Source organism: Podarcis raffonei, chromosome 1 (assembly GCF_027172205.1).
Source record: "Podarcis raffonei isolate rPodRaf1 chromosome 1, rPodRaf1.pri, whole genome shotgun sequence".
In the NCBI taxonomy this organism is placed as follows: Eukaryota; Metazoa; Chordata; class Lepidosauria; order Squamata; family Lacertidae; genus Podarcis; species Podarcis raffonei.
The window spans coordinates 55949300-56071195 of NC_070602.1; the positions used below are offsets into that span (position 1 = coordinate 55949300).

Genomic DNA, 121896 nt, shown 5'->3' on the forward strand with positions numbered 1-121896 from the left:
ACAGTCTGCTTTGTTCGTTGTTCTGCTATGCTTCCTCCAGTGTTGTTGCATTATTGCCATCTGGAGGGACAATCTTACCACTACAGGGCAAAAAGTAAACCAGAACATTTGTCATATAAAAAGTTATGGATTTCCTCAGGAAGCTACAGGACATACAGTCTTTAGAAATGATGCAGAAAGTCCACCCCAGAAAATTTGGAGGTGCAAACAGTATTGAAAGCGGGAGCACGTATAACCAGCCTGATACCATCATGAGCTGAAATCATCATGAATGGACAATAAAAAGGATGTCTGGAGAGACCCTCAGTGAGAGGAGCAAAGGTTTTAGTGAAGATAAGAGCCCAAGAAATGTTTAGAGAAGAACTGACTAACGTCCTTGTTGGACTCTTTTTTTACACCCTTTCCCTTCAGGGAAAGGAATAAAGGCTGTAGGGATCAATGCATAGCACATTCTTCCTGCTATAACTTCAGCCATTTCTCCAGCGCATCCAATTATTGCTGCCGTTGTCTCGCCAGCTACTAATGTGACAAAAATGTGCGGTCATGCCTGAAACTTTTTGTACTGTAGTAACAAAGACAAATATTAGGATGTTCTATTAGCTAAGGGATAATGGAAGCCTTGTGGTGGTTTATGAGGCAGAAATCTAAATCCTGTGTTGCTAAAATAAGTCCAAAAGGCAGTTTATTCCAGTGAGTGGGCCATATTTTTAATGAGAAAACCAGCACAAACCTTCTGTTGTCACCAGTAGCATTCAAGGTATTGTAAAGAGTAATTTCCTTTTAAAAAGTGCATTCGGCCCCAGAGGCATATTTGGGTGAGGAAGCTAATAGCTGGATCTCCTCTGGATTAAGCCCCGTTAAACAGATTTCAAATCACATAAGTCTATTTTCTTTAGCTCAGCTTTGTGAGGCTTGATGGAAATAGGTCATAACAGGGTGGGGATGTTAAACAGTGCCGTATATTTGTGCTATCTGCATACTATTTTCATATATCTGAAGCATGCATCACCTGCTGTGGAACAGTGTTGGGGTATCCTATGACAAGTTGACATGTTGCTATTGGGACTGCAAATTGCATTGCCTGCTACAAAATTTCAAGCAGAGATGCCTAGCACCCAAGGTTGATCAAGTTATTTTGGCTGAAAATCCCACAAGTGCCTCTCTCCCTTCCTGGTAGTAAAAACACAATTAAACAACTACTTTAATAATTTGCTGCTGTTTCATGACACTCCAGATAAGCTGCATGATGCTTAGTGTAGGCCTGCCCATTTTTCCACCAAGAAATGAAAAGCCATATTGGTGATTTAGGAGAGTGAAGTTTTGAAACAGGACCACCCTTAACTCTACTCTTTCTTTTGTCTTGCATCTAACTTTTGCAGTACACACCATTTATACATAGACCACATTCCAAGTGCTATCTGACCACTTTAAACAGGCATGGCTTTCCCCAAAGAATTGTGGGAGCTGCGGTTTTCGGGGCAGTTGAGGGTTTTTAGGAAACCCCTATCCCACCCCCACCAAACTACAATTAGTTAATTCAGAATTGAAGCGGAGAAGAGAGCTTCACCAATTTGGTTTTGTTTTCTTCCTGACTCTCCTCACAAAACCATAAGAAGTCTTGAGGAGTTTGTTGCAGAGTGTGGGGAGGAAAGCTTGAGAGAGAACCAAGGAGAGTCCATTGCTAGTTTCAAGCCTTGTTCTTTTTCAGCAAAGTGGCAAAGTAGGCCACAGGGTGGCCCTGGTCTGTTTATAAAAGAGCCCATCTCATGCTGTTCAGTTGTCACTCTTTCCAGGGACAGTTCTTATGTCCTTGTTGTCCTGCCCCACAATCCATGTCACCCACTGACCACATGTTCAGTGTGTTAATGTGATGGGGCCCTCCATAGGCACAGATGCACTTGCACAGGGCTTTTCCACATGAGTGGGAAAACTGACCCGTCTGTTGAATGGACACTCCCCCCCCTTCAACACTCCTGCCAAATGCACAGCTGATAGTAATGTGTCTAGCAGGCCCATCAGGGTGAGGCTGTCATCCTGATGCCTCTCCCTCTTTCAGATGCTTGCTTGTGTGTGGAGGGGGACAGTCATTCACCAGGTTTACTGATGCAGCTCCCATTATGAACCCAGGCTTGAAACCAGAAAGATGTGGAAATATTGATTCCCTTCAACCACGTGCTTAGTCATCTTGCCCAAAACATGGAGATCTGCCCTCTGAGCCATACTCCGTGATCCACACCACCTCTAAAAGTCATTGCCCTTTAGAGCAGCCTTCCTCAACATGGTGCCCCCCAGAAATTCTGGACCACAACCAGATGGGAGTTATAGTCCAAAACACCGTGAGGGTGCCAAGCAGAGAAAGGTTGTTTTAGAGTAGAAAACAGGCAGAGTAAACTCATTGTACAGATTGTGCTGCAGCACATAAAAGGCAGGGTGTACCATCTAGCATTGTTACATCACACAGAGCTGTGGATAACTTTGTTCATTTGTTTATTGTATTTGTATTTCAAGGAGCTGAAGGTGGTGTGCAGGATTCTCCACTTCCTCTTTTAAGTCCCTCAACAAAACTGTGAGGTAGGTTAGGCTGAGAGGCTGTAACTGACCCAAGGTCACCCAGTGGTCGCCATAGCCAAATGGGGATTTGAACCCTGGTTCACAGGTTGTCTCATTCCGTGCTGGATGTGAGATTGGTACAACTGTTACTCGCCTAACATATTGAAAATGAAGGGCAGCTCTGAGGGACAGGCAAAGCTCATTTTCTCAGTGTTGGATGAAACTCAGACAATGTCAGCACATGCCATTCTGTCCATCACAGCAACGGTACAGAGGAGAGCCTTCTATCCGAAGGGCTGTCAAAACACATTCCTCTGTGTGAAGGGGCCCTCTGTTTGAAGAGCTCCCCAAGCCTGATTTGAAGACAAAGAAGCACAAGATAGAAGACCTTTGAAGCTGCACATCCACAGTTAGCATCAGGGCAGCAGACTGAGTTGGCCAGCTGGTCATAATATTATTCCTCACTATGTTCCTCCCAAGGGGACAGTGCAACATTCTCCCTCGGGAGGTTGTGGGCCCTGCTTCCTTGGAGGCTTTTAAGCTGGAGGCTGGGTGGCCATCCATTTTGGATGCTTTAGCTGAGATTCCTGCATTGCAGGGGTTAGACTAGATGACCCTTGGGGTCCCTTCCAACTCTACAATTCTATGATTGTATGCTGAGATGCATTGCATTTCTATTTCAATTCTTTTTAGACTATAGTAATTATTTCTAAATATGGATGTATACATATGCATTAGCACATACAAATCTGTGTCCTTTTTTTGGAAATGCATAACTGGCCACCCTAGCAGCTATGCATTTTGTCTGAGGGAAAGGCCTTTGGCCTTTACACATGTCCAAACACAATTCATTTCTCCTCTTCAGTCTTCCTCCACATTCCATGGTGACATCGTCCAGGAGAACCTTAAGCCTGGGTGGGGCATGAGGCCCTCAAGACTTCTCTATCTGGCCCTCAAGACTCTTGCCAGGCCACACCCCTCAACAACCCTGCTTTCTGCCTTCCTTGAATGCTTTTGGCTGCCCAGAATGCATCTGCAAATGCCGATAATGCTTTGTGCCTTCTTGGATGCAGTGTGTAAATGCATATAGAAACTAGCTAAGGGTACAAAGGTAAACATTTGAATATGTTTCTCTGTCCACTTCTGCCTATGGGATGCTGATTCCCACCACCCTCTGACATTCCCCTGAAGGGAACATCACCCTCAAGCCATAGTCTTAAATCCCTCCTTTTCTGTACCATACATAGCACAGCGTCATGGTTCTCCCCCTATAATCTAATGTTTGTCTTGCTTCCTGTTTTTCATCCAGAGGCTGTGGTGGGAAACACACTGCTAGTTCTTGGTATCTCATAGGAGAAACATTCTGTTTATTTCTGTTTGATAACTCAAGCATAGAAAATGCTCTCCCCCTCCCTTCCAAAGGAATCCATTTTGGGGTACTTGACTTTTCATTATCTCGTCTACAACACACAAAAAGAAATCACATCATATTAGAGAGAGAGAAATCTCTTCCAAGCAAAATAAGGTGTGTAGCACAATGTATCTCATTTAAACCCTTATTATTAAAGTAATATTTCCTTTGTCTGCTTAATGGTTTCTCAGGGAGGGGAACCATGTTTGTCAATTCTCATTCAGCACTGTAGCTTTAAGCTTGCCAGAATATGAAGGTTTTTACTGAAAAATAAAATGAAATAAGCCTTTAAAATATTAAAGAGCTGCCTTTCACTCTTTAGATAACTATTCCTATTATACTTAGCATGTATAAAAAGCTAGACAAAACTGATAGGGCGAAATGGAAGAAATATCAAAATCAAGAGGATGTCAACAATTTTCCTTCAGGCATTGAATTTTCAGAGTTTAACCACAATTCTTATGGTTTATATGACCTCCACTGTCAGAGGCCTCTGAATACTAGTTTCTGGAAATCACAGATTGGGAGAGCACAGTTGCATTCAGATTGTGCTTGTGGGTTTCTCATGGGTATTTAGGTGGCCATTGTGAGAACAGAATGATGAACTAGATGGGCCCTTTTGTTGATTCAGCAGGACTCTGTTTATCTGCAAGCCACCCTAAGTCCCTGTCAAGAAGAAAGATGGTCTATAAATAAATATATAGTGTCCCAGGATTAAGGCGTTCTGGGAAATGATATATAATGAATTGAAAAAGGTATTTAAATATACCTTCTTGAAGAAACCAGAGGCCTTTCTCTTGGGCATGGTCGGCCAAGTGGTGCCAAAGAAGGACAGAACTTTTTTTATGTATGCTACAACAGCAGCAAGAATACTCATCGCAAAGTATTGGAAGACGCAAGATCTACCCACTCTGGAAGAATGGCAGGTGAAATTGATTGACTGTATGGGACTGGCAGAATTGACGAGCAGAATCCGTGACCAGGGAGAAGAGTCGGCCGAAGAAGATTGGAAAAAAATCAAGGACTATCTACAGAAATATTGTAAAATTTAAGAAAGTTAGATGGTGTTGGATTGAAATTGAGAGGTTTCTAGCTGCAATGATATATAAGAACATAGATGGGGGGGGGAAAGGGTTTGAAAAATAAGGTAATGTTATAAGCTGTAATGCTTTAAATGAAGGATTTGCTGAACAAATAATCTTAATTGGGATACAAGAAGGAGAAGTATGAGGAGGTCTGAGAAATTTGTTATTTAAAAGTATGGTTTATGAATTTTATGCCTTTGTTTAATGTTTCTGTTTGTTTTGTTTGTTTGTTTGTTTGTTTAAAAATTGGAAAATTTAATAAATATTCTTTTATATATATATATATATATATATATATATATATATATATATATATATAATAAATAATAATAGCATAGAATTTCTTTGGACCAGTGTACAATTCCTGGGCCGCTGTCCTAATCACCGCCACCTGCTCAAAATGGCTTCCACACTGGAGATAATGGTAAAATGGCCTCCTAGGTTGACTTCAACAAAATATATGCAAAATATATCCTAAATAATTTTATAACGCACCCTCAATAATTGAACAAAGTATTTCTTAAAATACTTCTGGAGCACTTTTTTTCTTTTTCTTTTTTGGCTAAAGTATTCTATCTGTATTTTGAATGCCAATTTGTGTATTTTTGTCCTTCAGACTGAAGGAGATGGCGAGGGGGAGAAAATCACCTCAGTGCAGCCAGCAAAGGGAATTGTCCTACCTTCCCCCTGGCTAGGTGATAATTGACTCATTATTCGCAGCTGTAGCACTCAACTTGCCAAGCGCCAAATGCACAGTACTAGCCTTTAGAACATGGGACAAAGCAGGCCCCAAACAGAGGACACAAGATCAAGAAAAGGAAAGAAAAGTAGCCAAGGAGAAAGGTTTCAGTGATGTGAGATCATTCAGCTGGAAAACACCCCCCCCCCCACAATGCATTCAGTTTTACAGCTCTGAATTTCTGCTGCCAGTATCTCAAGGCAGCTAACAAAGTGATAACAGGATGGAAGGGATTGTACAAAGTAGATTTGTGTCTCGGAGGAATGTATGTACCATGCCTCATAATCAAGTGTCACTCAGAACTGTGTTTCAGCCAGCAAGATGCCTTTCTTCCAAAAACACATCCAATCTGACATACCCAGTCTGCCCCTTTACCCGTCCATCTTTTTTGCTGAAATTCCTTTCCGGTCTTCCATCTTCACCTGTTCCATCCCTGATTTCAAAAGTGAATGTGGGTCATTCACCAACAACCCAGCACAAGGCAGTATCAGAATTCCTGCTTGTGTGAGGTTTCTCTAAGCCTTCATCTTCAAATCTGTGTATGGCAGAGTAGTGAGCGCTGTGAAAAGATTGATTAAAATATCCATTTTAAAAGATAGTATCAACAAATCTCCTTTTGCGTGTTGAGGTCCCCAAGCCACCCCAAATTAACTCTTCACACAGAAATTTTTGTTTAAGGTTTTTGGCAGAATTTTGGCCTCAAATTTATTTAAATACACAAATGTGAGTGGTTGCTTGGGCACTGGTTACGACTATGAGTCCATGCCCCAGGGACAGAACTGACTTCCGGATTCCAGAAGAAGCCAGTCAAGGAAAACAATATTGGGGATCAATGAAGCTGGGCAACAGCTCCTCACCTCTCCCCGCATGCTCCCAAGGGCTTACGTGGCCCAAACCCGATGCCAGGGATTTGGATGAAGGCATGGCAAGCCCCTGGATTCCTTTAATGGATTTCTCTTGCAGCACCAGCATTGGAGGGGTAGGCACTTACCCCTCCACCAACCAATTTTTTAACCAATGCCTAACCGCAAACCTTACAAGTTGTGACAATTTGCTACGCAGTAGGCAAAAACCAAATGGTACCAGCCAATCAGCCAAATGAACAAAATTCCTACCAGGTCCCTGCCCCAAAAGCAGGCAACCCCATGACAGGCATAGCAAGGTCAAGCGAAATAGCCCTCATTTCAGGGAGGGTGGGCGGGTGATCCGGTGCACGTGGCAAAAGAGAAAGTCCAAAGCTGCGTGACCTGTATTTAAAACCTTTGTGTCCCACCCCCAAATTGGCAACATGAAAATCTCCCCAGAAACTTAACTGCCGAATAACTGCCTGTGGCCATCCAAACAGATTCACCCAGCAAGAGTGGGGTGGCCTGCTAGACCCCACCGCAACACGTGGTCTCTATTAGGGAGAACACGCTTTATCCAAGGAGGCATATAACATAATGAACTATCCCATAAAGTCCCCCAGCTCCAGAATATTTTGGGTGCCTCCAGTCTGCCAGTGTTTTGCAGGGAGGATAGACCTGCGTAATAGAACTTTAGGTTTGCACATTTGAAGTGGATTAGAGCAACATCAAGGATTCATTTTGGAGCCTCAGATATTGCAAATGGTGCCACAGACTGAGCTCCTTACTCCCTTATTACATTTGCCCATTAAATAATGCAAACCACATAAAAGAAGACAGCCTGTATTCTGATTCTTGTATACTCACTCGGAGTTTTGTAAAATTAAAAATCTAGGATGTGACTGAGAAGAAGCATTTGACAATATTCCCTTCTCTACATTAAAATGTAAGGCTCTAATCCTGCACACAGACTGTTGAAACCCACTGCTGTCCATGAAATGTAAGGAGCCTAACTATGTACAGGGTTGCATCTCACATCTGAACTAACCATAGATTACTATCTGAGCCCAGTATTTGGAAGGCATTTTACCCCAATTACTAGGGGGTTGGGGTGTACTATTTCCTTCTGTCAATAAGTGTGTGTTTACAATGCCACAAGACAGAGTATTACACTATCATGGTTGTTCTCAGTTCAAAGCACTCTTTCCTTAGGGTGTAAGAAAGGGTATTAAATATCTCCGAATTTGCCCTTGTATTTTATCTTAGAATAAATCCAATACATTAAAAGCCTTTTTTTATTGTTCACCTATATTCCCCAGCTAGAAAACAGCAAGGTAATGAGCTGGTCATGCTTAGAGTAGACCCATTGAAATAAATCTGACCTAAGTAGGAGTGGTTAACATAAGAGCCAATGATTTCAATGCAGCTACCCTAAGCATGACTAAGTCTGGATCCAACGCAATGTTTCCTGTTTGTGCCACTCCTTGCTCATCTGGCCGTATAAGAGAAAAATATGAATCTTCCATGGTTCAGCAATAGTATTTGTTGCTTACCTTCTATATTTGGATACATGCACCCCCTCAGTTGCATCACGAGCTTCTGCTCATCTGACAATTGCTATTTCTGCATGGGAGGGGCAAAGTCTTACATTTTCCAGATAAATAACATACATAAACGATTAGGTGACAAAAATGGCAGCAAAACACTTATTTGATAAAGATATAATGCTCCACTGCATCTGGTTCTACTAATCATAGAATCACAGAACTGGAGGGGACCATGGACGTCATCTAGGCCAACCGCCTGCTATGCAGGAATCTTGACTAAAGCATCCATGACAGATGGTCATCCAGCCTCTGATTAAAAACATCCAACGAAGAAGAGTCCATTCCATTGCGTCATAAAATTCTTTCTGATGTTTAGTCGGAATTGTGACTTGAATCCATTGGTTTGGGTCCTACCCTTTGGAGCAGGAGAAAACAAGCTTGCTAGTCCTTTAGATATTTGAAGATAGTTATAGCTCTTCTCAGTCTCCTCTTTTCCAGGCTAAACATACCCAACTCCCTCAACCGTTCCTCATATATCCAGACTTGGTCATCTTGGTTGCCCTCCTCTGCTTATGTTCCAGCTTGTCAACATCCTTCTTAAATTGTGATTTCCAGAACTGGACACAGCATTCCAGGTGTGATTTGACAAAGGCAGAATAGAATAGGACTATTATTTCTCTTGATCTGGACACTATACTTCTGGTGATGCAGCCTAGAATAGCATTAGCTTTTTTTGCTGCTGCATCACACTGTTGACTCATGTCAGAACTCATCCTTCTTCTCCCCAAGACCTGATCACTACTTTTATTGTAGACACCAGTAAGCCACACAATAAATTACACCAGCACTTCTAACGTAGAATATCTTGTTTGTGCCTTAATCCTGTTCACAAGGCCATAGTCATTCTCTTTCTGGGATTTTGTTACTCAAGCAAGGATCATGAATTTTGCAAGTCTCCTGTTCACCCATACAGAACCTATGTGCATACATTTGTACATGCAGAATCTCTGTTCTGATGAACACACAGAGATCAGGATAGAGGCAGTCACCATGTGCACATTGTTCGTCTCCATGCATTCAGATTCACAGATGAGCAGGGTTCCTCTGTCTCTCTGTAGCACATTATCATTTCTGCAATGTGGGTTAATCATTGGAAGCATTTCTGTGTATGGTAGGTGTGAGAACTGTGTATAGGAAAAGACTAGATGAGCATCAGTTACTTTTGTTGTTGTTTAGTCGTTTAGTCTGACTCTTCATGACCCCCTGGACCAGAGCACGCCAGGCACTCCTGTCTTCCACTGCCTCCCGCAGTTTGGTCAAACTCATGCTGGTAGCTTCGATAACACTATCCAACCATCTCGTCCTCTGTCGTCCCCTTGTCCTTGTGCCCTCCATCTTTCCCAACATCAGGGTCTTTTCCAGGGAGTCTTCTCTTCTCTCAGTTACTTTTACTAAGGCTGCAATCCAATATGCACTCTCTTGGAACAAGACCCATTGAATCCAGTGGGACTTTATTCCATATACAATATTGTTCTTCCATGTATGTTCCTGCTTCCATATAAGATCTGGGTGAACATTTTGAGTTCATAAAAATTATATTGCAACTGCAGTGATCACAATTATTTTCTGCTATGGTATGAGCCCAGCTTCCTCCTAACTTCAATATGCAAAAGGCAGAAAATCTACCCAGTGGTTCCAGTATTAACACAGTCACCTGTCCTGTTCCTCTTCCATAGAACCTAAACAAAACTTTCATAAATAGGCATCATAAGCAAACTAAATTTCCTTTCACATTAGTCTTAACTAGCACTAAAGACCCGCAGCAGAATGGAGAATGTTGATGCTGGCTTGAAATAAAAAAAAAGTTTGGTATGTGGTTTGGTTTTCTTACATAAGTCAAAAGCAGAGGACTCGGGTGCAACTGCAGTTTGCTGGCCCTTCTTGTTCTGCTGGTTATGAATGCCCATTTATGGTCTTTTGCCCAGAGGCCTTCCAAATCCTGAAGCTGGTTTGGTACTGTAACACTGATTTTCATTTCACATCTCAAACTTTTACTTGATTTTTATATAATGAGGAAAGGAGATTGCATCAAGATGGTTACTAAATTTATGATCAATAGAAAATGCAAACCTTCGTTTTCTCCTGACAGATTGTTTCCAATGATCCAATGAAATGTGTGTGTGTGTGTGTGTGTGTGTGTGTGTGTGTGTGAACTGAAGCTGTTTCCTTATTTCATGCCCTGCTTAAATTCCCTGGGGATGACAGATTAATTTAATTAGTTTTATTGAACTGCCTAGTTGCTTTTATTGGCAAATCCACTCATACGAGGCCTTCTACAAATTTCTCTGGAGGATAGCGCCATCCCATTGGCCCATTTTTTAAATTAAAGTAAATTTATTGCCATGCCTTGCGTTATTTTCAGCTGTACTCTGTGCCATTAAACTCACATTTGTACAGTGCCTTCATGGCCACTTATACTGAGAAGTTTAAGGTTTGATTCGCTGCTCTCTGCCACCTCCCAGTCCCCAGCATGATTAACGAATAATAGGAAGCAAATAGATATTGCCAAATGGACTGTGAACTAAAAACACCGCTCAGCGTTCACTGGGGAATTAAATGACGCTGACCTAAACAGCACAGCAGATGCCAGCTGAATGCCACCTGGAAGCACAAGACTAGTCAGTCAGTTTCCAGCTTCCTGTTTTGTTTTTAACTAAAACAGCCTGTGCAAAACAACAGCATCAGAGGGCTGAACTGGCATACAAAAACTTTGGTTTCTTAGATATGGGGCACAGAGTTACACTCCTATCACTTCAAATCAAAGAATACAGGCTTCCCCCACTGAAACAAAAGACAATCTGCCTGACAGCAACCACTCAAGTTATGGTAGTCCCGGTGATACCCCCCAAACCACCCTAAAGCATAGTATCTGCCTACATACATGTTATGGGTGCAAGGTGGAAATTGTGACAAATAAGCAGTGGCTAGTCCATCCCCACGCACGCATGCACATGGACGCACATATCTTTATTTAAATTTTCAGATTTACAAGCAATCATCAAGCAAACAAATAAAACAATTTCTATAAGTCCCCTTGGACTTCTCTCCTCCCCTTTTGTGGGTCCTTATGTTAACTTTTTCTCTTGCATCTTCTCTGTTAATCCAGTTCTATTAAATCTCTGATCAAACCACAGTCCAACTTTTAACTACAAGTGTCATTCCAATCCTACTAATAATTGTTCACAATTATTTTTTAGGTAAATTATACATTTCCCCCCATTCCTTATTGAAATTTTTGCCTTCCTGATTCCTAATTATTCGTGTTAGTTGTGCCATTTTTGCATAGTCCATCCCAATGCGTTTTGGTGCAGCTGCTCAAGATGGGGTTGGAGTGATTTTCTCTGTACCACCCAATTTCTTTCTCCTGGCATAGAGGAGATAACCCCAACCAAGGGCCATAGGGTCAGTGAGCAGTTCCACATAAACACACTAAAGCAGTGTCATTGGGGTTGTTTCCAACTTTTACTCAGACTAAAACCATAGGGTTGTAGGCAATGACTTGCATTCACTCCATGACATACGCTTGGAGCAGCGGAAATGCACCCCACTCTCCTCCCCCTCCAAACCTATTCTGGGCTTCCCTCCAGCCCCCTGGAGCAGATTTGGTGTGGGGAACAGGAGGAGGAGAGGGAGGGGGAGGTCTGTTGTGCAAGCAGGAGTTATTGCACACACAGGTTGACTTTGCTGGAATTGGTATTGAGGAATAGCCTAGTTGACCGCAAGCAACCCATGTCAGAACTGGGAGGCAGACTTCTGGTCACCAAACCAGTCTATAAGGGAAGGGAGTGGAAACTCATGGGCTGTTTTGGACATGCTAAGGGGCTTGTGCGTCTTCAATGGTCTCTGGGATATAAGCCTTGTGTACTGCATCCAGTATCAGAGGCAGTATGCTTCTGAATGGCAGTTGCTGGGAATTATACTCATGTTCTCCTTGGGGGCTCTCTAAGTATCTGGTTGGCCACTGTGAGAACAAGATGCTGGACTAGAGGGGCCTTTGATGGAGGGTAGATGGATATAGGTCACAGAAAGGATGGAGAAAGGACATCCAATAAGGAATAATTCAGGATTCAGAATAATTCAGAATAACACTCAGGAATCAGAGTCCTGGTGCTAGATAGAGAGGGAGATGAGGGCATGAGCCAGCCATGAGTTAACATATAGGTTTGCCAGCACAGCACCACTTTATTTGAGGTAGACAACAACAAAAAGTGGTACCCTTCAGATGTTGTTGGATTCCAACTCCCATTAGCCCAGCCAGCATGATTTAGTGTGCATCAATATGTATCAAATGATATCTAAAATGTACACACACTTTGTTCAAATGAGTGGTTCAACACAGTAAGCATACATAGCACACCTGGGGGAGACATGTGTGAGATAATGTGCGAGAAGATAATCATGTTAAATTTGTCGTGCTTGTGGAAATGAAAAGCTCTTCTTCCCCTGCTTACCAATAAACCCACAATCTCACCCATTTCCCTTTTTAAACCTATATTTCATTAAACTCCGAACGGCTAGTTTGTGTAGGCAAAATGAAGGCAACTGTAATGTGATACGCTAAAAAGCCAATTTTTTTTGCTCTGAAAATCTCTGCACCCAAAGTGGAATTTTTGCAGGCCATTAGCTCATAATGTGAACCGAAGCCTTTGGGTATTTCAGATGCAGAAATCATATGCACAAAGTGAGTAATTTGTTTAGGAACAACGTTTCCTAGGGACATAGGAAGCTGCCTAATACCGAGTCAAACTACTGGTCCATCTGGCGTATTATTGTCTCCACTGACTAGCCATGGCCCTCCAGGGATTCCAGGCAGGAATCTTTCCTGGCCTTGCCTTGAGATGTTGGAATTGAACCTGAGACCTTCTACAAGAAAATATGTGTTCACCAGTGAGCTATAGTCCTCCCCCCAAGCTGTTGCAGCCGTTTCTTTTCACTTGGCAGCAAATATACCATATTGACCCAAATATGCCACACTTTTTTTTCAAATTCCGACTGTGAAAAATTAAAGTGCAGCTTATATTCGGAGCCAAGTGCCAGCACTGGCTTGAGGAGTCGGGCGCTGAGCATCTGGCCACCCCTGGTCCCCCATTCAGTGTGGTAGTGCCAGGAGGCTGACTGCACCCGCAAATAAGCCTTGAATTTTAAAGGTGCGGCTTATTTGCAGGTGCGGCTTATAGTCAGGCCAATACGGTATTTGTACATATATGCATACACTTGTATTTGGACATCACTGTAGAAAAGCAAATCATCTGGGCTACATCCTGCATTAGCTGATGTATTTGGAAAGGGATTTGGTCAGGCGTTATACAGGGTCCAGTTATTTACTTGTCATTCTAGTCTAAATTGTTACCTTTTCCTGTTTCTGACACTGGAAATGGGTGCAGTGTTGATGTGCTCTCTTTCTCTCTCCACCGATTCCCTTCCCTCCCTCCCTTCCCACTACCTTTCTTAGCTCCGGTGCCTGTGGCTGACGGACACTTCATTCTGCCTGAAGGACAAGGACAAGAGAGATGCTAAGCACCACTCAGTGGAGCATGCCACGTGGTGTAATTGGAAAACACATTGCTTCTGCAATAAGATGAGGTCATTACTCTTAATAGAATGCAGTTGGGCAATATGAACCTGACATGGTCATTTCCAAAGAATGATGTAAAGTACCTATCTATTTAGCACTTGCCAGTGAGATAGGCTGGACTACAACGCTTGAATCCAGACCAGAACTTGGCTCACAAGTGAAGGTATTCTGATTTATGATATTGCTTTAGATCAGAGGTGGGTGATCTGTTTGACACTGAGAGCCTCTTCACACATTCACACAATCTAGGAGGGTTCAGGAGGCTTAAGAAGGATGCTTGTTCTTCAGATATACACCTAATATGTTTTAAGTGCGAACCTACAATGCAGAGTGTGTGTCTGTCAAGGAGGGATGGGGGAAATTCAATTCGCTTTGCATTTAAAGGCGAATCTACCTAATTCACACTTCCCTCACTAAACTTAGTGGAGATTACTTTTGAGTAGAGTTGCACAAGAAGACAAGTCCCTGCAATCTAAAATTCAACACAAAGTCAACAGTATAGTCAGTTTAGGGCCAGTGATGGGGCAGCATTATTCACCACTCCTGTGACCAGTAGTCTAGCTTTGGGGTCAAAGGCCACCACAGCTGTGTCTTCCAACCACTTAATGGCATTGTATGTACAAATCTTCAAGATATGAATTTCTAGGGTAATAGAGTACAGTGGTACCTCGGGTTACATACGCTTCAGGTTGCATACACTTCAGGTTACAGACTCCGCTAACCCAGAAATAGTACCTTGGGTTAAGAACTTTGCTTCAGGATGAGAACAGAAATCGTGCTCCTGCGGCATGGCGGCAGCAGGAGACCCCATTAGTTAAAGTGGTGCTTCAGGTTAAGAACAGTTTCAGGTTAAGAACAGACCACCAGAACGAATTAAGTTCTTAACCCGAGGTACCACTGTATTTCCAAAAATCTTGGTTTCCAAGCATGCTTGAACTCTTTTATGATGAAAAGTTCACCACTGCTGATCAATAAAAAAAGACATATCAAATGTGCCTTGGGGTGTGAGTGCTCCTTAATGCGCCCAGTATATTCAAAAATCAGATTGTTATGTTTCAGAACAGCCCACAAGACAGTTATTTGCAATGCCGCATACTTCCGTGGGTGACTACTCCAGCACAATCACTTTGGTTATTGTACCTTAATCAGCTGGATGATTACAAACCTGCTGATATATTTCTGCATCTTTGTGTGTTGTTTGCATCCTTCTATTCACTCATTGGCTAATATCCTCAGTTTAGTGAAACAATCTTCAAACTGCCTCCCCACAGACAACATGCAGCTTTTTGTCAGTGCAATGTTGGTCTGAGATCACACTTTGCCATATAAGAAACAATCCTTCCACAATGAGTTGTATAATATGGAATTCTACTCCTATAGCTTGATAATTTGGTAACACAAGAAGAGGCATTAGTACCTGGATGGGCAAAGCATGAAACTTTGTTTGACCCACAATTGCCACACTTTACATGGACATTATTGTAAGCTATTAAAAATAGAGTCTATCATAATGGATATGAATAATTATCTAGCCAGTCAAGTTTCTTGTCTTTGGAGGAAGGACCATAGCACAGTGGCCAAACATCTGCTTTGTACATGGATAGTCTCCAGGTAGGGCTAGGAATGCCCCATGTTTGGTATGCTAGAGAGCAGCTGAAAATCACTGTAGACTGAATGAGATGGACCAGTGGTCTGACTTGAAATAAGGCAACTTCCCACGTTCCAGTGTAAGATCTCACCCAGTAAAAACTTGGGTCCATCTCCCTGCTCCTGATCTCAGTGCAGATAGATAATGCTGAACTCCCTAAACTGTGGAAACAATAAAGGATCAATGATTTCATTGAATCATAGAATTGTAGTGTTGGAAGGGACTCCTATGGTCACAAAGTCCAAACCCCTGCTTAAGAACCTCAAAGGAAGGAAAGTCTACCAGCTTCTAAGGGGGTCTTTTCCACCATCAAACAGCTCTTACCATCAGAAAGTTATTCCTGGTGGATAGTCAGAATCTCTTTTCTTGTAACTTGATTCCATTGGAATCCATTAAACACATAGGAAATGGCTATCCTCCTGAAATATTCATTTACAGTGGTACCTCGGGTTAAGTACTTAATTCGTTCCGGAAGTCCATTCTTAACCTGAAACTGTTCTTAACCTGAAGCACCGCTTTAGCTAATGCGGCCTCCTGCTGCCACCGCGCCGCCAGAGCACGATTTCTGTTCTCATCCTGAAGCAAAGTTCTTAACCCGAGGTACTATTTCTGGGTTAGCGGAGTCTGTAACCTGAAGCGTATGTAACCTGAAGCGTATGTAACCCGAGGTACCACTCTATATGTTTATTAGACTCAAACCCTACCTTTTTTCTAAAGCTTCTCCCATTTGGATTAGTTTGAGTATATTGGGCTAGGATATTGGTCCTCAGACATCCTGTGTGCCTGATCGCTGAGTGGGACATGGAACACAGGTGCCTCTGGTCTATCGTTCCTCAACCTAGTGCTCTCCAGATGTTTTGGACTGCAGCTCCCATTAGACCCCTTCCACATGCAGCATGCCCACACTGTCTGCGGCTGATGAAAGAACATCTGGAGGACATACAGTTGAGGAAAGCTGCCCTAATCTTAATTTAGTCACCTATCTACTGAAGCACAGTGGCTGAATTTGCTTTGAAAATAGAAGGAAGAAGAGCTTTGCTTGCAGCCCCAAAATAGAAAATGGTCTATTTTCTTCAATGCCATTGTTACTCTGTGGTGATGTTGATAGCAAAAGCAGAGCATTGTTTTGTTTTGAACTTTTCTTTTTAAAAGACACTAAAATCTTTCCTTTTTTAGCTTTCTCAAAAACATAGCTAATATAAATCTCTCTAGGGACTGACTGTGCAGATAATCATTTACCAGACCATCGGAGTGGTTTATGCAAATTCTAGTGGTTTTTCAAGAGGAAGAAACGTTGTTTTATTTTTCATTACTGTTCCGTTATTGCAGTCATTACTCTAAGCACCATTCGTTGCATGGTAGGCTGGAGTACACTATAAGACCTTTATGAAAGAGTCTTATTTTTAAAAAGAAACAACATATGTGCATCCAGGCAATAATAAATAATCAAAGCAATAATTGCCACGTCTTGCCCTTCTACATCACCTCCCATTAGAGAATGTGAAAGAGCACTGTGCTGTTGAAAAACGATATCTTGAACTGTTTCTGGGATGCCAACATTTATGATTCTCATTAGCAAAAAATGCCCATTTTTATGATGGGTGACCTGTGTTTAGAGGGAAAGCTTGTATCTTGGGGCATCACAACCACTGCATGGTCTCTGCCAATTTAAGCCAGGCCACCAACTGACTGAGGAGAAATGCAGGACACCTCATTGCCTATCCCTGGCCTGTTGTGTTGCCGACCCTGAAAATAAAAAATAAAATAAAATGGTACCCTGACAGAGCCTTCTGGACCAAAAGTAGGAACCAGCAATTCAGGATGGGTCTGGGTACAGAGCCCATTCAATGGAGCTCCCAATAGAGTTGGGAGAGGGAGAATAGACTTGTACCCTGCTTTTCTGGCAACTGTGGGCCTAAACAGCAAAACTTTGGGCCAAAACCAAAACCCCAAACAAATCCTCTTTTTCTACTTAACTTCATGGACTGCAGAGATAAAGATCAGGAGCATTTCTGTGGCTTGTCTACATCCACCAGGCCTGTGCACATGTACATGTACATGTACATGTACATGTACATGTAAGCACCATTGTTCCCAAGGGAACTTACTCTATGGTAAGTGCATTTAAGATCACAGCTACGAAGTTCTGGATCTTGCCCTAGGGACTGGAGTTTTGTTTTTTGTTTTTATTTTTTGTATATTTAAATTTCATCTATTTCAATGAAACGTCAAATGAACTTGACTTTCTCTGGATTGCACCACTGGTTTCTGCATAGTCACATTAATCAAATTTAAAAAATAATAATTCCAGCAACCATTAATAACAAAACCTATCCAGAAGATTCTCTTAGGTGTAGAGAATGCCAAAGATTGGACTGCTTCTCATACTGGATGATCTAAAGAAAGTTTCCGAAAATGATTCATTGAAGCAGAAACCACTTTCTTTTCCTTTGAAAAATATGCATTTTTCTTGCTCATCCATCCAAGTTCCTTGTAATGAGGTTACTTGAGGCTATCATTCATTAAGCTTTGCTGATCATCAGCAGATTGTGCAGAATCAATTTATGCTTCCCCAAATGGGAATCTTCCTCCCCACTGTTTAAGTCAAATGAGGAATGCCACCGCTGAATCATGGAGGCAGGTCAGCTGAGGATTAGCATGCTTTCAATTACACAGTTATTAATTCCATTAAACAATGAAAAATGTAGTGTGGCCCTGCCAACAGGCTTCCCATTAGGCACGGTGAACTTGAACATTACACTGTGATTCTTATATCCCATGTTGTTTTCCCCCTCAACCTGCAAAGAGCAAAATAAGCACTTGGATTTACAGGCTAAAGCAGCAGCACCACACAGCTATGCAGCGAAAGCACACATGCCATTGTTATCTATGTGTTTTTTGAGCAAAGGACCAGTTTACACACCCATGGGGCAGAGGATTGTTGTTCCATGCATACATTCCTCCCATACGTAAGCCACTGTTTGCACAAAGTACCGTAGTTCCACATAGGCTTGTAAGCATGGTGGTCCAACCAGCACAGTCCCTTTCCATAATAAAGAGTAATCAGGGTTTCCAACCAGTTGTGCAATCCAGAGAAAGTCAGGTTCATTTGACGTTTCAATCAAATAGATGAAATTCATCAACATCACATCAAGAAGCAGGGACATTTCACTCATTACCCAAAAAGTTGGGGGGGGGCATTCAGCTGCAATCCTATGCATTGCGTTGTTTTCCTCCCATAGGAGCCAACTCCAGGGGGCTGTTGGTGCTTGGGCACCCACAATAATATAATTGTGGAGGGTGGGCACCCACAAAGTCAATGGAAAAGGCCCATACGGAGAGAAGCAGTTCAGTTCTGTCCTCCACAGCCAGCCAACGAGGAATCCTTTTCCAAAGCAGGGCTCAGGCATGGAGGCAGATTCTATCTGCCTCCGATTCCCTCACCCCAGAAAAGGGTTCCTCGCTGACTGCTGCCTGTGTGACATCACATGCACTATGTGCAAGCATGTGCGTGTGTGACATCACACGTCTGTGTGCGGCAGCGGACACCCACAATCCTGAGGGCGAGAGGGTGCCCCTGTTTCCTCCTAAGTTCTACTCAGAGTCAGTTATTCATTGGGACTTCTGAGAAGACATGTCTGAGAATACAGCCCTAGACTTTTTCACTCTCACTGCCCCACCAGCTTCCCCATTATGTTCTTTGGACTATAATCAAGGAGTTTCCTTTCCCCACTTGATTAGTGATATTGTATCTTTATGTCTAATGTTATTTCAAAATAAAAGCCCATTAAAGGTGGGGGAAAGCGGGCACAGGTGGCCAGGTGCAGCAGAGCAGGTGTTTTGTGGGCATTGTGGTAGTAGTACATGTTTGTGGTACTAAGATCCACCTTGCAATCAGCCGCACAGATCGCTCTTGATTGCGCAGCTACGCTATCCAATTTAATTCCGCCGTTTTGAATTCCAAATGGCTTCTTAAGTTGCTTTTCAGCTTGACAAATTACCAAGAGAAAGAAGATGATTAGGCTTACACCTAGGTGAACTCTCCCCCTGTCAGTGTGGCATCTTTGACAAACAACAAAATAGGATGCTGCATTGCAATCTTCTTGCATTTGATGTAGGGATATTTGTTGCTGTGCTGCTCTCTTAGCACTGAAGAGCACCATTTGCTTCAAAACAGGAGGATCCTGTCTTTTGAGTACAGGCAGTTCCTCCTTATCAGCAATGGACAGCTAGTTCAGGGACAATTCACACATTACTTTTTTATTTTTATTTTTTAGGTGTGAAAGTTAAGATGTTTTAAGTGTACATCAAGGGTGGAAAAGTGTGGATGCAGCAGACACATGTTTTCTAATGTGTCTGTTGTATGTATAAACATCACTACTCTATTGTGGTCGGCTTCAACTTTCTAATGAAGGTACCAAATTTCCTGTGTGCAATATGTGAAACAGCCCTTGGATAAGATGATTCATGGTGTTGAGCTGCAATCTTCTTTATAAAAGATGGTAGTCCTTGTCAATGGCCTGTAGTCAAATGGGACACAACCATATTTTGCATAGCTGCATCAGTTCTGTTTTAGCAGTATAATGTAGCTAGTCCCTCGTGTCCGGAGGATATATAAAACAGTACTGTGGAAAGACAGTAGGCAAAATATTATATTTCGCCTTTCGTGATATGGGTAGAATTTGGTGGCTGGTCAAACATTTCTTAACTACCTTAGAAAATAATTAACGGAGATGTCAGAATTTCTATCCCTTCTTATTTCCCTCACCTGCCACCTGTTATATGAGATTGAGGCAAGGCAGCATGCAAATTACATATATACTTATATAGCATAAAATAGGAATTATAGGAATCCTTCTCTAAGACACTACAATTTTTCAAATCATTGGGCCTCCACATTGACATTAAAGGAAAGCTACATTTCTATATACGCACACACACTGTAGCCTAAAGCAAAAAAAGTTCCTGTTATTATTCAGGGCTGGTAGAGCCTGAAAGGGTTAAAACTGCAAGCTAGTGTTGGGTTTCCTTTTGTATCATCTGAAGTGGGGGAAATGGTCACAGTCAGTTAGTCACATCAATGAACACAGAAGCACATCTGTAAGTTAAGCCAACAGTTTCCCCTGCCTGCCTCTTTTCTGTGACACAAAGCAGTCAAAGAAGCATCCGAAAGTGTTGACATTTGAATCCCTATATTGATACAAACGTATCAGTAGGAAGCAAAAGTCTCCATCGCCCAGGTAGGTCCCAATGCTATCATATATACCCCAATGCGAAGGGGTTTGCTTATTTGTCTTTAATTTTTCTTTCTTGAGAAATCATATCTTCACATTTCTGCACTAGGATAGGCAAGGCAGACTAGAGTAGAACAGAAACCAGGTTGTAAAGTGTTTGGATACTGAATTGCCTACAGTGGATCTTTCAAGTTTTACAAAACAAATACTGAATAAATCAGGGGGGGGGGCTTTCTAAAGGTAACTCTGATTATAGTAAGACTATGTTGTTTATTCATGGTTGCACATAGCAGAAGATGACACACATAAGCATGCCAGCCATGTAGTGGTTCAGTGCAGGAAAGTTCTGTGGCATGTGGCACCTACATACATCCAGCTCTGTAAAACCACTGCAGGACACAAATAATCTGCTAAAACAGAGTTAAGAGACCCTTCTGTTATGTTAGTCATATTCTAACAGACTATTGTCTTAAACAGACTATTGTCTTAAACAGATGTACCTGGGAGTAACTCCCAATGAACTCAGCTGGACTTACTTCTGAGCAGATATTCACAGAACTAGGGTCCTAAAGCTGAAGGAAAAAACACACAACTTTTAGTACATGCTTCAAATTAAGTACTTTGAAAGGTCATTGTTTGCAGGTGATTGTTTGTTTGCAGGAGAGTGGGAGGGCTGCTCATTGTAAATCACTTCTCTGTCCTACTTCCCTGTTCTTGATAAGCAAGGAGTAATTTTGTACAGCACCCACCTCACTCCGTAAAGGTTTCACATTTTTCATTACTCGTGCGGTTTTCCGTTTTTTCACATGCACATTGCAGGCTCTCGCTCAACTTATTAGGTGCTGCAAGTACCTGGTTCATAGCAAAGAATCTTGAGTGTCAAATGACGACACTGGCAGACCAATAGAGACTCAGAAGTGATGTGTTTCTCCTCTTTATCTATTGACTCTTATCAAATACCCAGTATACATGGGACACAAGTATATACACACATTTGTGGAGGAGGCTTATCATAAGAACTAAAACTGGGAATTGATGTTGAGGGGTGATTAACAGGTTTCCTGTGGCCTTCCATATATTGTTGGACTTCAAGGGAGTTACCCCAGCCAGCATGGCCAATGGTCAGAGGTGATGGGAACTGGACACATTAATGTTAATGTGAGCCACAGGTTCCCCACCCTGTATCTGTCTCCAATTTGCCATGTTTACAGAGAAAAACATTATAAATAGGATGTTTTGATTCAGCAGTAGTCAATGGGGATGCTATCATCTATAACCATTGGCCATGCTAGCTAAGTCAAAAAGAGTTAGTCCAATGACATCTGGAGGGCATTACATTTGCTGTTTTTAACTAAAACAATACATTCCCTGTTCTGTTGGTCTCTTTAAACATCCTTTTATTTGTATCTGATACGCTGTATTGCTGGTCATTGCATCAATCTTTGTGTTGTGTTGTGTTGTGTTTTGTTGTTGTGCTGTGTTGTGTTATGTTATGTGCCCCACCCTGGTGTCTGTCTGGATAAAGAGTGGATAGTCACTATTTTAAATAAATAAATAATAAGATGTGTTCCAAAAGATAAAGAGTGCATTCTTATATGACTGCTGAGGAGCTTACTCCCAAGTAACTCGGTATAGCATTGAAGCCTTAATCTATTGTCATTTATGAGATTCTTTTTTAATATAAAAATTATCAAGCATTATATGTGTAATGCAGCCTCCCTCAACCTGGTGCTCCTTAGATGTTTGCTGCTACAGCTCCCTTTTCCTCTGACCATTGGCCATGCTGCCTGCAGCTGATGAGAGTTGTAGTGCAAAACATCTGGAAGCCACCATGTTTGGCTTATTGCATCCCTCCAGATGTTTTCTTGTTCTTGTCAATACTTAGCATGAACATACACACACATATGTACACACACAGGTGCAAAGAAATATGGACCTCTCCCTTGATAGACGGTGCTGAATACATGATAAATAAATAAAATTAACTGCATTGTTGTGAACACATAGCACTACACCAATGTAATTATTTGTTTCTGGATGTTTATAGTGAACAGCTGCACATCAGCAGCTTACCGCTCAGGTCACATCCTCACCTTACATTTAAACCACTGTTATACTACTTTAATAGTCATATCTATACCCAAAGAATCCTGGGCACTATAGTTCATTAAGGGTGCTGAGAGTTATTAAGAGACACACACCCCTTCCCCTCACAGAGCTACAATTCCCAGAGTTGATTGTGAAACAACTCCAGGAATTGTTGATTGCTTCCATGTAGTGCAATTTAAAGTGACTTCCTCATGGGACTTTTAACATGTGAACGGACTCTAAAAATGTACTACAGTAACAAAAACAACAACAATTTTATTGCTTGCTTGCTTGCTTGTTTGCTTGCTTGCTTGTTTATTTATTATACCCCAGTTATTCTGGGTGGCTCCCAACAGAATACTAAAAACATGATAAAACATCAAACATTAAAAACTTCCCTAAACAGGGTTGCCTTCAGATGTCTTATAAAAGTCAGATTGTTGTTTATTTCCTTGACATCTGATGGGAGGGCATTTACAGGGCGGGTTCCCTGTAACCTCACTTCTCACAGTGAGGGAACTAGAAGACCCTCAGAGGAGGACCTCAGGCTGAACGATGGGGGTGGAGACGTTCCTTCACGTATACTGGGCCAAGGCCGTTTAGGGCTTTAAAGGTCAGCACCAACAATTTGAATTGTGCTTGGAAACGTACTGGGAGCCAAAGAAGGCACTTTTAAAGCACACAGCTTCCCCCAAAGAATCCTGGGAACTATAATTCTTAGCACCTTTAACAAATTACAGTTTGCAGGATTCTTTGTGGAAAGTCATGTGCTTTAAATGAGCAGTGTGGATGTGTCCTCTGTACTTCTAGTATGATGGCTTGTTATGCACATATCATGTTCCACGTTAAATTATTTTCTTTCCCTATGAGGAGATCTCAAGAAAAAAGACCGTGAAGGACTTCTGTCTGAGATCCCACAGTGTTTATATTGACTATCCACCAAGAGTGACACTTGTGGTGTATGCTAGAGGGCAATGCTGTTTTATTCTGCAAAGTCAACCAATTCCAATCCCCCAGTGTAAAAGCATTAACCTTCCAGTCGTGAATCATTACGTAAAAACAAATTTCACTGGCCCACTAATGCCGCTTACTCCCAGGTAATTGTGTATACAATTGTAACCTACATTTCTGCTTTTCTCAGGGTCTGCGAGACAAGAAGAAATGCACCCCCTCCGTGCACATTTTCCCAGCATATTTGCAACCTTTCACATAAATTTCAAGATTTGATAACACACAAAGCAAATGCAGAAACAAAATTTCTTTCAGATAGATGGAAGATAGATGCCCTAGGCTCAAGTTTTTGAAATAAAAACTGAAGTTTTTGGCCAGTGCAAACCTGGGAAGCCTTTAAGCAAACAATAAAGAGACTGGCAAATCTATGCCATTTGCCACATCACAACTTCTTCTTGTCAGCATCCCAAGAGATAAATGATAACAGACAAATGATAGCATCCTGTCAAGGATCATGATGCCTCTCCTAATACAGTGGTACCTCGGGTTACATACGCTTCAGGTTACAGACACTTCAGGTTACAGACTCCGCTAACCCAGAAATAGTACCTCGGGTTAAGAACTTTGCTTCAGGATGAGAGCAGAAATCGTGCTCCGGCGGCGCAGCAGCAGCAGGAGGCCCCATTAGCTAAAGTGGTGCTTCAGGTTAAGAACAGTTTCAGGTTAAGAACGGACCTCCGGAATGAATTTAGTACTTAACCCGAGGTACCACTGTAAACTATGGCACCTCTATTATGGTCATACATCTCTAAACTGAAAAATGCTGTTGAAGTATGCTAGCAATGTGCTGTTTTTGTTTCTGTGTAATGCAGCTGGTCTGAACATTTAGCAAAGCCAATGGGAGGCCTTTGTCAAGCCTAACTGCTGATGCACATGAGGAGAAGCAACTAGTCCCCACTCAGCTATACTTTCCTCCCAAATATGTCCCCTGCAAGACTGTTAGGCTTGAAAACAGCATCTCATTGGAGCCAGTTGGAAGCCCAAATAGGGACCTCTCATGAGGTGCATCTGGCCTGCAGGTCAGAGGTCCCCCAGACTGCATTTAAAGTCTAATTTCCTCCCCTAGCTCTAGTTAAGATAGTAGTGTTGGACAGCTAGATAACAGAGAGGGAAGGCTTGGGGTTTCTAGCCTGTGATATGCATGTGCTGCTCTTGCTGCTGCCTAGATCACATGCCATCTTCCTTTGGAGCCAAAACCTCAGGGGAACATTGTGCTGAAATGAAAAAGAGGTGTGGCTAGCATGAAAATTCCTTCTTAGCATCTTTCAACAGAGCTGGTGCAAGAATATTTCCAAGTGGACTGTGCCCTAAGTTAGCCAAGGCCTTTGACTTGATATTGATTCTTTGTAGCCCACCTAAACTCTTCATTTCTCAAAAGGCTTTCCAGAAGGACTGATACCACTTGATGAATTAATCCTGAAAGTGGTCCCTGTTTCCAACCTCTTTTTCCTTGTTGCTCTGTTGTTAACACTGAGCAAGGGCTGGCTTGAAATGACATCCTTACGGGCTTACGTGCACTTGCAGCCAGACCTCTGAAAGTTTACCACTCTAGATGAGTGCTGAGCTATATGGCCTTGCTCCCTCCAGGAGAAGATATAAAACAAATGTCACATCTTATTTAGCCTTTTGATTGCCTTTTCTACCGTTCTTTTTCATGTTGTGGTTCTCACAGCATTTATCTCAGAGAATTACTTCCATTGACAGGCAGTGACACAGGGTGAAGAGCAGTGACCTGATATGTTCAAGGTCACACAGCCAAGCAGTAACTTATTTAATCACCCTGCAGCTCACCTTCTCATTCTCTTTTTTCCAGATATTGACAATACCATGACTTGTTTGTGTGAGAAGATGCCTCTTCAGATGATATCGACCATTAACAATTCTTCACTGATCCAGCCAGGATTTTCACTGCTGAACTTTGATGGCCGTGTTTTCTTGTTTGGACAGAAAGGCTGGCCAAAGAGGTCCTGTCCAACTGGAGTTTTCCTTCTTGATTTCAAAAAGGAAGAGCTCAAACTGAAGCCGGCATACTTCTCTAAGGATTCTTGCTACCTTCCCCCTCTGCGGTACCCTGCCATCTGCACTCCCAAAGGCAGTATGGCCCAGTCTGAGAAGTGTCCATACTTCATCCATGGAGGGAAAACACCCAACAATGAACTTTCTGATAAGCTGTACATCATGAGCCTAATCAGCAAGAATAGCAAGAAATTCACATTTAGGTGTACTGAGAAAGAATTAGCTGGGGAGGTCCCAGAAGCCAGATATGGCCATACCATTAATGTGGTTCATAGTCAAGGTAAAAGTATAATTGTTATAGTTGGGGGGAGATCATACAAGGCCCTCGGAGAGAGGACAACTGAAAACTGGAACAGTGTGGTTGACTGTATGCCATACATATTTCTGGTTGATCCTGAATTTGGATGTTGCACCTCACATGCCTTCCAAGAGCTTATGGGGGGATTCTCCTTTCATCTCTCCCTTGCTAGAAATGACACCATCTATATCATAGGAGGCCATTCCATTGAAAGTAATACGAGACCCCCAAATCTCTATAGAATAAAAGTTGACCTTCCCTTAGGAAGCCCAGCTGTGAACTGTAGTGTGTTGTCTGGTGGGATCTCAGTATCAAGTGCCATCATGACCCAGACTGGAGACCAGGAATTTGTCATTGTTGGGGGCTACCACTCTGATAACCAGAAGAGAATGGTTTGTAATACAATCAACCTAGAAGATAACAAGATAGAGATAGTGGAAAGAGAGGCACCAGAATGGACCCCAGATATCAAACACTGCAAGATATGGTTTGGGAGTGATATGGGAAATGGAGCCATACTGTTTGGTATACCTGGAGACAACAGGCAGCTAATTTCAGATGCTAACTACTTTTACTTGTTGAGATGCAAAGAAGAAAGTGATCAGGACCCAGAACAGATGGCACAAGTGTGCAGTCAGAGTTCTACAGAAGATGCAGGAGAGTCTACACCTTTTGAAGATTCAGAGGAGTTTACTTTCAGCTTTGACATTGACACCTATAATGAAGATGATGAAGAAGATGAGTCAGAAACAGGCTATTGGATCACCTGCTCTTCAGGCTGTGATATTGATATCAACACCTGGGTGCCCTTGTACTCAACAGAGCTCAACAAGCCAGCAATGATCTTCTGTTCAAATGGAGATGGTCACTGGGTCCACGCTCAGTGCATGGACTTATCTGAAGACATGCTTATTCACCTTTCACAGGTAAACACCAAGTACTTCTGCCCTGAGCATACCAGTTTGGCCAGGGGACTGCAGACTCCCAAGGAGACTCCTCCAGTGGAAAAGCCACCCATGAAAGCATTGCACAGGAAAAAACCCATGACAATATTCACTCCTGCAAAAAAGTCCTTTATCCGGAAGCTATTTCAATAGTCTAACAGTAATGAATGGCATTTTGGTATGAAAAACTCTGAGATCCCAATTCAGTGACCAGTAACAAATCAAAATAGTTTTAAGATTTCATAGTGATGCTTTGGTTTCAATTTTTTTTGTTTTGTTTGTAATTATTTGGATTTATTTCAGTTTAATATGATGATCACAGTACTTGAGACTTATAAAAGAATCCACAATTCCCTGTATAGTTCCATATTTGAGACGGATATTCTTCTTGGCTTGGCTTCTTGGCTTCTTATTCTGTGGACAAAATGTTTTAGAGATGGTGGGCTAAGTGTTTTTCTTGGCTTTTACCAAGGGTGAAGGTTGTGATTGTTTTTTAGCTGTCAGGGTGCTCCCAGCTGGTTGCCCAGGAAAGTATCAATACAAGGAAAAGTTTCTTACAATCCTTTTTTTATTTCAAACTTTACAAAGAGAGGCGATAGAACCCAGCCTCTTGGATAGTGGCATTGTCCCAAGTAAATCTCCATCCCCCTTCTCTCCCACTTCCTCATTCATCACCACCATCATCTCCTCTACGGATGCCGCTAAATGCCCTTTGTCTTTGAGCTCTTTGCTCTCCTACTTTTAAGGCTCTCCGGGTTCCGGGAGATGGTGGGTCTGGAATGCTTTTTAGTGACAACGTGTCAGCCAGCTGCTACTCTGGCTCTTCCTGCTCAGCCCTCCCATTATTTTCCACCTTTTCCCCTCATCTGCCTCTGAGCTGTGACCTCCTCTGCTCAGCCCCTGACATCAGCTCTATACCATTGTTGTAATTATAGCTTCTGTATTTTTTATGTTCTAAGATTTTTAAATAAAATAAAAAGTAAAGACAAATGCTGCTCCATTTTATAGCATCATTAGAAATGCGGTTTACTGGATCGAAATGTTTTGCTTAAATTCAGCAAAGCAATGATTGTATTAATATAATGTGTGGTATGACCAATAATGCTATCTCTTCTGAGATTCTGGCCACATTCACACTATACAGTTAAAGCACTATGATACCACTTTAAACAGTAATGGCTACACTCTCCCGGGGGTGAAAACTACACACACTCAAAACCAAACCACGTGGAGAAAATGAGAGGACAGACAAACTCACAAGAAGAACTCAAGTTTATTTAGGGGACAAAAGCCTGTGGTGACATTTAGAATCACAATATCTTAACTTTTTCTCACAAGTAGCTGAGCAAAGGTACAGATGACCTGGGTCCATGTACAGCATAAAATGAGAATATCTCCACTGAGTCAGACCATTGGTCCATCTGCCATCTAGCATAGGATTATCTCATTGACTGGTGGTGGCTCTTCTGGTTTTCAGCTGGATTCTTGGCAGCCATTTTGTGCTGGCACCCATGGCATTTTTATCAATATATGAATACCAGCACCTTGCTTTCTTACCCAAAAAAGCACTGCCCAGAGCTAGAGGTGATTTGCATAAGGTCTTGTTCTGTATGCATATATATTACTATGCAGAAGAGTTTTAAAGCTTAACCAGAAAATCCAAAAAAGTTATCTAGTCAGCTTTCATATAAAACAATCAGTAAACCTGATTCAATCAGCAGTGAATTTACATGGCATTAAACAAGACATAATGGTGCAGAAATCTTCCTTTTATTTTTTTTCAGCACAGAATAATATGTTTGAGTGAAATATGCCACACATTAGATTTATTTGTAATTAAGTGGAACCATACATACAAATTTGTGCATAGAATGCTTTATTTCCAAGAATGCAAAATTGCTTTAATTTTGTATGAGGAAATGCTGTGATTACTTACAATCTTTGTAAATTAGAAATGTGGAGATTATTCAATGTCTTGTGGTGACATGTATTTTGGAAGTTGGCACTTCATTTTTATTGAATTTGTATAATTTTTTTTTTTGCAAGACTATCCTATGCTTTTTGCAAGAACAATAAATGCATTAAATTAAAAAAAGAATAATGTGCTTGAGAACCAGTACCATCATGCTTAGGATTTAACAGGTTTGATAACCGACACGAACATGGATAGGACTGAACATGCTATTAAGGCATCCAAAAAGGAATGCTTTAGATCCTATACATGTTTACTCTGAAATCCCATCGCATTCAGTGGGGGCTTAGGTAAAGGTAAAGGGACCCCTGACCATTAGGTCCAGTCGTGACCGACTCTGGGGTTGCGGTGCTCATCTCGCTTTATTGGCTGAGGGAGCTGGCGTACAGCTTCTGGGTCATGTGGCCAGCATGACCAAGCCACTTCTGACGAACCAGAGCAGCACACGGAAACGCCATTTACCTTCCCGCCTGAGTGGTACCTATTTATCTACTTGCACTTTGACGTGCTTTCAAACTGCTAGGTTGGCAGGAGCAGGGACCGAGCAACAGGCGCTCACCCCATCGCAGGGATTTGAACCGCCGACCTTCTGATCGACAAGTCCTAGGTTCTGTGGTTTAACCAACAGTGCCACCTGCGCCCCTTCAGTGGGGGCTTAAAAGGTAAAGGTAAAGGTACCCCTGCCAGTACGGGCCAGTCGTGTCCGACTCTAGGGTTGTGCGCTCATATCACTTAAGAGGCCGGGGGCCAGCGCTGTCTGGAGACACTTCCGGGTCACGTGGCCAGCGTGACATCGCTGCTCTGGCGAGCCTGCACCAGCGCAGCACACGGAAACGCCATTTACCTTCCCGCTATAAAGCGGTACCTATTTATCTACTTGCACTTAAGGGTGCTTTCGAACTGCTAGGTGGGCAGGAGCTGGGACCGAAAGACGGGAGCTCACCCCGCCGCGGGGATTCGAACCACCGACCATGCGATCGGCAAGTCCTAGGCACTGAGGTTTTACCCACAGCGCCACCCGCGTCCCCCCTCAATGGGGGCTTACTTGCTGCTTAATGTGTTTAGGATTGTAGTCACTGATACATGTGCATGGCTTGATATCAAAAGCACTGCTGATTACTCAAGGCTGCCTGAGCTGATCCAAAACTCCCTCAGGGAACTCACTTCCATGTAGGAGTTTACATGGAACTTGCAAGTAGTTTCTTTTTTATGTGTTTTTAATGTTTTCAGGTATTTCAAATACATTTTTAATTTTTAAAAAATTGAATGGTTTTAGCACTTGGCCCTGGGCTCTTTTTGGAGGAAGGGCTGGATAAATAGTTAGTTAATGAATGAATGACTAAATAATAGAGTGCATGCAGCTTTCTACAGGAATGGCAAAAGAGTTAGTTTGCTAGAGCTGATAGAGTGTTACAATTTAGGAGGGATGCCTTTGCTTATCTCCCCACTCAGGTATGAAGCTCACTTGTTATTTCTCCATTTCATGTACCTCACAGGATTGTTGAGAGAACAAAATGGCACTATTATTTTTGATGCACAACAAGTACAATTTTAAAGGCACACAGCATAGAAGAAAGGAAAAGGAGTCACAACCTTTTTAAAAAAAATAATAATCTTAGAATATTGAAGACAAAGCTTCAGTTTTCCTAAGAAAGGTTCTAATTCGAACCTGTCACAAAGCTGGTGGCCTCCAAAACACTCCAAGCCAAACCAGGCCAATTTCGGATCAACAAATTAAAATTCAATTTTCCTCCCCACTACTGAAAACACTGAGTGATATCCAACTAAGTCATTATCAGAATAGACCCAACAGTTGTAATCAGCAGGCCTAACTTTGTCCACTGAGTTCAATGGACCTACTCGGAGAATTATGTAATTGGGCAGCACCTCTTCCTTCGCTTCCTTTCCATTCTGTTACTGTTGTCAGACGTAATCCGTTCCGGAAACCTGTTCAGTTTAAACGTTCGACAACCAAGGCATGGCTTCCGATTGGTTGCAAGAGCTTCCTGCACTCAAGTGGAAGCCGCATCGGGTGTTCAGGTTCTGAAAAACGTTCAAAAACCGGAGCATTTACTTCCGGGTTTTCAGTGTTCGGGAGCCGTAGCATGCAAAAATGGAGCCGTTTGGGAACCAAGGTTTGACTGTATTCCTTATCTCTCGCACCCTGCTGACTACAGTGTCAGGAGGACTATAGGAAAACTGGGGGGTGATGGATTTCCTGTTCTGCTCACACAGCCAACTTATGCTTGTGCAACAGAACGTCCCCCATATCTCCTCTCAGTCCCCTATGTACCCCAACAAGTGTTCCAAGCGGTTCAGAGACAGACAGACACACTGAGCAGATTTTGGGAAGGAGGAGAGGAAGTGGAAGTCCAGCTGTGTGGACTGTGTGAGTGGAACTCCACTTGTGCAGCATTGGCTGAAACCCCAACTCTCCTTTTTGCCCCCTCTCCCAATAAGAACATAAGAGTCTGCTGGATCAGGCCAATGGCACATTTAGTTCAGCATCCTGTTATTATATTGCTCCCCCTCCCCCGAGGCCTGTGGAAAGCCTTCAAGCAGGACCTGGGCCCAAGAGCACTCTCCCCTTGTGTGGTCCCCAGCAGCTGGTATTCAACAGCATTCTGCCTTCGAGAACCAGGACAGAGCATCTCAAATACAATTTCGCAGTAAACCATAAGAAAGGGAAACGTTAAATATTTCTCAAAGAGTTTATTTTTAAGAACAATTTTAACAATAACATAAAATGAACAGAACAAGAAATAATATTGCTTGATATAACCTTTGAAAGCATTTTACTGAGGTAACAGAAAGTGGTTCCGTGTTTCTAGCTTTTTGGATTTTACAGCCATTGTTTGACTACAGAATTGCAGTATGCTCTCTAAATCCTTAGAAAATGACAATCAAATAAATTGGGCATCCACATTTGCTTTAATTTTGGAATGATCATTAATGTCACAGTTTAGGACACATGGCCGAGTCCTGAGTTTAGAGCATTTGTAACTGGCTACCTCAAAATCAAGCACAAATCCTCTTCGTCTGAAGCAATAAGGTAAGCATAGAATATGGTGAAACAAGAGAAAGCAATGTCTGTTGGTAAACTGCCCAGCATGTCAGGTCCCAGCCACTGGCCTCCTGAACCAAACCCCAGTTAAATCAAAGTGGCATTGGTAGGATCCAGACAGCTAAATTAACACAATGAATTAATTGTTAGCTGAACTCCAAGTTTCTTGGCTGGGGTTCAGACTGCCTGTTAAAACACCTTGCACAAGTCTTTCGACAACAAAACTACAGAAAATAATTGCCAAGAGCTGAGTTTCAATACAATTTAGCAAGAACGATTTAAAAGGGGGGGACAGCTTCCCAACCAACAGAATGAGCATCTGAGGTATTTATATCAATTTAGAGTAGAAAGGAAATGTAATTTTGAAGAAGAGAAAGAATGTAAGTGCTTCCACTTATTTAAAGCTGCTTCAAAGCCCCCAAAAGCTTCACAATAAACCATTTGCCTAGCCGTGGGCCAACACTGCGCATCTCTTGGCAAATAACAAAAATCACTCTCATTCAGATGCAAGGCTGTGCAGTTTGTCCTATTGTTTTTCTCTCTACATTTCACTAAAGGAATCAGTTGCTGGAGACTTCCTTTTGTCTAAATGAGTTCAAAGCCTCTCAACCAAACAGACACCTTTATTTAAATAATGCAGCAACAGAGACAAAGAGAACACAAGACTAATTTCAAGTTTGTATAGGAGAAAGACAACAAAACAAAACCAGCCTCAACTTTCCCCGATAGCTTGCATGCACCGAGGAAATCAGATGTCAACCCCCTCCCCTAAGTGTCTGGGGGATTTAATAGCGTAACTTCCAGACTAATATCTCAAATGAGACTCTTTGCAACAACCCACACAACTAAGGAATCATACAAAAAAGCAGGGTAAAACAAGGATAGATTTTTTGTGTGTGTGTGCGTGTTTTTAAGAGTAAAGGACCCCTAGATGGTTAAGCCCAGCCAAAGGCGACTATGGTGTGTGCAGCTCATCTCACTTCAGGCCAAGGGAGCCGGTGTTTGTCTACAGACAGTTTTCCAGGTCATGTGGCTAGCATGACTAAATTGCTACTGGTTCACAGAGGACCATGATGAGTGCTAGAGCGCACTGAAATGCCATTTACATTCCCACCGCAGCGGTACATATTTATCTACTTGCACTGCTATGCTTTTGAACTGCTAGATTGGCAGAAGCTGGGAAAGAGCAACAGGAGCTAAATTCAGAATACTTGAATATCTCTAAGGCATATATAGATTGAGTTGAGTCATGTACAGCTTTGTTCAAAAGAAGAAATCCTAACTCAGACTTTTTAGAATCAGTAGAGAACATATTAAGTATGAGGTGGGCAGAGCCCAGCACCCTAATTTGCCCCCTACAAGTCCCTGGTCATCTGATGAGCCCAAAGAAGGTAATAGTCACTCTGCTATTTGGAGCTGCATGGATCAGCTGTGTGCCTGCCCCTATGTGTGTATGTGTAGGAGAGAGAATGTGTGAGAGAATATGGGGTAGCTTTTTGCCACGTGCAACACTGGCATGTAGGCAAAAAGAAAACAAAAAAGCCCCCAAGCCCCCTCCTGCTGAAGTTTACATGTACCAGGTACTGCCAACGCATTGCAAAAGAAGACAGAAATATATTGAAGCAGATTTGGCATGCAGATTACAAACTCTGCAATGTCAGGTTCCAGATAAAGTAGGAAGCAAACAAGCAGCAGCATGAATAGTTCAGAACTTCAGAGTTGTGCCAAAGGAAAGGTGCGGATTTTACTGAGCCTTCTGGACTTGTCTGTAAATAAAATTTTCACAGTGGGCAGTAAGATCCCTTTAAGCATCAATTGAGTTTATTTATAATCAATCAAATTTATTAAGAGCCATCTACAGATGGTCCTGAAAGCAGACTCTTGGTGCATTGCAAGAGTCTCAGCAATGGGATGCTTGGGGAATTGTGTTCTTTGCAAAACTCTTGAACCTCACCTTCCAGGCTACTGTTGGACCCAAATGCAGTTGTTTTTTTGAAGTTTGCACCTCTTCAATTTTGCAATATAGCTCTCAGCTCCAAAACTGTAGCCAAAGCATAGAAAGATGCATATTTTCAAACAAATACATACTGCAAGAGAAATTACATATATAAGAATAACATTTGCTTATTACCAAAAACAATTTGCAATCTGTTAAAAAGCTGAAATATGTTAAGTAAAAATACAAAGGAAAACATTTCAGGGGTTTTTTTTTTTAAAAAATCGTAACCCTTAAGCAAACATTTTTAAAAGAAACATAAGATTAGTTCAGAAAACAGTAAAAGATAAAATCACTGCTATTGTATCAATAAAATTACTTGTCACAAAACTTGCTGGCAAAATATAAAAGAGACTGTCATAAAAAGCATATGCTGTAGTTATCTGAACAGCCTGGATAGGCATTATCCCAGTGCGCAAACAATTTTATAAATACTGTACTGATACTAATAGATGAGTAGCATTGCAGATGTGTAAATTAAACTGATCACAATCCAATAAGGTATTTAAAACAAAAGCTTACATTGAAGCATGCTGAAATCATTAACAATAAATTCACTGGGACTTCTTGCAAACCTATAGAAGATGGTCGTTTATTTAGTGAGTGGTGTTAAGAACAGAAAGATGGGTGTGCCTACCAACAACCTGCAACCCATTGTCTCCTTCTTGCCCTCTTCCCACTATCTCATGTGAGTCTGTGTGCATGCTGTGACATCATCACAATTCAAGTTTTTCCATCCTGCTCCAGTTAATTGGTCTTTGCTTGTAGAGTCAAGGAAACTTGAAATGTGATGATTTCAAGTTTTCAATTACTGGTGTTGTTCTTACAAGGACATAAACATGATTGATTTTCTCTGGATTGAAGCCTATGAGTTTTTACTTTATCCTATGTTGGCACAGCCTCAGATCTAAATATTAGCAACATTTAATGGACAATAAGGGCCAAATCCCTTCATGCTGCTATTAGAAACTAGAGGCCACTGACCACTAATAAAGAAAACTAAAACTTTTAAATGAAATATTTATATTTTATCTATTAAATGAATGTGTATTCTACCCTTAAGATGGATTCCCATGGTGGATAAAATATAGCTATAAAATGGGTTCCCAGGGAGGATAAATTATAGCTATGAAAACAAGCATTCTATTCTCTCTCTGCATTATAATCTTCATTTGATGTCTCCACAAACTTTTCTAAACTTCCAAAACTTTGGCAAAAGTTACTACATGATAGAAAGAAATCACAATAAGATTCCTAAAAGCTTTCAACTTTCCTCTTACAAACTGGTCAGTAATACACACCAGTCTACTAACACGCCTTATCATATTCTGGAATATGTTACCCAGGATAGCCCACCATAAAATGCCATCAAAGGCAGGACTCTCTACCACTCATTGTAAACAGCAATGCTATTTCCAAGTCTGCCTGCACTAAAGGCAGTTCAGCTCCAGGACCAATGCAATTTTACCCTCCGCTTAGAATTCCATGGAATCAGTAATTTCTAATGAGTCTTCCAGTGTCATGAAATCTCCCATACTCTGCTCTGGATTTAATGTGAACCCCTGGCTTTTCAACATATTATGAGCATTCATGAACTTCTGCAAATGTTTTGAGGTGTACAGCCAATGGTGCTTCAAGACATCCTCCATTTCATAGCATTTTGATTGCCTGGCGTTCATTTTTCGAAAGCGCCTGAATAGCTTGTTCCCAGATTCATTGCCCTCGCTTGCCCAAGCACCAATGGAGCCATCTCTTTCGATAATTTCAGGAACATGAGCAAGCGTTTTATGAAAGTAATTTGTGATCCTTCCCTCATATCTGTAACTGAATTTTGTGGACAGCAACTCTGCAAAACGTTGAGAATGGAAGCTGTACTGGCAAACAAGTTCTGGGCATTCCTTGGTGGGACATGAGGACCGCCATACTGGCTTCATCTTAAGGTAAAGGTCCATGAGTTCTCTAAGGGCTTCCTGTCTCTCGTCACACTTTATTAATTCACAAACTGCTTCCACAGTCTCTTTGGTCATGAGCTTTCTTGCAAAATTTCCATTCATCCTTGTCATGGGCTTTAAGTTCATTTTCTTTCTAAGGAGCTTATCAAGAGTTGATTGCCACCTCTTTCTCTCTTCTTTGGATGCGTCAGGGTTTTTGTATACTTCGCCAATCTCAAACTGGAATATTTTGTAAAACTCGGCTGCGTTGCCAATGTCACAGTGCAATGCATCTATCGAAGGAACAGTCTCAATAAAAGGCTTGGCAGAAACACCCTTCACTCTGTCACGTAGTTCTTCAACAGTCTCGTGGAAAGGGTTTGACCTCCACACCTCATAGCGCTCTAGGTTTTCAGTATGACTTCTAGTTATGGAATGGAGGATCAAGTTCTGAGATGCTTCCTGGCGTGTTGTATCACAAAGTGTGCAAATGTAAGTCGAGCCAGAGGCTTCAAGGCCCTCTACTTCACGGACAAGCTTTTCATCATACCCAGTGCCCCGAAAGACAAATTTGAACATTCTGGGGATCCCAGCCATATCAAGTATCAATACACTATTTTTCATGGCCTCTCTTTCTGCCACAAGAGGGCTCAGTATGGCTGTGAGTGTCTCATGATCTGATTCATCAGCCAGCATGAGGCACAAAGGTTTGCAACACAGTTCTGAATTGGGCTTGCTTTCTTCAAAGATATTGGAGCTTCCCTTGTCATGAGCTACCGTGATGCTCATGAGTGTGAAAGAGAACCGAACTGCTTTCTCGGGGACCGGTGGGCCACAGCCATGCTTTTCACTGACATCTCCCATTCCATCACAGGACTCTTTAATCACCACGGTGAAAGGGCCTTTCAAATAGTCATCCAAGTCCTTAGTTTTCAGCCCTTCCATGATGTCTTCTTCCATATCCATCAGGGCAGAAACCAAAGCTGCATCATATCGAAATCTCTTGGCAATTGTGTCCACTGGGTAGTCATCAACCAAACGCTGTATGCCTGACAGCCCATCAATAATGCCTACTTCTGTGTTACTGGAGACATTTTTCAAGGGTGGCTTCCACTCAAATGGATGGTAACCTGGGAGAAGAGACTTTTCAGCAGTTCGGAGGGCATGCAATGGCTGAAATATCTGCCTTCCTGTTATTGCTTTTACAGTTCTGTACATTTTATGGTATTGGCTACAGCTGAGAAAAGTGTTGACCCGAATTGCCAAGCAAACAGCTGGGTGAAGGCCTGATCCCTTTCCTTGCATCATAGCTTCCAACTCATCAGCTTGTCTATGTTCATTTCTCGCTCTCAGAGCCAGTAGGAACAAAGTTAGACACACAGACTTTACATCGCCCCCTTCTTCTTTCTCAGCAAAAGCTTTCACTTGAAGCTTGAGTTCTCTTAGGCGGTGCTTTTGTGCCCTCCGGGTCAATGAAAGTAAGTGTTGTCTTGGCCGGCCACCTTTGTTTACATACACATAGCCCTCTTTGTCTTCTACCTCTTTGTGGATGGAAAGATGATGGCAGTATTTTCCCAGGAGGACCTCCTCATGACACCCTTTCACTGGACATCTCACAGCCAAACTGTTGAGGATACTCAAGAAGGATTTAACAGGATTCACCAGATCTGTCGGAAAGCAAGGATAGCGACAGGCTGGGCAATAACTTCCCATCACTTTGAGGCATTTAAGGATGCAGACTCTGCAGAATAAGTGCCGACATGTCGTTTCTACTGGATCAGCCAAGATATGCTCACAGATCTGGCAAGAGATCGATTTTACAAAGTCCACAGGATAATCTACGGCAAGGATCTTGGTACTGAGGTGTATCTTGTTGCAGTTGGCAATCTTTTTCATTAAAGCCTTGTGGTTCACTCGTTTCGTATTCCTTACGCACCTTATTTTTCTAGCACGCCCAGCTGCGATCCTGAGCTTTTTGCTCATCTGTGGATTCAGGGCTTGCTTCTTTCTTTTGACCCCACGGAAGGCAGTGCCACACACCTCGCAGCTTGGGGAATGGGGATGCCATTCCATGGTGCCATTCCTTGGGAAATACTCTTCACATGGAGAATTGCTGAATTTCCTTTGAACAACATTCCAGCAGTTGTGGCAAAAATTAGTAGGATGGATTGTGTCAATGTCACCTCTCACGTCTATCTTGAAAACCTTAGCAAGGAGATCTGGCCAGGATGTGGCCCTTTTCTCCTTCTTTCTTAGAAGGGCTTGCATCTCATCATCCACTGGCCCATGAACTGGGTGGCTTCGCTTGTAAGGGTCAGTCTTAAATGAGCCTCCACAGATGCGACAGAGGTGCTGCAGTTTGGTTTGGTGAGTTTCAATCTCCCTTTGGTTCACAGGAAAGGCATTTTTATCTCTTGGCTGCACAGTGCTGTTGACTTCCGTGACTGTTTCAGAAGGTTCTTGTGACACTGAAGTAATCACATCAGCCTGCTCCTCGGTGACATTGTCCAGAGAGGCTGCCTCTTTTCCTTTATCACTGTGAGCCAGGTGACCGTCTTCCGGAAGCGGTTTGCTAAGTGATCTCACTTTGAACAGCTTGAATTTCCATTCAGAAAACTTCTTGGAGGGCGGCTGGAGCTGCTCTGACACAAAGCACAAGTTCATGCTTGGTGGTGGCAGCATCTCCATGCTGGCGGATGTTGACTTCCTATGATGAGGGAAAGAGAAAGAGAAAAAGAAGAGGGTTAGGAATTGCACCAAAGTGAATGCTATGATGAAAAACAAATGGGGGGGGAATGCTAATATATCCCATATTCCTAAAAAGGCCAATGCACATTATTTGATTGCTAACAAAATGACAATGAAATATTTAATTAACTTATAAAGAAGCCCAGGGAAGCAAACAGAAAAATGTTTGTACACAACAATTCAATCTAAAAAACAAATAAAAACAACTTAAAACTTAAAAACATTTGGAGCATCCAACAACATTTAAAAGCAATTGCATACCCTCACAGTTATTAATGCCATGCCAATTCAGTTGTGACCATGTACATAGACTGGTAACCAAGTCTTGAATATGTATATTCAGAAATATAGTCCAATGTGCTAAATGGGGCTTGTTATTATGAGCCTGTGCATAGGATTGAAGCCACTCAGCACACTCCTATGCACATTTTCTCAGGAGTTAAGTCCTGCTGTGTTTAACGTGTGCATCCTCATGCAACTCAGCCCAGGGCTGCAGCCCGAATGCTTCAGAATTTGGTCCTACTTCAGAGATTCTCACATACATCAGTAGCCTGCACCCAGGGTGCATCCAGTAAACAGATCACAAATATTAAAAGTTCCCATCATTATTTGAAAGAAAGGAAAGGATTTCACTGGATTCGGTCCCCTGCCCACATGCTCAACTTAAAAATGCATGGAATTTATACTTACAACTCTACACTAGTAATGCTCTTATGAGCAACATGCTTTACTTTAAACCTATTGGATTTGGGAAAAGGCTCCTTCAGACAGTACATCTGTTTTCCATGTAGAGAAGTTACAACCTTTGATTAGTGTTGTGCATTCTGTCTATATTCAATGAAAAGAAAGCCACCAGCAGCTCTGAGGACTATGTGCTGCCGATCCTGTGTCTACAGAGAGTTGCCAGATTGAAGGGAAAATGTTGTGGCACCTTAGAGACTAACTTGAACTTTTATAGCTGCCAGACTACTTCATCAAGGTATGTAGTCTGCATATGGATACACCAGAGAATATCCCAATTTAGCAGGATGTACGTTAGAAGACCAGCTTCTTTGTTAAAAACAAAAAGAAAACCAGAGTGACAGAATGCAAAGGAGACAGCTGTGCAGAAGGAGAAAATTTTGGCAAGTACAAGTTTGTCGTGTACATACAAGGGAAGCTGAATCTGCTGCAATTCACACTTCTGAACAACTATTAAAGGAACGGGGGCAGTTTCTTTGCCCTGTGGGGCCCAATAGTCTAATATATAGACCCATATAACCCAGATTATGTTGTGTCCCACAGAGTGCTGTCCTAGAGGTGTGTAGAGTTGCCAGCTTTGGAACTGGCCCCTTTAAAATTACTTTTTGATTCATAGCTATTAGCAGGTGACATCAACTCTGTCGGCCTGAAATCAGCATGTGGTGTGGCAAACAGAATTACATTTATTAGCCAAACACATGCATGGACTACTCTGTGTGCTCAATGTGGGCATATTTTGTCTCTCTCCACAGATTTGTTCCTGCAGGCCTGTGTGCACAAGGAGATATCAACAATATCAACATATAATAATAGTTGGAGGGCAGGACCAGTGGGCGTTATCCTAACCCCTGTCCCTGAGATATTGTACTTAGTCTCAGCAGCTTAGCAGAGGCCTAACATTTACCTGCTGGTTTCTGCATAAAACATTGCTATTAAATGCACTCGTGCAAATCGGCTGGTGATCTTAAGCACAATGTCTTAGGGAAAAAAAGTAATAAAACCCTGAAGTCTATGCCTTTTGTTACAGAAGACAAACAAGCACAATATATTAGGCACTGGAGTGTCCACGTCTTTCCAAGACAAAACATTCTAAGCATAATGAATTTGTTAGTCACAATGTAGAAACTTAAGCCTCTTTTTTCTCTGAATAATCTCACTGCTATTAAGACTGTACAGTCCAATCCTGTACATACTGCTTACTCATATCAAGCCTCACTGAGTTCAGTGGGATAAGCATGCATAGAGGTACAGCAACAGAGTTCAGAGTAGCTTCCCCCAGTGCTTGTGTATATGCTGACTGCACCCTTGGGTCACAATCCTCATACCACTTAATCCAAAATCAGTGTGACATAATGGCTAGAGTGCTGGACTGGGACCTCGGAGATCAGGGTTTGAATTTCCGCTCAGTCATGAAGCTCACTGGGTGACCTTGGGCCAGTCATCATCTCTCAGCCTAACATACCTCACAGGGTTGTTGTGAGGATGAAATGGAGAGAAGGAGAACCAGGTACATCACCTTGTGATCCTTGGAAGATGAAGGTGGCATATAAATGTATAATAATACAGTGGTACCTCGGGTTAAGAACTTAATTAGTTCTGGAGGTCTGTTCTTAACCTGAAACTGTTCTTAACCTGAAGCACCACTTTAGCTTAATGGGGCCTCCCGCTGCCGCTGCACTGCCAGAACACGAGTTCTGTTCTAATCCTGAAGCAAAGTTCTTAACCTGAGGTAATATTTCTGGGTTAGCGGAGTCTGTAACCTGAAGCGTATGTAACCTGAAGCGTATGTAACACGAGGTATCACTGTAATAATAATCCAACTCTAGCTGCATTCTGCAAATTATTCAAGCTAGTTTACATGACACTTAGGACTTCGTAGTCTCATTGCTTTCAAGGAATGGGGGGTCCTAACCATTGGCCTACTAGTTGAGGTTAATGGGAGCTGAAGTTCAACAACATTGTGGGGAAGGGCTACAGGTTCCCTGATCCACTTTACCAGATGTGCTGTGTGATCCACACAGGGGGGCAGATGCAAAAAAAAGAGGACAGGGCTCTTACACATTCAACAGCTGTGCAGAAGCAGGAACCACAACAGGTGTAGCTTGTCATGCAACCCACACCTGCTGAAACCCCTGCTTCTATAGAACTATCAAAGGTGCAGGAGACCTGCCATTTCTGCTGCCCACCCCCAGCACCATGGATTCACAATGAAGCTATTTTATAGTCTGCTTCTAACCGTGTTGCTTGAACATAACAAGAAATGGTGGGTGGAATTCAGCGTAACGCTAAGGAGATCGCTCCATCAGCACAACTGTTTCTGGTTGCCTGATGGAATGATCTTTCCGTCCTTCCCCTCCACACTGCTATGGGGGTTCTCCTGACCCCCGCCCCAGAGCCAAGGTTTTGGGGGGGCATGCAGGAAAGCCCCATTGTGCCAGCAGGAATCATTACACTGGCTTCCACTAGGGCTACTATTCATTTATTTATGAAAATATTTATATACCACTACATCGTAAAAATATATCACAATGGTCCACACTATACAAACATAAAACCAGACAGTAAAATCATTAATAGGCATTCTTAGCCACAGAGGACCCTGGGGCCTCTAGTGACAATGATGTATCCAGGAGTACCCCCAAACTGGGCACTTGTTCCTTCAGAGGGCATGCATCCCCATCAAGAACAGGTAACTTGTCAATCTCCTGAACATGGGAGGAAGCCACCCAAAGATCCTCCATCTTCCCAGGATTCAAACACAGTTTATTGGCCCTCGTCCACCACCAACCAGCATCCAGACACCTATCCAAAGTTTTCACTGTCTCCCCTGATTCAGATGTTACCAGCATCTGGCCCATCATCTGTATCCTTTCAGCTTCAAATCAGTGACACATCTATATTGCAAAATAAAGTGCCATATAACCTCTTCCCTTTCACAATATCATTGGAACAAATATTCATCCATCCTCTTTCAGTACTGGAAGATCCCTAGGATTTAGATCTCACAAGTAACAGATAAGGCAGGAATGTACCTCAAAGGACAGTGCTGTTAAGTGTATCCAAGGGTGGGCTTAGAGCTCAGTCCTAAACATGTTTACTCAAAGGTCAGTCCCACTGAATTACATGGGATTTAATGAATTAATAAGATTGTTTAGAATTGCCTTGCAGCTGTTAATAGTCCTGCTAATACAAAGTTATTCCTTACTCTTAAGAAACGGGCATAGGAGGGGGGGCTCATAGTAAAGAATCAGATTGCAGTGGATGACATTAAATCAAAGCAGTTCATCACGTCATCTCACCTTGTCTCAACCTTCCACAATGACTCATCCCATAACACACACCTAGGCCTAATGCTTGCTACGGTTATGCAGCTCAGGTGTTACATGAGATTGATTTCATCTCCTGCCTAAGAAAAGTTCAAAACTAAAATGCCAGGAGAAGATTTCCTAATCCCTCTGGCCTCGTCGTCAAATACTTTCTCTAGTCTCAAGGCCTCAGGTAATGTAACTTCCATCTACTTGCTCAGGAGATTATTCAAAAGGTCTCACCGTGAGGGATTTCCTCTCACTACATCTGCATTTATCTGTGCTCTGTTGGCTCTAATTAAGCTCTGTGAGGTAATCCTACCCAAGGGCACAAGCCACAGGGAAGATCTCCTGTGCAAACTCCTTCTGCAGGAATAGGAGCTGCAGCAAGAGGACTTCCCAGTGCCCTTGGTGTTTACCTTGACATGCAGTTGCATATTGCCACAATTACCTCTCTGTATTTGGATAGATTGGATAGGGTTTTTTTAAACTTGGGGTGCAGGGGAATGAAAATAAGTATCAAGCTATTTCCCTCTTAATATGCAAAATGGCTAGGGTGGTTTATTATTTATTTATTTATTTATTTATTTATTTATTTATTTATTTATTTTCATCCCTGGCATTTGCTTAGAAAGGCACAATCAGATTTGTATTCTGACACAAAGTTCATTTCATTTGCAATAGCTCAAACTGGTCCTAGAAAGCTGTTGTTTTTCTGTTACTTCTGCTGTGGAATGACACACTCATCTGACACACTCATCATGAACCCTTCCTTCTTCCATCTCTCCTGATGTGATGCCCCTCAGATGCTGTTGGACTACAAATCCCATCATCCCTGATTATTGGCCAAATTGCCTGAGCCTGATGGTACCTGTAGTCCAAAACATTTGGAGGGCACCAGGTTGGGAAAGGCTGCCATGTTCTGTCAGTTTTCTCCATAAAATGAGCTCTGTACTGTAGAGGAGATGCTACTGTGTGGATCTGGTGAGGAGAAACAAAATCAACAGAAGCTCTGGGAAAATAAAATAATTTAATCCCGCCTTAGAGTGCCCATAACACACTGGAATAATGTAGTAAAGCCTACCTTGTTTCCGCTCCCAATTTCTAACGTTGGTTGTTCGTATGTATGTCTGCTCTGTTGACACCAGGGTCTCTCATACAAACACAGACATGCTTCCCACTGCACTTTTAAAGCTCCTTGTCATGTTATTCAGCCCTCACCTTGTCCCTCCCAACTCCCTGTACCGTTTGGTTACTAACCACAAGTTGCTTACTGTCATCCACAGTTGAAGAGGCCCAGCTCCAGCTGACACCTGCTTTGTTTTGTTTTGGTTTTTTAATGTGCCGATGCTGTACAGCTTAGCAAAACAACACCTTCCCATGGGACAACCACAGTTCATAGACACAATTGAATTTTGCCATTATTTTTCAATTCTCTTCTGTGTTCTGACATTGGGACCTTTGTAGGAGGTCAAAAACTGGACTCCTGAATTAGGGAAATAGTTAAGAGCATGTGCGCCTGCTTCATATCTCTCTCTTTTTATTATTTATTTATTTTGTCCAGCTGAAGCCATTACAAGAGATAAAATACATCAAACAGAATAAAAACAGAATAAAATACATTACACAGCTAAAATGATGATTAAAAAAAGACATTCTGTCAGGCAAGAATTTGCTGCCCCTGAAAAATCTCACTCAGTAGGTGATATTAGAGCATGGATAGGTAACCTGCTGTCCTTCAGATGTTGATGAACTCCAGCTAGGATGGCCAGTGGTCAAGGATGATGGGAGCTGTAGTCCACCTGACCCTGCCTAACTAGTATTTTTTCAGAATTCTCCCCTCCTGAAATGAGGATAATTTTATGGGCCAACCTTACAAAGCTATCTCAAGTTTAAGGCTTATGTGAAGCACTTCAAGAAAACCTTTGTAAACACTTTCATTCTTATACTATTAATGGCAATGCACAATGGTACATCTATGTTTTAAATAGGTTTCAAGGACAAGTCTGAAAGTATGAAGCCATGCCATTACACCATGTTGGTTAGCGATGGGGGGAAATTTGGAGCTGGGAGAATTCAGATTATCAACTCCTCCATTCAAAACCAGGTCCAGAAACCTGCAAATTCAGGTTGAGCTGAAAATGGAGTTGCCTCCTGCACCACCTAGCCAACCCTCACAAGTTGCTTCCCAGATATTTAAGTCTGATAAGGGCTTGCTAGAGAAAAGAAAGGCCTGCTGAAATAATGGGGTTGCAGTTATCTTTGCCTCTCAATTTGAATCTGGAGTCAGAGGACAGTACAAAAGATGGACAGATGGGACAGTGGAGGTAGCACAGGGAAGAGGGACCTGTTGTCCTCCCTATGTATTTGGACAACAACTTCCATCATCAGTGGCTACTAGTCATGTTCTGCCTCTATTGTCAGAGGCAACATATCTCTGAGCAGCAGTTTCTGGGAATCATAGGTGCTGTTGCACCCAGGTCCTCCTTTCAGCTTTCCCATATGCATTGGGTAGACCACTGTGAGAATAGGATGCTTTACTAGGCTGATCCAGAAGGGCGCTACTTACATTCTTATTGCATTTTGTTTTTGCTTTTTTGCTGAGTGTCACTGAAGCCACTTTGAGATCCCAAGGTCTGGTTCAGACGATGCAGTAAGCCAAACTATGGCTTACCAGGACCACATGAATGTATACATTCCCAAGAGAAGGTTGTGGCTGCTTAGCTCCTCTCTGGTCCTTTTTGTGTCACACTTAGCCACTGTCATCTGAACGTGGGCTCATGGCTAGGATTTCTCCTTACGAGCTTGCTTTTTCAGCTGCTGACTGCTGTGGTTACTGACTCCTCTCTCGACTCTACAGCATCCATCAAAAGGCTCAGTACAGGTGGGCTGGTGATCGGGTAGGGTTGGCGATGAGGTGGCTACTGCTCTCTCTCTCGACATGTTTCCTTACCCATGTGCGCATGTAAACCCTACAGCTGCTTTTTAGTGCTGTGGCAGGTGGTGCTGTGGTCTAAACCAATGAGCCTCTTGAGCTTGCCGATCGGAAGGTCGGCAGTTCAAATCTGCATGATGGAGTGAGCTCCCGCTGCTCTGTCCCACCTCCTGCCAACCTAGCAGTTTGAAAGCACTCCAGTGTAAGTAGATAAACAGGTATCACTGTGGCAGGAAGGTAAATGGCGTTTCCGTGTGCTCTGGCTTCCATCATGGTGTTCTGTTGCACCAGAAGCGGTTTAGTCATGCTGGCCAGATGAGCCGGAAAGCTGCCTGTGGACAAACGCAAGCTCCCTCGGCCTGAAAGCAGAGACGAGCGCCGCACCCCATAGTCAAGTTTGACTGGACTTAACCATCTGGGGTCCTTTAGCTTACAGCTATTTTCATAAACAATTATCAAATGGAGACTATTTAGAGATGGGGTGATGGGCTTCTTAACTGTATCCCTCCCCACTGTTTCTCTACTCCAGACCACCCCAGCTATCACAGGTTTGGTGTTAACTTCCAAGGGGGAACAAATTGGAGAATGTGGAACTGCATTTGCTTACTGGAAAGGGGAGTTTAGTATATTGTGCCAGCAGGCCTGCATGACTTGTTGGACTGCAATAGCGGAAGAGAAAGGATAAGGCAGATGTGAAAAGGGCATTCCACTGGCCAGGGTGAGTTAACTACTTCAGGTGGCAGGATCCACAGTAACAGCAGCTCAGTCCTCTACAAAATGCATTGTCTGCTGCTGCTGCTGCTGCCGCCACAGTGGCAGTAATGGGTGTGGCATGATCCTTTGAGGCCAGATCCGCTGCCACCACAGCAGCCCTCCCCATTGCTGCCACTACAGTGGCCTCTTGGCAAATAGGAGGCACTGCTGGTCTCCTGTCACCCCTAGGGAGGAAGTGGTGGAAGCTGCTCTCTGAGATCTCCTGGAGTCTGTACAGTGGTACCTTGGGTTACATACACTTCAGGTTACATACGCTTCAGGTTACATACTCCGCTAACCCAGAAATAGTGCTTCAGGTTAAGAACTTTGCTTCAGGATGAGAACAGAAATCGTGCTCCCGCAGCGCGGCGGCAGCAGGAGGCCCCATTAGCTAAAGTGGTGCTTCAGGTTATGAACAGTTTCAGGTTAAGTACGGACCTCCAGAATGAATTAAGTACTTAACCCGAGGTATCACTGTACCTGACTGGCATGATTCAGAGTGGACCCCTTTCCCCCAGTGGTGTAGGAAGGGAGTCGCTGTGGGTGCGGAACGCCCTGGGTGTCATCACTGAGGGGGCAAAAACATGTGTTTTTAAAATAAGAAATTCCCATCACGGAAGAAAGGTTTTAAGTGTTTATGCTCACAATGTGAAGTAAATAAATCAGAAAATAACACTTGCAACTGTAAGTATCTTATTTTTCCTTCCTTTAATAATTTCAGTGTCGGGGGGGGTGGCAAGAAATTTTCCACACCAGGTACCATCTGACCTTGCTACGCCACTGCTCCCCCCCCCCCCACCCTGTGACAGCCTTTGAATTCCATTGAGTATGGTCGATTTGATTTCCACCCCTCCTTGTTCTCAATGTAGATCTTCACTCACCCATTCTCCCCTGGTGTGAAATGCCATTTTGTGGTTCGCCTCAGGTGCCAAAATGTATTGTGCCAGCCCTGCCAGTGGCAGAGAACTTCAAAGGGAGAGAGGCTTGCAGACAGGGAATAGAGTGGTCATCTCTACCAATAAGGTAAAGGGTACAGAGAAGAGGATATACAGAAGAATAGGCAGGAACAAAGCTAAAAGCAGGTTCCATAAGCTGAAAACAGAGAAGAAAGAGGAAGCCTGTGGAAAAGGAAAAAAAATACATGAGTGACTGATAAATACCCAATGGCGGTAGCATTTATAAACCAGATTTATGCAAGGGGGGGTAAATTACAATGTTCAGTCTACAGGAAGCAATAAGGGAACTAATTCTTAATTCCAGATGTTTGGGGTCTGATTGTGGCCACTTCCATGTTGAGGGAAATGCGCATGGTCTGATACACCATTTGTTTTATTATATCATCTGTCACCAGGATTTCTCAGCTCTGCTGTTGGGAAACCAGCCATGGTTTTAATTTATCCAGGATTTTAACCAGGTTTGGTGGAAGGAAATCAGGCTCCATGCATAGGGTGGTCAGATCCACAATCTTCAATCCTCCCCGCTTTTTTTTTTTTTTTAAGGAAAAGAGAGAGACTTTGCAGAAATGCTTTGTTATGCCACATTGCTTCAGATGTAAGGAAACAACCTAACTGCCAAATATTTCCTTTAAGTGCCCTTACAGTGTATGTGTATATACAGGAATATTCTGCAATAAATCCCAGTTTGTGTGTCTGCTTTACATGATTATGAAAGTCTATCTTTTATCACTTTGATCACAATTGGGTTAAACCACAAAAACCATGAATGCTTCAACGGTTACCACAGACTTGATGATACACAGCGTCTCTTTGCTTTCTGTGTTCTGTTAGCACCATCATGTGGTGGATAGCATCTCTGCATCATGAAATGTCACATCATATATTTATGGTGTTTAGCAGGTAATTACAGCACAATATACATTAATTTGATATAGCAATTTCAACTAGGTTTTTTAAATTGGTAATTTCAGCTAGTTTTTTTTATAATTCTTATTATTATCATGCTATTGACATTTGTTAAATGAATCGATTTTGTTACCACGGCATATCAAGTACATCACATTCCAAAGGAATAGGTAGTTCTGATAGTTATGGTCTTTCCATGGTTGCCCCTTCCTACCATCTTTTGTGGTTCGTTATCCATAGATCTTCCATAACAAATAATTACTAGAAGACATTTTGCAGCTAGGTTTTCTAGCTGTATCACTAATACCAATTTTCCTGTGCTTCCAGTCATCTTGTGTGTGTGCTTATACAGTCAGAACTGCACTACAACCAACACAAAGAAAGAGATGTGGGCAAATTCAGTCTCCCCCCCCCCAAAAAAAAAAAACTGTTGGAGAACTTCGATTCCTCCAGGAATATATGGCAAAATGGTGCCTGCAATTTCCCTGCCAGCAAATAATGTACAGCCCTAAATAATGTATGCCTTAAGGACTGTCTGATTTATTTCGCACCACCTCAATCACTGAGATCCTCTGGTGGTTCCTCATGCTCCTGATATTCAAGCATCCTTTACTTGGGACTGAGCCTTTAGTGTGGCAGGCCCTGTGGAACTCCCTGCCACTAGAAGCTTGTCAGAAATCATCCCTGCCTACTTTTAGAGCTCATCAACACTTCTGTTTGTCCCATGGTTTCTAGTTATGGGTCCAAGAGGTTTTAGTTTCATCTCACCGCTTTCCCTGGGAAAACCTGATGTTTACTGCTTAACTGGAACAATCCACCAAAAAACCCATTGGTGTTCATTCTGATGCAGCAGTAAACAGCAGGTTTAGTGGCAGGACAAAAGAAGAATCTTTAGACTTCTCCTCGGTTATTCTGACAGGCCTTTGAAACACCTTTCTTTTTCCCAACTAGCTTTTTTTATTAATCTTACTGTAATTTTGTACGGTGTATACTGCCTTGCTGTAATTAGAAAAGCGTGGCAACCACTTCTGAATTCAAAGTGTGAGGTTGAGAGTCTCAGATGCTGAGCAAGTTTGAGTCTCCATTTCACTAGCCAGGCTTCGAACCCAGAGGAATGCTCCATAAGCCATTGTTTTGTAAAGAGAAATGGTGTCTCTAAGTGGCACTTGCTTGTTTTCTTCCCTGTATCATCAGAGTGCCTCTCTGGAATGGGCACTTATCTTTGAAACCAGAAGTAGTGGTTCATGCTTTCCGGATAAGCTGCTTTTGTCTATGTACTTCAGATCTACCATTAAAGGGACACCACTGGGGACCTTTTGAGTTGAATCCATGCAATTCAGAAAGGGCCAGTTGCAACTGTGTGATACAAAGCTGCTGGATGAAACTGCCAATTCATAAAAATCCCTTGAACAGCTCTCAGGTCATAACAAACCTGTTGCCAAACTGAGCTGACTCCAAACCAACATTCTAGGCCCGGAAGCACAGCTGGTCCACTTGATATATCTCATAACGGACCATATCTTTGTAGAAAGGCTACAGACATATTGTTCTCCTGGAGACAGCATGAAAGGAGGTTGCCATGCCTATACCTTCAATAGCTGCTCTTATCAGGAGTGCCTTTTCCAGGAGCTCATAGCCAAGTTTCAGGACTGAAATGGCATCGAGGACCCTGTTTCATGACTTTCACTGATCAGACAGACAAGGAGCGTGATCAGTGGAGTTTGGTGCCTGCTGGGAGTTGTAGGGCAGAAAACAGAGAGGTCAACAGCAGGTGGAGCCAAAACCAATGATAGAGGACGTCAGCCAATTCTAGATTTGTCTCCATCCATCTCCTTCTCTAAGGGCAAAAACGAGATGTAGGAGGAAGCTGATAGGCAACACTATCCCTTGGAGCAGGCATCCCCAAACTTGGCCCTCCAGCTGTTTGGGGACTACAGTTCCCATCATCCCTGACCACTGGTCCTGTTAGCTAGGGATGATGGGAGTTATAGTCCCAAAACAGCTAGAGGGCTGAGTTTGGGGATGCCTGCCTTGGAGTGAGAAGGTAGCCAAGAGGAGGGTGGCTGTCAGGGAATGGTCTGAAGATGAGGACTGGGGAAGGCATTCTATGGCAGACCAGCTTCTCTCCAATGGAGAGCTGGAGGATGAAGAGTCGCTCCCCCTTGTCCACAGCGTGTCCAGAAGCAGAGAGAGAGAAGCTGAACAGCTTAAGGAGGAGTTACCCAGTTACAAGATAATGACAAGGGAACCAGAAGGGAGGGGGCAGCTAGTCAAGACGTCTCTTGAGAGTGTGGGAGACTCCACCACCATGGACTCAGAGGTCTGAACATATCAGAGAGCAAAGGGGGCAGAAGGGGGCAGGAACTTCCCATTGGCACCTTAACTGCTGCGGAAGTCAGAAGCAGAATTTAGAGTAGCCAACTGCCCTCCTTGCGGAGAACTGTATATTTGTGCTTGCAACATTAATCTGTAATAAAAGGACTATAAATCTATCAGCTGCTCATTAATTCTTATCTGTGAAGTTACCAATGGGAGAGGGGGACTCTCCACACCTGACAGCAGCTGAGGGCAGACTGAGGTTGGTGGGGCAGTGCCCCCTTTGCCCCAATAGGCAGCCTTCAGTGACTGTGACTTTGTTGATTAACCAGACCCTTTTGGTAGCTTTCAGTGTTATTAGCCATGGTATCATTTGGGACTGTACGGCTGGGCTGGGAGGTGAGGGGTATCATATTACAGTGATCCATTTCAACCTAGCAGGCAGCTTGCAGTGCTGATGGTGGGAGATTGTTACTCTATTTACTAAGAATTGTCCTACAGGGTAACATAACATTCTGTTTATTTGTTGGTAGTTATTTTTAACCCAGTTTTCTAAAACCTTTCAGCATTGGGCCATTAAAGTAAAATATAAAATGAAATCTTGGTGTCATCACCAGTGGCTCCCATCTATACTGGGGGGTGACACTGGGCCTGATCAATATGTTGATGATGAAATATTGTTGCTGTTGTTAATTTTTAATTTAAATTGTTTTTAATGAAAAGTTGTATCCTTTTATCATGTTTCTTTACATGCTTTAAAGGTAAAGGGACCCCTGACCGTTAGGTCTAGTCGTGAACGACTCTGGGGTTGTGGCGCTCATCTTGCTTTACTGGCCAAGGGAGCTGATGTTTGTCCACTGATAGTTTTTCTGGGTCACGTGGCCAGCATGACTAAGCAGCTTCTGGCGAAACCAGAGCAGCACATGGAAACACCATTTACCTTCCCGCCGGAGTGGTACCTATTTATCTATTTGCACTTTGACATGCTTTCAAACTGCTAGGTTGGCAGGAGCTGGGACCGAAAAACGGAAGCTCATCCCGTCGCAGGGATTTGAACCGCCAACCTTCTGATCAGCAAGCCCTAGGGTTCTGTGGTTTAGACAAGCTTTAAGCACACCTAAAAGTTATCTCTGCGCTTATCTCTGTGCTTTACACCAAGTAAAAATATCTTGAATATGCTCAAAGGCATTCTTGGTGGCTTGACCCCATAACTGTGGAACAAGGGCATTGAAAAGTCCAAGAAAACCCAGAAGAACTACAGTGGTATCTCAGGTTAAGTACTTAATTTGTTCCAGAGGTCCGTTCTTAACCTGAAACTGTTCTTAACCTGAAGCAGCACTTTAGCTAATGGGGCCTCCTGCTGCCACTGCGCCGCCGCTGCACGATTTCTGTTCTCATCCTGAAGCAAAGTTCTTAACCCGAGGTACTATTTCTGGGTTAGTGGAGTCTGTAACCTGAGGCGTATGTAACCTGAAGCGTATGTAACCCGAGGTACCACTGTACAAGATCTGTTGCTTTCCAGCAAGATATTTTTTTAAAAAATCCACTTTCCTGTCCCTGTGGATTAGACTTAATAAGAGGTGACACAAACCTGAAAAGGATCGTCATTCAGGAAACACAGATCCCACTTCCTGATCAGATCTTCTGCAAGGCATGTTATACAGGGAAAGAGTTCCAGCTCTAGGCCTGTACACGTAGCTTATTTTGCTAGATTGGGTTGAGTTCAGCACCAAACAGATGGTTTGTCCTGCCAGCTCTGACAACTCACCAATCACTTCTTGTAGGAATGATTCCAAGCAACCCCACACCAGCTTCACACCAGTTGGTAATCAGTGTTTCTAAAGGTGATCATGCCAACCATCTGCTTAGTGTGGAGCTCTCAGTATGTAGTAGTGCACTTGTAAATTGCTGCTCAGTGTGAAAATCTCAGAATTGTAGTCTGGATATATAGATAGCTGAATGAAATTGCATTCCATTTTGCAAGTCAGAGAATAAAGTTTGCTTGTTCTGGTATGTCTGGTCTGCTAGTTGCAGCCTTTCTAAGAGGAGTTGGACCTGACACCGGTCACTCATACGTGTAAGCTGGTCTACTGCAGTGCATTCTATGTGGGCCTGCCTTTCAAAGTATTGATCCAAAATGAAGCTGCCAGAGACCTATCTAGGACTCATCAACTGGGGTATACAACTCTTCTCTTAATATATGGGCTACCTATTTCTTTGGGATGTGTGAGGCGTTAGGGGAGGAGGAGTACCTTTGGTAGGGGACATGTTGTGCTCCCTCTGGGGTAGTTTGTCCACCTTTGGTTCCAACCCTGCACTCAGCTCTCATCTGTGGATCCTAGAACCTGTCAGCATACGACAGCAGCCACACCCCAGCAACAGCTTTGACTTACCAGCTAAACCAGGTGAGGGTAGCCAATGGGTCTCAAACCCTTAGTGAAATAGGAACTTTCCCTGCATGCATAAGCAGGCTCCAGTGAATTGAGCAGACAAAACCAAAAAAGGCTAAGGAATAAACCCTATATAAATCCTGAGTGGAGCCCTTAAGATGGTTGGAAGGCACCTTGTATGCTTCCTTCCACAACTCCTGCAGCCAAGCTGCTGCCAAGCATATTGGAACAGGTGGTTGCAGACCAGATCCAGGCGCTCTTGGAGGAAAGTGGGTATTATTATTATTATTATTATTATTATTATTATTATTAATAATAATTTGTACCCCGCCCATCTGGCTGGGTTTCCCCAGCCACTCTGGCGAGACAGTCCATGGGCAGGTGGGGTCTCAGCCTGCGTATCAGATGGAGCTGGTAGACAGAATTGACCTGTGCCTCCATGGACAGCTGTGAGTCCAAAATGACTCCCAGGCTGCACACCTGGTCCTTCAGGGGCACAGTTACCCCATTCAGGACCAGAGAGTCCTCCACACCTGCCCTCCCCCTGTCCCCCAAGAACAGTACTTCTGTCTTGTCATGATTCAACCTCAATCCATTAGCCGCCATCCATCCTCCAACCACCTCCAGGCACTCGCATAGGACCTTCACCACCTTCACTGGTTCTGATTTGAAAGAGAGGTAGAGCTGGGTATCATCTGCATATTGATGGACACCCAGCCCAAACTCCCTGATGATCTCTCCCGGAGACTTCATGGAGATGTTAAAAAGTTTAAGCCAGTTTTGGCACAGAAACTGCTTTGGTTACCCTGTATAATGACCTTTGCTGGGAGAGAGGGAAAATGTGTCCCTGCTAATTCTCCTCAACCTCTCAGTGGCTTTTGATGGACCATGGTATCCCTCAGGAGTGACTGTCCAAGTTAGGGATGGGTGGCTCCGTTTTGCGGTGGTTCCAGTCCTACTTGTATGGTTGTTTCCAGAAGGTGTTGCTTGGGGGATGTTTTTCAGCCCCAGTGTGGGGTTCCACAGGGCCCAATCCTATCCTCTATGCTGTTCAACATCTACATGGAACCACTGAGAGAGGTTATCTGGAGGTTTGGAGTACGTTGTCAGCAATATGCTGATGACACTCAGCTCAACTTCTCATTTACATCTGCAGGTAAGTCAGTGGAAGTGCTGAGCCGGTGTTTTACCTCGATAATAGACTGGGTGAGAGCAAATAAACTGAATCTCAATCCAGATAAGACTGAGTGGCTGGTTCCCTAGACCAGATGGCTGCTCTTGATGGGGTTACACTTTCTCTGAAGGAGTAGGTCCATAGCTTGGGGATACTCCTGGATCCTTTGCTGTCACTTGAGGCTCAGATGGTCTCAGTAGCACATAGTGCCTTCCATTAGCTTTGGCTGGTGGCCCAGCTGAACCTTTATCTGAAGAGGGATAGATTAATAATTACTGTTGTCTATGTTCTACTAACCTCAGGGTTAGATTACAGTAATGAGTTACCTACCTCTGAGGACTCAGAAGTTTCAGCTAGTGCAGAATTCAGTGGCCAGGTTGTTCACCAGGGCAAAATGGTTTGAGCATATTACATCAATAGTGGTTTGACTGCACTGGCTACCAATTAGTTTCTGGGCCCAATTCAGAGTGATGGTTTTGAAATATAAAACCTTAAACGGCTCAGTACCTCAATACCTCAAGGACTACCTCTCTCCATATGAAGCTACCCGGACCCTGAGGTCATCAAATGAGGCCCTTCTTTGTATGCCTCCTCCACGAGAGGTCTAGAGGGTAGCAACATGCGGACGGGACTTTTCTGTGTTGTTGTTGTTTAGTCGTTTAGTCGTGTCCGACTCTTCGTGACCCCATGGACCAGAGCACGCCAGGCACCTCTGTCCTCCACTACCTCCCGCAGTTTGGTCAGACTCATGTTTGTGGCTTCGAGAACATTATCCAACCATCTCATCCTCTGTCGCCCCCTTCTCCTTGTGCCCTCCATCTTTCCCAGCATCAGTGTCTTCTCCAGGGAGTCTTCTCTTCTCATGAGGTGGCCAAAGTACTGGAGCCTCAGCTTCACGATCTGTCCTTCCAGTGAGCACTCAGGGCTGATTTCATTAAGAATGGATGCGTTTGATCTTCTTGCAGTCCATGGGACTCTCAAGATTCTTCTCCAGCACCATAATTCAAAAGCATCAATTCTTCGGCGATCAGCCTTCTTTATGGTCCAGCTCTCACTTCCATACATCACTACTGGGAAAACCATGGCTTTAACTATACGGACCTTTGTTGGCAACGTGACGTCTCTACTTCTCAAGATGCTGTCTAGGCCTGTCATTGCCCTTCTCCCAAGAAGCAGGCGTCTTTTAATTTCGTGGCTGCTGTCACCATCTGCAGTGATCATGGAGCCCAAGAAAGTAAAATCTCTCACTGCCTCCATTGACAAACTGGAACGTGTCCAGAGGAGGGCAACCAAAATGGTCAAAGGCCTGGAAACGATGCCTTATGAGGAACGGCTAAGGGAGCTGGGCATGTTTAGCCTGGAGAAGAGGAGGTTAAGGGGTGATATGATAGCCATGTTCAAATATATAAAAGGATGTCACATAGAGGAGGGAGAAAGGTTGTTTTCTGCTGCTCCAGAGAAGCGGACACGGAGCAATGGATCCAAACTACAAGAAAGAAGATTCCACCTAAACATTAGGAAGAACTTCCTGACAGTAAGAGCTGTTCGACAGTGGAATTTGCTGCCAAGGAGTGTGGTGGAGTCTCCTTCTTTGGAGGTCTTTAAGCAGAGGCTTGACAACCATATGTCAGGAGTGCTCTGATGGTGTTTCCTGCTTGGCAGGGGGTTGGACTCGATGGCCCTTGTGGTCTCTTCCAACTCTATGATTCTATGATTCTATGATTCTATGATTTCTTCCCCTTCTATTTGCCAGGAGGTGATGGGACCAGTGGCCATGATCTTCGTTTTTTGATGTTGAGCCTCAGACCATATTTTGCGCTCTCCTCTTTCAACCTCATTAAAAGGTTCTTTAATTCCTCCTCACTTTCTGCCATCAAGGTTGTGTCATCTGCATATCTGAGGTTGTTGATATTTCTTCCGGCAATCTTAATTCCAGTTTGGGATTCATCCAGCCCAGCCTTTCGCATGATGTATTCTGCGTATAAATTAAATAAGCAGGGAGACAAAATACAGCCTTGTCGTACGCCTTTCCCAATTTTGAACCAATCAGTTGTTCCATATCCAGTTCTAACTGTAGCTTCTTGTCCCACATAGAGATTTCTCAGGAGACAGATGAGGTGATCAGGCACTCCCATTTCTTTAAGAACTTGCCATAGTTTGCTGTGGTCGACACAGTCAAAGGCTTTTGCATAGTCGATGAAGCAGAAGTAGATGTCTTTCTGGAACTCTCTAGCTTTCTCCATAATCCAGCGCATGTTTGCAATTTGGTCTCTGGTTCCTCTGCCTCTTCTAAATCCAGCTTGCACTTCTGGGAGTTCTCGATCCACATACTGTTTGAGCCTTCCTTGTAGAATTTTAAGCATAACCTTGCTAGCGTGTGAAATGAGTGCAATTGTGCGGTAGTTGGAGCATTCTTTGGCACTGCCCTTCTTTGGGATTGGGATGTAGACTGATCTTCTCCAATCTTCTGGCCACTGCTGAGTTTTCCAAATTTGCTGGCATATTGAGTGTAGCACCTTAACAGCATCATCTTTTAAAATTTTAAATAGTTCAGCTGGAATACCATCACTTCCACTGGCCTTGTTATTTGCAGTGCTTTCTAAGGCCCATTTGACTTCACTTTCCAGGATGTCTGGCTCAAGGTCAGCAACCACACTACCTGGGGTTATCTTTCTGGTATATCTGGTATATCTTTCTGGTATAATTCCTCTGTGTATTCTTGCCACCTCTTCTTGATGTCTTCTGCTTCTGTTAGGTCCTTACCACTTTTGTCCTTTATTATGGTAATCTTTGTACGAAATGTTCCTTTCATATCTCCAATTTTCTTGAACAGATCTCTGGTTCTTCCTATTCTGTTGTTTTCCTCTATTTGTTTGCATTGCTCGTTTAAGAAGGCCTTCTTGTCTCTCCTTGCTATTCTTTGGAAATCTGCGTTCAATTTCCTGTATCTTTCACTATCTCCCTCGCATTTTGCTTGCCTTCTCTCCTCCGCTATTTGTAAGGCCTCGTTGGACAGCCACTTTGCTTTCTTGCATTTCCTTTTCATTGGGATGGTTTTCGTTGCTGCCTCCTGTACAATGTTACGAGCCTCCATCCATAGTTCTTCAGGCACTCTGTCCACCAAATCTAAATCCTTAAACCTGTTCGTCACTTCCACTGTGTATTCATAAGGGATTTGACTTAGATTGTATCTTACCGGCCCAGTGGTTTTTCCTACTTTCTTCAGTTTAAGCTTGAATTTTGCTATAAGAAGCTGATGATCTGAGCCACAGTCAGCTCCAGGTCTTGTTTTTGCTGACTGTATAGAGCTTCTCCATCTTTGGCTGCAGAGAATATAATCAATCTGATTTCGATACTGCCCATCTGGTGATGTCCATGTGTAGAGTCGTCTCTTGTGTTGTTGGAAAAGCGTGTTTGTGATGACCAGCTTGTTCTCTTGACAGAACTCTATTAGCCTTTGCCCTGCTTCGTTTTGATCTCCAAGGCCAAACTTGCCAGTTGTTCCTTTTATCTCTTGATTCCCTACTTTAGCATTCCAATCCCCTATAATGAGAAGAACATCCTTCTTTGGTGTCACTTCTATAAGGTCTTGTAAGTCTTCATAGAATTGGTCTATTTCAGTTTCTTCAGCACCAGTGGTTGGTGCATAAACTTGGATTACTGTGATGTTAAAAGGTCTGCCTTGGATTCGTATCGAGATCATTCTATCATTTTTGAGATTGCATCCCAGTACAGCTTTCGCCACTCTTTTGTTGACTATGAGGGCCACTCCATTTCTTTTACGGGTTTCTTGCCCACAGTAGTAGATGTGATGGTCATCCGAACTGAATTCGCCCATTCCCGTCCATTTTAGTTCACTGATGCCCAGGATGTCAATATTTATTCTTGCCATCTCATTTTTGACCACCTCCAACTTACCCAGGTTCATGGTTCTTACATTCCAGGTTCCTATGCAATATTTTTCTTTACAGCATTGGACTTTCCTTTCGCTTCCAGGCATATCCGCAACTGAGCGTCCTTTCGGCTTTGGCCCAGCCGCTTCATCAGCTCTGGATCTACTTGTACTTGCCCTCCGCTCTTCCCCAGTAGCATGTTGGACGCCTTCCGACCTGAGGGGCTCATCTTCCAGCGTCATAACTTTTATATGCCTGTTGTCTTTGTCCATGGAGTTTTCTTGGCAGGGATACTGGAGTGGCTTGCCGGTTCCTCCTCCAGGTGGATCACGTTTGGTCAAAACTCTCCACTATGACCTGTTCATCTTGTGTGCCCTGCTCGGCGTAGTTCATAGCTTCTCTGAGTTCTTCAAGCCCCTTCGCCACGGCAAGGCAGTGATCCATGAAGGGGGACTTTTCTGTAGTGGCTCCCTATTTGTGGAATGCTCTCCCCAGGGAGGTTCACCTGCCATCTTCATTATACACTTTTAGGCCCCAGACAAAGACATTCCTCTTGATCCAAGCCTATGGCTGATTGACATCTGATGCCCTTTTAAAATGTGTTGGGGAGAATGGAGGGATTATTGGGTTGTTCTTGTTTTTATTTTTTATGCTGTGATTTTATGTCGTGAAGTGCCTGAAACCTGCAGGCATAGGGTGGTATACAAATTTAATTGATGATGATGATAAAATCAGAATAGGAGGGGAAAGTGGCTTCATAATTGGATGGAAGGTGGCAAAGGTGCTTAGTAGTTGCAATGCATGGGAGGAGGAAGGTGCAGAAGTTTACCATGGGGGTAGTTTGTGCGCAATGGTAGCTTTACAAAAGGAGGAGGCATGGGCGTGAAAGTGAAAATGAGTGCAAAGCAGTGGTGCAAAATACAACAGGGAAGGGGCTTCAGAAGTGGGGCTGGGAAGGTAAAAAGTCAACTTAGCTGTTGCTTGAGATAGGAAGGAGAAGCTCGAGGGGGTTAATGTGTAGGGAGTTGGCATGAGAAGCAAGCAGGAGTGCAGCCCTATTAATAATATTACAAATGTGCAATGTCCCTTATCTTCCTCTCTTATTTATCTTCCATATCCAAGTTCTACCAGAGAGAAATTTCTATTGATTAGTAATGCTTTCCCCCTTACCTTTACAATTTATTCTTACGTTAAACTTTGCCAAATATTTACAGTGTTTTTCAAGGGAAGCGCCAGAAGATGGCATTATCGGCTTATAGAACTGCTGTTTCTCTGTCTACTCCATTCTTGAGGCACCTTAAATAACAATGAGAGAGAAAGAAAGAGAGAGAGACAGAGACAGAGAGAGAGAGAGAGAGAGAGAGAGAGAGAGGTGTCTTCAATAAATATCCCCTGGATGGCTTACAAGCAAAATATTATTTTAAATAATATATAATAATTAAAATCAACAGTATTAGGACTAAACTGTTGTTCCTGAAAGATGTCAAGGATCTGTTTCTGAGAGACCAAGGAGGTACAGAGCAGACTGCAACTGCTTTTCAAAAATGACTTAATGGAGAACATACCTGCTAAGTCTTTCAGATCTGAAAAAGGCATAGATGGTGCCTTTGATTTGTGTCTAGAATTTAGTTTGTCATCAGCTTTCTCAGATTGCCCCTAGGGCTTTCAAGAAAGCAGTTTGGATGCTGGAGCCCAGTATAACAGTATAACTTGTTCCTGAAATGTCAGAAAGTAATAGTATACTACATTACTCACAAAAGTACAGGCTACAGCTTCTAAGCAAACTCCAAGGTCAATATCAGAGTGGTTATCAGAAGCACTATAATGTATTTCAGTGGCTAAGCCTCAAGGTTATAAAGGCATAGGTGACAATTGTTTGTGGAAAGGATAAATGCACTCTTACTTGTATTCAACTAATTGTTACTCAGGGTGGACCCATTGAAATGAATGCATATGACCAAGTTAGGTCCATTAATTTCAATGCACCTACTCTTGAGTAAAACATAGTAGACTACCACATATAGTAAACATAGAGGGCCTCATATAATTTTTCTGAACTGAAGACAGTATCTTAAAAATAACCCTTTTAAATCTGTTTGTGGGAGGGGGTGGTTATTGGTTTGTTTTGTTCTTGCTTTTATTATATATATAGTGTTTTTTATCTTGTATTTTTATGTTGTGAACCGTCCTGAGATCTGTGGATGAAGGGCGGCATACAAATTTAATAAATGAAAACAAATACAAAAGCAGTAGATAGTCCTTGCAGTTCTTGTGCTAAGTTTCAGATCACAGAACTTGATTTATCTGATAAAATGAAAGGTGTGGCTCTGAGATAATCAGGGCATTATCAGCGGGAAAACTGTGTCTGTGCAGCCGTGGGACTTTCCAACTTCTTCAAAATACTGAATAGAATTAATCATGGAGACAAAATTGCCACCATTTAAAATAAAACAGGAACTGCTTGTTCAGGAAACTCCTATGTAGCACCGTAACTGAAGCTACAATTATGGTTTTACAAAGTGATTATTGCTGTCTGAACATTTTTCTGTTTGAACATTAACCTTCTCTTCCCCCTTCGGAATCTCATGCTAGCAAGTAATTGCTGCTATTGACTGGTGTTACTTGGGTTCAGAAATATCAATACTGTTGTCTCAAGGAAGTGCTTGGAAAGAATAACTCTTCCTCTTTGCTTTTTTCTTAACAAGAGACACCTGAGTTTTCCATCTTTTCTGTACTTTATGTCCTCCAGTTCACTCCTAATGTTTGTCCCTGATTTATTGCCTTCGGTTGAGAACATCGCACTCTCTCATTCTCGCAGGTTTTATTGCAGACAATCTCCAGTAAAAGCAGCACAGGAACAGTGCTGTGGACATGAAGCTATATAGGGGGCTGATTCTACAATATTACTACACAGAGCATGCAGGAAAAAATTCTGTGGTTTCCTAGACTGTCCAAAAACACAGTGATGGCTGGTAGACATTGCACTTGATGGGGTGATTAATTAGTGGTGTTATGAAGGGGGAGTTCTTGGAACAGGGCAAGGTGGGGAGGGTCACATTGCTATCCACTGAGGTGACACTAACAAGGAAAGAGCAACAGCAACTAATAAAAGGAATAATGACTAACATGGATATAGCGACATACTTTTAGAAGGGCTTGAACAGGTTTATGACTCCTCCAACTTCAGCTTTTAAAATGCTCATTCGTTGATCCTCCTCAAGAGCAACATTAGCTGTCATGGTGGAATAATGCATTACATCAGCAAGGAGAAGTTATTATTATTAATAATTGAATTTATATACTACCCTATACCCGGTGGTCTGAAGGTGGTTTACAGAATAAAATCAAGATATAAAATCACAAAATGCCTAATAAAAATAACACCAACACCCCAATAGTCCCCCCCCCAAAAAAAACATTTTAAAAGGGCATAGTATGTAAATCAGATCAACTAAAGGCCTGGTTGAAAAGCAGTGTTTTTGCCTGGCGCCTAAAGGTGTATAATGAAGGTGCCAGGCAAACTTTCCTGGGGAGAGCATTCCACAGACGGGGAGCCACTGCAGAGAAGGCCGGTTCTCATGTTGCCACCTTTCGAGGAGGAGGCACATAAGGAAGGGAACTCAGGGTCCAGGTAGGTTCATATGGAAAGAGGCAGTCCTTGGGGTATTGAGGTCCTAAGGCTTTATAGGTCAAAACCAGCACTTTGAATTGGGCCTGGAAACTACCATATTTTTCCGTGTATAAGACTAGGTTTTCTTACAAAAAAAAGGTTTAAAATTGTGGCTTGTCTTATACACAGGTAGTGCTGAGGGGTGTTTTCTTAATTTGGTGTCCCCAAAAATAGGGGGCGTCTTATACATGGAAAAATATGGTAATTGGTAGCCAGTGCAGTTGAACCAGGATCGGTGTAATATGCTCAAAGCGTCTTGCTCCGGTGAGCAACCTGGCCGCTGAATTCTGCACCAGCTGAAGTTTCTGAACCATCTTCAGAGGCAGCCCTATGTATAACACATTGTAGTAATCTAACCTAAAGTTTCCAAGCACCAGGTTTTATTAATAAATTGCAGGACAGCAAGAGTGGGAGATGAAAGTACATTTTACTTTGGTGAGCTACTGGTTGTAATCCAAAAGGGATCAGAATCAGACCAAGAATATAATACATTTAAATCAAAACACAGAAATGATGAAAATATACAAACTCTGCAATAACTGAAATATAAGAGTCAAAAGAATATATGAATAAAATATGAGAGAGTGGATTACTAAGTCCTAAATCACATCCTTCTAAAATTGGAATGAAGTTTGAGCCTCTCAAACAAATAAGCAGAAGATAATATCAAAATTAAATTATTTTTGGGGGGAAATAAAACCCTATAAAACCTGCATCTATTCAAAACTATTCATGAACAAAGCATCCAGATCCAAAAAAGAAGCTCAGAGTAAATGGCAAACAGAAGCTACAACCGCAGACCAGCATGCTGGCACTGAGCAAAGTAACTGTGTTTGAATCCCATCTCCAAAGTGTAAGCTGATCTCTCTTTTTTTTCTCATAGCCACTACAGATACGACTTTGCACATTGACTTCAGTTGAAGCTTCCAGTACCCCTAGGATTTGAGAAGGAAAACTTTTACCATGTAATGTAAGGTCTGGGCACATACAGATCAAGGTTGTGCAGCTGTTAGGATGGGGACATTCATTTCACTGGTGTCTCTGCCACATATTTCCTGTGTAAACATATAAAAGTTAAAGCTGAAGTTCCTGTCTTTTAAATAAAGCTACAAGTATCGGGGGAATGGTAACTGTAAATCTTAGGCAGGAGAGCTCCAAGCTGCCTGTTTGGAAAGCCTTGTTTCCCTAGCTACTTTGCAAGAATTTATAGTCAACGGATCATAAGAGAAGTCAAAGTTGGCTTCTTCCAGTTAATTTCCTTGGGTGTCTAAAATTACACCGTTCTCTCCATGTGGGCTGCTGTTGTTTTCTCTTTTAAAATTGATTATTGCGTGGACAGGCGGAGTCCCCAGATCACGAGCGGTCCCCCCGTCATGTGGAATAACGACTCAAGACAACATTCCCAGGTAAGATCCTCCCTCTATTGTGTGGGCAGGTAATCCCTCCCCTACCTGGCCTGGTCTCCTTGGCAACGCTTCCCCCAGGTGGGATTGGACAACTGACTGAGGTAGGCAGAGACCTCCAGGTATCCCACCTGAGGCAAAGCCAAGCCAAGCCTATGCTGATGGGGCCACTCCAGACCTAGGGCTGTGCGCGTCCACGCAAAGGGCGCCCCCCGTTTTAAGCGGGGAGAGGTCATTACATGCTGACAGTATGCTAGCTCCTGGTTTCCATTAGAAACTACCCGTGCAAAATATTAATTGATCAGTTTTTAAATAATGGATGTGAGATCCTCGAAGCATGTTCTCTTCCTTCAAATTGCAATATGTTTGCTTTCCCCAAAATGGTACCTGTACTGCTGCCACTGAAAGGACCCTCTCTTTGGTCCATCTAAGCATATATTAAGGGATGTTGGAGCACACAGAAGGACAATAATCATAATAGGAGGACAGTTACCCTAGTCCTAAACCCTGGAAGTCAGGGCTTTTACAGAGAATCAGGTGCTTCCTATACCCAACCTTCATTGTAGTACAGTGATACTTCAGGTTAAGTACTTAATTCGTTCCAGAGGTCCGTTCGTAACCTGAAACTGTTCTTAACCCGAAGCACCACTTTAGCTAATGGGGCCTCCTGCTGCTGTTGTGCCGCCGGAGCACGATTTCTGTTCTCATCCTGAAGCAAAGTTCTTAACCTGAGGTACTATTTCTGGGTTAGCAGAATCTGTAACCTGAAGCATATGTAACCCGAGGTACCACTGTATAGGCTGTAGCATTATAAACCAGTTTTGTTTACTGGTACTCTTAAAATAATAATAAATAAAATAAAGCTTGCCTATACCAGTTAAAGCAGCCTTTCTCAATCTTGGGTCCCTAGATCTCATTGGACTACAATTCCCATCATCTCTGCTAGCTAGGAATGATGGGAGTTGTAGTCCAACAACAACTGAGACTGGAGGTTGAGAAAGGCTGAGTTAAAGAATAATAAAACAATCTCTGCTAATTATACTTGGCACTTGAGTGTCTCCATATACATTATGAATGAAGCATAAGTTACAGTGTGGCTTTTGCAACTAGAACTTGGGTTTCTGTTAGAGCAAATGTGGTCCAACAGCTACTTGAGCTGCATTATAAACCAGATATTTGTAACTGAATTTGTAAGGTCAGAAATAGTGGTTTGTTTTTCCACTTCTTCAATAGCAAGCTCCTGAGTCATAGTCCCTATTCCATTGAAAAAAAAGTAAACACATTCAGCAAGTTCCTCTTGAGGTTCAAAATGAAGTCTGCTTCCTTCTAGATGCAGTGCTGTGGACTTGTGCTGACTAATTTAATCTCGAATGTAAGCTTCCTATTTTCCCTTAACTGAAAAGCAATGCTCCAGTATTTCATCCTGCCTGACTGCTGCAGACTAAAGCCTAAAAGTAGAGGATCTTTTTGGTTATTTGGTAATAACTGGTTACTTTCCAATTCAAAGTCATTGTTTGGCAATATATACTGTCTGTATTGTGTACCAAGTTTACCTTTACCTTACCAAGTATGGAGTGGTGCATGAGGTTTTGTCCACTCCAATCCATCCATCCAACTGCACTAAAAGATAGCATGTGTAGAAGAATTATTCGAATAGCTCAAATCTGTGGGTATAAGATCAGATCAAGGAACATAGCCTGCTATACAGCCCCAAATTACTGTTTCTCTTGCCAAAGCTGTCCTTAAATGTTGTTGACTCCTTTCACTTCAGTTGTAGAAGAGGAGGAAGAAAAGTTATTTGATGTTAAAGAGCAACTTCGTTCATAAAATATTTGGTACTTCCCCTGACTCATATGCCAAACACACAGTTTCCCACATACAAAGGCAAACAGTTTGCAAATGACATGCCCTCAGTGGGTTGGATCCACCGCCTGCAGAATAAGGTCTTTCCCAGAGTGGTTTAACTGTCTCTCTCTCTCTCTCTCTCTCTCTCTGTCTCTCTCTCTCTCTCTCTCTCTCTCTCTCTCTCTCTCTCTCTCTCTCTCTTCACAAGTAGAGAATTTTACCTCTCAGAGAGAAACAGGGATTGCCTAACAAATTGGATCCTCCTAATTAAGGGTCCATATTGCACATGGGCCCAAGGTGCACCCCCCCACACCACTATCCTGGGGGAGTGGGATTGAGTCCGGCCTACACGATGGCCCCATGATCACACCATGGCCTATTGGCCAATCAGAGATTGGTGGTATATAAAAGGCGGCAACAGTTTCTGGGGATTCACCTGGCTTTGCGACACCGAAGACCCACCCAGTGGCGTAGCGTGGGTTGTCAGCACCCGGGGCAAGGCAAGTAATTTGCGCCCCCTAACCCGTGGATTTGCCCTAACCCCCAGATGTTGCGCCCGGTTCGGCTGCCCCCCCCTGCACCCCCCACGCTATGCCACTGGACCCACCCGCCCTGTATTTTAGGTGTCTGCTTTGGCCTTGCTCTGGACTTCGGTTGGTTGCCTGTTTTAGAACAGGGGCTGGGTAGGAATTTTTTCCATTTGGCAAAGTGGCACTGGCCATTTGGTTTTCGCCTACCCCCTTAGCAATCGTCACAACTTTTGTAAGGTTTGGCAGTTAGGCATTGGCTTATTGTGATATGGGGGAGGGGAGTTGCGGCCATCACCTGCCTCTCCAGATAAAAGGGTCTTCCGTTAGAGGAATCCGTGGGTCTGGATCTTGTCCGAAGTCGGCTTGAGGGGCTAGGGCCATGCCAGGACCCAGCGGGAACCCCGGGGTAAGCTTCAGTTGGTTGCCATCGATGGAGCTCCCTCGTTTGTTTGTTTACCATTCCAGACTTCCTGCAAGGTGGGCAGGAGTCAGATATAGTTATTGCCAATGCCTAAGCCAATACCACTCACACTGCTGTAATCAATAAAGTTGTGGCCTAAATTTTTGCCCATTAACCTTAAACTAAAATTCTGTGTCAGTGTGTATTTATTTATCCTTGAGGGTGCACCAGGGTCTTGACGCGCAACTCTCAGTGCCCTTAACTACATCTCCCAGAATTCTTCGTAGGGAATAATGGCGGTTTAAAATGGTATCCTAGTGCTTTCAACATATGGTGTGAATGTGGCTTAAGATTGCAATCACTGCCCACGCCCCAGTCTCCAAAAATTGAACCTATATGCATACTACATAGAAGTGGGGGGGGGTGTGAGAGAGAGAGTGCTTTCACCCCTCAGCTTCCATTTGTTCAATTCTACATGGATGAACATATAAACAGGGCTGAAAGTTAAAACGTTAGGGAAACAACGGAGACGGCGTATTATTAGACCTTCTGTTAAATCAGCTGTGGGGATCTGTTGGTCCTCCAGATGTCTCTGAGCCACCACTCACATTACCCTTGGCCATTGCTCATCCTTGTCGGGTCCGATGGGAGTTGTAGTTCAATAACATCTGGAGGACCAAATGTTCAGCACACCTATGTTAAATATTCCAAGGAAATAGCTTGAAGAACACATCTGATCCCTTGTTGTTGTGAGAGTAGAGCAAGTCTTCATCAGTGCCTCAGCTCAGACTTCACTCTTATTTGCTCTGATTTTAAGAGCAGGCAACTAGTGCTATTTTTCTAGAAAAAGAGGTGCCAGAACTCACCATGTAAAGCCTTAGTCATTCTCTTAGAATGGCAATGGCACCTGCCTGAGAGATGCCAGAACTGAGTTCCGGTGAGTTCCAGCTGGGGGAAAAAGCCCTGGGGATGACAATATTTTAGTAGTAGTCAGCATATTACTAGACACTTTGTTTAAACTGAGTTTATCCATATACATGAAGTTGGGTCCTTACTGTAACGCTAGGGGGCAGTGTTACTCTATTAAATCTGGAGCAGCTGTGCCTGCAAATTTGCAGCAGACTTTTGGGTGATGCTGATCTGGCAGCTTGAAAGAAAGGTTTTTTTAAATATATATATATGTATGTTCAGTAAGTTAACTGCAACCCTGTTCAACTAAACATGTGCTCTCGCTGAAAACCATGAAATTCCCCCCTGCAGCACTTGGCAAAGAGGTGGTAAGTAGTTAGAATTTTAATGTTTTCCTTTCGCATTAAGACTGTATGTTTTAACTTAATGGTAGATAGTAAATAGAAAGCTAACTAGTGAGGAGATATGTAAGCATTACAGCCCGAGATCTTTAAACACACTCTGTGAACACTGCAGGAAACCCTTCAGTAACACCACCTCTTCACCTTGTTAACGGGCACTTAAACTAGAGCAGATGGCGGTTTGTTTGTACATCTACATATATATATGAAAAGAAGTGGTTAAAACCTAGCAGCACGGGAACAGAAATGGCACAGAAGTTGTGAATGCAGCAGCTGCCTGATGCAACCCAGATTCTGCTCCTGGCACATCTGAGGCAAGGACTTGGCAGCAAGCCTCAGTCCCCTTCAGTGTAAGCAAGCCCCTCTCATCTTCCAATGTATGTATCCCAATTTGAGATGGAAAAATAATGCAAAGCGGGTTCTGAACTTTGCTACTGGAGAAAAACTAGTGTGGCAAAGTTCTCTGGTTCTCAAGTATTTCATTCCCTTTTACCACCACCACTCCCCCAGCTGGCTTTAAAGCAAGGGTCGGAAACTTACAGACTGGGCGCTAGGTCCAGCCCAGGGCCTTGACCCCTTTGCTGAATTCTATCCTTTCCCCTTAAGAAGAGTTCTGAAGATGCAGATCAAGCCATACTGGGGACTGCCAGGCAGATGAAGAGTGTGCGTGGGGAACAAGGTAGCTGGAGTCTGACTCTGGAGAGGGTAGCAGTGGTTTGTGGGAAGCTGTACCAGCCAGGAGGCAAGAATGAGAGGCAGGGGAAACTTCAGAATTGGAAGGTGGAGCACAGGATGGGTAAGAGGAGGAGGAGAAAGAAGCAGGTCAGGCAAGAGAAGGACTATATCCCTCTCCTCCACCACTGTCTCCCAGAACCAGGAGGGAATTGAAAAGGGATGCACAGAGAAAGTTTCCACACAGGCACAGGAGCTTCAGCAGGAGTTTGAACGATCACAGCTCATTTGACGTATAACTTTTGGTTCCTTGCAATGGGCTTGGTCTTCTGAGTCTCTGTTCAGAGGATCAAACAGTGTGATTATCTACACTGTTGGCCCAGTTGGTCCAGTTTTAGAGATGCCTTGAAGCAAATCTTGGGATGTTCTGGCCCAGCACACAGTGAAGATATCCCACGGGTAGTGTCTCTCTATTGTTAGCCAGTTATGCAAGTGGTTTGCTGTTCCGGAAATTTCAGCACCACCATCCCAAAGTGCAAAAAAAGCAGGGTGGGGGTGATTGGCATGGCATACCATCCAACATTTCTCCAATGAAAATAGGGACACCCTAAGGATAAGTGAGACATTCTAGGATCAAATCAGAAACTGGGACAGTTTCTATAAATCCAGGACTGTACATGGAAAATGGTGACACTGATAGGGTCTGGCATGAACAGGCGTAAGATATTTTAATGCTGAACTGAGATGAGCAAGCTAATGAAATCTTCTATAACAATGTACCAGATGTCTCTGTGTAACAAAAACACAGACTAACAGTATCTTATATAAATTTAGAATTTGGATGCAAGCAACGAGTATAAAACAATGTGATTCTTTTCTTTTTCTGTTTTTGTCCCCAAAGAAAACTCCATAAAATTTTCACAAGCCCTCTGTCTGTAAGATCAAGGTGATTCGTTTATTAGGGATGTCCAAATCTGATTTCTCTTTCTTTATTCAGACCAGGGTGAATAAAAACCCAAAGGAGGGAGGCAGCAGCTCCTTTTCAAATGATGACTCCACATGCTTGCCCCTGCTGCGAGGCACCTGCTGCTAGCAATGACAGAGCATTATTAGGGAGGGATTTATGAGCTGTGCCCAGATTAAAAATTAATATAGAAACTGGCCTCATTCAATTTTGGGAGGCGGCATTTGTTTTCAGTAAAATAATTCATACTGCTCAGGAGGGAGAGAGGGGAATTTTCACTAAAAAGAACAGCATGCAGTGGGAGGCCCCTTTTAAAGAAATCTCTTGGAGCACCATGGCAGTGTCTTGAGAAAGCACTGGCCACGGATTAAGCTGAAGCCAGAGGGGCTGCCACAAGTGGACAGGAAAGTGGGTGTCCGGGTTATTGCTACATGGGTCTAAAAGGACAGTTGCAAATATGTTTGACAGTATTCCAGGTGTGATTCCAATGCACCTTCTGCTTGCTGTGTTGTTGCTGGGCATCCGTCTCAAGAGACAATGCGGCATGTCTCTAGGGGTGAAGTCAAACTGCTGTGTTAGCAGCACCAAAGTGACCTCCCCAGGGTTCAAGCCTGGGCAGTGTATATGGAGGTCCTAGGCTGCCCAGATGACAAGACGCCCCTCTTGGCCTCGCTGATGTGATGCTTTATAGCAGGCCAGTCTGTTTGTCTGGTCAGCCCAATATTGTCTACTGGTTGCAGCTCTCCAGAGGGAGTCTTTCCCATCGTCAACTACCTACCTGATCTTTTAACTAGAGATGCTTGGGATTGAAGCTCAGTGCTTTCAGCATGCAAAACATGTGCCCTACTACTGATCTGTGCCACATTTTCCTGGAAGGCAGCAAAGATTTTTGTTCTGGAAGAAGGTAGATGCAAGGTTTTAGCAGAGGAGAAACTGTGGCTATGTGTGGTCCCACAACAGATCCACTAATATGTTTGTAATTATACATTAGGCCTGCTCTTGGTAACACAAAACTTGCTGAGAAGATGGTGTGTGAAGTTTGGCTCTGCTAGACTATTGCTTAGTCAGCCTTTCAGCTGACTTCCTTCACTGCCATGTTTACTGTACTTTGAGGTTTAATGCACCCACAAGCACACACCCTTGATTGGGAGAATTGGTGGCTGAATGGAAGAAGAAAGAAATGAATGTCTGTGGGAACTATACCTATGAGCAACAGAGAAAGAATGTACACTTGTGCGCACACATGGGGAGGAGAAGGCCAAGTGGATGTGATATAACAGGGATTTCAGCAAATTAAGGCAAGCAGAAGACAATGCAGTGGATAGGCATGAGAAAACACAGACATCTCTGCAGTAGGCTTCATCAAAGCTGTTTCTTGTGAATATGTAAAATGAAGGCAGGCAACAAAGGTTCCATTTAAATAAAAGGATTTCTAATTGAGGACTCAACACCAGTTCCTACCACATTTCCAAACATTAACTTTTTCCCTCTTTGTGAGCTTCCATTAGATATTCAGAGTAAAGCTCTCTTACCAAGTTAATCCTTGCCATGGACTTGAGTGGTAACCATCACCGTGGCTTGGCACAATTCCACAGGGGCAAGCATACTTGGGAAATTATACATGCCTTTTAATATATACATTCAAATCAAAACCAGAAATGGACACGTAGTGGAAGAATAAAGGGGAAATGTTATCCTTCATTCCAAATTAGTTACTTGGAACATTTTATAGAGTGAAGGCTGTAAGCCTATACACTTGCGGTTGAGAATTAGGCTTTAAGACTAGGATTTACCTAGCCTTTGTTTATATCTCATTGGGAGCCCTTATTAGGGCCTGGCCACCCACAACCCCATTCATTTTATTAAGCTGGCCCTTTTACAGCTTAAAAGTTTGTTCATCATTGTGGGCCTCTGAAGCCAAATCATCAAAGAGGCGTTGTCTCTTGTCTGTGCACCTATTGGTGTAATGTGACCACCCCGCTCCTTAATTTTATCAAGACAATTTAATTCCTTGGGTTGCAGTCTAATTCCATAAAGAGGTAACTGTTGCAGAACAACTTTCACACACTATTATGATGCTTGATTTAAAATAAAAAAGTAAAAATCTAGCTATTTCAATTGCTAACAGGTTCTTGGAATCAACCTCATTGGGAGAAGGAGAACCTGAGGAACATCACCCCTACCCACCCCCATGATAACTTGGATTACCAAAGGTATTTGGTAACAGAACTGTGTTGTGACTGAAGCATCAGGTTTCTAGAAACTGGAACCCTGGACTCCAGAAAGACACCACTACACAGCTTCCAGAAAGCAAGTCTGTCCTGGTACTGAGCTTTGTGTCAGAGGTAAGAACATAAGTATAGAAGGCATTACACATTCTCCATACCAGTCAACAAATGGCCCTCTTTTACAAGAGGAGGAGTGTTGCCCCCAAACAAGGTTAGATCCCCATCAGCCTAAAGTTTCCCATATGTAATGGAATCCCATTGTTTAGTAAGAAAGCTGGGTTTCTTTCATTCTTGGTGTTCATGGAAACAATGGGTAGGGTGGACAGTTCTCAGTTCTACATGTTAATACATGCATAGCACCATTGCCACTCCATAGTGGTCCCACTTAAAGTAACCAACATGACTAAATTAGGTTCATTAATTTCAGCGGGTCTCCTCTGAGTAAAACTTAGTTAAATACCACCCACAAGTTCCTTAGCATGAGATCCTTAAAAACAGCCTCTTCTCCAATTGTGTCTCCTGGAATCTAAAAATTTAGAGGGTCTTTCCCAGCCTAGTTCCTTCCAGATGTCACTGGACTCCAACTCCCATCACCAGACCATTGACTATTCTGGTTGGGGCTGATGGGAATTGGAGTCCAACAACTGGAAGTAACTAGACTGTGGAAGTTGAGCTTAGATTTTTCTTTGGAATATACTTAAGGGATCCCTGAGAAGAGCAATGCTGAAAAGAAAACCTCAAAATCCCCAACATTCAGAAATGGCTTGTGCAACCTGGTCACCAGCTTTTGCTGCAGAATGAGGCAATGTTCGTTCAGTATATTATAGAGTTCTAACTCTGGAAATTGGGTGCAGTTTCACCCATCAGACTTGAACCAGCATGCTTCATAGCTGGCCTCCTGCATGTGCCATAAAGTGTCGCTAGGGAAAAGTGTGTGCCTAATAGTATCGATCATTCTCCCGATTTCATAGGACACCACACATAAGATGCGACAAAAGAGTGAAAGACCAACTCAGGAGGAGAAAAGGTCTGAAAAATCCAGAGAAAAGGAAAGGGAAGGGATGTTGGAATGCTTGAAAGTAGCAGCTTTGTACCTTGAAAACAATATATATAAGCCACATAAAATTAGAACCTGGCCTGAAAACTATTATTTCCAAAAAGTCTTCCAATATTAAGTTAGGACATGGCATGTTGATCTCATTTCTGGAGTTTGACTCCTCTGTTCTCAGCAAATGACAAAACAATGGTTTGCCTAACACACTTGGTCCTTCGTCCCTCCACACGGCATTTCAGCAGACAGATGTGCAGTTCAGTTCTGTGGGTTCCTGCATGGATGCTGTCCCCAGCCCTTCCGGTCCATCTACTATCGTGGGCTCACTGGAACATTGCCTGTGGTTTAAGCTGGGCTGCAGGAGGAGGCATGTGTCGCCACTGTCTGGTTCCTCCACCACCATCCCAGAGTGCATAATGGAAGCCATGGCCAACAGCTGGATATCAGAGTGAGCGTTGGCAACAGTGTGGCGGCGGATGTTCCCACACTTCTCCAGATATGCCTCGCCCTCCTGCTCAGTCAGAGGCGTCAAGGCAGTCTCGCTGACTTGTCGGTCTGCCACAGCGTGAGAAGAGAAGCTCAGCCCATTGGGTTTGGCACGAGGTCTATGATACCTTCTCTCTGGAAAATAAGAAGGAAGGCATGCAGATTAATTGTGGACTGCATACAAATCCAAGAGCAACCGACAGTGCAATTTTTCAGAAAACTTCCCTAGACTGGGTACCATCCCTACCCAGCTGTTTTCTTCCAATGTGGGCTGTGACTTATCTTTGACAAAGGAATGTAAGAAAGTGCATCATTCTGCCTAGGCAGGAATAGTCATGTATGCACATGTGAATGTATATATACATATACATACATATATACCAAGAGAGAGAGAGAAAAAAACCTATTTAATCCTTCCTTCAATATTGTTATCCAGCGGAGGAATGGGGAAGGGGTTATGATTGTTGTTGTTTTATGTACATATATAATTATTTCTCCAGCATTGGTAATTTGTTTACAAACATTTGCTTTAAGTGACTCCAGAGGTTGTACTTATTTGCATAACATTAGTTTCTAATCTTTCAAAATTAATTGGGTTGAATTTCGCAACAGGGAAGCAGGGTTTTTTTTAATTATTCCTGTATTTTCTAACCATGCAATCCTATCTTTGAGTTTACAAGAATCTGAAAAATGACAGCCTTAATCTGCACTGCTGTTTGTGCCTTGGGTTCAGGATCACATCCGCCCACCCATCCATATGCAGCATCCCTGTTTTCAGACATTCATACCAAATGTGCAAATGTCAGGAATGGAGATAGAAAGCATGGTCCCAGTTCCCCCTACATGTGGAGAATAAGGACCATGATCTGTGAATAAGGAGCATGGCAGTAAAAGTAGCTTATTTCGTTGGGACTCCAATTCTCTTCTAGTTGTAGGCCTGCCTTCCCTGTCAACAACAAAACTGCTGTTCCAAGAGCCCCGGTGTTGTATTCAACTTTTAGTCAAAGTAGACATACTGAAATTAATAGATCTAAGTTAGCTGTGACCACTAATTTCAATGGATTAACATTAGTTGACTGAAACCCTGTAGGTACTGCTTCTTTACCCACCTGCCATGAAATGCTGCCATGAAATGGAGGGGAAGGGAGATTAATAACAAGGTACAGATAATGGTGATCTGCCAAATGATTCATGAAAGCATGGTAAGATGCTTCTGAGATGGGCTAGAAGGATGAAAGTGTCCTCTTGGAAGGAATCCAGTCTGAGACCTTATGTGCAGGATGTATTTTTTGTTTATCCACTGGCCTACTAGGGGATGACCGATAGTTGGCTGGTCATACTACACAGTTGAGCACTGCCAACAATCGCAACCGAAAGGTGTCAGCTAGGGAGAAACTGAGGGCTGCAGCCAACACTCCTCTCTTTACTCCCCAAAACTATTCCACAGAGTTAGGGAAACCCTCATAACAGATTAGGGGTACACAAGGAGAGGAAGTCCATTACAACACACACACACACACACACACACACACACACACACTTAGAGGAGAAGAGGTCTCTGGCTAAGGCTTTGTTTGTATATCTCTTGAAATGTTACGCCAACCCTTGGGTGTATTAGGGTGATATATTGCACAATGTTTTTAAAGCCACATAATCCACCTTCGCTTTGAATGTTAACACCGCAAAATAAGCAAACAGCCTCTAAGCTTAAAACGACCAGCATTAGTAGCCCTAGGGATTTACATAAAGCTAGTATAAATTTACTCAATTCAGTAATCTTCATTGCATCAACTTCATGGGTATGGCTAAGTTATCTAATGAAGCCTCAGGGGACTAAGTCCTCTCGGGACCAGGTCAAGCATTTGCTCTCTCCTCCGCTCCCTTGCCAGATTCAATCTGCAGAAGATGGTAAAAGTTGCCATAAAGCTAAGATGGAAAACACTGGTTTTTTGTCTGCCAGTATTTTTAAAGCTGGACTTTGCAATGCTTAGAAAAGAACAGCATTATTATTATTATTATTATTATTGCTGATTATAATGGCAAGAGGTTGAATCCGGAGTGCCATACAACAAAGAGAGGAGCCTTTTCTTTTTGCTGATTTCCCCTTCATCTCCCCACAACTGTTCCAGAGCAGATCTTCAGGGGGTACAGGGAGAAGAGGGGAATCAGCAAAGAAAAAAAGGGAAAAAAGTCACCTCTTCCCTTCTTCCTTCAGTGTTCTGTAAGCAGAGTAACACTGACAGGAACTCTGGCTCCAAGCCAAAATAATTATTGCAAAATTTTATTACTGCAATAAGTTGCAATAAATAGTTGAGGAATATAAAGCTCTTTATATTAAAGTCTTCTGGCACATTCCCAGCAAGCATGAATGGGAGGCAATCAGCACACAGAGAGAAAATCACAGCCAACTATTCTTCATGCTGTGCCACAGACACTTCAGAAATTGTTCCCTGGAGAAAAACAAAAGTGAACTTGATTTGTACAAGACACCAGATTTTAAGGACAGGCAGACCTGGAGTTTGGGGACTTCAGATAGTATCCTTAAATGATAAAATTATCCTGGATCTTTAATATTTTTGTTCAATGTTATTTGTACCAAAATTAAGCTTTCTGAAGCTCAGTTCAATTCCAAGCTAATATGCCATTATTCTCTCAACTACCACCCTAATTTCAAATATAAAAGGTTGTCAAAGAGTATTGAATAAACTAGCCTGCATTCCCCTTCCACCACCACCCCCAAAAAATCTTCCAAATTACCATCTCTAAATTTTGATAGCGAGTATTTGACTGACAACAATAAACATGGTTTATGAAGCTCAAAACAAGGATTGCGACCAAGTACTCCTCCCTCATCTGTCCCCTTGCATGCTGCCTTCAGTTTTCTGTTGCATCCAAACTGGGAAACTCTACCTTAATGTCAGTTAAACCAATAAGCCAGGATCAGAGCCTGACTTACTCTCTTTTATCAGCAGCAACTGAACCACAATATATGCCTTGGTGTTACTTCCTAGCTTCATAAACCATAGCTGAAAAAAATGGGGAAGTTTGTCCCAGCCAGACCAGTATCTGCATGGCAAAGTGCACCTAAGCATTTAGTAATATCCGTACTAACTTAATGCACCTGGGAAACATTTCCTTCAATCCATTTCCTGGTGGTTATTTGAAAAATTGAAATCAAAGTTTAGTTTCTGAAATTTGAACATGAAAACGTGTCAAATTAGGACTCCAAAGTCTGAATTGTATGATTTAAAGAGAGGTCAGATTTCCTAAAAATACCATTTCAACTTGTAGCGCTAAGAACACAAATAAGAAGAGTCTTGCTGCAACCAACCAAAACGCCTTTCTAGTCCAGCACCCTTTCTGCCAACCTAGTTGCTCAGATGCCTATGGGAAGACCACAAGCAGGGCAAGAGCATAATAGCACTCTCCCACTAGTATCCCCAAGAACTGGTCTTCAGAGGCATACTACTCACCTGGCAGCAGTTATTACACCAGGCTGCAGGACGGGGGGGGCGGGAGAAAGGTGTGCAGGGCCACTCAGTCAACACAGCTGAGAGAGCAGCAAGTTTTGACACCTGCTCTGTTGGAGCCCTTCCACTGCGGCTGGTCATTAGAGAAATTTGTAACTAAGATCTTCACCTACCTACCTCCCAATCCGTTTTCCTTTTGTGCTGTGTCTTTTTCATAGATTGTAAGCCTGAGAATAGGGGCTGGCCTTTTGAGCGATCTGAGACTTTGTTGGCTGAAGATGGGAGAGACTTTGACAGGCAAGGCTTCCTTCCACCTGCTATGCTCCACCCTCTAGTCGCTGCTTCTCAATTTGTATTGTATTATTTTATGTACTGTGGCCTGCTGTTGTTTTATTAATTATAGTTTAGAAAGTATTTAGTGTAACTGTTGAGTGGATTTCTGTTTAACTTTTATATGTTGATATTATTATTTTATAGTTTTGTTTTATTATCACATTTTTGTATTGCATTAGATTGTTATAAGATGTACATTATTTGTTTCTTCAGCTTGTAAACCACCTTGAGTATTGTAAGATAGAAAGACGGTATACAAATTAAAAATGATGATGATGATGAATTAAAAATATTTAAATAAAATATTCTCTCCCGTACTGGAGGTAATATAGCCATGAAGGGTGTATTCTTCATGCAGTCATTACCTTTTATTCCCCATGAATTTGTCTAAATTATCTAAAGTAAGTGCTCTCATGGTTGTGCAATGTTTTCTTTCCCTGTAACCAATGACTACCTGTGCAAAACATTACATCAGTTGGGTTTTGCACTAAAATAGACTCCCAGCCACAGTTCTTTCCAGCAAAATCCTTATTGATTCTTTTCATTGTTAACGTAATGTGTTTCACATACACAGTTTGATGAAGTAATAAGCTGCACGAAGATCAACACAGATTACATGGCACGGTATCTAACAGTAATGTGGCAGAAGAATACATAGCTTTTGAATATGACTACTCACATGTTTAGGTAGGGCAAAACCCAGCATGCCTTGCTCAGACTTTCACCCATGTCGTAGGCCTCATTCTCCTTCCTCTCAACTGCAGCACCCCTAAATCTGCTGAGGATGGTCCCCAAACCACCAAAAGTAGATACTGGAGTTACATGGGAGGAGAGGAAGGGGAGGTCCTGCTGTGCAACCAGAAGTCCTTTCCACTCATGCATGGACACCATTGGATTGAAGCCTAAGTCATTCAGGGAAATCATGAACAAGTTGTTCCCCTTTCATCTCTTACTTTTATTACATACAACAGAGAACTATTAATATACATCCATACAGGCAGCCAAGCTTGTTACTTTTAACCCTCCCTGGCTCCTTCCCTGTGGAATGCCCTCTCTTCAGATGTCAAGGAGCTCAAGAACTACCTATCTTTTAGAATACATCTGAAGGCAGCCCTGTATTGGGAAGTTTTTAATGTTTGATGTTTTCCTATGTTTTATATATGCTGTTAGCCGCCCAGAGTGGCTAGGGAAACGCAGCCAGATGGGCGGGGTATAAATAATAAAGTTGTTGTTGTTAACCCTTAAAAGCTCTAACACAGCTCCTGAGTGTCTCATGGGAGGGTCATTTGAAAGGCAGTACCTCATCTTTGAAATTCTCTACCTACACACTGATGAAGTCTCTTCATTAAATGGACTCTCCTTCCTTGGCGGTTTTTAAGCAGAGGTTGGGTGGCCATCTCCCACCGATGTTTTAGTTGAGATTCCTGCATTGCAGGGGGTGCAACTTGATGACCCTCTGGACCCCTTCCAACTCTACAATTCTATGATTTTATGAAATGATATTTAGCAGCTGGAATAAAGCTTTCCTATTTTAACAAGGCTATGAAGTTACTGTTCAGTCCTTTTTACCGTTTTACAGCGCAATCCTAACTAAAACTATTCAGAAGTAAGTCCTACTGAATTCAATGGGGCTTACTCCCTGATACGTGCAAACCTTAGTGCGGAATTCAACATCCCACTGTGGTGAATGTCCCATCCGTGCAACTTGAAATGCAGCAAGGGGGAGTGAACTTGCTGAGTTTTAAGCTGCTACTGTGTACACAGCCTTCATTTTCTCAGTGCTTCCAACTGTATTTCCCACTGGGCAGAGGACAGAAAGGAGAGAGATTCCAGCCTCCCTCCCTATTCTGGGCTGGCAGGAGAAAAGGCAGGTGTGCAGTACTGGCCAGAGCTGTGACTACTGGATAAGGGGATTCGGGAGCTCAAGGCAGAGCATGGGGGTGGTAACAACTACTGTATTTTTCTGTCTATAAGACGCCCCCATGTATAAGACGCTCCCTATTTTGGGGGACTCAGATTTAAGAAAATGGGGGGAGATGCATCCATGTATAAGACACCCCCTAATTTTTGACATTATTTTTAAGGGGAAAGACCTAGTCTTATACACTGAAAAATACAGTACTTTGAGTTTTTTCCCGGCTGTCATTTGTAATTGCTGGTCCCAATTTAAACTGAACCTGGGAGAACTTGCCCTTTTCTCCATGAAGGGTTATGAAGTGAGACACTAGCAATACTTTGCTTTCCAGCATCAATAACTGATGCTGTGGAATCATAAGACGTCTACTGCACTTTGGCTTCGCACACACACACACAAAGGTTAGAGCATTCACTCCCATGCAGAGGCTCTCCCGCTGGTACAGTAAAAGCTGCGCACAGTGAGGCTGATAGCAGCATTGTCTGGAATGCAGTCTATCTTTCTGAGCAGCAAAGGGAAGATATTCCTCCAGTTGTCACTGTGTCGTGCATCTCTTTCCCCTCCTGGCCTTTCAGCTGGAAATGAATATCTGCTTCATTGTCCGCACTAAGAAATCGTTCTAGGGTGCCGCTGGAGCAGCAGATTTCTGCATTCCATCATGGCAAAGGCCACATTTCAGCAATTACTTATCACCGGCTGAAATAATGGGACAGAGGGTAGGGGTGGAAACATGACGGCAAAAAGCAACTGCCTGGAGATATGAGCAAAGTATGCCTCTGCCATGCTAAACTAGCAACCTGCCCCGCTGATGCCAAAGCATGAATGTATTCCTAGCAAGTGGACTGGAGCCAAGAGAGCTGCCAGAATTCAACACACACACATACACACGATGGGACATAACTAGTCCAGGGAATGCCCTACTGATGGTCAAAAAATTCAAAAGTCAGTGAGGCACAGATGGGGAACCTGTAGCCTTCCATGTTGCTGTACAGGAACAAAGGAAGCTGCCTGGTACTGAATCAGACCATTGGGACCATCCAACGCAATACTGTCTACACAGACTGGTAGTGCCCCTCCAAGATTTCAGATCTGTATCTCTCCCAGCTTTAGCTGGAGATACCATTGATTGAACCTGGAACAGCAGGTGCTCCACCACTGAGCTTCAACTCCCATCGTGCCTGACCATTGGCCATGCTGGCTGGGGCTGCTGGATACTGGAGGGCAACAACATCTGGAGGGCACCAGAGGTTCCCACCACTGCTCTGGAATGTTGAACAACTGGGAAAGACAGGTCCCCACCCCCCTCTGTAATACAGGAGAAGCATAATAAAAAATTCCTTCCAGTAGAACCTTAGAGACCAACTAAGTTTGTGATTGGAATGAGCTTTCATGTGCATGCACCCTTCTTAAGATACACTGAAACAAAAGTCACCAGGCCCTTATATATAGTGAGAGGGTGGGGAGGGGTATTACTCAGAAGGGTGGTGGGAATGGGTGATTGGCTGATAGGCGTGGTAAACCTGTTGACAACTGTCAATGACAGTAGAAGCATGTTATGTATCATGAAAGCAGGTGAAAGCAAAGGATATTTTTTTATTCCAAAGCAGCCATGTGGGGCCTCAGTTCGGTATGTACTCCTGATCCAGACTGGGAGCCCATGCTGGTTTTTCTTAAAAATCCTCTCCCCACTGCACTTTCTCTTCAAAGGTACAGTTTGCTATAATCACCTTCAGTGACAAATAGCAACTATGAAGGGAAGGGGGAGTGATTTTCAACAGACGCAGACCTGGGCCCAGATCGCATCCCTGCACAGCAGTTTCTCCTTCAAAATAAAAGCAGTCAGCCTGAGCACACTTTTCTAAAATGGTGAATAATCTAATGCACAGTTTGACTCTTAGCACTACAGAGCATTTGGACACTCTGCAGACCAGCTCATGGAATCAAGCAATTTGTTGCTGTGGAACTTGTTGCAGTTGCTATTTATTAACTGCCTTCCACATAGATACCTCAAGCTAATGTAAAAAGAAAAAAGAAAACAAAATGAAATGAAATGAACACAGTTAAAAACACAAAATACCAACAGAATTTGTCGTGGATGATTTAGCTGAGATTCCTGCACTGCAGGAATTCTATGAATGTGAATGATTTTAAGAAACAAAAAACAGTATGTACACCCATGGCAGAAACCTATTTATCCAGCTGGATAAGCTTATCTGAACAAAAATGTATTCAGATGCTTCTAGAAATTGCAGATAGTTTCTTGACAGGAATGGCTTCACAGAACACGGGTGGCCACACTGATAGCCCAGCTCAGTTACTATGGGGCAGACTTCCAATATCTTTGGAAACTTGCAGGAGAAGCTTTCTTGCAGACCACAGTGACCTAGGACTCAGCTACATTAAGAAACAGTGATTTGAACATGCTATAAACACACGTTTCCTGCACCAGAGAGCAGGAAATTTTAAAACACGATTTTCCATACAGATTTTTTTCTTTTGCTATAACGATCTAATTTCTGACTTATTTACAGTGTTCTTCCCTTCCTCTGTCTAGATCCACACTTAATCTCTCTAGTACCCTGGTCCTGAACTATATAAGGCCTTATATGTTAATACTAAAACATTGAACTTGGCCTAGCAAGGTACTATATGCTGGTGGCAGTTTGGCCTCACAAACATCCTAGCCTTCACATTATGCACAAGTTGCAGCCTCCAGACAAGCCTCAAGGTTAGCGTCACATGGAATGTGTTGCAGTAATACATCCTTAAAGTTATCCATGCATGGACCACTGTGATAAAGCCAAAATACAGGAAGCTTATGACAAACATGGTTGGAGAAACTCTATGGACTTTGATAGAGAAGCTTCCAGCTTACAAAACTCAGGTCTCTCCATGCTGTTCAAGTTTTCTAGGCCAAGGCTCATTTAAATTTCTGGATTCGTTTTCTTCAAATCAGATGAGATGACGAGGCATCCGAATAAATGCTTTCTGCTAGCCAGCATATGATTCCACTTTTCAAAATTAGATTTTGCAATGGTTTCCTCTCGTATCTCATTTTTTGGCGGTCTCAACTCATTGCCTCCAACAGTCCCTTCCAACTTAGAGCAACAGCGATAAAAAGCAGCTGAAAGTGTATCTTGAAGGTGATGCATTCCAAAATCCAATAATGGCGAAATGGAAGCAACTGAGCGAGCAAAAAGCAAAACACTGCAGGCTTTGTTCCACAGCCCTGTACTAGTACGACAAGCCACCCATAATCTTCTTCTGCTACGGCCAGACAACTCAGCAAATTGCTGCAGGCTGACTAAAGCAACAAGGAGAGAGAGATCAACAGGTTCAGCTAAGCAGATAAGGGATGCGACTAAAAATAGAAAGCAGGGTGGAACTTGGAACCACAGTTTTGGCAGATGGGAGAATTAGCATGGAATCATGCTAAGACCAGTAACTTCCTGTTTGGCCAGTGCCAGAATTATTACACTAACTTTATCTGAGTTAGTTGCTTCTGCTATTGCATAGGACTAATGTCACCTGAGGAACATCCAGTTCCCAGGGCCAGCTCAGGATATTTTGCAGCCTGAGGCAAATGGTAAGATGGTGTCTTCACACAGCTTTCACAACCAGAAACCAACTGGAATGCCAGTTGCACCTTCCTTCCAGCACCAATGGTAGAATAGCATTCTTTCCTGTACCTCAGGCAGTAGGTCAGATTTGAGAGGGGGGACAGGACAGGCCCCTCTTAGATGAGAAACTCAGAAGGAACAGGCAGGAACTGTTGCTGCACCCTAGCCATCTGCCTCTTGAGGTGATTGTCTCACTTTGCCTAATGCCAGGCTGAGAGACCCCTGGTCCCTCAGATGATGTTGGGACTCCAACTCCAATGGCCATCAACATTTGGAGGGCCACAGGTTTCTTCTTAGGCCACTTAGATACAAGTATGAAGGAAACTACACGTCCACATCAGGCACCATGAGAAACAGACAACAGACAACCAGTATGTAGTACAATGCAGTGGTGCATCTGCACAGTAGGCTAAGATGCAAATGAGTTTCTGAGAGAATTACCGTATTTTTCGCACCATAACACTCACTTTTTTCCTCCTAGAAAGTAAGGGGAAATGTCTGTGCGTGTTATGGAGGGAATGCCTACGGGTGGCATGCCTACAGATTTTCCTCCTCTAAAAACTACGTGCGTGTTATGGTCGGGTGCGTGTTATAGAGCGAAAAATATGGTAAGTTAAAGCCGAGGTTAGTAAGATGGTGCTGCAAGCAAAAGGCCTACAAACTAGAAGAATGAAGCAGAGGTGGAAAACAATATGAGGGGAGGAAGCTGATTCAGCTTTTTTGTTTCCACTTTCAGCTGCCACCTCATTTCCACAAATCACTTCTCACTGAAGTAATCATCTCACACACAAGCCTACGAATCCAGGCAAGATCACAGGAAGAGCGGAGAAACCTCCAACATTATATAACCAAGATAAAAAAGCAAAAAGAGGCTGTAATAGTGAGAAAATGAAAATGCTTTGTGCAAAGAAGAGATCATGAATAACTCAGTCATAAAACAGTTGAAAAACCATAAAAGGGAATGGGAGACAGAAAAGCTTTTGAGTGGAAGGAAGGGGAAATTAAGAAAATATCCACTCATCTTAAAAGTTGGAAGCCAGCAATCATGCGGGGAAAGGAAAGGGGGTGGGGAGCAAAATGAACTTGGTGTTGGAGCTGGGGAACAGACTAAGAAATGCTACCCCAACTCAGAGTCAACCCACTGAAGTTAATGGGCCTGGCTAACATGGGTTCATAAATTTCCCTGAGTCTCCTCTGGATAGGACTTAGTTAAATACCATCCTCTCTTGCCAAAAGCTTAACAAAAAGTCAGCTCTGAATATGCTCAACCAAAGAGGAACAAGAAGAGATTTCCAGAGTCCAGACATAGAACACTACCCAAGATTTCCACAACGTGACCCTTTAAGAGGGGTTGGCGAAAATTTAGTGAAAAACCTTGGTCTTCAGCACCAGTTTCCTTTGTTCCTCCAAGCATTTAGGCTCGTGCAAATGCAGTTTATTTGACAGCCGCTGTCTCAGTCAGAACAGCCTGAGCGTTGGGGATTGAGGTGTTCAAAAATTTATACAACACCACCAGTTTTCTGAGCCTTTCATTCAAAATGCAATGAGTTATTCTGCGCTCACGAAAAAGTGGAGTGGAATTTCCCCCCCTTCATAACTGCCAATAGGTGGAGATATTGCTTAACTCTGCTGTCTGGGATGCTGAAGTGAATGGCTTTGAGGGCCTAATGATGTCTCTCACGAGTCCCTCCAGCATCCCCTGGGAAAAGAAACACGAGGAGGTGTCATCCTCATACTCAATTGTTGGCTGCTTGCAGGGAGTTAAGGAAATACTGGAAACAATGAAGTCACATCACACATTGCTTTGAGGAAACTGTTACCAGGGAGATGGGGGAGGAAGGAAGATGCTGGTCAGCGGAAATCATTTAAGTGTCTAATTAGTCTCTTAAAATGCCAGTGTAATTGGGAGTTGGGGCCTTTGTCTAGCTCTGTTGTCACTTTGTCTCTAGATTAAGCTCTTGCGGTCCCTTTTATTGCAGCATGGCAACATAAGGAAAGCAGTCCTCACTCAGCCCATCAGATCTTTTCCACCCACATACTTTAGTTGCAATAGAAAAGTACAAAACTCATGCTGGCTCATTTAGCCTTATCATTATTATTAATTTTTAGTCACTTTTTTCGCAAAAAGTGTCTCAAAGCAACGTACAGATTGATCGTTTGGGGGGGGGAGGAAGTCTAATGCATTCACTGTGATCTAATGTTTGATTAGTTTCTTAGTGAACGAAGGCTTTTACCATCATGGATTTGAAAGGCTGTTCCTGTTGAAATCTGACAGGTGCTTAAGATTCTGAAATGCCATTGCCTGCTGAAATTGTTCATTTCACCAAGTGTTGTTGAATTAATTTGATTCCATGTTAGTCAGTTGCTCTGCATTTTATACGTTAAAATTTTAAGATGTTTTAAAAGTTTTATTGTACACCACCATGATGTTTATATGAATTGGTGGTTTATAAATATTCTTACAAATAAATACAGTAGCCAATAGTGTTTGTTTTACAGCCCATTAAAATAAAAGTCTTGTATCCATTTATTATAGTATTCCTCAATCCTGGTTGAAACATGATCCCAATCCTACAAACCTGACATGGGAAACAGGTGCTTTGCATATTTACCTACATGCACAGTGAATGGCACACACGTAACTTCTAAACAGAAAGCAAATGTGATGGGTTTGAATCTACAGTCCTTTCAAGGCCACTGAGTTCATAAAACTGCTTTATGACACCAATCCCTTGTTTTATTGGCAGACAAAAAGATAGCAAAGAAGTTTCCCAAGAGTCACATGGCTAACTTTCAGGCAAAACAATTTCAGCACCGTGCAAGTCTGCATGCACTTTGTATCATTTTCCTTCTGGAGAAGGGTCATGATTTTATTACTTGTGAATAGCAAACTGTGCTGTGATTATGTTTGCACTGGGAGAAGTACATCTAGTTTCCTCAAGGCATGTATTTGTTGTGTAAAACCTAAGCAGCTGTAATCAGATATGGTCTTACCACCCTCTTTCTTTTTTATAGAGTCAGGCAGCAAACTCCAGAAGGTGTGCATGTCCTACAAACAGACACTCTAGAGCACAGCTTTCTGAACTTTTCATGTTGGTTACACACTTTTTAGACACAATCATTTTGTGACACAGTAATTCAGTTTTGCTAGTAAACCAGAGGTTAAACTAGCCCCTTATAAGAGCATTTGCGCGACACACCAAGACATTGCAGCCGACACACCAACGTGTCATGACACAGTTTGGAAAGCTCTGCTCTAGAGAGATCAGCCCATGTCTCTCAGGCATGTTGTTCTTAACAAATATTTATTAAGGAAGAACCAAATGGTAACAATGATGAATCAAAGAGTGTTCATTCAGAAGTAAGTCAATTTAAACCAAAGACAGTCAACGTGATGCCTCTTCCACCCTAACCGATTTCGGCAAAACCCAGAAGTGGAGAGGGTGGCTCAAGGAAGGAATATCAGCTGGTATGGGCAAAGGACGATGCAACATAGCTCTAATTTGAACTAATAGGAATCAACATAGGAATCACACTCATGAGTCCTATACAAAAGTTGGATGCATTAGACCAATGACTGAATACTCAGGGGGAATGCTATGTTCAAAAAAGTTGCTATGCTGCTTATCAATCACTTTCCCAATCCAACTTATTTCCTTCTCCTCTTCTCCATAAGTGCTGCTGTATAGAATCTCTCAGTCTGAAGGAACTGACAGACCATACATGCATTTCATCTTCTTGGCCCTGTAGGGCCCCATATAAAATTGGGAATAGCCCTAAACAGTGCTTTTTTTCTAAAATAATAATAATAATGATGATGATGATGATGATGATGATGATGATGATGTTTAGGGGTACTCTCATTTTCCTATTCATATTGAAATACTGCCCCTCAATGAGGCCAAACTTAGATTCACAAAATGTTTAGGGGTATGCGTAAAAAAGCACTGGCCCTAAACAAACTTACTAGCAAGTAGTAAGCTTTATTGAGGAAAGTTGGACTCACTTTTGAGAGTGCAAAAGTGAAACTGTGCTCAAAACAACTCCCCTGTGAGAAAAAGTTGCAATCTTTGGGGCTATTGGGATTATTGGAGAAATGTTAGTAATGAAGAGACAGAATAAACAAAAAAGGACATGGTGTGGAGAAGAGGTTGCTGATCTCCCTAATCTAAGGAAGATGATGACACAGGAGGGGAGACAACTCAAGTCCTGTTTGCAGATTCCCACAGGCCTCTGGTTAGCCACTGTGAAAACAGGTGCCTGATCCAGCAGTCTTTTTAAGATGCTGTCTAGCTTTGTCATTGCTTTTCTCCCAAGAAGCAGGCGTCTTTTAATTTTGTGACTGCTGTCACCATCTGCAGTGATCATGGAACCCAAGAAAGTTTAGTCAAAACTCTCCACTATGACCTGTCCGTCTTGGGTGGCCCTGCATGGCAGAGCTCATAGCTTCTCTGAGTTATTCAAGCCCCTTCGCCACGACAAGGTGAAGGAGAACCCCAAGAGTGGACAACTTTAAACGGTGATTAGATGAATTCATAGAAGATAAGGCTACCAATGCCTACTGGTCATATGCCAGGTTGCTGGGAAACAACAGCAGGAGAGTGCTGTTCTGTTTATGTTGCCCTTGTGGTCTTCCTGGTGTCATCAGGTTGGCCAAGATGCTCGACAAGATAGGCATTTGTTCCAATCTACAAGCTCTTGTTCTCAGCATGTATAGGATGTCAAAGAAACTTTGCCATGTGGGTTACATACAACCACCCATTCCAAGCTGCTCACACTTTGAGACCAACAGAGGCCCTGACTACATGCCCACCACTACCAATAGAAGTCGGTGACTATTTTTGGATAGGCAACTGCATTGCATTATGCATATATAGAAGCCACCTTTAGAGGGTTTTGACTTTTAAAAGGGCAGCATATATTTAAACAAACAAATAAAATGCCAGCTATTTATATACAGTGTGCCTAAGTTGCCTAAGAACCCTCCGAATCTATGATTCTTTTACATAGCAATCCTGATTTGCAACAGAGATGGGAAACCTGTGGCTTTCCAAGATGTTGCTGGACTACAACTCCCATCAGTCCCAGTCAGCATGGTCAATGGCCAGGGATGACAGGATTTGTAGGCCAGAAAAATCTGAAGGACTACCCAGATATGGAGAGTTGCAAGTTCCCAATCCCTGATTTAAATGTAAGGCTCGAAAGACAGGCGAGGAAACAAAGATGATTGTCAGAAGGAAGGGGAAATATGGATTAGAACTGGAGGAGTTGAGAGGCAAAGGGTCGTGTCCACTGAACTACACAACACACACTAGATTACATCCAAAGACGAGGATGTGACCCCACAGCTGCAGGAATCACAACACAAAGGGAACACATGTTTCCTGACAAGATGCCAATTTCAAACATTCCTTGTCCAGTGGTGGCTAGAACTGGGAAAGCCAGAAATTATAGAGGTCTGGGGCAGCCCTCCAGATGTTATGGACTGCAACTCAGCCCCAGCCAGCATGGCCAATGGTCAGGGATGATGGCAGCTATTGGGGGGATGACACACTGGCTAGCGGTGGTATTAGACATTATTGTACTAGGGGGGTCTGATTTTATTGCCATTTCCTTGCCTACAACATAGCCCTGGGTGCTGGGAAGAGCAGCACAAAGTAGTTGTGATTGAATAACCCAATTCCAAGAGAGCTGACGTTGTGAAACTAACAACCTGGTGATCAGGCAGAACATTGGCAACAGGTGTCTGATGATGCTGTGGAAACAAGGGGCATGTGGATCGGCAAAGAACTACTACAATGGGTGTTTGGCAAGTTCCCTTGCAGGATAGAGGAAGGGAAAGAAACTAAACTAGAAACCTGTAATATGTGGCAAGAAGCTTTTCAGCTACCATTTTTAAAAAATCAGATTTTAAGCACCTGCAGAACCAGGTTGTGAATACTGAACTCTCATTATCACTTGGTAAGACTCAAGAAGGAAAAAAATGAAGGCTGTTTCCATACAAACTAATTATGTTTAAGGCTTCATTGATTGGTATCTACTCAGGGATGATTTAAGCTTTTATTCTCCCATCTCTGTCTTGCACAAAGCTGCATATTAATTAGACCATGCTGGCTGCTGACAGACAATAGTTGTTGTTTTCTTAAAGAGAGTTGCAAGTGGTATGTGAGAGGCAGCACTCTTGATGTACAGTTCTTTTGTCACGTTGTGTTGTCTCTGGTCAAACGTGTTCTGCAACAATACAGAGGCAGTACTAACACGAGAACACACATTTTGGGTACCAATTTTCTTTTTGCACAGCCCTCAAGCAAACTATTGACCAACACAGATGAAAGTTACATTGGTTTAAGAAGGGATCTTGGGGGGAAAGAAACTCGAATGGCGTTGCAATACAATGCATCTTACCCAGAGCACACGTACTACCAGGGAAGCAGTGTTCTTCGCACAAACCGAGGTATGGGGAGACCACGAGTTTAACAAGCTCCTCCAACTGCATGAAGGCCTTACTGGGACCTGTAGGTTCATGTACTCCCTGTGTCAAAAAAGCATCCAACAGATATGCATATGAACATATATATTTCTTTCACAATACTTTCAGAAGAAATATAATTGTGCACACAGGAAAAAGTTGTGGAATTGAAGAAAAAAGAGCCTGTTACATAATTATTTATCCTGCATGGAGCTTGCAACAAAATGCAGGTTGCTTTCAGCATTCCAGCCAACTCTCTTCGGGATACTATAAAGTTTCCATAAGTGGCTCAAAGAAGCCATTCGATTCCCCTCATAGCCTGGTTTTCTGTTTCTGTATTCCAATGGACAGTCAGCTTTCTGCAGCTCCTGAATATGTTCAGTCATCATTGGGCTTGGGCATCTTTTTGAAGGAGGGCTGGGGTTAGAAATATTTGTACTTCTGCAAACCTCAGGGTTCCTCCAACATTGCAGTCACACCCCACTTGTTTCTCAGCGACCCCATTTTGGCTCCCATACTGTTAGCGCTCAGTTCATTGTTGGTGATGTCTGGCCACCTGATATATGTTACAATGCAGTACTGTTAAGAATTTGAAAAACTTAAGACAACCATTCGGAGCAGTTCAAAAATACTTAATGCTTTGCAGATGTACACCTCTTTCTATAACTCTGCAGATTCAGGCTATGGTAAGCTATCAGAGGTAAAAAGGACCCACTGCTGAGAATGGCCAGGTCAACCGAACCTGGTATGCAAATGTAACTTAACAGAACACCCTAGAAGATGGATAGGATCCAGTGGGTTAATGGGGTTGAATAGGACTTGCCCCAAGGGAAGACCTGTTCTGCTAAAATAAATAAATAAAAGCCCTCTAAGGCTGAACAAGCAGAATGGTGCAAGCTTTTCAAGCAGTTGCACCAAAATGAATTTAAGTGCTTGCTACAGAGGCAACAAAATGGATGGTGTAAGCCTGGGAAATAAGAGAGTGAATAAATGTTGAACAATCCTACTATGAACTTAGAACAGGGAACATGATTAAGCTATCCAGAGTAAAGAGGGAAAATGCAAAAAACAAACAAACAAAAATCCTATGGTACTTAATGAAAACAACTGTAAGGTTTGAGAGTAAAATCCTTCATCATCAGATGCATAAAAAGTACCAGAGATTGATTCCCCCCCCCCATGAGACAGGGAAATGAGGAGGAAGATAGTTGATAAAACAGAAGGTATAGTCTTAGTTGGTTCAGATGAAAGACAAAATCTGCTTATTGGTATCCCTTTACTAAACTGTTTTGTAGCTAGTAACTTATAGCACAATCTTAGTTGTGTCTACTTAAAGGTACCGTATTTTTCGCCCTATAGGACGCACTTTTTCCCCTCCAAAAATTAAGGGGAAATGTGTGTGCGTCCTATGGGGTGAATGCAGGCTTTTGCTGAAGCCTGGAGAGCGAGAGGGGTCGGTGTGCACCGACCCCTCTAGCTCTCCAGGCTTCAGGAGAGCCGCAGCACCAGCCCCACAAGGTCGGGGACAGTGGGGAGGTGGAACGCCGCCATCCCGCTGTCTCCCGATGTGGTTTGGAGGCTGACGGCGGGGAGACGCGTGCTTCTCCCCGCCGCCAGTCCCACAAGCTCTGGGGACAGTGGGGAGGCACAGCGCGTCTTCCCGCTGTCCGCGGACCTGGTCTGCAGGCGGGCGGCGGGGAGAAGAGCGCTTCTCCCTGCCGCCAGCCCCGCAAGCTCCGGGGACAGCTGGGAGGCGCAGCGCGTCTTCCCGCTGTCCCCGGACCTGGTCTGCAGGCGGGCGGTGGGGAGAAGAGCGCTTCTCCCTGCTGCCTGCCCCGCAAGCTCTGGGGACAGCTGGGAGGCGCAGCGCGTCTTCCCGCTGTCCCCGGACCTGGTCTGCAGGCGGGCGGCGGGGAGAAGAGCGCTTCTCCCCGCTGCCTGCCACGCAAGCTCCGGGGACAGCTGGGAGGCGCAGCGCGTCTTCCCGCTGTCCCCGGACCTGGTCTGCAGGCGGGCGGTGGGGAGAAGAGCGCTTCTCCCCGCTGCCTGCCATGCAAACTCCAGGGACAGCTGGGAGGCGCAGCGCGTCTTCCCGCTGTCCCCGGACCTGTTCTGCAGGCGGGCGGCGGGGAGAAGAGCGCTTCTCCCCGCTGCCTGCCCCGCAAGCTCCGGGGACAGCTGGGAGGCACAGTGTGTCTCCCAGCTGCTGGCCCCACAAGCGCCTGGGGGGGAAATAAATTTTTTTTCTTTATTTCCCCCCCAAAAAACTTGGTGCGTCCTATGGGCCGGTGCGTCCTATGGGACGAAAAATATGGTAGGTCCTGTTTAATTGAATGGGGCTTACTCTCAGGTAAGTGGGGTTAGGACAGCAGCCTTAGTCTATGTCATTCATAGCAATTGCTCAATTGCACTTTTCTGCTCTGCACTGGTTCTCCTCTTACTTCATAGTATACAGAAACCTCTCCAGGCCACCTACTCACTAGTCAAGGCACATATAATAAGAAGAAACACATTGCTCCCCACCTGTAAAATCAGCAGCATCTGGACAATGGAAGGTGGAAGTTTGGTTTGGACCCGAGGAAGAATCTCATCCAAATTCACTCTTAGTAAGACCAAATCTCGGAAGCCGAGCAACGCAATCTGGCGAATAGTCAATTCTTGGCCCTGTATACACATTCAGCAAACAGTGCGGGAATTAGTGGCTGTTGGTGCTGGGGTACATTTAACTCCATCCGACACCAATTTCAGAGCAGCTGTAAATAATGCCAGGGGTTAATTTTATGCTTTCACGTAAGAACTGGGGAATGAAGGGAGACAGAGAACATAATGCAACATATTACTGGTCACATGAAGTTATAAACCTAGCCACTACAGGCATGTGGATGGAGAGTTATTTACAGTGGCTGGTTAAAGAATCTGGGGAAAGGAAGACTTCCTACACAAGCAGGTAAATTATTCTATAAGTGGTAGCTTTCCTAGTGTTTGTTTGTTTGTTTAATGGCATTTATGAACTGCTGAATATTTTTAAAATACCTAAATTTTGTGCAGTATAAAAACAAACAATAACATTAAAACAATGCTTAGTAGTGCAATAAAACAGTATAAAAACAATAAAATAGAAAATAAGGAGATTCAAAGCAACTCCCAATGCTTCATTGCAGCGATGAATCTATCTCCCCCCCTCAGCCACAACCCAGTTAAACTGTGCCCTATATTCTCCATGGGAATAGTTATATAGGTAACTGCTCCGCAACCACTGAAGCAAATCTCTGGCTGGAGGGAATCCACGTTTGTTAATCATCAATTCATAACGTGGTTAATGATGCAGCTAACATCTTCATCAAAATGCAAAATAGGAACAAAAGCCAATGACTCCAAAGAAATGCTTTGCCCCCTTTGGGTATCAGAGCAGGTATTTATGGGCATACAAGATAAAGCTATAGAAAGTATGAGATTTCTGCAGGGTCACAGCATTAGCTTTGTAAGTGTAAACAAGCTAAATCAAGCACATAGTTTATCTTGCAAATTTAACCTGCTGTGAAAATGTACTTATTCACATATTAAATCAATGACAGAGCTTACCAAGGATGGAAGTTTAAGTGTTATCTCTGCAAATGGGTATCTTCAATCCATTGCTGAGATAACAGGAATGCAGGGATATGTGACCATTTGCAGAACAGGATGGGGAAGTCATAAGTGGTTTGCGCAAACATGCACACACATCAATTATTACCTGCAATGCACCAATTGTCCAAGACCCTTTCTACTGCTTCTGTGTTGGAAGTCTAGCTGGAAGTGGGGCATGGGGGATAATGTATCTGAAGAAAGGGGAACTTTCTAGGAAGGATCAGTGTTTGGAAAAGGATTAAACATCTCCCTAGAGCCTCTTTCCCTCATAGAGTCTATTTCCTCATATCATTCAGTGTTACAAACACTTGGCATTCTCTCTAGTCCATTTTCAGGAAGCAACTTGGCGAAACAATTATTTCCAAGTAAACATTGTGAAGTTAGACTTGTGAAGAGTTTTGTAAGGCTTTCAAGTTGTGCCATGAACTATGTTTGCTTTAAAAGCACATATAACTCAGAATGGCCTTTAACACACATACACAATAATGGAGGGAAAGTCCAGAGACTTCAGTTGTATTCCTTCCACCCCACAAAAAAGTTCAGAGTTCAAAAAGCTTAACTCTGGACTTTACATGAATTTACAGAAACCAAGTTTAAAATTAATAATGAATTCTATTTTATAGATTACATAACCTTGAACCAAATTTAATATTTGGCTGGCCATGTTGTTTTAAGGAAATCAAAACTTTTATTGAATGATTTGTGGGAAAGGAGATCCTGATGAAATATCTCATTTATAGCAAAGTGTTGGTGCAAAGGTTTTGCAGGATTCTACATTATCATTTCTTCACAAAGGAAAGATGGGAGAGAGGGGAAGTGGTATGACATAACTTGAGAAAAATCACTATGAAGCTTTCACATATTTAAACTTTATATAAGTCAAGTACTTGACAAGTTGCCCCATAACTAAATAGGTAAATGGTATTACTAAGTGGTAATAAAAAGGTAAAAAAGGTAAGGGACCCCTGGACAGTTATGTCCAGTCAAAGGCGACTCTGGGGTTGCAGCACTCATCTTGCTTTCAGGCCGAGGGGGGCCGGCATTTGTCCACAGACAGCTTTCTGGGTCATGTGGCCAGCATGACTAAACTGCTTCTGACACAACAGAACACCGTGATGGAAGCCAGAGAGCACGGAAACGCCATTTACCTTCCCGCCACAGCCGTCCCTATTTATCTACTTGTACTGGCGTGCTTTCGAACTGCTAGGTTGGCAGGAGCTGGGACAGAGCAATGGGAGCTCACACCGTCAAGGGATTCAAACCGCTGACCTTCTGATTGGCAAGCCCAAGAGGCTCAGTGGTTTTAGACCACAGCGCCACCTGCGTCCCTTTACCTAAGTGGTAATATTGTCAGGTGGATTCAGAGCTGGTTGGAAAACTATTTTCAGACGTGTTCTCATAAATGAATCCTCTTCAGACTGGAGGGATGTTTCAAGGGGGCTGATAGTATCTAGCTCCCACCTAAGGTGGTACCTCGCCCCCAACACTGGGGTTTCTGAAGAACCATATTGCCATGAATAGGAAGTAAGAACTGTCCGGTTAGGTGCCACCATTCAGCTCTCAGACTTTCAAAAAGTTTGGCTTGGCAGACTCTGTAATAAAACATTTTTATCGTTCTTCAACCTTGGGGTCCCCAGATGGTGCTGGACTACACCTGCCAGCATCACCAGCCAGTGTAGCCAATGTTGAGGGATGGTGGGAGCTGATCAAGGGTCTGGAAACCAAGCCTTATGAGGAATGGTTGAGGGAGTTGGATATGTTTAGCCTGGTAAAGAGAAGACGGAGAGGAGATGTGATAGCCACCTTCAAATATCTAAAGGGCCATCACATGGAAGAGGGAGCAAGCTTACATCCTCCTGCTCTGGAGAGTAAGACTTGAACCAATGGCTTCACATTACAAGAAAGGGGATTCCAACTAAACATCAGGAAGAACTTTATGACAATAAGAGCTGTTCAACAGTGGAACAGACTCCCTTGGAAGGTGATGGACTCCCCCTCCTTGGAGGTTTTTAAGCAGAGGTTGGATGGCCATCTGTCATGGATGCTTTAGTTGAGATTCCTGCATTACAGGGGGTTGGAGTAAATGACCCTTGGGGTCCCTTCCAACTCTACAGTTCTCTGATACTATGATTCTATGACATTTGGGGATCCAACTTTGAAAAAAAACTGTCATAGAATTTTAAAATTGATGCTTATTGTTTAAAACCACATTGTGACGTCTACCTTAAAAGCAGTGTACCATTGGGTGAAATTGACTTCTCAGCTGATTTACACTCCAGTTCTGAATACACTACAAGGAAAGACATTTCACTTTTTTTAAAAAAAGTCTTATTTCTATTTAATATTTTAAAGATTGGGACATAAATCACTTTAAAAGTAGCAAGAGGGAGACCATAGCCTTCTAAAACAGGCATTCTCACACATACCGTCTATCATCTGCTGCAAGTATGGGAAATAAAGAGGAATAGGAAAGGAGGAAGAGAGAGAATTAATACAGACATCATGAGAAGTTAGTATATACATAGCAAAAAGCAAGTATTTCCAGTCTTCTAGACCTTTTGGAAATTGCCAGGTTGGGGGCTGAGTAGGAGGCTTGTATCATGCCTCTAGTAGATATTTTGGAGCTGGAATGGGGTGAGGGGTGGGAATAAGCCAGCCAATACCAGATTGCCAAGGGCAGACATAGAAGCATATGACCTTCATAAGAATTTCATTCTGTGGGAAATTTATGCTGCCAGAAGCTTCTCATGCCCAGACAAGATTTTTTCTTTGGTTCACAAGGTAGCTGTCTCTCATTTAGGTGACTCAACTCCTTGGGGGTACCATAGGGTGTGTGTGTGTGGATATTATCTTTTAGGTCCCTCAAGTTCAAGAATAATGAATATAGCAGGGAATGACTGGGTATTCTCTGCCCTCTTATCTCAAAGCCAACAAAAATTTTGTTGTTCCCCTGCTCAAGGGGGAGGAGAATCCAGCCCACAAACAGCAGAAAAATTAAACTGCTAACTGTTGCAAAATGCACACCCTTTTAACTGTCTGGATGTGCCTTTTCGCAAATCAACCCATGGTTTGAAAATGAAGAGCCAGCCTTGGAAATGGGCACTCCCTTCTCTCCACAGCTACCCTTCTTACAAAATATATTTTGTGTGTGCAATTTGTAATGTCTTGATATGAACTACAATGACAGGAAATGATACAGAATGTATAGTATAAATTTTTTGGGGGGGGGAATCTACTTTGTTTTTGTAATGGAGCCACTTGATCCACCAACAGGAGCCAGGTGGAAAAGTGTGACCAGGGGGGTACCCTCAAAATTCAAGAAGAGAGCATGCCTAAGTACAAGCTTACCCTCAGAATTTGTTTTCAGTACCAGAACTTTCCCACAAAAATCCATTCCTGGTTATACGCACACACCCTCTTTTCCTTTTCAGCAATCTGGTTTTTTATGGGGGGAGGTGAGAGGCCTTTCTATCTGTTAACCAATTGGGAGTCAATTGTGGATAGAATGAAACTCACCGAGAGATCTACCAGTAGATTCAAATCTACTTTCTTCGCATCTGCTATAAAGGGATTGAAAGGGAAGCCAGAAAGGAAATTTACAAAGGGCAGAAATCTTGGCCTTTAAGGAAGCTCCAGAGAGGTTCATTCTTTTTGACCTCTTGGGTCAAACTCATCTGCCCTCCTTTGTTTTTTGGAAGTTTCTTCTGCCTATGTTTTATCAAGTATGCCCATGTAAGTGTGGTCAAAATACACAGCAACGCACAGCTGAACTGACTAGAACTGGTGGAAGCCAGTTCAAAACATGGGTTGAGGAAGTCTGTTTTAAGGTACATTTGAAGTCACACAGAATTTGTATCCTATTAGAATACTAAGACCTCCTATATATATCTTTAAGTTTGGCAGTACATCTGAAGAAATCTGTGGTTTATACCTGAAATCTATTTCTTTACAGTGTAAGTGTTGGGTGTCTCAACAGCTTTCAGCGAGGTAGTGGTAAGTTTGAACTGTATTCTCCTCCCTGCCAAGCTTATATTTTAACTAGACTTACCTGAACAGGGTAAAATATAGCCTGGAGTGTGGGAAGAGTCTCTGTGAAGAAGTGATCCCAGAGTTCAGATAGTATGTCAATGCGATTCTCTTCTAAGCAAACAGAGGGTGGGGTGGAGAAAAAGAACCTTGTTTTAGAACTTGGTCTCTGATATTCAGCTATACTCTACCCAAAGCAAGCCATCCAACTATTGACTAATTCTCTGTAAAGGCAGACAAGTGTTGGCAACTGTAGCTCAGTTTATGTTTCCACCTCTTCCAAGATATTGTGTCCTCCATCATGGAGTGAGATCATCTAAACCGCCTTCCTGTTGTGGGATGGGACCGTTTGGATGGCCACAACACCCCATTGATTGCCCCTTGGTTGCTAGGGTAGAAATTTGGCCTGTTGGGTCATCTATTGGCTACTGGGGGGGGGGCTATTTAAGCTGCTGCACGTTGCTGGGAGCTTTCTCTTTCCTACAATGTGCATTGGATCACCCTCCCACCCTCCCTATATTTAGGGCTGTTCTTTGGCCTTGCTATGCCTGTCTAGGAGTTGACTGTTTGGAGCAGGGGCCCCCCTGCCAAAAAATAAGTTTCAGCAGCCACAAACTGGCACTGCTTGCATTCCACATAAATGTGAGTGATTCAGAAACTCACCACCCAGAAGCTGCCAAAATGAGCTTTTCTTTCCAATCTGGAACTATTAGTTTTAAGCTGCTGGATGTTCTCAGAGGCCAGAGGGCAGTACAAACAGATAGATGTATGTCCTGGCTTAACCCACATATGGACATGGTTTCCAAAGGGACTGTGTGACTTACACTGCAGACCTCAAATTGAGTACTGTAGATCTGAATACTGCAATGTTACAGCCAAATTCCCACCTAATATAGCTCAGGCTCGCTTCCCAATAAGAGCGCTTAGAGTTGCAGCCTGAGCAACCTATGGCCCACTGTTTTTCAACATAAAGTTTTACTACTTTCAAAATTAAACTTCAGGTTGTGAAATTTTTCCCATGGAGGAAGCCAGCATTCTCCAGGACTAGACCAGCTGGAATTAAGTTTACAAGTTGAATTTTAGCAGCAAACAGCATATCAAACTCTGGAGCTGCTGTATCACACCCAATCCGCCTGCTGATTACTTGCTTGGAGCAGGTTCAGTCCACTAAAAAATAAAAATCAACAGAAGGAATCGCAGCATAAGAGCTGCAAAAGGTTATTTGAGGAGCTCCTTTCTTCCTTTACTTTTGCAGGTTTGGGAAGAGTCAGATCCAAGTGATAAGGAACTAGACGAGAGAGCCATACATGATAAAGCAGGCCCATAATTGAATCTCCCTTGTTTACCTATGACAAGTCACAATTGCCTCCTGGTAACCAAAACTAGAAGGGAATAGTTTCTTATTTTTCTCTTTTTGGGACATCAGGGAATGACATACATGTGTACAGGCAAGCTAATAAACCTTTTTGTGGGCTAGTAAAAAATTATGAGCTTATTGCATGTCTGTGAAAAAGCCATATCCCATGACCACTGGAAGCCTTCCCAGATCTTCCTGGTTTTTACAGTCACACACTGCCCATCTGAATCATAGGATATGAACAGAGAAATCCAGAATCCACAGCCTCCTGCTAGCAGCCCTTTGCAGAGCAACAGGACCACCATCACTTCCACAGTCCAGCAAATCACAGTAGTGACAGTGCAAAGGGGGAGAGAGCAGAATGATCTGGAATGATCACTGACCCAATGACCAGGCACCAATAACATCATGTGAGCAGATGTTGGGCAGGCTCAGCCCATCCCCACCCTCAGGATGCCCTTTTTAAGGATATTTTCCTCAGCTTGCTCAGCTGCCTGCACATTCAGTGAATGGAAGGAGGAGGCTGGTGCCAATGGAGAGATGCTTGCTTTACTGTGACAGAGGGAAGTCAGCTCAGCCAGAAAGCCTCCACTTAACCCAAACGCTCCCTGACAGCCTAGCACAAGGGATTGTTCTGTTAATTGTTCTGCTAAGATGTGAGAAATATCTTGCCACGGTACTGCCAGCTAGAAATCCAGAAGTCACAAGATTCACCTTACCACTACTTATCTATTTTATAGAATTTCTGTACTGCCCTTCATCCAAGGATCACAGGGTGGTTTACCATATAAAAACAGAAAATTACTCAACATAGTAACGAACAAAAACAATAACACACACAGTTGAAAAGGTCCTGGCCGCTGAATTCTGTAGCAGTTCCTAAGCCACTTTCAGAGGCAACCCCATGTATACCACATTGCTAGATGTTAGCAAGACAATAAGGACAAAGAAAAGTGGGTCCATGAACAAGTGCTATATGTAGTAATTCCCACTTTATAAGTGATTATTTGTATTAGCTTTTTTTCTTTTAGGAAGAGAAAGTTACTTCCTCTGTGCTCCAATTAAATTTCTACTCTGTGCTATCATCAGGGCTCAGTTTCTTGCTTGTACAGAACAGGACCTTATAATATTTAGTCATGTGACTCACAGGTGTTGGTTTTTCCACAAAACCACCTAAGTGACCCAAGCCTGAAAAGATAACTCACAGGGCTTTTAGGGAACCCAGAGCCCTTTCCTGAAGTGCAGCAGCCCCTCTATACTTGCCTTCGCAAAGTTTAACCTTCTCCTCCATAAACAGCAAGCCCTTCGAAAGGAGCTGGTTCTACCAAAAAGAGAAGAGAAACAGATTGAACATACATGTGATGATTTCAATTTTTAAGAATGCTATTATAGTGGATTCACCCAACCAGGCGGCAATATGCTTTCAACCCAGTATGCTCTCGGTCATCCAGTTCTGTATTAATGGCAAAGCACACACTTGCAGTAATACCTATTTCATATAACTAAGCTGCCAAATGGTATAGTAATTATCACTCAAAAACCACAGCCAGGAAATCTGCCCTTAGCCTATTCTTTCATACGATCATTCAGAAGCAGGGTCTGCATTACAGTTCAATTCAGTCATGCTTTATTTTTCAACTTGCCAACAAACCCATAAGTAGTACCATGATACTTAAATTCAGTTAAACCGGGTTAGAATGTGCATGCAATGCTAATAACCACAACTCCGCAACTGAGAAATCCATTCTGTGCATTTATCAAGTTCCTGGGAATAATGAATGAAAGGGCATGCTCTGCCTTCGATGTGAGCTTACTTGTAATTTAATCAACACACCACCACCAGAAATATGGAGTAGAGAATATCCCTTACATCAATAGCACACCTTGCATACCTTGAAGGTCCCATACTATAACCGCATCTCTTGCTAAAGTCAACAGCCTCCACCAAATTCTGCAATTAGAAAATTAATACAATAGGCCAATCTCTTTGGAGCGGCTAGAGACAGTCTCAGGAAATTAACTGTTTGTCTAAAATTAAAAATAAAGCACATTGTTATGACTACCCAGCTAGTCTTCCACTATGTCAGGAATTAGGAGTACAATACAATTTTTACTCTGCATATGACATCTTCAGTGTATATGTAGTACTTTATGGAATAAGCTGCTGCATAAAACCAGCAACCTCAAGCTGGGTAGTGAAGAGAGGAAATAAAAGCAAAAATTAAAGGAGAACAAATGTTTTTATCTCATGAATGTGGCAGAAACTTCATCCATTGCCTATCCTTTTGCCTTTCCTGATCATCTGACAATCAGCTTACCTTGGTGACCCCCATCATCTACTGTTATGAGCTGATAATAAAAACTTTCTTTTATCTACTTTCTAACTGAATAAGTTTTGGAAAACTCAGCAGTGGCCAGAGGATTGGAGAAGATCAGTCTACATCCCAATCCCAAACAAGGGCAGTGCCAAAGAATGCTCCAACTACCGCACAATTGCACTCATTTCACACGCTAGCAAGGTTATGCTTAAAATTCTACAAGGCAGGCTTAAGCAGTATGTGGACCGAGAACTCCCAGAAGTGCAAGCTGGATTTCGAAGGGGCAGACAAACTAGAGACCAAATTGCAAACATGCACTGGATTATGGAGAAAGCTAGAGAGTTCCAGAAAGACATCTACTTCTGCTTCATTGACTATGCAAAAGCCTTTGACTGTGTCTACCACAGCAAACTGTGGCAAGTTCTTAAAGAAATGGGTGTGCCTGATCACCTCATGTCTCCTGAGAAATCTCTATGTGGGACAAGAAGCTACAGTTAGAACTGGATATGGAACAACTGATTGGTTCAAAATTGGGAAAGGAGTACGGCAAGGCTGTATTTTGTCTCCCTGCTTATTTAACTTATATGCAGAATTCATCATACGAAAGGCTGGGCTGGATGAATCCCAAGCCAGAATTAAGATCGCCGGAAGAATTATCAACAACCTCAGATATGCAGATGACAAACCTTGATGGCAGAAAGTGAGGAGGAATTAAAGAACCTTTTAATGAGGGTGAAAGAGGAGAGTGCAAAATATGGTCTGAAGCTCAACATAAAAAAAACGAAGATCAAGGCCACTGGTCCCATCACCTCCTGGCAAATAGAAGGGGAAGAAATGGAGGCAGTGAGAGATTTTACTTTCTTGGGCTCTATGATCACTGCAGATGGTGACAGCAGTCACGAAATTAAAAGACGCCTGCTCCTTGGGAGAAAGGCAATGACAAACCTAGACAGCATCTTAAAAAGCAGAGACATCACCTTGCCAACAAAGGTCCGTATAGTTAAAGCCATCACCCAGTAGTGATGTATGGAAGTGAGAGCTGGACCATCAAGAAGGCTGATCACCGAAGAATTGATGCTTTTGAATTATGGTGCTGGAGGAGACTCTTGAGAGTCCCATGGACTGCAAGAAGATCAAACGTATCCATTCTTAAGGAAATCAGCCCTGAGTGCTCACTGGAAGGACAGATCCTGAAGCTGAGGCTCCAATAGTTTGGCCACCTCATGAGAAGAGAAGACTCCCTGGAAAAGACCCTGATGTTGGGAAAGATTGAAGGCACAAGGAGAAGGGGATGACAGAGGATGAGATGGTTGGACAGTGTTCTCGAAGCTACAAACATGAGTCTGACCAAACTGCAGGAGGCAGTGGAAGACAGGAGTGCCTGGCGTGCTCTGGTCCATGGGGTCACGAAGAGTCAGACAAGACTAAACGACCAAACAACAACAAAACTGAGTAAGTTCGCCAGTTGTTTAATTATCTATATTTAACCCTTTGTTAAAGTTGGGAATGAAGTCTAAAGCTTCAAAGGACTGGTTTCTTCAAGTTTGGAAAAAAATAAAACAGACTCAAACAGGAGCAGAGCACATGCAAACCTGGCATGGTTTGCACATAATGCTCATCTAAACCATGGCTTAGGTCAGCACAACACAGAATGACTGGGGAGGAGCAAAACAGACATATACTCTTCACTAGAAGCCTGTCCATTTCCTCATTCACCCTAAGCAATTACTTTGCTTAGCACTGCATATAAAAAAGGACACAGTGAGTAATGGATGTGACACCCTGCTTCTAAATTTACTGGCAGGTTTTTCTTTCTGACTTTCAGGTTCATACATAGTCTGTTGACATCCATCTGTCTCAGAAGACAATGGAGGACTGTACCTTTGGGGATAAAGTCAAACTCAAACTGCCTGGGCGTATAGGTTCTGCAGTAGTGCAATGATCCCTCAAACAGGAATGGCTTCACTCCTTTGCTCTGAGTGTACATGCATCCATTCATTGTGGTGTCATGACTACTCATATATTCCAGTTATTAATGGGTAATCTATATGCAAGCAGGGACGTGGGTGGCGCTGTGGGTTAAACCACAGAGCCTAGGACTTGCCGATCAGAAGGTCGGCAGTTCGAATCCCCGTGATGGAGTGAGCTTCCATTGTTCGGTCCCTGCTCCTGCCAACCTAGCAGTTCGAAAGCATGTCAAAGTGCAAGTAGATAAATAGGTACCGCTCTGGAGGGAAGGTAAACGGCATTTCCGTGCACTGCTCTGGTTCGCCAGAAGCGGCTTAGTCATGCTGGCCACATGACCCGGAAGCTGTATACCGGCTCCCTCGGCCAATAAAGCAAGATGAGCGCCGCAACCCCAGAGTCGTCCACGACTGGACCTAATGGTCAGGGGTCCCTTTACCTTTATATGCAAGCCAACATATTGGGGGAGGGGCAGTGAACAAAACAGATTTGTCAGTTAATATTCCAAAGTTGTTGGGTTGTGCTTTTTTTAAATCAAGGAGGAACAGTCACATCTGACTCCGTAAACAACCACTTCCCTGTATTTTTACAAAAAGCCAAAGGAGGGGAATGGAGCCAGGAAAGTGAAAAAAATCAGACAGACATTCTGAAAGTTTAGCATTGGTGCAGAAGCAGATATTCTCATTTTGACAAATCATAAATTTGCTTGCAATGCCTTATTTTCAAAAGTGCTATATTTATTTTGTGGAACTAGAAAGATTATGCCACCCTAATTAAAGGATTTAGGATTAGACATTCCCAGAGACACTATACACTTTTTCTTGCTCCATGGAGGTCTCTGTCTCCTTTTAATGGCAGGGCATTCCTTAGAACTAGGTGCTTAGAATTAGTTAAGAAATTGCCAGTAACAAACAATGCTGTAATAGTTTTGTTTTGTTTTTTTAATTTATTCAGTTTTTTGACCTGCTGTTCCCCTCAAAGAAGCCCAGGGCAGCAAGAAAGAAGATATTGTTGTGTTTTCCAGAATAGGAAGACAAATACCCATTATTCATGCCATTTCACATGTCCCGTGGAAAAATGATTTGGCACCCCCCAAAGGTCTCAGGTACTCAATGTAATGGAAAGTTTCTTGAATGAAAATGCAAGGTTGAGGTGAAGCAACAGGAAAAGGCTCAGCTGGCAGAGACCCACTGACACTTTAAGCTAGGCCAAGGTGGATGATGGCAAAATTAGGTAAAACTCTCTCCAAATCTTTTCTTTAGAAATCAAGTTTCTGAGGGAACATTGCCCACCACTCAGGTCACATCAGGAATGCTAATTTATTATGCTTTCCATTTCCTCGGGACTTCTTTCTCCATACACAGTGGCCATATATACACAACAGTCAGTGGTCTAGCTGAATAACATGTCCTGTTCTGAACTCAGAATGGTGGAAAATATGCTTTCATTCTACCACCTACATCTCCAAGGAAAATCCAGGACAGATTTAACTCAATATAGGAACATCTAACCTGCATGCACATGCAGTTATAGAAGGTCAGTAACACAGGTCCAATTAAGGCACAGGAAAGGCATATTGCACAACCTGTCAATCCTGCAGCCAATAAGAGTCCTCAACAATTAAGTAAAGATGTATAGAAGTGGCACATTTCAGCCTGCTGACCTAGAAGAAAGGATGGAAGGAAAAACAGATATGCCTCCTACAGCTGACAAGGGTCAGCTAGCTCATTTGCCTTGCATTAGGAGGAAAATGATGAGGGGGGTTGATCTTCTGTCATCTCAGCTACAATAGCACATGAGTTTTAGGCTATCCTGCTTCTGAAATAGTCTACTCCTATAATGCTGCATACATGCTACAGTCAATACCTACTGAATCTTGTTGGTGTTGTTTTTCTACCTAGTCCACACACTGCACCAACTGCATGCTCTATGCTCCTGGAAATTGCTTTTTCATTCCAAAAATAAAAGCTCAATACAGATTGATTCTATATTACCCCCTAACCCACCAAACAGTGTGCCCATTTGAAAACTGATGAAGACGGCTCCAGCAATGTGGCATATCCACATCTGACCAATGACATTGCAGATGGACATATACCAAGATTGTGATTACCACTTCCCTCTTCCTTCACCCGGGGCAGGTGCAGGGAAGAAAAGGTGTAATTGGCTAATCTAATTAAGGGGTGGGTTTTCAAACATATCAACTAACCACACCCATCCTTGTGGAGAGCAGGATCTGGAACCAAACCTTGATCAAAAGCAGCACACTGAGGAAAAGCATGCACAATTGTGTCTTGATAAAAAAAAAAAACTACCTTTTCTCACCACAAATGGGCAAATGTATACATAGCCATAATCACTGCTTGAAATTTCTGATCTTCCCCACAGCTCTGCAAACTTCCCTCCAGCAGGTTTGTGAAAGCACAGAAAATATCTGAGGCTCCACGTGGCAAGTGGCTGCCCTCAAACACATCTCCCACATGAAACGGTTCCCATTCAGTCTGATGCACTAATGCAGCAGTTTTGTAATCTACATTTGTAATTTTAACAGACCCAGACTCAAAAGCATTCTAACTTGGATGAGGGATTGAGGTGTTCATATGGAACAAACCTCCGGCATTAAAGTGAATGGCAAAGTCTCACATTTGTCCCATATATGAAGTGCATGAGGAAGCAGCTGTGGCTGTGTTGTGCACATGTGGACACAGTTTATGCTTGTAGTTAAATACAAGGTCAGGAGAAAGATGTTTATTTATTTGGCAATTCACATCCTGCTTGTTAGGAGGAGAACAATTTACTGTTGATATGACTCTGTAGATGTGATAACCGAACTGGATTTATATGATTTTCTATTCAGTGTATGTTATCTTTACATTGTACATTGTCTTGAGATTACAGTCAAACCTCTTCTTACGTCCGCCTCTGCTTGTGTCCATTTCGCTCAATGTCTGCAGCAAACCCAGAAGTAACCAGCGGGTTTGCCACCGTTCGCGCATGCACAGGAGCAGCGATCGCCGTTTGTGCATGCGCAGATGCAGGCAATCGCTGCCCGCGCACAACGGTGCCTCTCCCAGCAACCCGTTTCGACCTCCAGACGGATGTCCGGAACGGATTATGGTTGCAGGTAGAGGTTCTACTGTAATTGTATACAGAGATTTTTTAAAGTCTAACTGGTGATAAGAATGGCAAATAATATGCATGCTTGTGCTGTGCTCTATTAGATCAGGGTTGAAGAATGTCAGACTCAAGGCAGAATGCAACCCTCCACACCCCTCTAGTTGATCCCTGGGACTCTGCCCCAACCACCCCCAGTCTTCCTAGGCCACACCCCTCAACAGCCTAGCTCACACCTTCTGAATGCTTTTCCTGCTGACTAGAATGTGCCCTTTCTTCTAGAAAAATGGGGCTGGTACTCACCATGAAGCTCTTAAAGTAAGCGCCACATTTTTAACCAGTTATTTCATTCTAGAAAACAAAAGGTACTGGTACTGCGTGCCCTTGAGCACCCCTGGGGGGTAAGCACTGCCTTTAACTTTGATAATGGCTTTTATGTGAGTGGATGGAGGTTAGAAAGGAGCATATGGAAAAACCAGTGTGCTGTACAAAAGGTAAAATTCACATTCATTGCTTCACTCACTTTTGCCAATGTCAACTTTTAGATTTGTTGATTGGTCTCCTTTCAGTTAATTCTCAAGAAACGACATTGCAAAAGAATTCAAGAGTATCCTCCTGGAGCTTTTCTACAAAGGAATTTTATTCTTGAGCAATTAACCGAACTTTCAAAAGTACTAGAGACGATACATTTTTTTTACCCTCTTCTGCTGTAGATGTTCCTCAATCCTCATTCCTAAATGCTGAGACATTTAAAACACACACACACACACTTCCCATAGTACAATAGCTCTTTCTGTTGTTATTTTTAAAATTTACATCTGTTGCAGATCAAGTGTTCCTGGATAACAGTGTTTATGCTTTGTTTCAGTCTTGGTCAGGTGTGAGGAACCCTCCCATCAGCCCTAGCAGGCATGGTCAATAGCCAGGGATGATGGTAATCCTATTTCAGCTTCCCCCTGACTTGATTCCCCCAAATCAGTGGCAGTTTGTTGAGGTATATACATGTATTATTTGAGCAGAAATTCGTTCTCCAGCTTCTCCACTACCTCTGGAAGTCTGGTCTGAATAAGAGTTCAGTGCATATATGCAGCCTCCTACAGCATGCAATAATCTATTCTCCTGGACACTGATCCATCACTAGAAGAATGCATCTAGAAGCATAGGCAATTTTTATTAAGCACTCCCTCCTTCTAAGATCAGAGCAGGGATGATAGAGCACTCACACAATGCAGATAGGAATAGTGTTTCAATCCGTCTGGCTCTCCACAGCTCATCCCTCAAGTGCTTTCTCCTGTCATCAAACATTGCATCCTGTAGATTTTCAGACCAACTCAATTCAGACACAATAGCAGTCCATGGCTTGCTGTTATGAGCACAAGCCAGGATTCTTCAACCATAGTATCCTGACTTGTGAGCCAACTACGGTTTGACACTAACAAAACAGAAAGCTTGCATTCTGATCCCCAGGAGTATGGAAGGAAGAGAGTAACAAATGCACAATCCCAAGGTTTGTGTTGGTTTATACTTGCAACCACAAACCAGATATTGTCTGGGGTTCAGAGATAAACTATGGCAGGAAAGGGAATGTCAGGTTCCAGGTGCCAGATGTGGCCCTTCAGACCTACATGGCCCTAACCAACCCCATCCACTGACCCTGCTCTGCCTCAGGTGCTTTTGCCTGACGGAAACTAGACCTTGAACTGTGATGCCTTTTGTGTGCCTAGAGGGATGTTTCAGTCCATCTGGCTCTCCATAAATGGACAGTGGAGAGGAGTGGCCCCATGAAAACCTATTGACGTTTACATGGCTAGAATGTAGCCTACGGTATAAAGGTAAGGGTCACGTCTATTACTGCATCCTTTTTTGACTCTGGTCCTACCTGCCATGGTCACGCAGTCCCCAAATGCTGCTAAAAATATAAATGAGGCCCTTGTGTTGAAAATAGTTCCCAACTTTAAACTTTGGTTATTCCGAGACCTACCATATTTTTTGCACCATAACACTCACTTTTTTCCTCCTAGAAAGTAAGGGCAAATGTCTGTGCGTGTTATGGAGCGAATGCCTACGGGTGGTGGGGGGGGGATCTGCTGCAGTCGTGAGCAGAGGATCCATGGTTCCCCTTCCTTCCCTCCTCCGTGGCTCGCTTTGAAACAGCAAAGCGGGAGAGGAGCCGCTTACACAGATGTAAGCGGCTCCTGTCTGGTTGGCTGCTTTAAACCGTGCTCTCTGTCCCTCTCTCCTCCCTACTCAGCTTGCTAAATAGCAGCAAAGCTTTTCAGCGTTCTAAGCCGGGGAGGAGGGAGAGAAGCAGAGCCTGCTTGTTTTAAAGGAGCAAAGCGGGAGAGGAGAGGAGCCTTCTCCCCTTATACCCCTATTCTGCATTATTAGCAGCATCCTTCTCCACACACCCCACGCATGCTGCTTGTCCCTTGAGTGCTTTTCCTTCCCTCTCCACTTAAAACATGGTTACAAATCCACATGGATCCTCAGGATTTTTGCATTGGGCTACCCCAAACTCACCGTCAGATCACATGTCTGTGGCAACAGCATGAACCACAAAAATCATACATCCACTGTTTCGTTTAGAATATTTTTTTTCTTGTTTTCCTCCTCTAAAAACTATGTGTGTGTTATGGTCAGGTGCGTGTTATAGAGCGAAAAATACGGTAAATGGGTTGAAATCCCATACAGTTAGAGATTATTATTATAATTTTACATTGAATCAATGCCCCATCTCCAATCCTGAACTGACAAGGTAGGGAGCTTTTCAAAAGAGGCCAAGAGAAAATCCGTGCTTTTAGGTGTTTTTTGAGATGCTGAGGGAAGTATTGAGATCACTATTCACTTAACAAAAGCTACTAGTCGCCGTTGGAAGAAAAACTTGCGTATCTTCCCTTAATTCCCATTTTCATTTCTAACACAGAAGCATGCCAGAACCAAACAGTCAACAGAAGTGCTTTTAACTCAAATCCTTTTCAGTTAATCCACTAAAGCTTTCATTGATTAATCTACCATGATGAAGCTTGCTTGCCTTGAGGATTGCCATTGCAAATTTGTACTACAAAATGGCATGCAATAAAATATCTACAGGAAACGATCACATCCAGTTATTTTTATAGTGCTGGCACACATACAGGCAGTTTTGGCAAGTTCGGATTTTTTTATAGCTTTTTCTTTCCTCTCTTTTTGACCAGGAGAGAAATACGGCACAATGAAATCATGTTGCTATGAGAAGCCTTGTCTCAACGGAGCTACTGGTGACATTATGATGGCTGCAGGAAGCATGTGTGCTACCACTATGCAGCAAACATTTCAACATAAAATAGGCATGCTCAAGCATCTTTAGACATCCATACTGGGTTTCTGAGAAATCCACTTGGCCCAGATCTTCCTGATGCATGTACACGGCTGTTTAAAAAATGCATATATTGCTCCCATGCATCACATTGTTACTGAAGATGGCATTGGTGAAACCTCATTTCCTTCAACAATCGTAATAATGTGCAGCACAGTGTGCGACTGTGAAACCAGGAGCAACAAGCATCTCTTCAATTACTTTACACTTGCATAAAGGGCAACAGAACTCGGTGAAATTCTTTGCATGCTTACTGTGTTCAGTGCGGCTTATTCCCTAGTGTGTTTAAGACTGTATCGTAAGGTTTGTTACTCACATGATAAACCCATGGTTTGGAGAATCGGGAATGGGCACCAGGGAGACTAAGGTCTATGCACTCGCTTCTTTCCTTATCCACAAACCAGGATGACCCACCAGGATCAAGCCATAGTTTGGGAAATTTGTTGCATCGAGACATTAACGGCTAACTATGATTTGCTGGTAACCAGAAGCAGAAGCTTCTAATCTCCTCCTCTCCTACACACAAGAAGGGCCCATAAGCCTGTGGCTAGGAGCTGTTCATCCCTGAATCCCTGGACTGAACCAATGTGAACTGCAGGTGAAAGCCCCCAACTTGTGATTAAAGGTGATCCACCTGCTATAGTATCTCACTTTGACTAATGCATCATTTCCCCTCCAGTTTGTGAATGATTGCTGCCTGGCAAGTTTCAGAATTTCTGGAAAGCCTTGTTAACATTTCCATTCACCATTTCAAAGCAAGACACAGAATGTGTGCTCACACAACGGAATACCAGGGATGTGTGGGTTGACCACTTATCTCATTTCCATCCCACACATAAATGCTACCAATTTCTACTTGAATAGCATCTCATCTCACCACTGCATAGCTCTTGCATAGGGGTAAGTGTTGTCATCATAGCACAGACCCACAACGAGCACCTCTAGTTTTGGAGCAGCACCTAGAGCCACTTGACAAGAAGCACCAGGAATGGGGAATTAGGAGCACCCCAAAGTCATTTCTTTTGTGGAATGGGACATTTCCTTTGAGCTACCATTGTTGCTTTGATGCAACTGGTCTTTCTAAGTGTACTACACCCAGTGTGGATTAGCAGCAACTGGGATGGGTCATCAGTCAATTTAAACAAAGTTTTACTCCAGACACTGATTTTTAGTGCCAGGACTTCGCCCTGAAATACATAAAGTAAAGAGGGAAAATTGCTTGCGGATATTAAAATACTACAAGCAGCCCCTCATGAGGCCTCCCTGTTAGCTAATTAAATAAAAACTGTGACTCTGCCATTGTGTATCTCCTGGCAAACTGAAATAGAGTTGTCCACCCTTATTTCAGTGATTATTACCATGTAAGCAATGTTGTTCATACAAACTATGCAACCCTTTGTCCAAGGTCCAAGATTTTGCTTGGAAGAGACAACAGTATGCAAAACCTACTCATGAAAATGAATCCATTCCGTTTTCTTTATAGGACAGGAAAAGCCAAAGCAAGCATCATAAGAACAAGCCAAAAGATAAGACAAAAACTACTTTGGAAAGCTTTAACTGTCCACTTAAGGAACAGATGTTACCTGGAAATAGTCTGTGATGAAGGATCCAAGTTCACTCTTCAACAATCGCCTGAAAAGGAATGGATCACATGTCATAAAAAATGTTTTACAGGCAGATTTCCCAGAGCCCATTGAATAAAAATCAACTCTATAAAACACAGGTGTACCAATAAGGACTGCAAACCATTTTGAAGCATTCTTTTTTGTTTCCTCTTTCCCATGATGCTTCTGATATGGCCACTGACCAGAGAAACAGCCCTGGGTTTGGGGGTTTGTTGCCTAAACCCAGAACAGTTCTTAAGGAACACATTGTCCTCAAAGCTAAAGCAATTTTCCTAACTTGGCTCGACTGACTTTTGAGAGTCGCATGGAACCATTTGCTTTACACCAGGGCTGGTGAACCTGTGGCCCTCCAGATGTTGTGGATTCAACTTGTATCAGCCGCTGCAAAGTTCATTTCATTGGAGCATATAGTGATCTGGATTAGAAAAACAGATCTATTTGGGACTCGGCTGAATTTAGGCAGAGAATTTGATCAGGTGGGCTTCTTCTCTGCCAAGCTGCTTTCTAAGGTAGCATGGGCAATTGCCATGGGAGACAGGGTTTCTTTTCAGACCTAGGCCAATCCCATGTTCCAATGCATTGTGTTTGGTTTGACTGCACAGGGTGGCAGCATGTGACCCGACATTTTCCCCCATATGCTGAGCAGTGTAACACAGATGGCTATAGCTGCCTTGCTTTTTAGTGTCTATTAGTGCTAGACCCAAGAGGGCAATTTCAAACATCTGGTCTGCATCTTGTAAAGCAAGGAGCTTGGCAGAGAAGCTTCTGGGAGTGATCCAGCATAAATGGACTGCCATTCTGTTTCGGTCCCTGCAGTACCTAAACTAGAGTTGCCATATGCCTGGGAATTCCTGGACATGCCCTCTTTGGGAGCTCTTACATGCCCATCAGGGGGAAAATTTTACATTTAAAAGCAAATGGCAGAGGGGCTACTGGGCAACTGCCCTAACAAAGCTCAACAACTTTTTATGTCCGGATTTTTACCTCTTGAAATATAGCAACCCTACCTAAACAGCTTTTAGGAATGCTCTGAACAGAATTAGGTACATCTCAATCCTCACTTTTGCTTAGTACCAAATGAAGCTCAGGATGGTGATAAGGAGTGCTAAACCACTACAGGATCACAAACTATGCCAAATTCATACACCACCTGAACTAAACTTAACCTGTAAATAGATATCCAACAAAGATAACCCTTATCTAAGACTTCCCAGTTAATGAACCCATTTCCATGTCAACTACTGTGACACCACATGTGTACACACACACACACACAGAGGGAGGAAGGGAAGGCCTGCTGTCCTAAATCACTTTTTTTTAATGGGTCACAGTGTTTTCTTTTGATGTAGTTGATCCACAAAAGAGATGCAAGGGTGTTTTGGTGCTATCTGTCAATCCTTTTCTCACTGGTCACTGGTCCTTGCTTTTTTTTAATCATCCTAATCACTGGGCAAACTAGTTTGCCAACAGAGTTCTTATCTGGGCATGTGAGATGAAGATGAAAAAAGGCCATTCTCTCCATCATATTACTGACTGACATCTTCCACCCTTCTCTCCAACCCCACCACTCCAATACACTTACTATTTGTCTTCTTGCTACAAGCCAATCTGCTTAATTAAATGCATGACCACCATTCCTAACTTCCAAAATATGAATATAATTTACCGTTTGCAGACCACAAATAAATTAAAAAGTCACAGAATGTTATGAGAGGGGGGAAAGCAGAAAGCAACCACATATTGTCCAAAGGAAACTGCAGTATCTATCAATTTTCCAATTTACTTTGTTATTCCTCTGCGTCCAACCAGTCCATGACATTGGGGAGCCTTTTCAATATAGTGTCTCTGCTATTGAATAGCCTACCCAGAAAGGGTGTCTCAGCATCATCCTGATGGCCTTTTCAGTGCCAGGCAAATATATCTTTATTACCAAGGTTTTTCAAGTGCATTTTAAATCCTGGCTATAAATTATTTAATGCCATTTCTTGCCTTACGGTTATTGTCATTTCTATATATTACTGTGATTTTATTTTTTTGTAAGCCACCCAGAGAACATTCATTGAGGGGTGGCTATATAATTCTAATAAATGATGAAGATGAGGATAATAGTAATACTGTCAATCCATAAAGCAAGATCAATTGTACTACTTTTTTTCCACAATTTAAAGGACAACCTATCTTTCTAAGGTTAAATTTGGAGAATGCATTAAGAAAACAGTTTGATGGGAGGCAGGGGAGGGAGGAATCAGATTCCAGAGGCAACTTATAAAGTAATTTGTCAAAGCATGCAGAAGCAATCGTCTTACTCCGATGATATAAAAATCAGTGAACAGAATTTTAAGGAGCCTTCATTTTTAAATCAAACCTTGTGGGAGGAATTTCATGCCTTATAGATTTGTTTTCAAGTAGAATACTGAAAAAAAGAAAACGAGTACAAAAAGGCTTTTATACTGCCATGGAGAATGTTAAAACTGTTCCTAACTTAATACATAACTTTGCATAACCTCAGCAGTTTCAGCCCCAAAACAGTGGCACTCAAAACACTAATAACCTTTTGTCAAAACAGCTTGGCTTCCTCTATATTGACGACGTTCAAACTAAGTTCATAGAGGCGGGTGGGGAGAGGACATTGAAGGACGATAAAAGACAAGGAGGTCATTCTTTATGGTTACTCAAGGTTAAGAGTAGTATTTTAAAAGCCATGATCGCTGGCACTGCAAGTCTGGGAAATGAAACGAACTCTACCCAGTGCTCACTTTGTAGGTCTTACTCTAGGAAATTAATCTTTTAGCATAATTGTCTGATGAGGGCTTTTGTTTAAATGAACTTAGCATGCAAGTAAGTAGTCTGTCTTTCACACTGTGAGTATCCCAGCTTTCACCAGTGGACTGAGATACTCAGAAATTAGGTAATGAACATTTAAATATATATCAAGATGTTGGAGGTCGGAGCCCCCATTCAGCTGTTGCCCAGGTGCCATGCCCATAACATACACACACAAACAAAAATTCAGTGCCAAAGCATTAATTTCACCTAAGTTAGAACCCAAAGAGCAAGCATCCAGTGCCACTAGAAGCCAGCCATCAAAGCAGAAATCTTATTTCACCTTTCAAAATGTACCTCCACGAATCACCGTGACTGAAGAATGGGCAGCAACCCGAGGTTCAAGCTTATTTAATCAAACCACCAAGAACGCACATTCACTCATTCCTGAAGCAGCAAGAGGAGGAGGAGAGAGCTCAGTAACAACCATACCTTAAAAAATAATAGGTATGTGGAAATTCCCTAATTTGGGGGATCTCTGCTCTGATTCCTGCAAATATAACTATGCATAACAGCATCTCTGACCATGTACAGAGTAGCTGCTATTAGTAAACTAGAACATCTGTGATACTATCAGCTTCCTAGCTCCACAGAGAGTTCAATAATTTGGTGAGTGTGTGATTGGGGTACAGTGGAAATCAAAGCAGCCTATTAAGAGCCTGATGTCATCAGTCAGCATATGGGTCTGATCCAGCACTCATTTCCCCCATGTAGAATCATTTTGTACATGATGAGCCTTATGCTTAGTGCCAGTAGAAGATGGCGTGTTGGGGTGGGCAGTGCTCACCTAACCCCCAACAGCTGAGTCACTGGTGGTCATCAATAAGGAGAGGGAGACAGCCAATCCTGTGCTCCCAACACTATGTTTGCACCATGTCAACCTCCCCAGTGCCTCGCCCCTCTCGTTCCTGGTAAACAGTAACTCAGCTGTCAGGAGAGAGCACCACCACTCCGCCAGCTACTGCTTAGTGCATTTTTGTGTTGATATATAAGAAAAGCTCCAAGCAACAGTTACTGCATCACTGCCAATAAAAATAAAAAAGGCAGGCTGTGAATCTCGTAAACCAACCAACTGCCATGGTCATATACACACAGGTCTCAGTTGCGCCACCTGTTCTGCATCAGGCAGGCAATTCTATACAACAGAGTCAGAGCAACATACCTTACATTTTCATTGAGGATGTAGAGTTCATTGTTTTGCAAGCCTCCCCCTTTGAACACATTGATCACTGCTGTTTGAACACTGCCAAATAGAAGCAAGACAGTTAGGGCAGCCATAAATAACTTACATCAGTATGATTTACACGGAGCAATGAAACAGCAGTCAGGAGCCATGTAAATATATCAGTAAGCAGAGAAGTAGATTAATTGTCCTTAAATTGCTTCTGCTTTTCCCCCCCTCTCCCTGGAATCATCAGAGTTGTTTGCCAATGGCTGCCAATAAGTAACAGAGCAGAAAACACAGTTTATACACACCAAGGGACTAATACCCACTCACTCACCAACAAGCAGAAGTTATTAGACCCACACTAAGCTACTGCTATTAAACTACTGCCACCTAACAAGAGCTCTGCTGGGCAAAGAACCTTTTAGTCCAGCATCCTCTTTTCATGGTGACCAAAAAGATGCCTTTTGGAAGCCCACAAGCAGGACCAGAGTGCAAAAACACTCTTTCCACTTGTGTTTCCCTGCCTCTGACAGTGGAGGTGGAGCATAGCCATCATGGCAAGTAGCCAATGGCACAGGTCATTTTCAGTGCCATTTTTCATGACCGCTGCATCATCTTGTTCAGGAACAAAAAACACACTAAAATTTTTTGCCATCTTGTATTCCAATTTACTCCTGGAAATATGGGAGTAGAAATATAATGGATGGCTAGACATTTAAGAAAATTGACTGTGTTTCACAGGCTTGTAGTAGCTATAACAAGGGGGGAAAGGGATCGAGTACTGTGTATGATCCAGACTGCAGATTTCCTACCTGTGTTACTACATGGTCCATCACAGCAAGGAACCAAGGACTCCGATTCCATCAAGGGTATTACCCAGGAAAGGTAGGGGAAAACAGAACACCATAGTCAAGGGAACAAGAGTCTTCACTGAGTTTGGAAATAGATAGACTCAATTCAGCTGTGTGGGCATCTGCTTATACAAAGTTACCCCTCTATCATGAGGAACAATGCTGTTAGCAAAGAAATTCCACAGCACAGTTTTGAAAGTAAAATGTGACTGGAGTCAGTCACTGCTGTTGGTGTATTCTACAGAAAACAGCAAGCATCAGATTAGGGATGGGCTTTTGGCTCCTGATCTAATGTCAGAAGCTGCAACATCAAACCTTGTCTGACATTATACAACTGAGCCTTGGGCTCTTGCATTCCTGCCAAACTAGCGCTCAGATTCTTTTCCTAACTTCCAGTTTAAAACATACCACCGTCTTAACATTTGAATCAGCAAGCTATGGTTTGCACTCGCCCTGCAAACCAGAATTGAAAGCCATGGTTTGAAATTATGTTTCTGAGCACAATTCAAAGTGTTGGTGCTGACCTTTAAAGCCCTAAACGGCCTCGGTCCAGTATACCTGAAGGAGCGTCTCCACCCCCATCGTTCCACCCAGACACTGAGGTCCAGCGCCAAGGGCCTTCTGGCGGTTCCCTCACTGCAAGAAGCCAGAGGGCCTTCTCAGTAGTGGCACCCACCCTGTGGAACGCCCTCCCACCAGATGTCAAAGAGAAAAACAACTACCAGACTTTTAGGAGACATCTGAAGGCAGCCCTGTTTAGGGAAGCTTTTAATGTTTAATTGACTTTTGTATTTTTATATTCTGTTTTCCCCAGCCCCTCTGGGTGGCTTCAACCCAGCCAGATGGGCAGGGTATAAATTATTATTATTATTATTATTATTATTATTATTATTATTATTACAGATGCACCAAGAGGCAGGATAGCTACATATGGTTCTGAATGCTTTTTACAATTTCTGTAAGAATATATATAAAATTATACACTCTGAAAATATGTACCATACCTACCAGTGAAGACTCCCTAGTATGGATAGCTTCTACTGCTTAAAGGTAAAGGTACCCCTGCCCGTACAGGCCAGTCTTGACAGACTCTAGGGTTGTACGCTCATCTCACTCTAGAGGCCGGGAGCCAGCGCTGTCCGCAGACACTTCCGGGTCATGTGGCCAGCGTGACGAAGCTGCTCCGGCGAGCCGGCACCAGCGCAGCACACGGAAACGCCGTTTACCTTCCCGCTATAAAGCAGTACCTATTTATCTACTTGCACTTAAGGGTGCTTTCGAACTGCTAGGTGGGCAGGAGCTGGGACCGAACAATGGGAGCTCACCCCGCCACTGGGATTCGAACTGCCGACCATGCGATCGGCAAGTCCTAGGCGCTGAGGTTTTACCCACAGCGCCACCTGCGTCCCTCACCATTGCTTAAAAGGTTGATTGGGGAAACAGAACTAGATGCCATCAAACACACAAAAATAGAGGCATTACACAAATTCATTCATCTAGTTTTAATGCACTTGCTACATTCTGGGGGTTGGGGAGAGAATGCCTGTGTAGGCAAGTTGCAGATGCATGATGGAATATAATGGAGCCTCTCCCACATACTGTACACACATTTACTCAATTAAATTCAATTAAGCTATGCAAAGGCAGCTTTTCTTAGTGAAAAGAGTGCTGCTCACCTGTTCCAGGCAGAGTTGGAGCTAAGCTGCAGAGATTGCCGAGCTGCCAGGAACCGTGGCAAATCAGTCAGTACTGGGGAGCTCATGAAACGTGGCCGGGGCCTCCGGAATGAGCCCATCTTCTGGAACTGGAAAGCAAGAGCTGGGGCTAGGGTGGAATCCTTGGTCATAAGTTCAGGTGGAAAGGATCCAGGAAGCGGCTTGTGGGGGCGGGCAATAGAAAATGCCAGAGATAATTCCTTTCCCCCTACGTTTCAAAAGCAATATTCAACCTGTAGCAAGATAAAAAAAAAGGAATGGGTGGAAACAGAGGAATATTCCACAAAAGTGCATACCATATATGATCCAATGTTACAGAATGATACTCGCTCCCAAAGCATCTCTTGGTAGCACAACAGAAGGAAAAAACCAGAGAATCTGTATGTGCTAGCTGCACAGTTCATGAAGGGTCATGCTAAAAGAAATAATAAAAGCCCCCTCCACTGGGAAATTTCGGTTTTATTGAGATGTTTTGGTTTTAGACACTAATACTGAAGGATTCAGAGTACTCTGAAAAACAAAAGCCCCCTCAGAAACTAAAGTTTGTAATGTATGGTCAAAAAATATTATATAAAGAAAACAAATAGAAAAGGGATGGAGGATGGGAAATTCCAGACACAGAACTATATAATCTTTGGAGAAAGGCTGTAGCTGAGCTGCAGAACATCTACATTGCATTCAGAAGGTCCCAGGTTCAATCCCAGGCATCTCCACACAGGGCTAGGAGAGACTCCTGTTTGAAACCCTGGAGAACAGCTGCCAGTCCATGTAGACAATACTAAAGGAGATGGACAATGGTCTGATTCAGCATAAGGCAGTTTTCTTCTTTAAAAAAAGAAAAAATGATTCCTCGTACATTGCTTTCTGTTATGTACTGAGTTGAATAGGATCCAAAATGCAGCAGTCTGATTGGTCCACAGGAGCCACCCAATCCAGCTCCAGGTGGAAGTGAATCCACAACCTGATTGGCCTACAGGTGAATCCTGGAATTAGCCAGTCACGTGGGGCCCATTGTGTAAATAATGTATATAAAGCAGACATTCTGGGGGAACTTCCATTCCTCCTCACCACTATGAGCTGAATAAAGAGCATGAAATCCACTCTCAACTCCCAGTATATTTCAGTTTCACAAGAGATGTCTGCCCAGTTTGGAGAGAGATCTCTCCTCCTGATGCTGCAGTCCCTGCAATGTAACCAAAGCTGTTTTGAGGGTCACACGATCCCCCAAAGAACCTTTGGGAGAGTAAAGAAGTCAAGAAGGAATTGAGGGAGATTGGCTGCAGGAACAGCCTCTCTCGTGCACAACCAACCTTTGAGTCCAACCCAGGCATGCTAAAAATTGTCTGCTTCTGATCAGCTTCTCTAGGCTGAACATGTGAAAGAAGATGGGTCATCATTTCACATTTAAGTTACGTTTACAACAAGACTCTTAATCTCAAGGTCATGGGTTCGAGACCCATGTTGGGCAAAAGATTCCTGCATTGCATGGGGCTGGACTAGATGACTCTTGCGGGCTCATCCAACTCTGTTTGCATGCAGAGGGTCCCAGGTTTAATTCCCAGTGACATCTCCAGTCAGGACTTGGAATGCCCTCTGAAACCCTGGAGATGCTGCCAGTTAGAGATGGACCACTGCTCTGACTCAGTATACAGCAATTTCCTATGTTCCTAATTTTAAAACTGCTGCCTTCTGCACTCCAGCCATTGTTAATAAAGAGGCACACCCTTGTACCATTTGTGGGTACATGTGTAAAAATGCCACTGGATTGAAGCTTGCACCAGATAGAAGCTAGCTGACAGGTGCTTGTTTCTGAGCATCCACAAAGTTCAATCATGACGGCAATAATTAAAAAAGGAAAACCCTTTTTCAGACCACAGAAATGACACACCAGCCACTGAAATCCACTAGGTTTAGCTTATGTTTAGCTTGGATACATTTGTAGAATACTTCAGATCCACTCTGAAGCACTTACCACAGGCCAAATCCCACAAAGCTGTGTTTCCCACACGCAAATGACACCAGCATTTCCCCTTCACAGTATGGGGTTTCTCTCATCCCAAGTTCCCAGGTTTCCTTCTGAATGCTGCTCTGTCTACCAAGGCAGCTCTTAGTCATTTGCTGGCCATGCCATTTCCACATGCCCTGCAATATATTATTATACTAGGGGTTGGAAATCCTGAATAGGGTTTTCGGGAATCTGCTGGGGATTCCAGCTATCAGAAATTTACAGTATATAAACAAAACACAGAGCAGTATGCATGTAACTGTTTGCTGCAAAAAGGGGGGGGGGAGGGGACAAAAGAAAATAAATCAGCATTCTTTAAAATACACACACATTTTAGGATTTCCATCACTGCTCTTTTCAAATGTTCCCTCATTCGGCTTTCTGCAACCACAACAGCACTAATGAAAGCAGTGGAGCCTAAAGGCTGTTAGTCACAGAGGCAGCCACAGCAGCAACCTTGACCAGCTAGCTAGCCCATCACAGCGAGAGGAGGAAAAGGAGGAGGACACAGCTAAAGCAAAAGAACCAGAAGTAATTAAATTGTAACAGACCAGCTTTCCAATCCATTCGCTCATGTTGTCCAACCAGACACCAGAGATGATACAAAATGGGATGAGGGTTTGCACAGTATTCTCTGTACAATACAGTACATTCAAACCACACAAGCTTTTGCACTGCCCTCAAGGATTCAGTGGGTTGTACAGCCAGTGCATGGAGGGGATGTGAACCCATGCAACCCCTTTTGCATGAGTACCCAGAGCAGAAGGGGAGAAAGAGAAGATGCTTCTCACAGGACTGCTTTTGCAACTTTAAAAGGTACCAGTATTGTGCAAAGAATAAATATCTGTGGTAGGTGTTGCCTAGCTTTCTTTGTTTGAATTCCTTCTTCTCCTTTTACCAGCACCTGATTTTGTGCTGACTCCAGTCTGATAAAAGGGGCTGGCCTGTGAGCAAATTAGGATCCTGCTGCAGTACAGAAGCCTGTAAGAAAGCCTCCAGACATGTTGCAACCGTACAATGCAAGGATGATCCTGACTGCAAGGGAAGCCATTTCTTGAGAATTCATCTAAGTCCTGAGGAACTAGCTGAGAGAATGAAAGTTCTTCCTCACTACCACCCAACATATAAATAGCTCCACTTCCTGGGTTGGGTGTTTTGAAAAACATGCACAAAATTTCAGGTCCTGTTGGTGGTTTGACTACCTTTTTCATTATTATGCATAAAGCATCATCATATATTATACGTTACTGGTTTATTTCTTCCAAAGCAACTACTCCATTCCGAACTTAAAAATGGAAAGTGTAGTCAACAAAAGAGGTTTAAAGACTCACTCAAGGCAAATCTTTAAAAATGTACTATAAACACCAAGAACTGGGAAACACTTGGAGAACAGCCTTTACCAAAGGTGTCATGGACTTTGAAGACACTTGAACTCAGGACAAAAGGGGAAAACGTGCTAAGAGGAAGGCATGTTTGGCAAACCCTCACCATGATCAACTCACACCCAGAAACCTAAGTCCCTACTGTGGAAGGACATGTGGATCCAGAATTGGCCTCCACAGTCACTTACAGAGTCACTGTTAAGACTGTGTTCATGGAAGACAATCTTACTTAGCTATGAGTGATTGCCAAAGAAGAACGGGTTGATAGGTCTCTGTCCCTAAGGAGCTGACAAACTATAATACTATTATGAGTTTGGGATGTTAAGCTGTATGCCAGACTCCTCTAATCCTTGGATCCAGCAAGTGTTAAAAGCTACCCAAGCTTTCTAATTCCTGTATTAGCCAAACTAGCTTCCTGCTGAGGTGATGGGGGATTACAGTGGGGGGACTTTTTGGGGGTTGTTGATGCTGTGAACCCCTCCATCGTAGGCTCAGGTTGTATACTGTATATGTGGAAATAAACTATATATCTTAAAGACACCACAGTCTCCCACTGTGCCTCAATTCCAAAAGCAAACATGAACCTTGGTCAAAGCACCTGGAATCTCACACCACTCAGAGATTGGAGCAATGTGAAACAATACCTACTCATGAGCAAATGCAACAAGCTACCAAACACACACACACACACACATACACACACACACAAGCTCCTTATAGCCATTTCTCCCAGGTAGTGGTAAATAGTCTTCTGTTTAGGTTACATATATGAATAAAGCAAAACAGAAAATTTTATCTGCACTATTTCAAACAAGGAGCTTTGGGGAAAGGCAAGTCTTAGCATTATCTTTCCAAATTATGCTTCCCCTTCTCTTCCCCAGCAAAAAGCAGAGATGATAACTTTTTCATATTTTAGTTGTCGTTTCTTATTCCCTTTGCCATGTTAGGACAAGTAACAACAGTTTATTCAGAAAGCAGTATTGGCAGGGACTGAGGCTTACTATAAAGATAGAAGACTACTTGCCGTCCTTGGTAAGGTCCAAATAAATGAACATAAACATTGCCCATTCCTATATATGTTAACTTAGAAGAAAATCCTATCAGGTTTAATGCAGCTAGCTCGAAGGCAGGAATGCACAGGGGTGCTAATAAGATGAAAAAGACCTTTAAGATCCGTTGAGGTACCAAATCAAATTTCACAGAGCCTCATGAATTTTGCCACAGAGACTAGGAATTTCCCCGAGGCCGCTGCAGCAGGAAAATAAGAAATGCTACACATTTTTCTGTATCACATGAACAATTACTTTTAATCTTGATGTTGAACCTCTTTCTCCCTCCTCTCGTTAACAATTTACCATACTCTTTTTGGTTCCTATGCTTCAGCATGCAGGCAGACGGGGATAACTAATATTCAATATCACCTGCATTCATAGCAAAGAAACTGACCATGTTTGATCTTTTGTGTTTGCTTGGAAGCCCAGAGGCAGCCAATTGTGAGAACATATTTAGCTCTAAAGCCACCATCCAAAGAATCACTGGCTTCACCCATGCAGTATGTTTTGAAGTGTAGCCTCAAATGGCAAACCATTTTCCGAAATTGGAAAAGTTTCAAAAAACTTGTTGAAACGTAGGAACAGGCAATGCTATTAAAAGCAGGGAGCAAGGAAGAGGTCAAAAGTCCCATCAGGAATGCACAAGCCCTTTGGGCATTCTCATAGATGGGCTCTGGGTTATACTTCTAATGGCTGCCCAAGGATATAAAATACCTGAACTTCCAAAGCATCCAATTCTCGTTCAGCTCTAACACACACAGGTTTTCTGAAACTGCTGACATTAAAGCAAGCAAACCATCCTGAAACACAGATGATGAATAACGTTGTAGGAATGGTAAATCTATACCGGCTTCACCAATAATGGTTCAAATATGGCTGGCCAAGAAACAGTTCCAGAAGCATTTTTCCTCCACACCTAGCTTTAGTGGCTTCTGGACTTTGTCAGCTGGGTATGTATTGAAACTTCATTAATTTAGTTATTTTTAACATGAAGTAGATTCTGCTTCCTAGCCACC

At 43.0% G+C, this 121896-nt stretch overlaps 3 protein-coding genes across 3 annotated transcripts; 1 reads left to right on the forward strand and 2 right to left on the reverse strand.

Annotated features, from left to right (window-relative positions):
• The first annotated feature begins 20557 nt into the window (after positions 1–20557).
• Positions 20558–29081, forward strand: RAG2 (recombination activating 2). The gene is made up of 2 exons (XM_053387764.1): positions 20558–20700; positions 25607–29081. Exon 2 carries the CDS (start codon positions 25621–25623, stop codon positions 27202–27204), a length of 1584 nt encoding a protein of 527 aa, XP_053243739.1. The 5' UTR covers positions 20558–20700; positions 25607–25620; the 3' UTR covers positions 27205–29081.
• Positions 29082–35330: 6249 nt separating this feature from the next.
• Positions 35331–38703, reverse strand: RAG1 (recombination activating 1). The gene has a single exon (XM_053387750.1). The coding sequence runs from the start codon at positions 38700–38702 to the stop codon at positions 35559–35561; it is 3144 nt and encodes a 1047-aa protein (XP_053243725.1). The 5' UTR covers position 38703; the 3' UTR covers positions 35331–35558.
• A 32316-nt stretch (positions 38704–71019) lies between these two features.
• Positions 71020–121677, reverse strand: PRR5L (proline rich 5 like). The gene is given in 10 exon segments (XM_053387776.1): positions 71020–72825; positions 88434–88560; positions 91021–91161; positions 96173–96264; positions 98771–98828; positions 109843–109891; positions 113870–113950; positions 116403–116613; positions 116616–116674; positions 121595–121677. Coding segments are annotated over 10 exon segments (1269 nt in total). The 5' UTR covers positions 121663–121677; the 3' UTR covers positions 71020–72442.
• Positions 121678–121896: the final 219 nt, after the last annotated feature.

Coding starts and splice junctions, on each gene's coding strand:
- RAG2 (XM_053387764.1), top strand. CDS start 25,621: ATGACTTGTTTGTGTGAGAAGATGCCTCTTCAGATGATATCGACCATT.
- RAG1 (XM_053387750.1), bottom strand. CDS start 38,702: ATGGAGATGCTGCCACCACCAAGCATGAACTTGTGCTTTGTGTCAGAG.